Below are 135,992 nucleotides of genomic sequence, written 5' to 3'. Positions count from 1 at the left end.
AGAGCGCGGTGGGCGGGGAAAGTAGTGCGCATGCGTACAGCGGAGGAGACGCGGCCACGCTCCTGTCTTCTACTGTGCATGTGCATCCCCAGCGCCTGTTTTTTTTCTCAGCAGGTGTTATGTGTGGTCTCCGCGGCGGTGCGTTCTCAAGCTTTCTAGTCGCTGTTCCCCGCCTGGTCCTCCCTGGCACCTGCGCCCACACAGAACTTCCTCGCCTCGGATAGTGCTTCATTAGCATCCCTGTTACGCTTAATTGCTGCCCGACTTCCCGCTGGCTGCGCGGTACAGCCTACTCACCATAATTAAGCGCCCGTGGGAATCCCTTTCCATTTCAGCCAGTCCCATCAAGCTCAGGGTTGGTTGAGGCCTGGTGGGAGGGGAGGACTCTGTGAATCCGGCCGCTCGATCCCAGATTTCGGTGCCAGGACCAAGATCAAGGCCAGAACTGTGGGGGAGTTTATGACGTCCCACCGCCAGTCTATCCCGTCTTCGGAATATGAGCCCAACTCATGGACGTGCAGAATTCTCTGCAAAGGAGTTTGGGGGTTAGGTGCCTCTGCCCAGTACCCCAACAGCTCCTTTTAAGTAGTTTTGAAGAGTGCTGGGAAAATGTCCCCATCTGGAACCCTGTGTCCTTCAAGAGTAGCTTGCCTCTGCTCTTAGGTGCAAAGAGGAGGCTTGCATTTTGCAGAAACATTCAACAGGTGGCCAACCCCAGGAGGTGAAGTTGTACCAAGTAGTCTGTCCATTCTGGGACCAACATGGAAACACCCTGGTATGGGCATCGAAAGCTTCTGGGGACTCCTGGTGGTGGAAGGACCAGAAGCATGTGTGGAGTTAAAAAGATAAAAGGGGAGGGAGAGAAAAAGGAGTTCTCTGGAGAAAAGCCAAACAGAAGACACCACCCAATTTTTACTGATTAGATGAGGTCTCTACCTTGCCCTGCTTTAGGTTGCCTTTGGTACCTCTCCTCCCAGGATGGATCACAGCCTTGATTCTGGCAGACAGCAGTCGACACTTAGTCCCGTGAAAAAGAAGGCTCAGACAATGATCAGTGCACACAGAGATGAATTATAGCTCTCATAATTAATGTTTATTAAGCACCCACCAATATATGTTCCCTCACAGGGAACATCCAAAAAAACCCAAAGTCCTTGCATGTCCTCAGAAAAATGTAGCCTCTACAGCAGGTGTTAACTTGGAGTTAGCCAAACTTAGGAAATCCATGAACAGCCCTCTGAAAGATCTGCTCTGTGTGTGTGTGTGTGTGTTAGCATTTTCCTAAGGAAGGAGGTACCCAGCTTCATAAGATTCTCAAAGGGTCTAGGACCTAAAAGGGGCTCAGAATCAAGATGTTCCAAAATCTGTTCTTTAGGTCAGCATTTCCACCATATAGTCCCAGGACCACCTGTGTCAGAATTACCTGGTGTGCTTATTTATGAGCAGGTTCTTGGCCCCCACCCAAAGCTCCTGAGTCAGTATTTCTGGGGTGGGGCTTGGCATGTTTTGTTTTATCCTAGCTCCTGTGTGGATTTTGATGCACAGCCAAATATAAGAACCATTGTTTCTGAGCACAACGTCAGTAGCAAACAACTACTAAATAAGAAATTGGCATCAAATCTTGGATGGGGTGGCAGAGCTGGTCCCTTGTCTCTGTCCCCTCCTTTGGAGAGAACCCCAGAAATAAGCTGTTCTGTGGCATGGGAGGGGGGAGGGTTAGAAAATCCATTGGGATGTGTCCCCACTCCCATATAGGACACTAATTGAATTGGAATGTGCAGAGAGAGGGCAGGCCAGCTAGTCAAAGACACAGGTGCGGTTTTAGTCTGTGACTAAGTTAATCCTTCCAAATAGGGTTCCTCCCCAAATCCACAACCTCCTGTCTCTCCCTAGACAAACCAGTCCAAGGATCTCACCTGGGGGGCTTGCAGAGTGGTTCAAGTGATAGAGTGCCTGCCTAGCAAGGATCTCACCTGGGCCCCACAAAGCTAATATCTCTGTCCCTCCTCACTTGGCTGGGCCCATTAGCCAGCTCCCTTGGAAGACAATGCCAGGGCTGAAGTATCCAACCTGCCCTCCCCCAGCTTCATTCCTCTTCCATCCTCTCTCGCACCTCTGTGGGCAGCCCTTCGTAAAGGGTGTCCTCCACCAGCAGCCCTGCCTTCTTCAGCCCTGTGCAGTTGCCAAGTTCTTCTGGTAGTGCCTCCAAACGGTTGCCCTTAAGCTCCAGGCGACTGAGGGCCCTGAGGGCTGCCACGTGGGGAGAGAGCTGACTTAGGTGGTTATAGCCCAGAAGCAATGTCCTCAGCTTTCGACAGAAAAACAACTCATCGGGCAAGGCTTCCAGGGCATTGTAGGAGAGGACCAGGTGCTGCAGGTTCTGCAGGAGGCCCACCTCAGGTGGCAGGGCACGCAGCCCATTGTGGGACACGTCCAGCAAACGGAGGCCAGAGCACAGGCCGAGCTGCGTTGGCAGGGTCTCAAGCTTGTTGTGGCTGAGGTAGAGCTGCTCAAGGCCCCTGAGCTTCCGCACATGCTCGGGGATGTAGGCGATCTGGTTGTGCCACAGCCTGAGCGTCACTAGCTTTCGACAGTGCTGGAAGCTGAGGATCTCCTCAATGGACCGAAGGTGATTATCCTTGAGGTCAAGTTCCTGCAGAGCACCTAAGCTGAAGACGGCATGGGGGATGCGCTCCAGCCCACAGGCCACCAGCTCCAGCTCCCGCAGTACCGCCAGCTTCTTAAGGCTGTTGAGGGCAAGCAAACGGGCTCCGTCATTGTGCAGGCTGAGTCGCTGCAGGTGTCCAGCCACGTCGGTCACGCTAGCTGGTACCTTCCCGGCATTGCTGCGTAGAGACAGCACTTTAAGCTGCTTCAGTTCCCGGAGGCTCTCAAGGGTTGCAGCCCGAGCCAACTCCGGAGGAAAGAGCCCCTCTAGATGCAGCTCCTCTAAGCCACGAAGCCCAAACACCCAGAGGGGCACTTCGCGGAGCTCCTCACATTTGATGCAGATCACTTTCAGGCGGTCCCGCAGGAAGATCTGGGAGGAGAAGGGCAGCCTGGCAGGCGAGTGGAGCAAGCTGAGCTCCTGGAGGTTCACCAGCTGGGAGAGCCCTGGGGGAAAAGAGATATCACAGATGGCCTCCAGCCGGAGTGCCTCTACCTCACTGAGCTCAAAGACAGTGTCAGGCAGTCCAGGGAGCATGCACAGCGCCAGTTCTAGCCGCCCCCTTGCGTTGCGCTGCAGCTTTTGCCGAAGCTTCTCAGGTGTCCACTCGTGGTTGAGGTTGAGTTGCTTCAGGCGGCTTTCGCTGACCTCAGAGAGGAAAACAGCGAAGCGCTTGGAATAGAGTGAGTCGTACTGGTCGATGAGGTGCAGCATGAAGGCAAAGTCATTCTTAACATCAGGGATGTCGTTCATGCCTGTCTCCTCCCGCACAGATCTGAAGGAGTACTCTTTGAGGGGCCGGTGAAAGAGCCAGTAGAGTGTGTACAGGCAGGTGATTCCATACACACACACGAAAGAGATGTAGCAGAAGGCCAGCTTGGAGAAGAGGTGGGCTTTGGTATGGTTACAGCAGAAACTGGCATACCCAGTGACCTCTGAGGTCTCCACCCTGCAGGCCACTAGGAAGCTGATCTTCTCCACATAGACCAAATTGTAAACCAGTATGGCAAAGAACTTGCATACTTTGAGCACTGTCTGCCGAATGTACATGGTGTAGAGGATGTCACCCTCTTCCACGTGTACTCGGAACTTCTTGACCTTCTCAAACAGGGCTTTGGCCTGCTCGCCCTCCTTCTTGTCTAGCAGGGTGACAGCGGGAGGCTCTGTCACTACCTTCTCAGGTTCTGCCAGCACCTTCTCCTTCTCGCCTTCACCTGCCTTTCCTGGCCCAGTCCCTGCTGAAGCCACCACAATTGCCATAGGTCGTCCAGCAGCTGGGCCCTTGTGGTTCTCTCCAGAGACCTCAGACAAGGCCCGTGTGGTCCATGGGGAATCAAAACACTTGCCCAGGATGGAGATGAAGTGTTCAATCTTGGAGCTGGTGCCAGGAAACTTGAACCAGAAGCTGGTGCAGACCATGAAAATAAGCGTGTGAATGACCACCAGGTAGGGGAAGTACTTGGCGTACCAGTGGAGGGCTGTTTCGTAGCACAGCTGGTTAATGAAGCTATACTGCTGTAGGTCCAAGTTGTTCTTAAGGCCACTCAACTCCCGGAGGCCTCCCATCTGCTCAGAAACACCCCGAGGCAATAGTTGTTGGCACGGGGCCTCTGATAGATTCTCCCGTGGTTCATGACTGGGGAGACAGATGATCTTGTCCTGCGTCACCTGGGGATGGGGAGAGGGTGAAAAAAGAGTGAGCGGGCCTAGGAAATTGTGGGGGAGAGAAACAGGCTGAGACTGGGAGAGCCTGATCCCAGACAGTTGGCCAGCAGTTGACTTTTGCTAAACTTCAGCATCGATCTTTTGTCAGAAATAAAGGATTTGGGTTGAGTTGTGTTCCTTCCCTCCAAAGATGTTAAAGTCCCAACCGCCAGTTCTTGTGAATGTGACCTTAGTTGGAAATAGGGGCTTTGCAGAGACCACTAGAGTGGACCCTAATCATGTAGAACTGTGTTCTTATAGAAAAGGGACATTTTGCCACAGATGAGGGCCATTGGAAGACATAGGGAGACTGCCATCTAAAAGCCAAGGAACTCCTGGGCTGCTAGAATCTATGAGAGAGGTGTAGAACAGATTCTCTCTTACAGGCCACAGAAGGAACCTACCCTGTCCATGACACCTTGGCATCCATGGGCCTCTAGAACTGTGGACAATAAATTTCTCCCCAAAGCCCTCCCTATGCTCCTTGGCTAATAACAGCCCTAGCAAACTTAACTGCAGCCCTTTTTGGATCCCAGGGATAAGTGGCATTATAAAAGTAGAGGCAAGGCTAGAAGTGTGGCTTAAGCAGTAGAGCACCTGCTAGCAAGAATGAAGTCCTGAGTTCGAACCCCAGAACCCCGCCCCCCCCAAAAAAATGCAGTTATCCATTTTGCTGGGCACTGGTGACTTACATCTGTAATCCTAGCTACTTGGGAGGCTGAGATTGGGAGGGTCGTGGTTCAAGGCCATCCCTAGCAAATAGTTCATGAGACCCCCATTTCCAAAATAACCAAAGTGAAATGTACTGGAGGTCTGGCTGAAGTTGTAGAGCATCTGCTTTGCATGCACAAAGTCCTGAATTCAAATCCTAGTCCCACCAAAAAAAAAAAAATACATGCCTATAATCCCAGAATTCAGGAGACAGAGTGAGGCAGTTCAAAGCCATCCTGGGCTACATAGCAAGAAAAATAAAGAAAAGAGGAAATGTGGTGTGCTGGTGGTGGCCATGGTGGTGGTGGTGGTGGGGAGGTAATGGGTCAAAATTGGTGTGCAAGTGAGCTCTGGATTCAGTTTCCTCTCCCCCTTCTTGAATGACAGGAAGGCTTCTGGACTTCCTCAAGTGCAGGGCCCGCCCCTTCATGGCCCCGCCCCTCACCTGAAGGGTGCAGCCGAAGACCCCAATCATGAGCATTGCCACGGTGAGATACTCAGCCAACACATCCCACCAGGGTTTGAGAACCTTAAACGCAGGCTGCTGTTCCGTGAATTGCTTGAACTCGGCCACCGGGATCATCCTGCCTGTAGGAGGCGGGGAGACAGCGGGCAGGGTAGAGAAATCATGGTTAAGAGGTGCCTGGTAGGAGGATCCCTAGGGGACCCAGACACAGGCCTTTGCTCAAAATCCAGAACCTATGAGAAGTGTCCTTCCTTCTCCTCTTAGCTGGGTTTTGCCCCATCTCCCAGACCTCACCTCCTTCCCAGATCAGGAGGCCACAGATCTCAGGGCTTCTCCCCAAAGCCCCGCCAAGATCTGAGTGGGTGCCCTCTAAGAGCAGAACACAGCGCTGCTGTTTCCCAGGCTCCCCACATGGCCTTCTCCCCACCCTTGAGGAGGGAAGCCCGAAAACATCAACTCGGGTGTGTCCTGACTCCAGCTCTCACCTGCACCTGACCAGTGTCCCAAGGCTCAGGACTTCCGGGGCGTGGGGTCCCCCACCCCCTCCAGGGGCGCTCCACTCTGGGCAGCACCTTCAACCTCCAACCGGAAAAGCCGGCTGGAGCCTGGCTGTGCTCTGGTTACCTGGGCCCCAGGGTTTAGGGAGTGGCCAGTCAGCCTGGGGTGTGTGTGTGACCGGGACACCTGAGTTTCTAAAGAGGCAGGAGACCTCAGCTCTGAGAGAGACGGAGGATGTTGGAATGTCTAAAGGGTGTAAGATCCAAAAGTGGAAAACTCTCACAGTGACACCTACCACTGGCCTGGTGACTGACATGGGGCTGGGCTGTCAGGCTCCTGGGCTGCCAGCCCACTCTGTCTAGCCCTGGTTTCCTTTTCAACCAAGGTATTATTATTGCAGATACAGACGGGCCAAGCCCAAGTAACATGGGGGCGTGAGGCACAAGCTGGGATGTCATCCTCCCAGGCAGGCAGCCACTTGCTGAGGCTGGAGAGGGAAGGAAAGAGTGGAGGTCTTTAGGCAGTTCACCATTCCCAGCATCCAAACTTTCCCAACCCCCTGGCTTCTCATACAGGTTCCTAGAAGCCCCCAGTCCTCGCCTTGATCACCTGTGGCTGGACCAGGAAGGGAGCATTCCGGCCATCAGTTGATGCTCTTTTGTCCCTCATCTCCCCAGAAAGGGTAAAGAAACCCTGGTCCCTTGTTTCATATTCCACCCAACTGCTCTGACACGTCTGTGTCTGTTTTTTTCTGTTTCTATGTCCCTTGAGTATCCCCTGTGACTCCTGAGTGAGGACCATAATACAAGATGCAGGTCCAGTCCGCCCACCAGGCCAAGAACGAGGCAAGCTACAATAACCAGACCCCTTAATCCCCTCTGAGGCTCCCATCTCCATATGGGAAATCTGCAGGCAAGTGGCAGGCACAAGCCTTCCTATACAAGAGGAACATGTCGTGGGTCTCAGACTCCTGAGGAACCAGATGCATACAAGGAGATGCCCAGAGCACACCCTCACATGATGGTCTGTCCCCTACACTTACTATGTGCGTCCCTGTCCTATGCAAAAAGCTAAATAAAAAAAGTCCCAGCCTCCATCATCACTGTCTAATCTTACAAAAAAAATGAGCCCAGTGTAGCTCAACAACATCCAGGAGATCATTGTATATGGCAGCCACCAAAAGGGACACCTGGTGGCATTTTGGAACATGCATATTTGTGCATGGGGGTACAAAATGCAAACACCCACACTGAGCAGAGGTAAAACCCAAAACCAGGGAGCAGTAACATCTACCTAGGGTGGCCTTGATGGATCCTTCCAGAACATAGCCCTGAGGATGACAGCAGAAATGATGTGTACATAGCCAAGGATCAACACTCTTTTCTGGCTCATCTTTTAGGACCCAGCTCACAATGCTGTAAGTTTCACCACCTACCTGCCTGGCTGCCCTCTTCCCAAGTACACAATCACAGGCCAGAAGACAGAAAGCCTCAGGATTCCACAAGGACAAGGACAAGGATGGAGCAGAGGCTCCCAGGGGACAGAATCAGACACGGATGTGGGAAATTATCATTATCTGACTCCATGACTCAAACTGGATCGTCCAGAACCTGCCATTACATTTCCCTAGACGCAAGGCTGGCCCCCTGTGTCTGAGCAGAGCTGGTGGGAGGGCCCAGGAGAAGGGGTTCACAGAACTGGGGAGGGGCAGAAAAGAGTGGCAATGGAGACCTGATGTTCTCAAAGCTGAATTTTTTGGTGGGGTGGTGGTATCCCTGTACCACCCAGAATTCAGTGCTCCATGCTTGCTAGGCGGGCATTCAAAGGCTTGAGCACACCTCCAGCAGTCAATGCTAAATATTATCCCAAGTTTGGGAGCGTGGGTGTCAGGGGCACTGTTTTCCAGACATGGAAGAGAGAAAACTTGTTTAGGGTTTTACAGTTATAAGTGGTGTTTGAGCCTGGTCCACCTGACCCCCCCCACCTTCCTGTCTGATGTCACTCACTCTGTTACACGGTATGAAAGAATGGCTCACTGAGCTACAGCATCTTTATAAAAAAGAACCCTAGAGGGATATCCCAGAAAGCCAGGCTAGAGGGTCTTGTCAGTCTAGGACCACATGGTCCTCTCAACTATGCCTCAGCCACACTTCCTTCCCCTCACAGACCCTCCTCAAGCCACCTGCCTCCCAAAACATGGTGGACAGGCTCCTGCTGCTGGACTGGAGGTAGCATGTGCTCCCAGCCCAGTCCACATCTCCATCCACAGCCTACATGCTAAGTGGCCATCCTGAAACAGCAAACCATTTGTTTTTCAGCGTTGAGAAGCACAAAACCCAACCCCTGCTTTTTTTCACAAGGGGAAACTGAGGGATGGTGTGAAGGAAGATCACCGACCAGTTAGTAGCAGAATTTGGTCCAGGCCTATGGACTCCCAGACAAGCACTTTCCCTACTGGGACTTGGGGGTGGGAGATGTCAGGGAAGTCCTGAAGTTCAAGAATCTCAGACAGCAAATTGGTGAGGACCCCAAGTGGTAGGGCTATGGGACTTTCAGGAGCTCACCAGGTTGAGTTACGGCTGTTTTCCCAGCCGCCAACCCCAGACAGAACAGAGGTCAAGACCCCAAGGTCGACTCTTGCCTGTTGCTGTCACAACAGGAGCTCCGAGCCTCTGCTTGCTCACCCCATCCCCCCCATCCCCCAAGCCACAGTGCCAGCCGCCCCTGAGCGATCTTCCCCAGGGCCAGACCAGGGCTCCAGGCTGACCCCCACCCATGGCTCCCCATGGACCAGAGCCCCCTACTCACCGCTCCGGGATGGACGCCGGGCCCAACTCCTAGGTCCCAAGGAGTGGAGCGGTCGGGACTCCCGCAGAGTTCCCGGGCAGGCCGGCCAGGGTGAGTCAGGGCTGGCGGGCCAGGAGCCGGGGAGCCGCCCCGCCCCGCCCCCGGGACGGCTCGCCCCGCCTTGCTGCGGTCTCTCGCAGGTCGACCCCACGGTCGCCGGCAGGAGAGGGATCCTAATCCAGCTCTCTCCCAGGTGGACACAGGGCCAGACCGAGGGGTGAGGGCCTTAGGAGTCTGCAGTTTAGGCAAACCCTGGACGTGGGGAAAGACGAAGAAGCTGGAGGCCCTGGGCTCTCCAAATTATCCTAGGGCTGCCTTTCTGGACAGGTGTCAGAAACAGATTAGAAGGGCTTCCTCCATCCCCTAAAGGCATCGCCACCTGGCATCCTAGCTCAACGAAGGCCCAGGTGACCACAGTATTCAGGCTGGGGGAAAGAGAGGGCTTCTGCTTTCCAGAGCTGAACTTGGGGCAGCAGCTGGGGTGCTAACCTGACTGTCCCTACCCAGGCTCCTGGCTGCCCTGGGGGGAAAAGGAAAACAAACTGTTCCTAGCACTTGGGGGATGCAGAATCTGGAGGCTCTGGAAGCTGGGAATGAGTTCCAGTCTAGGAGCCCCACTTCTAAAAACCCAAGACTGCCTCCTCTCCTCTACTCTGGTCTCCCCACCACCCAGGAAGGCCCGGGCTGAGTCACAGCCAACAAACCCAGAATACAGCCCATTTCAACCTGGAGGCAAATTGGTTTGAACCCTGATGTACTCTTGGCTGAAAATCCTCCCACCTGGACTAGGTAGGAGAGTGAGCTGTCCCCCACAGAGAAAAAGAAATAGTCCCCAGCTCTTCCTGGTGCTGGGGATCAAACCTAGAGTCTTCCGCAATCTAGATAAGTGCACCACTCCTGAGCTAAAACCCCAGTTCCCTGTCTATCAGATCCTGAAGAACATCTGGATTTAGCTTCTTTGGGAGAATGCTTCCTTTTCTCTCTCTCTCTCTCTCTCTCTTTTCTTTCTCTTCTTTCTTTTTTGGACATGCTGGGGTTTGAACTCAAGGCTTTGCACTTGCTACATAGGTGCTCTACCACTTGAACCACACCCCTAGCCTTTTATTATTATTTTTTATTTATTTATTTTTTTGATAGGGTCTTATGGTTTTGCCTGGGGCTGGCCTCAGACCACCATCCTCCTACCTATGCCTCCCATATGCTTGGGATTACAGGAATGTACTGTATACCACACCTAGTTTATTTTTTGATATGGGGGTCTTGCTAACTTTCTGCTTGGGCTGGCCTCAAACTGAGATCCTCCTGATCTCTGCCTCCCAAGTAGCTGGGATTATAGACATTTACCACTATGCCTGGCTTGTTTTCTTTTTGTAATGCTGGGAATGGAACCCAGGGACTCACATGTGCCCTAGATGATCCCCCTTCCTTTCTCTGACAGGATCCTTCAGATCTGAGCCCTGGGAGTTTGTTTGCAACTATATTCTGAAATAAGCATCCTGATCCCCATTGCTTTGCTAGTTGTGCAAGAATCTGACTTCACTAGAATACAAGCCCCATGAGTCCTGGTCACCTGTCTCTTTTGCTCCCTGCTGTATCTCCAGCTCTTGGAACAGTGCCTAGACCATAGTGGGCATTCAGTAAATGACGGATGGGTGATCTGTCTGGGGCTCCATTTTGCTGTTGATCTCTGGGAGATGATGAGGAGACACCTCCAAGTTGTCTCATCCAAGAGGCGAGGCAGTGGAGGTATTTATCCATTAGCCCATCTGTCATTGTCTCAAGGTTATTCGGGGGAAGGAGGGTGGAGGTGTTAACTCCTTGGCACTCTGACCACTGAGTGCTGAAGGGTACGGAGGGAGCATCATGGTGCCCGTGGCAGGTATAGACACCTGAGTGGGATGACTGCGTGATCAGACACATATGCTCAATATACCTTTCAAGTGCTCTCTAGAAAGTCTGCCCTTTTCACATTTCCATTGCTATCATGTTTTTTTAAAAAATATTTTATTAACATATCTTAGTTGTACAGGAGGGCTATATTGTGACACTTACACGGGTTTAAAATGTATCTTCATAACATTCACCCCCCTCTATCATTCTCCCTCATCCCTTATTAGAACAATTTCAACAGGTTTCATTTTCTATTTTCATTCTGAATACAAATACATCTGCCATTTTTACCCTCCTTTACCCTTGCTATGTTTTACCTCATGACCATATCCAGTTTTATAAAAAATTTGTGCTAAAATACACATAACATAAAAGGTCCCGTTTTAGCTAGTTTTTCTTTGGTGGCACTGGGCCACCAAAGTTCACTGGGTGAACTCAGGGCCTTATGCATTGCTATGCAGGTGCTCTACCACTTGAGTCAACTCCACTAGCTCTTTTTTGGGTTGGGTGTTTTTTTGAGATAGGGTCCCAGGAACTATAAGCCTGGCTGACTTCAAACCACCATCCTCCTATCTCTGTCTGGAGCAGCTACGATTATAGGCTTGAGCCACAGGCCCAGCAGGGTCTCACTAACTTTTTATCTGGGTTGGCTCAGTCCTCCCAATCTTTGACTCCTGAATAGCTAGGATTATAGCCATGATCCACCTTAATCATCTTAAGTGGCATTAGAGACAGTCATAGTGCTGTGCAACCATCACCATTATCCATCTCCAGAGTTTTTAAATCATTTTGTTAAGTTGAAACTCTATCCCCATTTGACACTAAGTCTGCATCTCCCTCCCCAGCTCTTGGCATCCACCATTCAACTTTCTATCTCTGTGAATGTGGCTGCTTTATGGATTTCATAGAAGTGGAATCCTGTAGTATTTGTTCTTTTGTGATTCGCTGATTTTATTGAGCAGAATGTCCTCAGGGTTCATCCACATTGTGATGGGTCAGAATTTTCCATTGTATGGATTGTGTTTATCCATTCTTCAGTTGATGGACACTTGGATTATTTCCACTAGGCTATTGTGAATGATGTCGCTATGAGTATGTGTGTACAAATGTCTCTTTAATTCATGCTAGCAGTATTTTTGCGTATAAATCCAGAATTGGGATTGCTGGATCATGTGATAATTCTGTATATTTTTAAAATAATTTTTTAGATTGTAGGTGTGACTCCACTGGTAGAGTACTTGCCTAGCAAACACAAGGCCCTAAGTTCAAACCTCTGTACTTTCAAAAGAAATTTTTTTTGAGACAGTGTCTCACTAAGTTGCCTGGGCTGGTCTCAAACTCGTGATCCTCCTATTGAAACCTTCCAAGTGCTGGGATTACAGGTGTGTTCCACCATGCTCAGGTATTTTTCCTTTTTATTGTTGAATAATATTCCATTATGGGATATACTCTGGTTTGTGTTATCCATTCCTCCTGGTTTTCTTTTCTTTCTTTCTCTCTTTCCTTCCCTCCTTCCTTCCTTCTTTTTTGGTGGTACTGGGGTTTGAACTCAGGGTCTCACATTTTGCTAAGCAGGCACTCTACCACTTGAGTCACTCCACCAGCCCCTTTCTTTCTTTTTTGAGACAGGATCTCCCTGTGCTGCCCAGGCTGGCCCCAAACTCTTGTGCTCAAGCAATCCTCCTGCTTTGTCCTCCCAAGTAATGACTAGAGGTGCGTGCTATTATGCCTGACTTCATCTCCCTGTTTGCTTTGGGGAGTGCTTTTATAAGAGGGCAGAATCCATATATCAATTAAATGCCAAGTGGACTTCACTCTTGGAAGATCCTTTGCACCACACTGAGAGGTGGGAGGGATCCAGGGAGGTGGATGGAACACAGGAGAGGGGCACTTGTGGAGATGGGAGAGTAGGCAGGCAAGGTGGGGGGAGAACCAAACCATTGTCACTCCACAAGGGCTCACACAGGTGACAGTTGGTAGATGCAATGAGGAGGGAGACCTACAATGATCCAACCAGAAGACCGAGGCAGGGAATTAAGCTCCGAGGTTGCCATCTTTCTCTTCTATTTCTAGAAACTCAAATGGACAAATTGTTGGAGAAAGTTCAACCTCCCACTTCTAGCCACACCTGAGTTTAGAAGCCCTCTGAATTAGGAAGCATGATTGTTCACATGTGTGTACATGTACGTACATGTGTGTGCTTTTGTGACAAGGCAGAGAGTTCTTTTGGATGAGGTAGGGAGTGGCTGTGAGTCATTGAGGTAGAAAGCATCATATGTGGAAGGGACTTGGCTAACAGAGGTGACAAGGCCAGACCCTCAGCTGTAAGGGGAGGCTTATAAAGGGGGTCAGCAGAGGGCAGCTGGGGATGGCCATCTCCTTCTTCAGGCTACCACCCCATTGATAGGAGAAAAATCCTGAGATGTCCTCATTTTTTGGCGCGTTGGGGTTTGAACTCAGGGCCTCGAACTTGCTAGGCAGGTGTTCTTACCACTTGAGTTTTGTGATGGGTTTTTTCAAGGTAGGGTCTTGAGAATTATTTGCCTGGGGCTGGCTTTGAATCATGATCTTCCTGATCTCTGCCTCCTGAATAGCTAGAATTACAGGCATGAGCCACCAGTGCCTGGCATATGTCTTCAACTTAATAGAAAGACCCAGAGGATGGTGGAAGAAAGAGATAAGGCAGTTGATTAGTTAACAGGTATGGACCAAAACAACAAAAAATCACATTCCTGGGTGCATGTTAAAACCTTGACTCAAACCCGGGTCCACCCCTTAGATACCTCTACAGTGTCACATCCTGTTTACTACCCCAATCAATCCAGAAGCAAAGCGTGTCTCCCTACAGAATTGCCCTTCCATCCCAAAACCTTCTCCACTTTCCTTAGTTTTTGTTATTCAGCTCCTCTCTCCATAGCCGTGTAGGTTCACTGTAAAAGATGACTGTCTGCCTTCCCAAACTTTTGTTATAAAAATGTTCGTAGGTGCTAGCTTAGCAAGCATGAGACCCTGAGTTCAAACCCCAGAACTGCCAAAAATAAAATAAAATAAAATGCTTAGTTCTAGGTCCAGTGGAAATCTTCCAACTGATATCTAGCCTTGCTTTTGGAAGCTGTGGGAACTTGTCCCAGGACCTGGTCCTTTTTCTGGCTAGCACCTGTAATGGCTCAATAAGCTCTTTTAATTCATGGATCTCTTGGCTTCAAGTTTTGGTGTAACACTCTCCACTGGCAAGTTCTCCATAAGTTTCTTCCATAAGGTCCCTTACTGGAGGTGAAGTCATAAGAGGTGTTTAAGCTGCTTTTGCTGAAAAGCAAACCAGGAGAAAAGCTTGGCATCTCTGTCTCCATTTTGTACCTGTTGTCCTTTGCTCTGAACCATTCTCTCCTGCAGCCATCTTGGAATACAGGAAGGAGAGGTATGATTGATAATATCTTTACGACAAGGGACTGAAACTACCCCTAAGGAACAGCTCAGCCTTTCAGGACAGACCACCCGTCCAAATGAGGACAGTTACCTATAATGATAAGGCTGCACCCTGGACCCGGAGTAATCACTTCTTGGAAACTAGGTCACTCCCCTCAAGTGATGACAATGAGAAAAACTTCTCCACAACCCTTGAAGCACAAGGACTGAGATAATGACCAACCAGGCCCTACTTGACCACTGGAACAGACCTGTGACTGGGACTGTTCAACTATGAGTACCTTTTGTCCCCTGCCATAATTCTTTGTCTATTTAAAGCAAAAGCTCATGTCTGTGCCTGGAAGATGGCTGAAGATGGCTCAGTGCTTACTTTGCCTATTCCCACAGCCTGTCCCAAGATGTGTAATAAGTCTCCTTTCTCTGCCTTTCGCCATGCATCTGTATTTGGCATGTAGTGGTGAGTGGCCAGACCTGACATGTGGAAGGCCAGGAGTTTGGGCAGAGGGTCCAAAACTTAAGTTTTGAAGTCACCAAAGTGACACTTCCATTTTCTCAGAAGGGATGTTCTCAGCTCCTTCATGCATTTAACACCTCCCAGACCCCCATAAGCGCATCTCCCCTAAAACCCAGCTCTGACAGCAAGCCTTTGACCTTCTGTGAGCTAGGAGGGTGTAGAAGGTGGAGGTGCTCTGCCCTGCCGAATGCTGGGTCACTTTTCACCATACTCTTGTTTTTCCTGTTTTCCCTCTCTCAGGTCCCTCTTCCTCTTTCCCCAAATCTGGATCTGCCTCGCATCCCCTAAATCCCTAGGGCTGCATTCTCCCAGCAGCCTCCAGGCCACCCCAGCTAAGGGGTTTCCTTGGGATATGAGGGAGGTGGGGTCCCCCCGCCCAAGTCCCCTAGGCTGTCTGGCCTCCGCTGTCTGGATTGGTCGGTGGGCCAGAGGCGCGGTGGTCCCTCCCCCTGGTTGCCAGGACCCAGCCTATCCACGTCCAAGCGGGCCTCGGTCTCTGAACGGTTGGGGTGGGGGGTCGCAGCAGGTGCGTGAGCATGTGTAGGGGTCTCTGGGGGTCCATGAGGGATTTTCCCGCCAAGCCCCTCTAGTTGGGGCTCGGGTGGCCAGGCACAAATGCGGAAACAGGCCTCCCCGGGGTCTCAGAGAGGCCGCCCCTGTCTCCGACGCGCGCCTCTCTCCCACCCCTCGGCGCGCTCCCGCCTGTCGCACTTCGGGGTTTGGACCGAGTGCGCGCGGCAGAGGGGCGGGGCCGCCGGGCTCCCCGGGCGCAGCCGCCTGCGGCCCCCTCCTGTCGCTTTCCCGCCGCTCGCGGTCGCCGCCGTGCTCCGGCCGAGCCCCACCCCAGGCGACCCTGCGCAGAGCGGCGAGAGGCCGGAGCCGAAGGTGAGCGTGATGCGAGCAGGTGGAGGGACTGGGCGCGGGCCAGGGCCGGGCTGGGGGAGGGGTCGGGCCGGAATCGCGGCTCTTTGTCTCCCCCGGAGCCCGTTCGCGGGCCTCGGGGCTGCTCTTCCTCCTGGCAGGTGCTGGCATCCCTCGGGGAGGGTGGGGGAGGGCTCTGGGGTTGGCGAAGATACCCCGGCGTGCGCTCGGGTCCCCAGCGTCTGGAGTCTGAGTCTGCCCCCTGTTCGCGAGGCTGGTCATCTAGTTCCAGAGGGGCGAGGGGTAGGGGCGTGGATATTGTTCCTAAAAGGTAGCTGAGGCGAGGGAGGGGGACCAGCAGGGCTTCTCGGCTTTGGGAATGGCAGTGGGTGTGGGATTTGAGGACATGGCTGAGCAGCCAGGCTGGTGAGCGGGCGTGGGTGGGCGAGGAAAATGAATCCAGGCCCTGACTGAGGTTTAGGCGCCCATGGGTGGAGAAGCTGGAGAAAGGGCAGCAAGGTACCAGAATCCATCTCTACAGTCAGCGTAGCGGTCCGGGACCTGGGATGCTGATCCGTGTGTCTGCTCATCAGGTACGGGATGGACAAGAGGGATAAGCCCAAGGGAGGGGCCGCTGCGCGGACGCCAGCTTCTCGTCCCCCTGGCCTTCCGACTCCTAGGCCCCCAGGGTCTCCTCGGCCTCCTCCCCCAGTAACCACTGCAGCCCTTAAACTTCTGGGAGCAGCAGGAGCTTTGGGGCGAAGGCCCCAGACAGAGCGAGCCGTTGGCGGCGGCAGAGCCGCCCCTCCACAGGCTGCTGCCGGAGTAGGACCGACACGGAGCGCTGTGGCAGGTCCCCGGAGCCCAGGTACCCAGTTCCGACCCCATCTTTTCCTCTCCCCCTTCTTGAAGGGACTCTTCTTTCTCAGGCACCATTGACTTGATCTTCTCCCTGTAGCCTCCAGACCCCTAGCTGCTGGGAGAGGGGAGAAAGCCCCAGCCAAGAGCCCCAGCCAGGCCTCTATCTCTAGCCCCGGGCGTGCCAGCGGGACTACCAGGTAACATGCCCCCTCACTTAGTCTACTAAGGAAGGGTTAGAGTAACAATCTGGAACCTGGAACTTTAAAAAAAATTTTTTTAAATGGGACTTGGGGGTTGAACTCAGGGTTTCATGTATGCAAAGCAGGTGCTCTACCGCGTGAGCCATACCTCCAGTCAGTCCATTTTGCTTTGGTTATTTTGGAGATGGGGGTCTTCTGACCTATGGGCTGGCCTCAAACAACGATCTTCCCCATCTCAACCTCCCAAGTAGATAGGATTACAAGCGTGAGCCACTGGGGCCCTGTGTACCATCTGGAACTTAAAAAAATTACACATAGGGGATTACTTGCAGATCAGGGGTGCAAATTGGGTGAGACTTATTATTGGTCCGTAGAGAAGGTATGTGCCCCATTTTACAGCTGGGAAAATGTAAACTTGGGAGGTCCAACAAGAGCTGGTCCTTCCTGTCCACAGGCCAGGCCATGTTGGTCAGAAGGGACCCCGTCCACCCTCTGAGGAAACTGTGGCCAGAGGAAAAGCCCCAGAGGCACCCAAAAAGAGTGCTCTGAGCTCAGGGGCCCGAAGAGGTATGTGTTCTTGGGAAGAGGGGATTCCTAGGCCGCAGAGGGATTGGCCTGGAGGTATCCGTGTCCCTTTTGGCATTCCGCTTTGTCTCCAGACTCTTCAGGGCCCACTTCAGGAGCCCCCTCTCCGGCCATCGCCCGTCGGTCCAGGGCTACAGCCTCAGAGGTGGGACTCCCTCGACCATCTACGAGTGCGAGGCCGCGGCCCCTGTTGGAGGCGTCCAGGAAATCAGTGGGGAGTGCTGTAGAGCCCCTGGCGGCAGCGTCCAGGAAATCAGTGGGCAGTGCTGCAGACCACTGTGCTACGGAGCCCAGCCCAGGCACCAGGAGGAGACCCAGCGCTGGTGTCGGCCTCCAGAAGCCGCCCTCGCGTCCCCTGGGCTCCAGTGCTAACCCTCTGTCCTCCCCAGCCCGCTCTGGGACATCTCCCCGCGGAACACTCCGGGCTCCTGCGTATACCTCGCAGCCCAAATCGAAAGGGCAGCAGGCTCTACGCCCCCCGCAGGCCGCAATCCCAAGAAAAGAGGCAGCCTCTGTGCAGGGTCTGCTTTCTACTTCTTTGGCCAAGCCTTCTCCACCTGGTGCCACCGCCGGACAGCCACCGTCTCCTCACGTGTCAGGGACTCCTCAGCAGGCCACACTCCCTCCCTCTCCACCCACAACGCCCCCTCCATCCACCTCTCTCCATCTTCAGGCCCTGCCCTCCCCTCAGGCCACGTCCAACTCACAGGACCTAAACAGTCCATTGGCCACGGCCCTCCCACTATCCCCTTCTGCTCCTCTCTCTCTGGAGACCCTCCCCTCCCCGCCGGCCACGCCCCCCTTGCAAGCTCCACCTACACACCCTGGTGCGTCCTCTTCAGAAGAAGCATCCATCGCTCTCCTGCGCAGAACAGCATTCTCTCCATCGGTTTCACCCTCTGTACAGAATGTGGTCCCCACCCAGGTTTCTTCCGTTTTCCCCCCTATTCCGATTCCCTTGTCCACATCTACTTTGTCTGCTTCTCTACCTTTAGCCACATCCCCTCCAAAAGTCCCTCCTCCAGTATCTCCGCAGAATTTGCCTTCTCCCCTTGCCACGCCCTCTCTGTCCACCTTTTGCACTCTGACCACGCCCCTTCAGCAGGTCAGTCCTTCTCTGGCTCCGCCCCATCAACAGGCCACGCCCTGTAATCTGACTACCCAAGACCCTTCTCTTGTGGCCGTACCCCCTCTACAGAGTCCTCCAGTTTCTCCTCCCCTGGTCACGCCCTCTCCACAGGCTCCGCCTTGCCTGGCATCGCCCTCTTCCCTGGTCAAGCTTCCTCTGTGCACCCCACCTTCTATGACCTTGCCTTCTTTACAGGCCATTCCCTCTCCCGTGACCATGCGACCTGTATTGGCCTCACCGCCACTGCAAACCACTCCTCCTCTGGTCTTGTCCCCTGTGCAGGTCCCATTTTCTGTTGGCTCACCCCCTCTGCAGGCCACACCTTCTTTTCTGCCTACACCCCCTATGCAAGCCCCATCTTCTCTGACCTCACTCCCTTTGCAGGCCCCTTTTTCTCCACCTGCCACATACTCCTTGCCCCTTCCCTCTCCTGCCTCGCCCCCTCTGCAGGCTCTTCTATCTCCTCCTGCCTCATCTCCTAGACAAGCTCCTCTTTCTCCCTCAGCATCACCTCCTCTATTTCCTTTGGCTACGCCCCCTCCACAGGCCCCACCTTCTCTGGTCTCGCCCCCTCCCTCCCCCCTCACTACGCCCCCTCCACAGGTCTCGCCTTCTTTGGCCTTGTCCCCTCTGAAGGCTCCGTCTTCTCCCCTGGTCATACCCATATCCCCCACGCAGGTCCCCCTTTTGGTTTTGCCCCCTCTGCAGATCCCGCCCTCTCCCCTGACCACGCCCCCCGCGCAGGCCCCGCCTTGCCTGGCCTCGCCCCTTCTGCAGGCCCCTTCCTCTCCCCCTGCCTCACCCCCACTGCAGGCCCCACGCCGACCCCCGACCCCAGGTCCAGATGCCTCCATCTCGGGCCCACGGCTGACTCTGGCGCTGGCTCCAGCCCCGCCGCCACCACCTTCGCGCAGCCCGTCCAGTACACTAAGTGGCCCGGACCTGGCCGGGCACAGCAGCAGCGCCACTAGCACCCCCGAGGAGCTGCGCGGCTACGACAGCGGGCCCGAGGGCGGCGTCGCAGCCTCCCCGCCCGCAGACGCAGAGCTCGCCGCCTGCCACCCGGCCGCCTGGAGCCGAGGTCCTGCTCCGCCGCTGGCAGTCCGCTGCGCCCCAGGTAAGGGGGCTGTCCACGCCGGGCTGTGGGCGGGAAAGCCTGTATCCCAGCTCCGGGGTGGGGCCATTGTGTCTGGGGGTGGGGCTGATGAAATGGGTGTGGTCTTAGACGGGGCGGAGCTTCCTTCTTCCTCTGCCCAGCCCAGCGTTTTTGCAGGAGTTCCTTTGCCGTGGACTCCTTCTGCGGGCCCGGGCTCCGCTGACGGCCTGTGCACCATCTACGAGGCTGAAGGGCCCGAGTCGGCGACCCCTACTCCAGGCGAATTGGATCCGGGACCCGGGTCTGGCGCCGGCTCTGGGAAGGTGGGGGCTGGGGCGGGGGCGGGGGCGGGGGCGGGGGCGTCCTCGCGGGGCCCGAAGCCGGCGCGCCTGGGTGAGCTGCCGCTGGGGGCGCTGCAGGCGAGCGTCGTGCAGCACCTGCTGAGCCGGACGCTGCTGCTGGCTGCGGCCGAGGGTGCCGCGGGAGGCAGCGGCGGCGGCGGCCCAGGGGGTGAAGGGGGTGGTGGCATCACGGGGGGTTCCCGGGCTCCGCTCAGCGACGCCGAACTGGGCCGCTGGGCCGAACTGCTGTCTCCCTTGGACGAGTCCCGTGCCAGCATCACCTCGGTCACCAGCTTCTCCCCGGACGACGTGGCCTCTCCACAGGGTGACTGGACTGTGGTGGAAGTGGAGACTTTTCACTGAGCCAGACATCAGCTCTGCCCACCACACCTACTCCTGTTTTAGGATCCGCCCCTCCGGTTACGCCCCTTTTGTCTTAGACCCCTCTTCCCCAACTCTTAGGCCCCGGCTTTCGTTGAATGGTTTTATCCCTAGAGCCCAAGTTTTTGGGTCCAGGCTTGGTCCCTGTCTTTGGCTTAGGCTCCGGACCGACATCTTGGTTTAGGCTCTCCCCTCGAGTTCGCCCGTTTGGGTTAGGACACGCTCCTACTCTCTCTTGAGTCCCGCCCTGCTCACCTCGGCCCCATATTCAGTGCATTGTCCACTCAGCGCAGCTCGAATTTGCAATAAAACCCGGACATTGGAGCCTTCGCGCCCTCGCTGTAGCCGCGGGCGCCTGGGCTTGGGAGCCTCCAGCGGGAGGCCGACCAGCGCGAGAGGCCGGGCCAGGCGGTGCTGGCGGTGCGGTTGGCCCTAAGAAGGTCGGAGCTCCGGCTGAACCTCAAAGCTTTTCTTCGACGGAAAAGAAGGGGCAGGCGAGGTGGGTCTAGGGCGAGGCCCTACCAAGTCGCTCCCATTCCGTGTGTCGCACATCCTGTGGTTTTCTTAAGCTTGTGTTTCTTCGGGTTCGACTTCTGCTAGAAACGCTAGAGTAAATGATTCAGTGTGCGTGGTCAAGGTGGATCCACCGAAGGTCTTCCCACACTTCAACACAAGGAAACTGGCATTCCTGGGGAACAGGCGGGAAGGGCTTGGGCGGGGCGAGGACTCCCCGGGGACTCCTGTCCACGGTCCCTCAGCCCAGTATGCACCCCCTTACCTTGCATGATCTCTACATAGGGCTGTACTTCAGAGTGAGGCTGGAGGCGGGAGGGAGGGTCCTCAGGCTTCAGCTGTTCCCTCTGCCTCCCTCTTGACTCCGGGCGCTCTCGTCCATTGACTAAGGAGACTGCAGTGTTCAGAAGGCAGGCCAGCAACCTGCCAAAGGCTCCTTAGAAAGACCCTCCACAGATGTAAGGTCCTGAATGGACTGACCTGGTTGGAGCCTGCAGAGAAGAAGTGGCTATTCCTAGGGCCGTGTGGGAGACTGGGTAGTCCTCATTGTACTACGATATGCATCCCACCCCCATGGGCATTCTTGTCCTGTCCCCTACTTGAGGCATCTTAATCAGGCTACCAGACCGACATCAGAATTCCTCCCCTCCAATCCAGTCATCCTGATCCTGGAGTCCCTCAAGCCCCAGTCCAGGCCCCTCTCTTGTACCTAATGGCCTTTCTTCACCAAGGATCTCTCCTGGTTAACACCAAAACTAGGGAGGCATTACCAGGTGGGCAAAAACAGTGGGACCTGGTGTCGGGCCCTCAGCAATTTCTGCCCTTGGTTCCCATCCCCTTAGTCCACCTTGTATCCAGGTTCTTATCAGGCACCCAAGTTGTGCCTGTGCCCATCCTGAAATATAGCCACTTCCCACTCTACAAAGAGAAATGAGTTCTCAGAGGGGCATTGCTACCTCCACTGTGAGAAGCCAACAGAGGGTTGGAGAAGGAGGAGGCCAGCATGCTTCTGCACTGAAACTGAGATTTGTGATAAAGCACAGATTTCCACTCTAGATGGGTGGAGAGCAGACCTCGTTGTTCCCAGACTCTGAGACAATCCAAAGGGAAGGGCAAGGCAAGCTCCCCTGAGGGAGTAGGGCAGAAACTCAAGACTTGTCCCTGGGGCCCCCTCCAGTGTCCCACATCCAGTCAGCAGGGTAGAATTAATTACTCTGTGGCAGCAGACTGTTAAATCTGTGTGATGGGAATGGTGCCTGTGGCCTGTGATGGACCTGACTGTTCTGACATGTAAAACCATGTGGTACTTGGCTGCTCAGCATCTCTGAGCAGCAGTGGGGCCACTTTGGGGGCCCATACTGGTGCAGACGGCAGGGACTGTGCTGGTGTCTGCCTGGAGCCAATTAAGTTTCTGCCCCTCAGCAGCCTTCTATCCCTGGCTCTGCCCTCCATGTGCCAGCTGGCACTCAGCCTCAGCTCTATGGGAAATCCCACAAAGGACTCTGCCTCTTGGGCCCTCTTCTCCCCAGGGAGCCTCTACTCACTATCCCCACTGCCTGACTCAGTTTGGTTCCTGATGCACTGTTCTCCATGACTCTCAACCCTGTGGCCTATTTGATGGTGTCCTTCTCCCCTAAACCCTCTGTTTTTTTCCCCCAGTACTGGGGTTTGAACTTAGGACTTGGGGCTAGACAGGTACTCTACCACACCCCCGGTCCCTTTTGCTTTTATTTTTCAACCGGGGTTTGGAGTATCTGCAGTGGCCAGCCTGGACCACAGTACAGCTACCTATGCCTCCAGTAGCTGGAATGACAGGCTCATACCACCATGCCCAGCTTTATTGGGTAAGATGGGATCTCATTTTTTGTCAACACTGGACTTGAACCACAGTCCTCCTCATCTCTGTCTCCCTAGTAGCTGGGATTAGAGGTGTAAGCCACCATGACTGGCCCTTCATTTTATTTATTTATAGTTTTTGAAATTGGGTCTTGCTATGCAGCCCAGGCTGGCCAGATTCTACTCGACATCCTCCTGAGTGCTGGAATTACAGATGTGTACCAGCACACCCAGAAAAAGGCCAGAACTCTTGATCCTGATTTGAGTGGTAACACCAATGATCTTGCTGATCTGGCCACATCCAAGTTCTGCTCCTTCTTTTCAGGCAACCTGTCCTTCCCCGCTGGTCCTTGTGACATCTGGCCTTTATGCTTTTGCCCTTGGAGAAGCCTCTCACACCATCTCCTCTGGGAAGCCTTTGATTTTTTTCTGCACAGTTGTCTATTTGGACTTAGCACATTAGTGGCTGCCACCCTCCTCCCCCCAGTGCCTGTCTCTACTACAATGGGGGCTCCTCAGAGTAAAACACAGGGCAGAACACCCCAGAAGGAGTGAATGAATGCAACCAGATCCTCTCTTCTTGAAGGCAGAAATCCTGCATGTCTCTCAGGGCATTCAGTACAGTCACACCCTGCCCCAATATTAACACTCTTCTACCCCTAAGGCCTTGCTCACACCAACTGTTGAAAGTCCTTTTCTCTCCCATGCGCCAGCCACTCCACAGGAAGCTCCTGAGGACAAGGATGGCCCAGCTCGATAGCCCTCTTTTGGGGGCCAGGGACTAGGCACCCATAGCTGCTTGTGATTTCCCCCCACCCCAGGCCTGCCCCACTCAGCGCCCCTTGTCCATGACTGTGTAAATACACTTTATTTTCCATCTTTCCCGCCTGGGTGACATGTGGAGTGTGAACAGGCAGTGTGCAAAAATGGTGGTGGGCAGTGTGGGGGGCACAGAGAAGGGCCCCACAGGTGCCCGGCCTGGTCCCCAGGCTTTGTAACACTGAAGAGTTGGCCACCAGGAAGGTGGAGTGAACAGGGGTCCCCATCCCAGGAAGCGCTGGGGAGAGTGCTTGTGACACTACTCAAGGCTCAAGGAGCACCGTGTGGGTCAGCCCCCAAGGGTCAACCAGGCCCCTGGCTGTGGGGAGGAAGGGGTTTGGGGGATATTGTTGGACTTTGGCACCGTTTCAGCTCTGACTTAGCAGAGACCACGGGACCACTCCCAGAAGGTATGGGGAGGCAAGCTCCACCTGTGGGGCCCTGCCCTGGTCTAAGGGTAGGGCTGGGAGCACAGGAAGGAAGGGAATAAATGGAGGCTAAGGACCTCCAAGGAGAGGGCACCCTTTCATCCCTGACAAAGAAGGGGTATGTAAGTTATCTCCCAGAGAAAGATGGAGGCTGCTGGGGAGAAAGATCTCTCCTCTTTGCAGCTTCTCTGGCCCCAGAAAATCAGGGTGACAGCGCTCAGGCCCAAGCTGGTTCTCATGACAACTCACAACCCAGGTGGTCCTGCACACAGGAGGAAGGACTTTGGTTTCTGCTGCAAGGGGCCAGGGATGCCTGCACCAGGCAGGAAAACCCAGCCTGGCCTTCTGTCCCCAACAGTCAGGGGTTGGCTGGTCAAGGGTCACTGTGTTCAGAGTGCGGTTGTGGGGTGCTAACATCCAGCCCTGGGGTACCCCTCCTTCCTCAGACCTCTTCTAGCTCCTGAGCACTTCCCAGCAGGGCTGCCCTCGTCCTGGGGGAAGCCTGCTGGGAGGAGGAACTTCCTGTTCTTCCAATTCTGGGATCTCTGCGTGTCTGCCCCCCAGCCCTTGCTGTTAGGAGGGCAGACTCTCCAGGTAACTGGCCTAGGCACCCCTTGGACATTTGCAGGAGGGGTACGGGCCAAGATGGGTAGACACTGCTGGACAGGGAGAGCCTGCCCGGAGGCCCAGCCCTCTGCACGCTGCCTTGCTAGCCTGGCCCTTGGTAGACGGAGCCACAGAGGCATGGAGTTCCTTAGTGCGGAGGGCGGGCAGAGCAGCGGGCCACCAACTGCTGCGGCGCCGGCGGCTGAGGCCTCCCGGCTTCCAGCGCACGCGCCCCTGCCTCAATTGTCCAGGCCCTGGCTATAGGGCGCCGCTAGCTCATCAGCGTCGCTGTCAGAGCTGCCCTCGCTGTCCTTGGCTGGCCGCTCCAGACGGCGGAAGAAGCGCGCGTCGCGCGGGGACAGAGGGTAGAGAGCGTCCTGTAGGGCCGCGCCCACGCCCACGCCGAGCAGCTCCTCATCCGACGACGGCAGCGAGTCCTCATCCAGGTGCCGCGCCAGGCTCAGCCCGTCAAAAGCCAGCGGATCCTCGAAGGGTGGCGGGCCCTTCAGCAGCCGCACCTGGGGCGGGGGACCGGCGCGCTGGAGGGGCGGACTGACGGACCCACGAGGGACTCCTGTGGTCAGGCACCCTCCTCCCTCGCCCTCCTAGCTAGCTTCGTCCTCTTCACTGCGCCGACGCCTGGCCTGTCACCCGCTTCCCCCGCGCGGGCCGGTACTGCCCGGCGCTCACCTCGGCCTTCAGCTCCTCGATCTGGTCCTTGAGCTCGCGGATGTACTGAGACGAATCCGAGTGGTTCAGCTGGCCCTGGATGCGACCCTCCTCCCTCTGGGGGGCGGGCCAGGGCACCAGAGGTCAGAGCAGGGCCAGCCCCCCAGCATCCCCCCACCTCGCCTCCTTCCCGCCACTCACCTGGATTTCGAGCTCTGCGATGCGCTGCCTCATCTCCGCCACCGCGGCCATGCTGTCCGCCTCCCGCAGGCGCACGGCCATCACCTCCTCCTTGCTCTGACAATAGAGGACGGAGGGCGAGTCAAGAGGGTGACAGGGTCCGGGGCGGGGTCGCGGGGGCCAGGGCAGGGGTAGCACCTTGTACTCGGCCTCCGCCTGCTTGCGGCGGCTTTCACTGAGCTGCGTCTGCAGCCCCTTGTTCTGCGCTGCCAGGTACTGCAGCTTCTCCTGAAGCGCCACGCGCTCCGCCTCCACGCGATTCAACAGGTTGCGGTGGATGTTATCCTAGAAAGGAGCACAGGAGGGCGCACCACCGGGGGTCACGGCCTAGCCAGGGGCCCTGGCCCAGCCAGGGGCCTAGCTGCCGACCCTGCGCAGGCGCAGCCCACCTGCGTCTCGAGTTCCACCACGCGCTGCCGCAGTTCGCGGCCCTCGGCCAGGGCCTGCGCTTCGCGCAGACGAACGCTCATCAGCTCGTCCTGCACCTCGCTCAGGACCAGCTTCCGCGGGGACTCCTTCCAGCGGCCGCCACGGGACAGATGGGCCTGGGGAGATGGTGTCCGAGGCCGGCGATCAGCCTCTGCCGGGGAGGAGGGCCGAAGTGCGGCCGCTGGCCGTCTTTGAAGGGACCACCAGAGGAGGCGCACCCGCCACTCCATGCGCCTAGGGCTGGGGCGCTCTGTCCGCTCTGCCCACCTGGCCCTCACCTGCCAGGCATCGGAGAGCTCCTGCAGCTGCAGTTTCAGCTCTCGCGCTGAGGCTACGGCCTCGCCCTCCCGAACTTTGAGCGCCTTGAGCTCCTCCTGCAACCGCGCTACGTTGTTCTCGTCAGGCAGCGAGCTGTTCCTCTGAGGGGAAAGAGGGGGTCATGACCCAGGGCAGCTGTGCAGTCACGTGGCCCTGCCTGCAGGATCAACACCCTCAGCCTCGTTTCGCGGAGCTCCACCGTGGGCAACTTAGCTGGAGGAGGGTGGCATCCTGGACTACAGGATACACAAGGGACAGGGACCAGGCCCAGGGGAGAGGCCCTTACTAGGTAACCCCAGTCAGGGTGTAAGATGGGTTGTCTTAGGGCAACCCCTTACATTGTGGGGCCTCCATAAATGTTACTGCTAGTAACACTAGGCAGGAGGGAGGAGCCAGGGGTGAGGCCCTGGCTTCCTTACCCCGCCCCCCACCTCCTCAGAGCCCATCACCAGCTCTGGGATCTGCCACAGCAGGGCCTGAGAAGGTGGGTGCAACCTCCCATGCTTTCCCCAGGCCAGGCCAGGTAGCCCCTCCAGCCAGGAACAAACAGGCTGAGGGGCAGCCTATGTTCTGTGCTGGTGTCTCTAGGACTCAGTGATGGGTGATTTGTGTACTAGTTGCTTGAGCCAAAATCTTGTGTTGGCCTGACCCTGGTTTGGTTCTGGGCATGGGAGGCGGGACAGAAGGTCTATGGGATGCACACTTCCCTCCAATGTGGAGGAAGGAGTGGGGGAAGCTCAACTGTTAATGGAGGCTGAGAGTTGAGGCTGACAGGCAGATGGTCCCTCCCATAGCTGTGGCAGCCATTGCGGGTGTGTGTGAGTGTGTGTGTGTGTGTGTGTGTGTGTGTGTTTTAAACAGTGCAGGGTTCTGGATGAACACTGCTCTGGCACAGGTGTAGGGGTCCTATGGTGTCTCCCTACCTCTGGTAGCTCCTGAGAGAATTGAGTCAATTCAGAAAGTAATCGAGGGGCTAGGCAGGAATGGGTAGTCTTCAGTTGGCCCTTGGGGGGTGTCTTGATGGGAGTGGGGTTGGAGGCAACCCTGATGGGCATGGGCCCTCTCTTCCCACCCTCCCCTTTCTTTCATCCTGGAACCCAGGGCCTGGGGGAGACACATAAGGGCAGGTGCACACTCGGTGGGGTTGTGCTATTGTGTGTGCAAGTATGTGTGTACTAGTTCCAGGGCTTGAGAGGGTCTGGAGGTGAAGGGTCCAACTTCCTGTACCCCAGACCCTTGGGCGGAGACCATGGTGGAGAAGCCAGTGTCCAGGGGGTCAGGGATGTCCACTGGGTTGCAAAGCAGCAGGCAGAGGTGGCCTCCTCCACAGACTCTGGTGGAAGTGGGGGGAGTTGCTCTGGCTGCCCCTTCTCTTTGGTTAAGGCCTTCTCCTGAACCTCTTAAGCTTATTCAGGACCTTCCTCCCCTTTCCCAGGGCCCCCCAACACCCATCAGCCCACCCACCCAGTCGCACCTTCTCCATGTCCAGAACCTTGTCCTGCATTTCCCTCAGGGCCCCCAGTGTCTCTGTCTCCCGCAGCCGGGACTGTTCCAGCTCTGTCTCCAGGTGGGCCACAAAGTCCTCAGTGAGGCGTGGGTTCTCCTGGGAAGCAGAGGATTGTGTTGGTTTCCTACGAGGGGGTAGGGGAATGGGCAGCTTTGCCACAGCTTGCCCTGGGCACAGGCCTTGCCCTCCCCCTTCCCAGAGCCCCTGATCCGGAAGCCTGGTTCTGGCAGGGCATGCTGGTATGAAGCCCCATGCTCTGTGCTTAGGTGTCCTGGCACTGGGGACAGCTGAACTGGCTGGACAACTTTTTTGGGAAAGTTGCAGAAGGGGACGGGCCAAAGGGGACTTTCCATGGCCTTAGGATGCCCCCTGAGGGATGCCAAGGACTGCTTTCCCAGAATTACTGGGTGGGGGTGGAGCATGGGCGCCTGCAGTACTGAGAGTGGCCCAACCACACTGTGGATGTGGCCAGGGCAGGGTCTGGCTGGGGACTGGGCTCCAGTCTTTGCATTGCCTCCTCTACATTTTCTCCTCTTTCCCCATTTCAAAACTGGAAAGGTTGGGGAGAGATAATTTGCTTTGGGAAGCTCAGCCATGCCTGGGCTGGAAAAAAGAGACCCGGCCTCTGGGGTGGGAGCTGTGGTCCCCCCTAACAGCCCTGGTGGTCTGATAGGGCATTTCTCTGGGGACTGCCCTTGGCAGCACTCCAACTAGGGCTTCCTGCTCCCTGCCTTCGACCACTGGGGGGCTCTGATTTTCTGGGTGCCAGCGGCCTGCCCTCTGCCCAGATAGGTTCCAGGACTCATGTAGTACTCCTGGGTAGCAGTGGTCAGACTTTGGGCCTGAGGATATAGCTCTTGTCTCAACCATCTCCTCAGGGTTGGAGCTCAGGGGCTCTCTGGCTGGGACAGTCTGGTTCTCAGAGGCCTCAGCACTGGCACTAGGGACCTGAAGAAGCAGAGTGTCTGGTTGCAAGACTGACACCCCACCTGGGCAGGGAACTGAAATCTCTGGATGTCCTCGGAGTCCTTGCTCGCTGAGAGATGAGGTGTCAGTGGGGCAACCTGCATTGGTCTCTGGGTTCCCCGAACCCCCGAGAGGAACACGAAGAACTGGGGCTGAGGCAGGATGATCTGAGCCCCAGAAGGCCAGACGGCAGGACGTGGCAAGTGGGGGCGGGACCCCGCTCAGCGGCCACGCCCACCCACTGGGTACCTGCTGCTCCTGCAGTTGCCGGATGGTGCACTGCGCCTTCTGCAGGTCCTCAGCGGCAGAGCTGCACTGCTGCCGCACAACCGCCAGCTCCCGTTTGATGACATAGTTCTCTTCGGCCTCCTGCGCCCGTGTCACCTGCCCCTAAGCACAGAGGATGGGGGAACCGTGACCCTCTGCTTCCATCCCAGGCCCTGCCTTGGGTCACAGGGAGGTCCAGAGAGGGTGGAGGACTGGGAAAGTGAGAGACCTCCTGTACTCAGAGCCTGGGATGGGGGTGTCCCACCTGGGCCTGGGGATGCAGCTGGTGGAGACAGGCAGAACTGGACACCTGAAACTCCCCAGGTTCTGCCAGGATTAAATGGGGAATGGGGATCCCATGCTGGGCTGCACACTGCTCCTTCCCCTCCCCAGTTCTGGCAGGGCCTGGTCCTTAACCAGAGCCACTGGCACAGCAGTGGCTAAGTTCATGTCAAGGTAGATTCTGGAGGCAGCCAAGGTGTCAGTGGCTCAGGATTTAGTTCCCCCGACAGAGCCAGCTGTTTTCACCCTGCTGGGAGGTAGAATACACCTCTCCCTGGGGTCTCTGCCTACCTGGGGTAAGACCCCCCCACCCCATCCTCTCCCCCACCCAATTTGGGCCTCCCATTCCAGGCTCGGAGCCATCTGGTGGTATGCAGAAGCTTCCAGATAAAGCCATTCAAGATGAAGCAGCAGCAGAAGCAGGTGAGAGAAGGCAATGGGCTTGGCAGGTAGGAGCAGAGGAGCAGGGTGAGGGGCCAGGAGGGTTGTATGAGTATGTAAATGTGTGTGTGCACGCACCAGAACTGAAACTGATATGCTTGTAGAGTCCTGAGCACTCCTGGGACCCACCTGTGTGGGGAAGTTTTGTGTCTGCGCATGTGTGCGTGCATGTTGCATATGTGTATGTAAGTTCATGCCTCAATGCACTCACAGACATGCCCCCCCATTTCTGTCCACCTCACATGCTCCCCTCCCAGGAAAGCCTCTGTCTCCCTGCACACAGGCCCCAGCTGCCCCCATGCATGGTGCCAGGCCTGCTCCCTTGCCCCCAGAGTGGCAGCAGCCAGGGAAGGGGTGGTTACTTGCTGTCATGTGCAGGGACCAGGGAAGGGGCCAGGGAGGAAACTGGAGAGGAGACAAAAAGCTACAGTACCTGGATTAACCTATCAGCCAGAGCAGCGCTCTCCTACCCGGCGGGCGAAGGGGGGTCCGAGCAACAGGGGAAGGAGGCAGAGCAGAATGCACAGGGACAGGAGAGGGGAGAGACAGACAAGAACCACTTGTCACTAATGCAGTGGACTATCTCTAGAAGCAGGGGAGAGAGGAGTGAAGACCAGAGAACCAGCAGGAGAGGACCCGGAGGAAGACCAAAGCCAGAGCCAGCTCCGTCCTGGAGAGGGGTTTGTGTGAGCTGAGAGGTCAGGGTGCCTGCGGCTGTTGGGAGGCCATAGGACTGAGGCCAACTGGGAAACTCAGCAACAGAGAGTGTTACCTTACTGTAAGTGAGGAAGAGCCTTCCTGAGAGGGCTGGGACCAAGCACGTGTTTTAATTTTGAGGGAGAATAGGAATTGAGGCTTTGGGCCAAGGGCAGTAAAGTCCTGTTCACTCCCTGTGGTCAGTGGAGGGTTAAGTGAGCATGACAGAGGAGCAGGAAGTGGGGACCCTAGAGCTGGAACTATGGTAAACAATCAAACCACTCCCATCTTTATCACAGTGGGGTACAGGGTTGAGGCCATAGCTCCCCACCACAAATGACAAGGCTGGCCCCTCCTCCTCCTCTATCCCATCTCCTTTCCTTTCCTTCCAGGGTGAGGTTTCCAAATTATGGGGTGGGTGCCTTGTGGCCCAATGACAGGGCTCCTCTGCCAGTCCAAGGGTTCTGCCTCCTTTCCCCACCTTTGGATTGCTGTCCACTTTGATTGCTGTCCACTGACTTGTAACTCAGCCCCAATTCTATGGTTAATCACAACGTGAGCTAGGAACCAGGGACTCTCTCTAGAGTCCCCCAGTGATGACAGGGCAGCCCAAATCTCAGTGGGGCTCAGGGTGGGGAGTTGAGCCTGGCTTCTGAAGCCAGCTGGTCTAGGGTGTGACCTTGGCCCTAGTCCTAAAGGCTGCTGGACCCTGCAAGAGGTCTGGAAATTTGGAGCCCTGTTGGCGGCCACGCCCCTCACCTTCTCCAGGGTCTCAATCCGCTGTTTCAGAAGCCGGTTCTCTGTTCGAAGCCTCTATGGGGAGAGAGATCACATCAGTGCCTGTGCCCCACTCCTGCAGACACTTACCCCCCCCCCCCCCGATTCACCCACCATTGAGGTCAGGTTGGTCCCTTTAGGAGCCAGACCACCTCCAGGTAGGACTGGCCCAGTCTCATGTTCTGGGTCAGCAGTTTCAGAAAACAGGGCCCATTCCTGTTCAGAAAGGCCCACTTTGAAAAACAAACCTTCAGTAAAAATAACGTGGCATGCTTTCATGACTGTCTGGTGGGGGGGTGCTGTGATCAGCACCTCTTTCCTTCCCAGGAGTCTGTTTCCAGACCATGCCTGGGTCTGTCAAGGGCAGAGGCCTCTGTGTTTCTCAGAAAGCAGCTGTCAGACAGCCCCTGCCCCCCACCTTGCTTTGCTCCCAGCTCCTGGGTCAGATTCTCCAGAACAAACTCTTTGTGTGTGTGTGTGTTGGGGGTGGGGACTGGAGTTTGAATTTAGGACTTCTCTTTTGCAAAACAGGTACTCCACTGCTTGAGCCACGCCTCCAGTCCATTTTGCCCTGGTTATTTTGGAAATGGGATCTCTCAAACTATTTGTCTGGACTGGCCTTGAACCATAAACTTCTTGATCTCAGTCTCCTAGGCAAATCTGGGATTACAGATGTAAGGCGCCATAATGTGCCTCTCTTTGTAGTCCGGGTTGGCCTGGAATTCATGATCCTTCTGCCTCCTTCTCCTGAGTGATGGAATTTCAGGCCTGGGCCACCATGCTGTTCCGTGTTGGTGGAATGTGGGTAGGTGTCTGTGGTTTGATGTCCCCCATGACCCTCTGGGAAGCAAGTGACACTTATATAAATGTTGTACCTAGTGTCCCCTGGATCCTGGTTATGAAGAAATAGTTTGGATCAGGTGATTGAGGGTCCTGCCTTGCTGTGGTCACACGAACATTTCCTGAGTTGCTTCTGGGGGAGAAATGGTGATGGGAACACCCAGAACACTCCTAAGAAGCAACTGCAGTCAGCAAATAATGGGTTTGATGGTCATTAATTCAGGTCATAGAAAGGGAAACTGGATCAAGAGCAGGACAGGGCCCTGTTCACAGCCAGGTCAGACCTATTTCAGGCACAGGATTAGGACCCCTGACCCATGGAATGCTCCACCCTCTTTGGCCTCAATTGGTCATTGCACCAAGTAGAGCCATCCTTGGAGGAGTTGGACAGGCCTGACCAACAAATGCTCTATTTCTGCTTATGCCAAAGGGAAAACAAGAGAGGAAGAATGAGTAAAGAGTGTGTGAGGCTATATATTTTTCATGGTTTAAATATTTTTTTCTGTATTTTATAATGTTTTGATACCCCAGGGTCTTTCTAATTCTGAAGAGACTCTCCCCCCGCCCCCCTCCCCCCGGAAACTATCTTATTCCTAGATAGCAGAAGGCACATTTCATATACAAATCAACCAGCCCAGAGTCCCAAATACGAACCACCGCTTTTATCTAATATTCACACACCAAGCTGATATCTTCCCTGTATACCACCCCAGGGTCAGTACTAGAAACTGGGGAATCGTCCAGAGCTGCAGAAATTATTCAAACTGTCCAGTCCTGAGTCTTTTCAAACTTGTCTCTCCTGACTGACTTGTTCCTTCCTGTGAAGGCCACACCAAAGATCTGGCCTACACTTTCCCCTTGCTGTCTCTGCCTGGCATAGCCTGCCCCCTCCTCTTGGGAACTGTAATAAACTCTTCTTTCAAAGGTAGTGGTCTCTGTTATCTTGTTTTACCTGATTAAAACAAATCTCTGACACATTTTAAAACAGGTTAACAGGTCCTTCTCCTAGAACTCCACAAGAAGGCATCTACCTGACCCTTAAAGTTCCTTTCAGGAATTTTTCAGGCTGGCCAGTGGCCCTAGGTGTGTGGCATCCTTGTATACTACTGGGTCTTCGGGGTCACCAGATGAGAGCAGGCCCTTGTCTGTACATGAGAAATCACATGTTGGGACTGGTGTATCACTCAAGTTGCCATTCCTGAGAAATGGAGACACTAAAAAACCCAGGATACAAAATGATTTCTGGAAGCCCTAGGAACAAGGCCAGGCCAATGGGCATCAGGTGACCAGGATTCTAATCTAAGTTCTGCCCCTGCCTTTCTATAGGAGGTGGAGATGGTGGGGATGATGTTGATGGTAACAATTTTCAAGGCAGAACAAAATACCGCATTTTGCCGATGGGGCCACTGAGGTTCACACAGGTGAATTCACATGCCAGGTCCACACAGTTGGCCCTTGGTGTAACTGGGATTTGAACTCTAGTCTGTTAGATTCCAGTTTTAGCCATTGTGTAACTCTGCCCTTGAGGATGACAGAACCAGTCTGTGTGGGGATCTGTATCCCTGACTGTCCCCTGTACTGGGCCAGAGGGCCCTCATTCATAGTTATAATCTTGATACCCAGCAAATGCTCTATAAATGCTTGTGGAATGAATAACTAAAATCGTGTGGAAGGGTGAAGCAGAAGGAAGGCAAGAGAGGGAGCCTGGGCTCAGAGGCTTTACATGTTTAGGGAACCATTTGGTTCAGTGGTGCTGGTAGGCCAGACTCCAGGGGAACCAAGTGGGGCACCGACACCCTGGCCTACATACCCTGGAATCTGGCTTCTGCAGGCCTTGGCTCTCCTGCCCACCAGGCATGCTGCTACCTTGGGCCTTTTGCACTGGACTCCTGGCCTGGAGTGTCTCCCCAGACCCATCTGGCCCTCACCTCCACATCTGCATCCAGAGCACTCTGTAGAGTCCATACTATTTTAGTGATTTATTGACTGTCTCCCCATGACACCGAGGTGGGGGCACAAGGGCAGGGACCTTGGCTGTCTTGTTTACTGTTGTGTCTCCAGCTCTGAGAACATGCCAGCCGGGGCAGGTGCTCCCACGCTGGCCTGGCAGGTGAAGGAAGGGGCAGGTGGGTGGAGGACCATTGAAGCCTGAGGCTGGCAGCCAAGAAAGCTGTGCGCTGGGCGGGGCCGCCCTCTAGCGGCCATCTCTGAAGTTGGAAGGGGAGCCCAAGGGCACTTGTCCTTGCCCCCACCCCACCCCCTGACCCAGAACTCACTTTGATCTCAATTTGTTCCTCCATCTCCTTGCTCTTCATGGCTGCATACTCCTTCTCCAGCCTGTAAAAGGGAAGCGTCTGTGAGGTAGGTCAATCTTTCCCCTTTCCCCACCTCAGGGCCTTTCCCCTCTCCAGGAGCAGATGCCTGGCACTGACCTCTTCATCTTCTTGGGGTTGTACTTGACCTGGTATGCCTTGAGGACCAGCTTATCTGGGCAGCTGTCAAACTGGTGGGGGATCACCCTCTGGAAGTACTGTGGGTACATAGGTAGTCACCACCATGTAGGCCCTGACCACCAGGGCCACCTGAGTCCCTGCTGTGTGCTCTTGCTGGGGCCTTGCTGCCATGTCCCCAGCACAGGGCCTTGCCTTTTGTGGCCAGTCAGTCAGTATTTGTGGAGCAAATGAATGACTGAGTGTGAGCAGCAAAAATGGGGAGAAGGGAGGGCCAACTTTCACAGGATGCCTGTGGCCAGGGCTTCTTTCTGGAGAAAATCAGGCTCAGGGAGCTCCTGAGGGTCAAGGTTGGGGTGTGTGTGGTGTCTGGACACAGGAAACCTTCATGGAAGTAGGGGTGGGAAAGCTGAGGCCCCTGAAGCCTCCACAAAGGGTTAAGGTAAGCCACAGTAGACATAGCTCCTGTCCTTTCAGCGCAGTGGGCCCCCTCTGGAAGTTGTAGACAATGGATGCCCGTGTTTGGGGACACAACTGTAGCCTTTGTGCATTCTTCCCTGAAGCACCAGCTGGAGGACGCTGGGAGGGGGCAGGGGCCTGTGTGATGGGCGAATGGCGGGGAGATGCAAGCTGGCCTCTGCTCCAGCAGGCAGGGCAGGCCCAGGTGGGCCAGGGTGGGAAGCTGCCCTTGTTCCCTCTTGTGCCCTCGCCTGGCTAGGGGACTGGGGTGAAAACATATCCAAAGCTTCTAGGTTTGGCCAGGGTTACTCGGCCAGCAGGCGTTGGGGACCTGGAGCAGTGTGGACTGCGGGGGGGTGGGGGGAGGAGGGAAGGGACCTCCTAGGGCTCTACTGGGCCTAGTCCTTCCTCCTCACTGCCAGGATGCTGGTCCTGAACTGAGTATGGAAGAGTCTGCAGCTCCTCAGGGAGGTTTGGGAGGGGGTGCAGAGCGGAAATGATCCGAGATGCTCAGCACTGCTTTTCTTTGGGAAGCCAGGCCTTCCCCATCACTTGGGAGGGCCTCCCATGCCTGGTGCTCCCAGTGGGGGCAGTCCCGCCCTCCCTGCCATCCTGGCCCACCTGGGACATGCCCTCCATGTCCAGCTGCATCAGTTCTGTCTGGTTCACCTGTAGTAGTGCGAGGCCCACCCGGAACACAATTTCCAGCCCCTGCAAAGGAAGCGCAGGTCTGTGAGGTCCTGCCTCTCAGGGTGCTTAGAGCCCTCTTCAGGTGCCAGCCCTTCCTCCGCCCAGTTGGTAAGTCAGGCAGGATTCACTTCCAGGGCACTCTGGTGGAGGTGCCTTGTGGGAACCTCACCTCATACATGAAGATATCAAAGACACGGGTGGCAACAGGCAGGGGGAAGGTGGTGAGGAAGAGTGTGAGGAACCAGGATGAGGCGTACATAGACGTGTGGAAGCTCTGCGAGCGGAAGTGGGTGTTTAGGTCTGGTAGCTGCTCCTGTGGGGAGAGGGGAGGCCAGGGGGGCACAGTGAGAGGGTGTTGGGCACAGCTGTCCATATCCACCCAGGGGTGATGGATCTTGATGCCCCTGCCTCTAGGGAGCCTTTCCAGACCTGCCCTGGACAGACCATTAGTTTCTTCCTTGGTGCTCCCTTGGGATTATGTTTGGGGGAGGCTGAGGTATCCCAGAGCTTTGAGCAGCATGGGATGGTAGGGCCAGAGCCATGGCAGCCACAGTGTGTTGGGTGCCCACTCTGGGCACCCTGGGCAGGTGTTGATCCAACTGCTTGACTTGCAGCAAGTCATAGGGTCTTCTTGACTGACCCAAAGGGAGTTTGTGGGGCTCAAGCAGGTTAGGTTGTCCCCCACCCCAAAGCCAACGAAAGAGTAAGAGGTGGAGCCCATTGCCCTTAGTCAGAGCCCATCACAGGTCACTCTGTGGTACATGATTTTCTAGGGCTGTGCCCACCCATGGCCCCCAGCGGGAAGCCCTGAGCACAGTGGTGCTCTGGGATGCCTGTTTGATGGGCCTCAACTTCTGACTGCTGTAAAGTGGCACCACTGGGGAACTGAGGCTGGAGAAGGTGTTAGGAACCTGGCTTTTCTCCTGAAGCCAAGAGTTCTCTGTGCCCTAGGCTTACATGTCTGCTTGGCTATGGGAGGTCTTGGTTACTCAGCTTGGGCTGGGGGTCGCTTCTCCACAGGCCCTGGGTCCCCTGCTTGTGGCAGTACCAGACCCGCTGAAGCCACAACACCTTCTGTCTCTCAGGCCCCAGGACGGGTACTCACTGACTCCACAGCCCCTTGCTTCTGTAGCAGGTGGTGTGTGTAAGTGTGGTGCATGTGTGCATGTTTGTGTTTGTGTGAGCACTCGGCGGGGAACACCATGGCTCTGTGTGCCAGCCAGGAGCAGGCCCTGCGGGGGCTGCTATTTATAAACAGAGACGTCTGAGGCTCCCTGGTAATCAGCAGCGGCAAGCAGACAACACTTTCCCTCCCTTCACCACACCCGGAGCACACAGGGAGGGGGCCGCGGGTGTGTCTGATGCAGCCTGCCCTGCCCTCTCCGCCTTGGTGGTGCCCTCAGTGGAAGTGAGGACAGGAGCCCCTTTCTGGGCGGGTACTTCCAAGCTGATTTCTCAGACATGGAATTTTTATTCTAGGAGACTCCTGGGGACAGCCTAGGGTGACCTCTCAGGGAATCAGCCTCCTTGTCCTGCTCACCTGCAGCATGTACTCGAACTGGTAGATGCATAGCCCCAACTCGGCCATGCTGGGCTTGAAGAGCTCCCGCAGCCGGTACTCCTGCATCAGTCGCACGAACACGCAGAAGGCCTCTTCCTCAGGCATCTGGGGGACAGGCAGGGAGGGAGAGGGCCATGCTCACGGCTCTTGGCAGGGCCCAGTGGCCATTTCTTTCTGCTTACATGTATCTAATACTGGCTGTACCTGGACTCTCCTGACAAGGCATTGGTAAATATGGTCACCACTGTTTTACTGATGGAAAACCTGAGGCTGAAGTCACTTGTTGAGGGCCACTGGCAGGAAACCATGGAGCTGGAACTTGAACCAAGGTCTGGCTGCTGCCAGAGCCCAGTCTCATCTGTCCAGTTGAGATGCCTGTCCACTCCTGCTGTCTCTCTTATCTCCATCCTAAGCCCTCTGATTTCTCTGTAGGAAACTTCCAGGTCTTATAAACACCAAAGTCCCTGGCCTGAGGTCCCTCCATGTCCAACCCTGGCAGCTGCCCTTGTAGCCTTGTCCCTGCCCTGGATGGCATAGCATCAGGATCCAGCTAGGACCAATGCCCAGTCCCTCTGTTTCCTTCCATGGGGGTTTGGTCTGCCACTGTCAGGGGTCACAGTGAGGCATACAGAGAAGGAACAGTGACTTTAGGAGACTGGATGGAGGGAGTACCCTGCTTGTGTGCACCTCCTGGGGATGGAGCCCAAGACACCTACCTGCATGAGGAGCAGGCCCACGATGAAGGCGCTACCCTGGCAGTAGCCTACCTCCCGGTCTACCAGAGAGTACGCCTGGAAGGAAATGATGGAATGTGAGCAGGCACAGGTGGGATGACTGCTCAGGTGACCGGGGGGCCATAGTAACTCACCTTCATGACGTTGAAGAGCACCTCCTGGCCCAGGCTGTCTTGGCCCTTGAAGAACTCATGCTCTGGGTAGGTGCGGGCAATGTCTCTGCGGATCAGCTTCTCACAGGGGGAGGACATCTTGAGCAGCTCTGAGTACTGGTTCTTGACGGGCATGTCTGTGGCACTGCACAGGAGCTGCCACACAATGGCCCGGAAGTGGTGCGGGATGCCCTTGCGGATCAGTTCCTGTCTCGGGGAGGGGTGGGAGTGGGAGGCCAGGGCTGGACTCTGCCCTGTGCACTGCAGCCTCCCCATGGCCACCCAGTCTACCCCTCAGGCTGTGGCTTGCCCACACCTCTCCTGTGGCACAGATGAGGTCTGGGCCACTGTGTTGTAGCTAGATAGCCTGTGGTGCTTAGTGGGTGACCCTGCACCCTTCAGGGACATCAAGGGCAATAGAAAGCAAACAGCTCCCATGGGTACTGGGGCCTATCTGGCCTCACCCCTCACTCTCTCCTGTTCCCATGCCCTATGTGTATTTTTACTTCTGCCCCTGCCCAGTAGCCAAGTGACCATGTTGACCACTTGTGCTGGCCACCCTGCCAGCCGGTCTTGCCCGGCCGACCCTGCCACCTTGAGCAGCTTCTCCTTCCGGCGCCGCCATTCCTCCCACTCATTGGCGATGCGGCCCCACAGGATCCATGTGTCCTCCTCCAGGTGGCTCAGGTTGGAGGAGGCTGAGGAACTGGACACCAGTGAGGAGCCGCTATTCCTTCGAGAGCCATTCATGGAGCGCATTGACTTGGAGTCTGCTTCCAGGAGCCTGGGCAGGAAGGACAGGGGTAGGGGAAGAGGCAAAGAGGGGCTCTATTGACTCTCTGGGGACAGGAGGCTTAGGGGGAAGCCAGCTCCTCCTCCTGGGGTCTCACAGGACACTGGGAGACCGGGTCCATATCATTCTTGCTGAAGAGGTTAGAGCCAGTGACCTAACCTCTTTAAGCCACAGTTCTCCTTCATTGGTGCCTCAGAGAGGCTTCCATTGTGTGTGCCCATACTGGGCTGAGGACCATGTGCATTTGCATCATTTAACTCTCTGACCAATCCTGCGAGGCAGGTTTGGGGATGTTTGAGACTTTATGAAGGGGATCAGAGAGCAAGCCCTGGCTGAGGACACCCACCTAGCAAGGGCTATATACTATGTGTTTCATGTTTCTCTTTTCTCTCTTTCTTTCTTTCCTTCCTTCCTTCCTTCCTTCCTTCCTTCCTTCCTTCCTTCCTTCCTTCCTTCCTTCCTTCCTTCCTCCTCCCTCCCTCCCTCCCTCCCTCCCTCCCTCCCTCCCTCCTTCCTTCCTTCCTTCCTTCCTTCCTTCTTTCCCTAGAACTCACCATCCTCTGCCTCACTCTCTCAAGTGCTGGGATTACAGATGTGTACCACCATGCTTTGCTTTGACAACTCGGCTTTGTGGATTCTGCAGGGAAGGACAGAAGGTCCTTCCCAGGGCTAGCCAGTCCTACAGATAGCAAAGTACCTTTCTGTCCTCAAGTGCACTTTTCATATGCAAATCAACGAATCCAACGCCCACATTCCAACCATTTCCTCATCAGACTTTTACTACCTACCTGCCTGTACCCAGGGCCAGGTACTGGCCAACTATGGACAGCCCCTATGTCTGTAACCTGCTGAAATGCTTCAAACCAGTGATTTTTTTTTAAAAACAATACTGGAGTTTGAACTCAGGGCCTCATACTTGCTAGGCAGGTGCTCTACCACTTGAGCCACTCTGACAGCCATTTTTGTGTTATTTTTTTCGAGATAGGGTCTTGTGAACTATTTGCCAGGGCTGGCTTCGAACCACGATTCTTCTAATTTCTGCCTCCCAAGTAGCTAGGATTACAGGTGTGAGCTGCCACCAGCACCAGGCTCAAACCAGTGAATCTTTTTTCTTCCCCCCTTCCCCTGCCCCGCCCCCAGGGCTGGCTTTATTTATTTTTAATTTTAATTTTGTTTTATCATTTTTATATTTACTTACATATGCATACATTATTTGGCCAACCCCCACCCTCCAAAACCAGTGAATCTTAAGCCTGCTTACCCTGCCTTGCCCATTACTTCCTGTGGAAACCACTGTAAAGACTTGCCCACATTTTCCCCACGTTTCCTCTACCTTCTGACTGGCCCTGTGTGGGGTGGTCTGCACTGCTCCTCTTAGAAACTGAGTAACAAGGTATCTTTCCAGTGGCAGTGTTCTCTTGTCCATATCTGAGCATTGGTAAAAACCTACATTCTGGGCTGGGGGGTGTGTGACTCAGTGGTAGAGAGCTTGGCTTTGGGATCCATCCCCAGCACCACATATAAAGCTGAAAACAACAAACAAACAAATCTAACCCCCCTCCTAACCACCACCCCCACCAAACAACCCTACATTCTAAGACAAGGGCAGAGGGCTTTAACCACTTCCTTTCAAAATTGGCTCAAATTCACTAGATCTCTAGAAACCTAAGTCTCCAAATCTGAGGAAGGGCACTGATATGTTTGACCCTGGGGTTGGAGGATGAAAAGAGATGCCTTTTGTCAGAATGTCGTGGTAGTTATTATCTTGCCTAGCTCTGAGTGGCAAGGGGGCTTGAAATTTCTGCCAGGGGCTCAGGCTATACCCTGAGGCCCTGCCCTGGTCCCCAGACCCCACACTTACCGGTTCTGCTCTTCGAGCTTGGCCAGCAGCTCCAACTCATCAGGGCTGAGGTTCTCAGAGTCAGAGGTGGGGGAGCAGGTGGGGGCTGACAGGGCCTCCTGGGACGAGGAGTCGGGGCTCAGAGTGGGGCTCGCCATGCTGTATAGGCTAATTAGCCACGAGTGGGGTCGGGTCACAGCTCTATCTGGAGGCCAGAGATGCAAGTGGTCAGCATTGGGCCAGCTGATCCTGACCGTCTTCAGAACGCTTCCTTAACCCCAGACTTCCCACTTCTGGTACACCCCTTGGTGCGCCATAGTCCCCACAAGCTCCAGCCCAGCCCACAGCCATAGTGGATCGTTCTCCAGACCCTGGCTATAAGTATCTCTACCAGCTGTCTGGATGGGGACAGAAGGACCTGGCTGTCCCTGGGCATGAAGGCCAAGGCTCATCTCCACATCCTGCATCTGTAGCAGGGCTTGGGGCAGAGCCTTCCTGTCACTGACCCTATAGGGACCTTGGGGTGCGGAAACCCGTTTCAGTGGCCCTGTCTGATGGTGTGGTCCCTTGTCTCCTGCTGCAGCCTGCCCTGGGAATTCTGTGTCAGCGTCTGACCTTCCCCATTTCATCAACCAGAGTGGGCTGCTGGCACAGCCAGAGCAATTACTCTCCACTGTTAATTGTCTGGCGCTGCTGATAGCTGGAAGAGTCCTCTCTCCTTGGGTTGGGAAAGCGGCGCATCAAACTGCTGGGAATCTGTTCCCTGGCGGACATGTGGCCAGAGCTGCAGGCTCTGAAGGCCATCCTGCTCTCAGTCTGCTATATACAAGGCAAATCTCATCTACTCTTCCTGGGGTGGTCTGCCCCACCTTTCTGGGGGCTTTGAGGACACTGGCTTCTCCTCTTCTGCCAGTCTGATGGGAGGCAGATCACCACCATATCAAAAACAAAGGCTCCTGGTTCAAGCCTGTCTGAGGCTTGGTTCCCAGCTGTATGACCTTGGGCCAGACTCTGGGCTTCTTTGGTCTCCAGAGAATGAACTCCTACAAGAACTACCTCAGAGGGTGGCTGTGAAAACTAAGCATACTATGGCATATAATGTGTTTGAAAAGTGCCTGACACTTGGTGTTTGCTCACTAGTGTTGGCCATTACTATTCATCCTGGGGCCAGGGCTGCGTCTTGCTGGGAGCCAGTGCTCCTGGGGTTTGCCATGGCCTGTGTGAGGGCTTGGGGGATTCCTGGGGTCAGAAATGTCTCTGAGTTAGGGGCCAGAGGCTGGGGGTGATGGTGTTCCTTCTGCCCAGCCATGTACTGTCTTGGTGCAGCACCCACAGTCTGAGAAGATGGGGGCACCTGGGCCCATGGAGTCAGGAGAAGTCTCTACTCCAGCCTCACTTCATCACACAGCACTTTCATGCCTGCCCACCCTACAGCACGTTCTGTACTAGCAGTCTGTTCTGTCTCCCTGGACCCCACCTCATCTGGCTCTGATGGCTAGGCCACAGAGGGGAACATGCTGGGTCCCTGGAGGTGGGGGCATCAGGTTTCCTAGGCAGTAGGGAATCCGTGACAGGACGAAGCAGACCACTTTACACTGTCCCGGTCATTCTCAGGTCATTGAGCTCCTTCTTATAGCCCCAACTCAGACTCCAACCAACACTCGAGGGGCCTCAGATTGGCTGGACTTTACCCTGACCATGCACTTGATTCCAGTCCTCCCTCAGGTATTGCCCTATTATGGGGTGGGGGTTGGGGATGCACACTCTTTTTCACTTTGCAGCAAGCACAGAACCCTCCCTTTTCAGGACTGTGGCTCACTAGGGCTAATGATTTTACTCCAGCCTAAAGTCTGTTGGGTGTTGAGGGCTCTGGCTTTTGGTGAGTGTTAGGCTCTTATCCACTGCCCAGTTGGTCCAGACAATCTGCCTCAAAGGCTATGAGGCCATGCACAGCCTAGCCAGGAGTTAATCATTCTTGAGAGAGGGACAGTGGGGGCTGCTCCAGGGCCTCCTGCAGAGTCAAAGTCTGCAGCTAGCCAGGCCCGGACCATCAGGGCTGTGGACAAGAAATGTTGGATCTTTCTAGGCAGGGAGAGGCTATGAAGGCAGCTTCAGAACTGTGAGAACAGGGAGGAGATAGTGGTCTCAAACCCCTGCTGGATTTAGGTGGTGAGAGCCCAGAGAAAGAGCGCATGTGCGCAGGGTGGTGACCTGGGGCCCCCCTGTCCCTGCTGAGCAGAGGGGACACAGCCTCGGAGAATGCTGGCCCCATCCTTGCTCCCTTAAAGAGCTGAAGAGAATGATTAAGCTCTGAGTTTCTGCTAAAAAAAAAAAAACACCCCAAAGCCCAGGGGCCACCCCCTAGCAGAGTAGTTTGTTCAGCTATTTATCACATGTTAATGTATATTTAATATAGGAAATAAATGTATTAAATACACAAGGATGAAATTTAAAGTCTGGGATGCAGGCACCTTCTAATCCTCGGGAATTTTCTCTTGACTCATCCCCAGACTCTAAATACTGCTGAGCACTGGAAACCATCCTTCTGAAGACTGTTTGTGTACACACACATAGACACACACATATACTCTCACACCCACACACAATTCTCACACACATATACATACTTCCTGATACACACATATTCATACACATTTATGCACATGTATTCTCACACACACTCAGATACATATCTCCTCACACACACACGACACACACGTATACTCAGGAATGCACACTCAGGCACACACACATGCTTATTCACACTCAGCCATGTTCTCTCATATCCATCCACTCTCACACACATACACATACTCATTCACCTCCCCCCACGTGTGCACACACATACACACTTATTCACATTCACACTTATACACACTCCCATATACTCTCACTGATGCTTGCTTGCTTTATCTCTTCCTCTGCCCTCCTTTCTTCCCCTCCTCCCTTCCTTCCTTTGAGAAAGGAGAATCTCAATATGTAGCCCAGGCTGACCTTGCACATGTTATGTAGTCTAGGCTGGTCTCAAACTTGCCATCTTCCTGCCTTAGCCCATCAAGTGCTGGGATTATAGGCATGCACAAGCCTATGGTGTAGTATGCCCTACACCATACTAACATTTTCTTATCCATGCACACACAGTGCTCTATTACACCTATTCCTATTCACAGGTTCACCTGAGCACATACACATATACTTCTTCCTACACTGTCTAGGCCTTGAAACCTTGACAACCAAGCAGGTTTGAGTTTGGGGCTTGGCTTGCTGCTGTTCTGGCCCTGTGGATAGCCCTGCTGCCCTCTCCACAATACTGTGATTCTCATGGGCTCTACCACTTGTTCCTGGCACTAACCAGGGGCTGTCTGAGGCAGAGAACATGAAATAGGAATATCTCCAGGCGGACATGCAGCCATCCCCTGTTGCTGGACAGACACAGAGATGCACAGATAAAAGCTCCAACCTCTGAGACTGGCTGACTGGCTGTGAGCATGGAGTTTCAGCCTTTCCATACCATTAACTCCAATGCTTCACCTCAGTTGCCAAAATGGGGGTCCTAGCTTCAGGGGAGGCAGTAGGTCACCTGACCCTGTTTCTGTTGGCACCAGCACCTGCCACACTTCTATAGGGCAGCCTATGGCTTCTGAAGCAGAGCCAGGCCAGAGGAGTGGGAAGAGACAGTGCTAGTGGGCTGTGGGCTGCATGGAGGCAGAAAAGTCCAGATGCTGGGAACCTTCCACCTCTTTTTCCCTCTCCCTCTCTGGTGCATTTGAATGCTAAGGGTCACCCTTCTTCCTTTCTGAATCCCCAACTACTTGGTTAATGACATGGGCCTCTTGTTTCTCCTCCCACTTCTGTGGCCAGGACTTCTAGGTCATCTTCCTCCATAGCCTCTGCCCTTGACTTTCATCATTCAGGCCCTGGGGTTCTCACTGTCAGGGCTTAAAGGACCAAATACACGTTGGCAATTGTGAAGCCCTCATCTCCAGCTTTTCCTTTCTACTGAGCACTGGCCAAGACTGCTGACTGGTCCCCTCAGCTCCATCAGTGCCCACCGTTCACACTTCTGTGTTTCTCTCATTAGGGTAGGAATCACCATGCCCTTCTGGAGAATCTGGGGGAAGAGACCAGGAAATAGTCACACAAATTTTCTGTCACAGATCAAGATAAATGCTTGGGACAAAAGATATGGTAGGATGGAAAGGGCCAGACATTTCCTCAAAAACTTAAACATTGAGTTACCATAAGACCCAACTACAATTCTGCCAAATGGTGGAGAAATCCATCTATCCAGACATGTACGTGAAAGCTCACAGCAGCACTATTCACAATAACCAAAATGTTGAAACAACCCACCATGCCCTTCAGTGGAAGAACACAGCAATAAAACGTGGTCTACCGTATAATGCAATATTACTCAGCCACAAAACAGAATGAAGCACGGACATATGTTATAACATAGATGAACCTTAAAGAAATTATGCTCAGTGAGAGAAGCCAGACATTGAAGGTCTGGTATTTATGCTATGGGAAGCATAAAAACGAGGATTACAGTCCAGGCTGGCCTGGGAATAAAATGAGACTCTATCTCAAACATAACCAGAGCAAAAAGGGCTGGGAGTGTGGCTTAAGTGGTAGAGTGCCTACCTAACAAGCATGAAGCCCTGAGTTCAAACACGAGCACCACCAAAAAAAAAAAAAAAAGAGAAAGAAAGAAAGAAAGAAGGAAGGAAGGAAGGAAAGTCTGCTTGCCAGGGGAGGAGGGAATGGAGAGCGACTGCCTCATGAGTATGGAGTTTCCCTTTGGGATGATGTTAATGTTCTGGAATCAGATAGTGGCGATGGGTGCACAACACTAAATTAGGCGGTAGATTTTATGTTAAATGAATTATACCTCATTTAAAAAGAAGATGAGGCCTGTGCCAGTGTCTCACGCCTGTAATCCTAGCTACTAAGGAGGCAGTGATCAGGAGGATCACGGTTCAAAGCCAGCCCAGGCAAATAGTTTGTGAGACCCTATGTTTTGTGAGACCCTATCTCAAAAAAACTTATCACAAAAATGGGCTGGTGGAGAGGTTCAAGCTGTAAAAGCACCTGCCTAGCAAGCATGAGGCCCTGAGTTCAAACCGCAGTGCCACCAAAAAAAAGAAGATGAAGGATGAGGTGGGTTGCAGAGGAACCATGGGGCTGAAGCAAGGGGTGGGGTGGGACTCTAGAGGAGATGGGAAAATTCTGCAGGGGTCAGAACCCTCCCCTTTAAGCCTACAGGCTGAGGCAGGATTTTTGAAATATCTTAATGGTCCTCCCACATGGAATGAACTCAACACTTCTGGTGAAGGAAATCTGGTCCTCCCTCTACCACAGAATCTGCCCCAGCCATAGTGCCTGTTCCGCCGACCCACCACCACAGGCCTGAATGGTGTCCTCTGTTGCAGAGTTTAGTCAAACAGGCCACCCATCTCCTCCTGCTGACTTTTCCTCTCCAGCCCTGACACCAACCACCGTCTTAAGGCCACCCTTTACTTCTTGTTTGGGTCTAGGAAACATTCTCCTTGTTGGGTGGGCTTTCTGACCATGGTCACCATAGGGCCACCAGAGCCACAGAGAAAAGCTGTTCTAGCTTGCCCCAAACTCCTTAGTGGCTCCCAATGGCAAGGTGGAGCCCAGAGGTCTTTGTGGGATGCACACACCCTTGCCATCATTGCCTCCTCCTGCATCCAGTCTCACAAAGCCCTGCCCTCTGGGTGCACTTTTTCTCTTATCTGTCTTTGCATGTTCCTTCTGACTGGAGAGGTATCCCCTAAGACCTGGTTTGTGAAATCTTCCTGTCAACCCTACTTTCTCTACCATCTTGGTTCACTTCTCTCTCTGAAAACACTCCATCCCAACACATGTTCTATGGCAATGACACTTCTGTGGCAATGACTACCTGCTTGCCTGTCTTATGGGGTCACTTAACTTTTTTTTTTTCTTCCAAGACAGTGTCTTGACATGTAGCCCAGACTGGCCTTGAAGACATGATCCTTCTGCTTTAGCTTCCAAGTGTTGGGATTATAGATGTGTGCCACCACACCTGGCATCAAGAATATTTTGAGGGCAAAAAGAATTAACCTAGAAGGCAACACACACGCACAGGAAATCAATGTGTGTCAATGCCCTGTATAGCTACCCTTATCTCAACCAGCGAAAACCCTTGTTCCTTCCTATTATTGCTTATACTCTCTCTACAACAAAATTAGAAATAAGGGCAAAATAGTTTCTGCTGGGTATTGAGGGGGTGGGGAGGAGAGGGAGGGGGTGGGGAGGAGAGGGAAGGGGCGGAGTGGGTGGTAAGGGAGGGGGTGGGGGCAGGGGGGAGAAATGACCCAAGCCTTGTATGCACATATGAATAATAAAATTAAAAAAAAAAAAGAAAAAAAAAAGAATATTTTGAGGGCAAAGGCCTATCTTAATTTTCTGCTCCAAGCCCTTAGTGCATTATTTAGCACTCAGTAAGTGCTCAGTAAACAACTGTTGAATGAAGACAAAATTTTCCATGCCATTCAGCTAGGTGATTGAGGTCAATATCAACAGTGACAAGTCAAGAGAATGTCATGTGCCCTTGATCGGATGTGGTGAGAAGGGCACTTCACTTCTGTGGTATTCCTCCCCTAAACCCATCACCTCACTCTAACCATGAAAGCACCAGATAGACTCAGATTAGGGGACATTGTACAAAACAGCAGCCAGTTCCTTAATCTGTCAAGGTCATCAAAAACAAGGACAGCCTGAGAAACTGTCACAGCCCAGAGGAGGCCAAGGAAACATGATAACTAAGTATCATGTGGGATCACAGATGGTATCCTGGGATAAAGGACATGAGGGGGAATAATTGAGGACAGCTATAAAGCATGGACTTTGATGAATAATAATGTATCAACATCAGTACATTAATTATAACAAATGTACCGTATTAATATAAGACATAGATAATTGGGGGGAACTCAGTATGGGGCATATGGAAACTCTACTTTCTTCTCTTTCTCTCTTTTTATTTATTTTTTTGCAGTGCTGGGGCTTGAACTCAGGGCCTACACCTTGAGGTGTAGGCTGGAGCCACTCCACCAGCTTTTTTTTTTTTTTAATGGGTTTTTTTCAAAATAGGGTCTTGGCCTGGCTTTGAACCATGATCCTCCTGATATCTGCTTCCTGTGTAGCTAGGATTATAGGAGTGAGCCACCTGCCCCCGGCACGTCTCATTTTTTTTCTGCAAATCTACCTATCTACGTGTGTGTATGCGTGTGTATATATATATATATACATATATATACATGTATATATATACACACACACATATATATATGTGTGAGTATATAATTTATATATAATTTATAATTTTAATTTTATTTATAAATTATAATTTATAATTTGGGGTGCTGGGGATAGAACTAAAGGCCTTGAGCATGTGAGGCAAGTGCTCTACCACTGAAACCACCCCCCCTTTTTTTTTTGAGACAGGGTCTCACTATGTAACCCGGCCTTGAACTTTTGCTTTTCCTGCCTCTGCTTCCTGAGTGCTAGGATTACAGGTATGCACTAGCATGTCCAGCTCAGCCCTAATTTTTAGAGGTTGGAAATGTAGCTTAGTGATAGAGCACCTGCGTGGCATGTTCAAGGTCCTTGGGTTCAAATCCCCAGCACCACAAAAATAAATGAATAAATGAATGAATAAATAAATAAATATTCTGTACCAGTGTAGACAGAAAAGTAAGTGACGGCTACAGTATGTGAGAAGTTCCATATTGAGCAGGGGGTCCCTGGTCCCTTGACTAGGCCACAGTGGAAGAAGGATTTGAACTTGGATTTGTCACTCCAGAGGCTTGGCCCTAAACCCACCCACCATGCTGCTGCTCTCCCTGCACCCTTTTTATTTTAGAAATGATAAATGTGAAACACTGAGTACAGTGGCACTTAGTATCATTGTCATTAGTTTTCGGCAGGGCGAGCAAGCAAGTGCACATGAGCCACCATGGCATTTTCAGAGGCAGGAATACAGACCTCAAATACCCTTTCAGTTTTGGCTCCTTTGCTTCTTTCCCTCTTGTTTCTGAGCCTCCTCCTCCAATGATTACCGGCAACATGACCTCAATTCTGTACTGAAACCCTGAAAGATGCCTCTGACCCCAATTTGCCCAGCCTGGCCGGCAGACCACCACTGTGCAGGCTGTCCCTAGCTCCTGGGGCAATGGCCTGGTCTAGTGTTTCAAGTCCTTTTCCTTGGCAAGTGGTGGGCAACCAATGAGTGAGCTGGAATTCAGAGGTCCCTGTCTGTCCCCCTCTTACTTCCCAGTCTCCCAGTTCTCCTTCCTTTCCCTTTCTCCTTCTCTCCCCCCCCTCCTTTTTTTTGAGACAGGGTCTTACTATGTCTCCTGAGCTGGCTTTGATCTTCCTGTCTCCTCCTCTCAAGTCTGGGATTATAGGTATGTACCACTAGGCCACACTGTCACTCTCTAGTTCTAGCTGCTCCTCTATGCTGCTCTGGGAAGTTTCCATATCCTTGGCCTTGGAGTGCTGATAGTTGCCCCCAGATCTGTTGGCTACAGGTGAGACCTTAGAGCCAGCAGCCTGAGTTCAAATCCCTCCTCTACTCCCTTTGTGATCTTGGGTACTAAGTACTTTGCCTCAGTTTTAAAATTTGCAAACAGGACTAATGACAACCTGTCTTCTGTTTAGGATGACGCATGGCCCATGATATTTATTTCTGCTGGATGGAAATGTCTATGAGGGCAGGGCTGTATAGCCCACTATGGTGTCCCCACAGTCTACTGTCATCAGGTGCCCAGTGTTTGTGGAATGAATAATTTCCCCTGCTCAGCAGGCCGCCCCTTATGCGGTGACCCTGTTTGAAGATTAAGCACAGTAAAACTATAATCACTATTATTGGTAATAACAGCAGCACATACCTTCAGGCTAAACCTGAGTTGGGGACCATTATGACCTGTGGATTCCTTTCTGACCTACAAAAAAAATAAGTTTACAATCCTGTATCCTCAGCTTACTCTATGCCACTGTAACAGGTTCAAGTGGGGCAAACCTCTCATTTCTCCATATTTTAGTGTCCCTGAGCATAACAAAGGAAGAAAATCAAAGCCCTCCTAAGGCCTTCCAAGGATAGGTGAAAAAGAGAAGCAGCATTTTGTAAATGCCTTGACTCTTAAAGGCCGTATCTTTTCTGTTGTCTGTGTCAGCTGTGGACACTTGCTGGGCTGGGCAGAGGGAAGGTGTGAGGCCGCCAGCCTTGCCTTTAGGATCTTCCAAAGCAGACAGATTTGACCTCTTCTATTTCAGAAATGATTGAGTAGGGAAGCTCATCAGCTCCTAAAACCAAATACATCTTTGCTGAGCATCTGCTATGTGCCTTTTACTCTCCTGGGACTCAACTGTGAAAAAACAGGCTGGTGCCTTGCCCTGGTGGGACTTTGCACACAGGCTGGGGTGGGAGATAGATCTCAATAAAATGTTCTCAAAAGCACACGGGGACATGTTGAGAAATGAAACTAAAGTGCAGGTGAACTGGGCCAAAAGGATCATTGAAATCTTCCACCAAGGGATGGGTGTCTTCCCCAATTGGCAGGGTAACTTAGTTCCCACTCACTTCCTTCCCTCTTTCATCTGCCTGAGTCTGGCTTTCAGAGCAAGGTGCTCCCTGGAGAGGATGGAGTTTGTGCTTTTCCCAAGTTTCCCCAACTTCCAATCCCTTTTACCTGGGGGTGCCCCAGTGTGTGCCCACTGTGTGTGTCACATTTGGGATATCCAAGTCTGTAGGATGAAGCCCATCCAATGAGGCATGGAGGAAGACATACATCCCCAAAAGAACCATGTGGGTTCCTGCCTCCTGGGCCTCCGTCCAAGCACTTCTGCTGCCTGGAACACCCTGCTCCACCACGCCTGCCTGGTGACTGCATCCATACGTCACCACTTCTATTCGCCTTCCCCAACGCCCTGGGGATGCACTCGGCCCTTTTTTTGAGCTCTTGCAGTAGCATGCCATATATAATTCTGTCTCATGCTTCCCTGCTGCTGCAGTGGGACACGATGGCAAGGGCACACACTGGAATCCTGACTCCTTCAGGTTGTTTGGAGGATTAAATGAGATAATATGCAAATGGTACTTGACTCAGTGCTTAGCACGTGGCATGGGCTTGATCAGTGTGCGTACTTGGTTCTACCTCTCTCCACATGTTACTCAGAGGGACACAGATGTAGGGTAGCAGTATAAGACTTTACATTTCTTTGTACCCCAGCACCTGACTCTGTTCCCTAGATTGAGATGGGTCATCACTTGTAACAATTGGTATCTATCTTCTACAAGAAGAAATTGAAACATATGTTCCTCCTGGTCCTCTCAAAGCACAGACAGAAGGACAGGGATCATGCCCTCAGGTTAGGGCAAAACTGTTGATACCACTCACAAGCCCTCTCCAGGAGTCTTCCAGAGCATTCAGTAGAATTCAGTCTATCCTGGGGAGTCTTCCTACCCCACTGCTCCTGAATAAAGTCCTCCCCCCCGGGGGGGGGGGGAAGATTCTAGAGTTTGTTTCCCTTGTGCCATGTGACCTTCAAGAGTCTTTTCATCCCCTCCTGTCTTCAGTAAGTGGATAAGATAAACCTCTTCCTACCCAGTGTCAGGGGTCTACGTAGGGCATCAGGATGGCCAGCCAGCAGTTCCCCAACCCCACCCTACTTTCTTCAGTCTTCCCAGCAGGTCCCTGCATGGCCCAAAACCCACAACAGACCATCTCTCATGGTCTGAGATGCATGCAGCTCAGACCTAGAGAGATGGCCATTATCCAGTGAGACCAGGGACCAGGGTGGCCAGTGATACTAACACCCATAGGTGGGTGACTGTTCTCCTAGACCTGACTGTCCCCTTTTACACTGTGCTCAGAAACATTCAGGGCCATACCCTGACCTCATTGGCTCTCTTGAAGCACAAAGTGCTATTCTAAGGGTTTATTTCCCCATTTTCCAGATGGCAAAGTTGAGTGAGGTTCTGAGCCAAAATAATCTTTTCCTCAAGGTTGTCCAGAATCTGCTTGTGAATACGCACAAGGAAGTCTGGGCTTTTTATCTGGGTCTTTCCAGGCATACTTATGTTGTCAGAAGGATCATGACCAGGCTGTGCTGGGCTAGATTGATCTGGATTTCTCCTTACACCCTGCAGTCCTAAACCACAGCGTCCAGCCAGTTCTGTGATCTCCTTTCCTCTCTGTCTTGCTTCATTCATTCTTTGTACCAAGGCCAAGCCACCTGTGAGTCCTTCCAAACCACCCGCAGTCAACCACAGAAGTCCAGGGAACCTACAGGTGGGATCCTAGGACTAGAGCTGTGGGGTGGCAGAACGGATAGATAGATCCAATACCAATGGGAAAGAGGCAGGGACAGAGGCAGGGACATGGGGAACTATAGTTCAGTCACACCCAGTCTGGGAGGAGGGGGGAAGAAAACCAATGAAAGAATTCCCTCCTGTTTCACCCCAGTCTCTTCAGCACATTTTTTCCCTTCTGAAAATATTCCTTAACAAAGAATTGTCTGCTTCTGGCAGGTTCCAACTCAGCTCCAGCAGATCCCAAATGCCAGGATGGTAGGAAGCTCTTTTGTTTTGGCTAAACACTGGTGGTGGGTGACAGAACTCATAAGGACTGTCAGGGGCCACTCCTGATGAGCAGCCTGGACAGCAGCACTGGGCCATCTGAGGCCAGCAGGCACGATGGGGTCAGGATGCTTGCCCTACCAGTCTGGTCAGACTTCAGGATCAGGGCCAGGGAACAGCTGGAACCACTCCTTCCCCACAAAGGTGGGGTAGCATAGATCAGGGGGCAGGCTTCTTTTGGGACCCTGGAGTAGGAGATAGCATCCTTCTCTTTGAAAAGGGCAAAGTAGGGAGAGATGGATAAGGGGAAGGGGCCTGGGGCAGGTGCCACAAGGGCCCTGAGAGATTCTCCACCTAGACAACCTCAGGGGCCACAATGTGGGTGCCAGCTCAGAGAGGGTGAGTGGGGGCGGGGCAGGATGGTTGCCTGGGGGCAAGGCAGTCACCTCAAAATCTACAGAGTCTCTGTCTCAGCTGGGGAAACTGTTGGGAATTCTGGGAGGGCCTGGGCTGGTGGATTTCAAGGAGGTGTTCTAGAAGCACTGAGCAGTCTTGTGTGTGTGTGTGTGTGTGTGTGTGTGTGTGACCTCAAATGTCTGGGTCTATGTTGGAGCCCCTAAGTTTTTGTGTGTTTGTTGAGGGGAAGGCTCAGTGACCCACTGTGTGTGCATGTATTTGGGACTAATCAGAAAGATGGGTGGGGAGGGTGTGTCTGATGGGGAGAAAGGTGGTTCAGGATCTCTGTGGGGAGGTCCTGAACATGAAGTGAGGGTGAATTTTTCAGGAAGCTGGGATCCAGACAGGTCAAGATTAGTGACAGTGTGTGGAGCTACCCAAGTGTGCCAAGAGGAGTGATTTTTTTTAGGGGTGCCCTTGGGCATGGAGGGCCGGGGAGGGAGCTGGGCCAGCAGGCTGAGCTGAGGCCTGTGGGTAGTGAGAATCTCAATTTAAGAGGGGAGGCAGGGGTTCAATGGGGTCAGAAGGAAGGGGTAAGGCCCTGAGGCTGGTCTCCTTGGGGAGAGGAAGGAGAAGGCCAGAGGTGGAAGATAGGATGCTAAGTGAGGAGGTGGGGGAAAGCAATGGCAAGGGTCGTGCAGATGGGAGGGGTTCTGAAGATGAGGCAGAGGGTGGTTATGGGTCCTGGGATTGGGGGGGGCCACTGGTGGAGGGCGAGTCTGAAGAGTGGGGGATGGGGAAGCTTTGAAGGGGGTCCCGAGGAGGGGTTCCCACGGGTCAATGGAAAGGGTGGTCAGTGGTCCCGGGCCTGCGGGGGCCTCACGAGGAGGGGACACGGTGGGGTACGGGTAGCCCTGTGGGGCTCCTAGGGAGAGGTTCAGGGATCCGAAACGAAGGTGGGCGGAGGCCGGGACCCGAGGGTCCAAGGCTGGGAGTGCCGAGGCTCCCAGCGCTGGTTCGGGGCGAGACGGTCCGAGTCGCGGTCCTGTCCTGTCCCCGCGGGCCGCAGCGCGGAGCCGCGGGCCTGATCAGGCGCCCGGGAGGCCGGGCTCGCACCGCCCTACCTGCGCCGAGCGTGCCGCCATCATCGTGCCGAGCCTCGCTGTCCCGGGCCGCGCCGCCGGATCCCCACCGAGCCGTTCGCCCCGCAGCCCCGGCCCGGCCCCCTCAGCCGCCCCCAGGGACCGCGGCCGCCGCCGGCTCCGCCGCTGCCATTTCACCCGCTGACAGGAGCCGCTGCCCCGCCCCCGAAGCCCGGTCAGCCAATTCACCGCCCCCAGACACTCTGGCTCCGCCCACTACCCAGGAGTGACGGAGCATCTGACCAATCCGTGGCCATTCCGTGAGGAGGTCCCTGGCTACAGTCAGAAGATTGCCGCCCCTGAGGAGAAGCGGTGAAGGACGGGTAGTTTTGCCTATTGGACTGAGAAATTCTGTTGATGAACGCCTGGAAAGGCCAATAGCGTGTTACCAGGGGGTGTGTCTCTGAAGGAAGGCTGAGGCCCTGAGGAGCCCGAGGCAGAGGCTGCTGAGCATTTGGCAGTAAGCCCCTCCCAGAGTCGGGCTTTCTGCCCAATTACGAGACGTCTTGAGATGTCCATTATCTGCCCCTCAAACTTCGGCTCTGGCAACTGTTGGGGGAGGTAGTGCTGTGAAGAAGATTGACATCTAGGAAGCCAATGATACTGTAGGAGGGTGGAGAACTGATACTCTCTGACCAATGCGGTCACGAGACTGGTGTGAGGTTCGGGTCCTGGGCGGTGGGGCTAGAGACCGGGGCTAAATGAAGTGGGGGCGGGACTAAGAGAAGGGCGTGGTCAGCTCAACGCTAGGGCGGGATCAGATAAAGGACCGGTTCTTGGGTTGAGTCTGAGAAGGGGCGCTAACCAGGAAGGCGGTCCTCCGAGCCCGGCTCTGGGCGGTGGGCGGGGTGGTTGGAGGATCTCGTGGAGCAGTCAGGCCCGTCGTCTGCCAATATGCAGGCCGGGTTAAGTATCTTCAGCTCGCTGTGTGCCGCGTGCTCCTCCATCACAGCTCTGATGGCTCTGTGATCACAGCCTTCCATGCCCCACCCGTCCAGACCGTCAGCTTTCCCGGGAGGGAGGCTGAGGCCAGATCTCCTCCCAATCCCCAGCATCGCCCAGCACCTGGGAACTGCTTATAAATATTTGATGAATGCATGAATAAATGGACCCACGATTTTTTTTTTAACAGGGAAGGGAGGGATGGGGATCACTCAAGCTGGGGAGGGATTATGTAGGGACAATCACTGATAGCAGGCAAGACTTAGCAAAATGTACAGGTGTTCACCCTGCGATGTAGGGATGGGCCCGGGCAGGAAAGGACTGTGTCATAGAAGAAAGGGTGACATCATAACTTCAGTATGGGAGCTGAAAATGGAGAGACAGCAATGGAAGACGGGGGAGGGGAGGGGGCGGTCTAGCTAGAATGGGAGCATGTTAGGACTTTCTAAGGTCTGAGATCTCAACCTTCTGTATAGTTGGGGGTTCTGTTTGGTCTTCGAGCAATAGACATCCATGCATGCTCTTGATCCCCTGTCTTTCCTCCCCGATAAACCTTCCTTCCCTTTCTCTTGCTATCTCCATTGCACTATTAAAATTCTGTAGCTGTTAAGAAAATCCTCAAAACACTACTAAAAACTCGGGTGGTAAAAATAAATCTAATGCATTCCTCTTCTCTGCCACATTCCTATCCCCCCTTCCCCTATTTTTTAAAAAAAGAACAGATATGTCCTTTTAAAGCCAATTTATGTGTTGAGCTTCTATTGCAAAGTTCCAAGCTGAAGTGAGTCTCAATGACATTGTCCCCTGATTCTTGAGTGGGCCAGGGAGGGGGGGATGAACCCCCATGGACAAATTAGTGATGTCTGGAGTGAAGACAGGACATAATGGGGGCAAGAGAACAATTCTTGAACTGGCTGGCAGTGTGGGGGTCTGAGGAGCCCTCAAGAAAGAATAGTTTGACTGGGTGTTGGTGGCTTATATCTGCAATCCTAGCTACTTGGGAGGCTGAGATCGGGAGAATCATGGTTCAAGGACAGCCTGGGCAAATAGTTGGAGAGTTTCCATCTTCAAAATAACCAGAGCAAAATGAACTGGAGGTGTGGCTCAAGTGGTAGAGAGCCTGCTTTGCAAGTGCAAAGCCCTGAGCTCAACCCCCAATCCCATCAAACAAACAAAAAAGATTAGTTTGGTATGAACCATAGAAAAACCCGGGACCCCTGGTTCTAAACATATGTGGATGTGCAGGTTCCTGTCTGGGTGGGGTCCAGAACCCCTGCAGAAAGAGGTCATGACCAGATAGTTTCTGGAGGCTTTTCTGGGGGATAAGCAGCTGCTGGTGCCTGGGGAATAAAATCCAACACAAGGAATATGGGCAGGACATTTGACCCTCTCCTTCTCACACTACCTCGTCCATGCAAAGGATAGTTTTATTCTGGGGCACACTTTGTTTCCATTTTACAAGCGCAATTAGAAAAAAAATCTAGCAAATTTCTGTTGGAAAAGAACTTTCAATCCCAAATTGTATTTAGCCAATTAAATTCCTGGATTGCTTTTTTATTTAGAACAGTGAAACTGTTCTAAATGGTTTTTTTTTTTCATTTTACATTCTTAGTTGGTAGATGTGATTGGGGGAGCAGCTGGGGATGTAGTTTAGTGGTAGAAGCACTTGCCTAGCATGGATGAAACCTTGGGTTCCATCCTCAATACCGCGTGGGGAACTCCTTCTCCTACACTTGAACCTGAACTGCCCTTGAGTCTTGTTCTCACCAAAGGATTTCTCAGAAATTATGCTTTTCTAGTTTTACTCCTGGGTCTTAGAAAGTATTGTGGCTTTTGCTCTCGCTGATTTTTAAAATTTTAATTCATTAATTAATTTTTTTTCGTGGGACTGGGGTTTGAACTCAGGGCTTCACGTTTGCAAAGCAGGCACTCTATCACTGGAGCCACATCTCCAGTCTATTTTGCTCTGATTAGTTTGGAGATGGGTGGGGGGTGGGTCTCACAAATTACTTGCTTGGGCTGGCCTGAAATCATGATCCTCCCAATCTCAGTCTCCCAAGTATCTAGGTTTATAAGCATGTGCCAACAGCACCTGGCTATTTTTTGAAAATTTTTAATCGTGATAAAATAAATATAATATTCACTTTGCCCATTGAACCCTTTTTAAGTCTACAGTTCAGTGTCATTAATTGCATCCACAATATTGTTCCACCATCACCAGTATCAATTTCTAGTATCATTACCTTAAACAAAACCTTGTAAACATAAGCAGTAAGTCCTCATTCCCACTTTCCCTCAACTCTTGTAACCTCTATTCTATTTTCTATTTGTATGAGTTTGCCTATTCTATCTAGGTACCTGTGTTAGTTAGCTTTCAATTGCTGTGAAAAAATACCTAAAAAAAATCAACTTATAAGGAAGAAAGGTTATTTTGGCTCTTAGTTTCTGTCCATGGTCACTTGGCTCAGTTGCTTTGGGCCTATGGTGGAAGTACCTGGTGGAGGAGGCCTGCTCAACTCATGGCATCTGGGAAGCAAAGAGAAAGAGAAAGGGACTGGGGTCCCTATGTCCCCTTCAAGGCCATGCCCCCAGTGACCTAACTTTCTCCCATAGGACCCACCCCTTAAAGGTCCCACCACCTTCCAATAGTGCCACACAGCTTGGGGACCAAGCTTTCAATGCATAGGTGTTTGAAGGAATATTCAAGATCTAAATTATAGCGCTCAATAAGTGAAGCCATCTAATATTTGTCTTTTTGTGGAAGCTTATTTCACAGACCACAATGTCTTCAAGGTTCATCCATGTTGCAGCACATATCAGAACTTTATTTCATATCATTGCTGAATAATATTCTATTGTATGTCTAAACCACATTTTATTTATTCATTCATCTGCTAATGGGCACTTAGCTTGTTTCTATCATCTGACTCTTGGGAACAATGCTGGTATGAATATTGGTAAACAAGTCTTTGAGTTTCTGTTTTTAGTTCTTTTGGGTAGATACCAAGGCATGGTATTTCGGGATTATATGGTAATTCTATGTTTAGCTTTTTGAGTAAGTGCAAAACTGATTTTCACTGTGGTCCCACCATTTTGTATTATCACCAGCAAAGCATAAGGGTTCCAATTTCTCCACATCCTCATCCATACTTGTTATTTTTTATTAAAAATAACATATGTACACACTAGTATCTTTGTGCGTTCAGACTGCTATAACAAAATATGATACATGGAGTATCTTATAAAAAACAGAAATTTATTTCCAATGGTTCTGGGAGGTTAGGAAGTCCCAGATTAAGGTACTGGTAGATTTGGTGAGTTTTTAGATGAAGTCTTAGATGGTTTTCACATAATTCTTTTAAAATTATTATTAGTATATAATAGTTATACAAGGTTATATGTTGCTATATTTATATATGTGCTTACATTGTATCTTAATTAAATTCACCCTCTCTAACATTCTTCCTTCTCACTCTCCCCTTAGAACAATTTCAACAGGTTTCATTCTATTTTCATATACGAATACAAAACACACCATATTTACCTTCATCGCCCCTTTCCTTATGCTCTCCTCCCTCCCACTGGTACCCACGTCTGGAAGAGACCTGTTTTTACCTTCCTGTCCTTCATTTTTAACGTGTATATTTTTAGTTCAAGAGTGTTTCACCTTGGCATTTCAGACATATGGTGTTTTAATCAAATTAACTCTCCATTAATTACTCTTTATCACTGTGCTCTCCTAATATTCAACAGCTTATGGTGATGTGATGTTTCAGTATTTTTCACTGTCTAACATTTTCTTTCCTGCTTTTGCCTCTGATAGTCTCTTCAGACAGACCCACTAATACAACCTTGTTATCTTTCTCACTATATATATATAATCATATGCATTTGTGTGTACATTTAACTTACAGATCTGGTGTCCACATATGAGCGAAAACATGCAACCTTTGACCTTTTGAGTCTGGCTTACTTCACTTAACATGCAGTTCTCCAGTTCCACAGTTACCTACAAACAACATAATTTCATTCTTCTTTATGGCTGAAAAAAACTCACACCACATTTGGTTTTTAGGTCACTCTTAGAAGGTGTTCTCATGTGGTGGAAAAGGCAAGCCCGTTCTCCTCCATAAAGGCTCTAATCCCATTGACGAAGGCTCATTCTCGTGACTTAATCATCTTCCAAAAGGTTCAGCTTCCTCATACTATCACTTTGGGTTTTTGTTTGTTTGTTTCATTTGAGTTAATCTCTATATATGTCGTGAAGTAGGGCTCTAACTTCGTTCTTTGGCACCATTTATTGAAGGCACTATTTTTTCCCATTAAGTGGACTTGGCACTGTTGTAAAATATCACCTGACCATGGATGTATGGGTTTATTTCTGGGCTCTCAATTCTGTTTCATTGCTTTATATCTTTCTTCCATGCCAGGACCACACTGTTTTATTTATTGCTGCCCTGTATTAAGTTTTGAAATTGGAAAATGTGAGGCTCCTGTGATTTCTTTTTTAATATTGCTTTGACTTTTTGGGGCCCTTTGCAATTTCATATGAATTTAAGGATTGGATGTTCCATTTTGGCAAAAAAAAAAGCTGTTGGAATTTTGATAATGATTGCATTTAATATATAGAGCTAGGTAGCATCTAAAGAATATAAAGTCTTCTAGGGATCCTGGTGGCTCGTGCCTGTAATCCTGGCTACTTGGGAGGCTGACATTGGGGGAATGGATGGTTGATGCCAGTCCAGGCAAATACTTCGTGAGACCCCCCCCATTTCCAAATAACTAGAGTAAAATGGACTAGAGGTGTGGCTCAAACAATAGAGTTCCTGCTTTGCAAGTGTGAAGCCCTGAGTTCAAACTCTGGTCCCACCAAAAAAAAAAAAAAGAATATTATCTTCCTATTTATGAACACAGGATGTCTTTCCATTTAAGTATTTTTTACTTTCTTTCAGCAATATTTTCTGGTTTTCAGTATATAAGACCTTCACATCCATATTAAATATATTCTTTGATATTTTATTCTTTCAGATACTACTACAAATGGAATTGCACTTATTTACTTATATTCACTAAATTTATTATTATTGTTACTGGGGGTGCAATTCTGGGGATTGAACTCAGGGCCTGGAGTTTGCTAAGCAAGTGTGATGATGCTTACATCTTGATTTTTGAAACAGGGTTTTGCTATGTTTGTTAGGCAGGCCTTGGACCCGCGATCCTCCTGCAGACATTGCCCCAGTGCTGGGGTTATAGGTGTGCATCACCATGGATGGCTTATTTATTTATTTGCTTGTTTTTGAGGTATTGGGGTTTGAACTCAGGGCTTTGTCCTTGTAAGTCAGGTGAACTACCACTTGAGCCATGCCTCCCACAGCTAATTTATTTTTAAATCGTCTTCTTAGCTACCTTTTTTTTTTTGATTGTTCGTTGCAGGTGTATAGAAATGCAACTGATTTTCATGTTCTCATTTTGTATTTTACAACTCTGCTGAATTTGTTTATAGCTCTAGTAGCTTTCTTGTGGATACTTTAGGATTTTCTATATATAAGATCATGTCATCGTCTGCAAATAGAGATAGTTTAACATTTTCCTTTCCAATTTGGATGACGTTTATTTCTTCTGATTGTCTAATTGCTTTAGTTAGAACTTCCAGTGCAGTGTTGAAGAGCAGTGCCAAAAGCAGGCAGTCTTGCCTTGCTCCTGATCTTAAAGGAAAACCTTTTAGTCTTTCACCATTGAGTATGATGTCAGCTTCCCTAGTTCTGACTCTTCTGGAAAGAACGGAGTCATGCCAATGATTTCCATGATTCTCAAATTTGCAGAAAGCTATTTGAAGGACTCTGAGTGACTGTGACAGTATAGGTAATTCTGCTAGGAAATGCCCTCTCATATATCCTACTGGATCTGTCTCCTTGAAGAACACTGGCAAGTAACCTAGTTTATGGTCATTGAGTTTCTACAATTGATTTGGATGTTCACATCTGGCTGATGGACTTTGGTTGGTTTTTCATTCACTTCCTGCCTTGGCTCTTTCCTCTGACTTAGCTCCAACTCTGTAGAAACTCAAACACCAATCTAGTGCCTTCCCTCCTCACCCTCCAAACAGCAGAAGGAGTTCTGGATAGCAAAGACTCTTGCATGACATGGTACTGCAAGGTCAGGTACAAGATGAGGAACCCAGGGAGGAGATGGAGAAGAAGCAGTAGCTGGGGAGGTGGGAGGAGGACCAGGAGGTGAGGTCTTCAGGGAAGGCTTGGGAGACAGGAGTTTGAAGCAGAAGGAGGGAGTGACTGCCTTCACTGTGGGCAGAAACAACAGAAATGAAGGTGGGTGGCTTTCACTAGGGGACCTTAGATACTGTCACTGGTTATTTAGGAAGACGGTGGGAAGCAGGGCCATGAGAAGGTCAGAGGGAGAGGGGAAGACAGACACTCTTTGTCAGAAAGCTCAGTGGCACCTGGAGGGCAGTGGGAGAATTCTCCTTGAGATGTGAAAAATCTGCCCGTGTTCCTAGAAATCCCACCTTGCCAGCTTCTCCCATCATGAGGGAATAGATGGAACCTGCAGGGCTACAGCTCACTAACTATGGAGCTAGCTTTCTTGCAGGGCATACACTGAGTAGAGCTCATTTTCTTTTCAGAGTTTGCAGTGCCAGGAAGGACTGAGGCTCACCTTGGGGGAAATGAGAAAATCTGGATGATATCCTCTCTAGCTCATGGAAGGTGTCAGGGAGATAGAGGACGGGAGGCACAGCAGGTGCAGGCCCAGCCAAGGCAGGGGTGAGGAAGCAGGAAGTGTGGTTTTTGTTCTGTGAGCCTGTGACTGAGGCCACCCTGAGGGCCTGGTGGCACCTGGTGACAACCCCAGAAATCTGGGCATTCTCTAAGTGGGCCCGCCACCTGCAGTGGTCCTTTATTTTTGTGTGGGATTGGGGTTTGAACTCAGGGCTTCACATTTGCAAAGCAGACGCTGTATTGATTGAGGCACACCTCCAGTCCGTTTTGCTTTTTTTTTTTTTTTGGAGAGAGGGTCTCAAAAACTATTTGTCCAGGCTGGCCTCAAACCATGAGGCCTCTCATGTAACTAGGATTATAGGCATGAGCCACAGGTGCCCAGCATTGGTCTGTTTTTTAATACAAGACAGAACTGTAATATAAGTTTGTATCATTTTTAACCCACTGAGTTTGTGGTAAATTTGTTACAGTAGCTACAGAAAACTAATATACCTAGAAATAATTTTTTTGTGGGGGCACTGGGGGCTTAACTCAGGGCCTGGACTTCTAACAGTAGGCAATCTACCATTTGAGTCACTCTGCCAGCCCTTTCTGCATTGGTTGTTTTAAGACAGGGTCTCACTTTATGCCAGGTTGGCATGGACCATGATCTTCTCATTTGTGCTTCCCCTAATAGCTAGGATGACAATCATACACCATCATGCCCACCCATTGGTTGAGATAGTTCTCATGAACTTTCTTAAAGCAGCTTTTTTTTTTTTTTTGGTGAGTTTGAACTCAGGGCCTCACACTTGCCAGGCAGGTGCTATATCACTTGAGTCACTCTGCCATCTTCACAAAGTTTTTGCCTTTGAAACTTGATCCTCCTGAGCTAAACCTTCCAAGTACTTAGGATTACAGGCTTGAGCCACCATGCCTGGCAGAAGTAATTTATTTTATTTTATTTTTTTTAGCAGTACTGGGGTTTGAAATCAGGGCTTCATGCTTACAAGACAGGCACTCTACTTCTTGAACTACTAAGAAGCATTACCTCTAGCCCAGAAGTAATGTTTTAAAAAAATGTATAAGAAGAAAATCGTAACACCTTATTAAAGGGCACTGATGGAAACTGAATAAATAATTGACTCATGAATGAATGAATGAGATGAGAGATAGAGATACACATACATGCATATGCCCCTCAAATTAAAAGAAACTGATTCAAAAACATATCTAGGAAATAAACAGTAGTAGACCACAATATTGGAATAGGAAAATATCCTACTTAATATCAAACATATTTCAGTGCTACACTAAAACAGTGACTAGGGCATAAAACATAAGCTGAATGAAACACATTATGCCATGTATAAATTTATTTATTATTACTTTTTGTGGTACTGGAAATCAATTTCAGGTCCTCGTACATGCTAGGCAAGTGCTGTGCCACAGCTCCATGTGTGACATTACTGAGAGGATATCATAGGCTGGGAGGAAGAAAAGGGACTGAGACAGCCATAGAGGAAGAGGGGTGAGTGGGCATCACTGGAGGAACAGGCCACAGGGGAGAGGGTCTCAGGATTGCAAAGATCACAGTGTAGGACTGATGGGCATTCAGAAGGGAGCTGGGCCTGGAAAACAAGCAGGGTGCACCCTGGGTCCCCCAAACTCTGCAGACTTGTGGAGAAGAGGCTCTCAGAGAGTAGGGCAGGGGGCCCAGAAGTTTTGGGCAGTGCATCTATTGTCATTCCAGTCATCCGTAAACAGCTCCACACAGTCCTCATCTCCATCATTGTTGGGTTCACCCTCTTTCCAGAAACTAGGAACACCATCCAGAGAGCCATGAGCCCCCCCACACTGAGCCCAGGATCCACACCAATCCTCCCTCAGAAGATGTGCTTTGTGGGCTTCGATGGTGAAAATCCAAGACCGCCCAGACAATGGTCAAGAATTCAGGGCAGGACTTTTCAAAATGTGGATTCAAACCTCACCTCCATGAAAATTAACTCCAGAAAAATAAACATGCAGAGGCTCATGGGATCAGAACCCCGGGAAGGACAAGAGTCTGCATTTAGGAAGTTCTTTGGTTGCTTTCCAGTACCGAAGTCTGGGTTTGGAGTGTGGATGTTTTCCCACCCACTCCCTTCTGGGCCATTTACCTGGGAACTCACCTGAGCTGGAGGGGACTGTTGTCCACCCAGTGCCAGGAAGCCTCATTGTTGTCGCTGAGGCCGATCCAGGTACGCTGGTTCTTCCTGATGTCCCAGTACCTCAGGAATCTCTGTGGAGAAGAGGAGGACCCTGAATGCCCCCCCTCCCATGTCTGCCCTTATTCCCACTGTGCCCTGCCTCCCAGCATGTTCTCCCCATAGTTTAGTCGTATGCACTGGTGTATGCATGCATTCTGTGAATGTGTGTCCATGTGCACACTCGTGTGCACATGTCTTGAGTCTCAGTTCATAGACGTGTCCATGGAAATATTACACATGGTCTCAAATGAGCAGAGTTTCCTGTGTATTGAAAGAGGACACTTATATGTGTTCTTCCTCTACAGGACCTCCCCAAGCCCACTATGATTCCTCCTCTGGGAAGCCTTCCCTGCCTGCATCTCCTCCACTCACACTAGCTGCCCATTGGCCTCTGACTCTCAGGGACACAGTAAGATGGCAGAGGACTTTTGTGGACCAGTTGCATGGCCCAGCCCCAGGTGTGACCCTTGTCCAGCTCACCTGCTCCTCTAAGCTGTTGATGATCACCAGGTGTGCCCCCAGATCCCGGCAGGCGGAGATCAAAGTTTCCCAGCTGCCCAGGGTCCGGAAGAAGAGGTAGCAGCTTCCCTGGAAGGGCTCCCAATTCCGGGGCAGGGACGGCACAGGCCAGCTGGGGCAGGAGGCAGGTGGCTTGGCACCCAGAATGCTTCCCCTGCCTTGGGTCACTAGATCCCTACATTTGACTCTCAGCTCAGTTCCCAAGAAATCCATGAGGAAGACCCCAGCTCTACCCTGCCCAACTCAGACTGGCAGTCAAAGAGGGGATTCTGCACCTCCCATGATGCCACAACTCCCTCCTCCTAACCCATGCATACAATCCTTACCCAGGGAGGCACTGATCTGTGTGAGTCGCTTGTGGATCTGCTCCAAGCTGGAACGTATGCTATCATGAGAAACAGCAACTAGAGCAGTATTTCCATTATTAAGCACCTACTGGGTACCTGGTGCAGATAGGGACCCATGAGGACATTATCTTTGGATCTCATGGTGTCTCTGACAGCCCATTTTATAAACCAGAACACTGAGCCTCAGACAAAATCTTGCCCAGCACTGCCAGCCCCCAGGACCTCACAGAGTCATCCTCTGCTGTTCCCTCTTCCTGCCATACACCCATTATTCCTATGACAGCGGTTTGTCCACATCACCCAGCCTCAAAGCCCCAACATGCTTAGGACCCCCGTGGACAGCCCATCACCTGAGCTGGAGTTCCCCTGATGGCCCTGCATCTCTCCTGGTGGGGATTGGTGGATCCTGGAGACTGTAAGAGAGAAGAGCATACCCCACTTTATGAGCATCAACTGTATTCCTAACCCAGTGCAAAGTCCAGCTGCAAGGTCTCCAGGAGCCTAATGTCCTATGGAGGAGACTAAGTCCATTTCACAGATAAAGAAACAGGCTCGGAGAGGTACAGCAAGCTGCCTGTGGTGCAGCTGGGATTTACCAGCTCTAGACAATATGGGACAGTGCAATCAATGATCATTTCAGAGGAAAGTCCCTAAAATCCAGGGTCCAAGCCCCCTGCCCCCAAAGGCCCCCTTGTTGACTCACCTTGAATGAGGGTTGTCATCAAGAGCACCAAACAGAGGCCCAAAGACATGAGAAGTAGCAAAGGAAGCCAGGGAGCTCGGGTCAGACGCCCTGTGACTAGCATGTGGGCAGATTTGGAGTCTCAGGGGCAGTCCCTGTCTCCCCCCTACACCTCCCTGCTTATGAAAAAGAGGACCCCCAGCTTCCTCCCTGCCCCTGATCACCCACCCTAGTACCTGACCAGCTTTTTGAGCTGTAAGAGAAAATGTCAGGGTCTTTCTCAGCAACAGTCTGGCCTCTGAATATTACCTTCTCATGCACACAGCTGAGCTCAGCAGCCCAGGCCTGGAAGCTTGCTCACTGCCCCAGCCCCAAGCCTGAGGCCAGACCCAGACCTCTCTGGAGTCTGTGCCCCACTCTCCCCCCACCAGCACTCAGGGTGGGCCCAGCCTCACCAGGGATGCCTGGCTGCTTGGATTCACCCCCTCCCACCATCTTCTGCTTCTGTCCACTCCCTTCTCTCCTCCTCTCTGAACTGTGGTTTATATAACCCCACAAAGTGCCCTCTGCAGCACCCCTGAGATCCATTCCTCCCTGACTCAGGAAAAAGAACAAGGAACAGGATGGGACACCACTGCTTCCTGGAAAAGTGGAGGGAGAGATGCAGCACCTGACACAGCAAGAACAGAGAGTGCTGAGGGACAGGGACAGAAGTAGGCAGTAAACTCTGGTGCCCATGGCCCATTTCAACACACATTCAGTGCTGGGATGAGGATCTTCACCTTATGGGAGCCTCAGTTTCCTCAGCTGCGGAGTGGGAGTGTGTCCCTGCCTTACACTGTCATGGCAAGGTTTAATGCAGAGCACTCAACCTCAGTGTAAACTTCTATCCCAGTGACAGGTGTCAGCAGGAAGATACAGACATTGCTGTACATGGTCCACATGACATAGCTAACTCAGTGTGAGGGTGAGCAGTCCTTGAAGTCTGGGGGCTCATGTCTGGCTTTGTGTTTGTAGGTGCCACTCTAGTCTTTCTAGATAACTAGTTATTGGGAAACGCACCTGTCCCTCTCAGATTACAGTACAGCTGAGACTTCCCTAGAGCCTCCAGCTCGGTTGTGCTGTTTGCCTGTTGGATATGAACAGCTCCCCAGAACATTGACACCAGACAAGTCCACTCTGTAACCATGATGGAGTGTGACAACTATGACAGCACTCTGTAAACATGTCTGAATACAGGACATGTGTACTGTCAAGCCCAAGCTCCACCAAATCTCACAACTTGGCTGCTACAAGTTCCTCCTTTCTGTCTTAATCTGTTTGGGGGAACTGTAACAGAATATCACAAACTGGGTGGCTCATAATGATGAGAAATTTATTTCTCCCAGTTCTCGAAGTGACAGCTGATTTGGTCTTCTATGGCTGCTTCCTGGCTCATAGATGGTTTCTTCTTATTGTGTCCTCATGTGTTGGAAGGGGTCAGTGAACTCTCTGGGACCTCTTTTATTTTTCATAATTATCTGATCTTTTATGGGAAACAATGAATATTTAGCGCTGGGGGTGGAGCTCTTGCCTAGCACGCATAGACCCTGGGTTTGATCCCTATAACACACACAATAAAAGAGAAAAATTGTAAAAGAGTATGTGAAGCATTTTGCAGCTGCACAGTTTACCTGATCCCAATTTTGCTGACAACATGCAAAGCAGAAGCCAATTGAACATAAGCCTTCTGCTGTACATCACGCCAGATCAGGGTGTTGACTTTGGCTACACCAATGCCACAGAGCTTCTTCTCAGCTTGTGTGAGCTGGTGTTTGTTGATCTTGACATCCACTGTGAGCACAGATGTGTTGTTGTCAGTCTGCTTCATGGTGGTCTTCATGGTTGGGAGAACTTGATGACAACATAGTGGTCAAGCTTGTTTCTCTGTGGGACACCATCGTGGTTATTTGGGTTGACTTCAGAGAGGCAGTGTTGTGGGCCACTGACAAGTGAGTGATATTCTGCATTCTGATCTTTTTTTTTTCTTTTGGTGGCTGGAGGACATCTTTCAATACTGCCTTTTACCTTCTAGGCCTTTGAATTGGCTTCAGTGTTGATTGCTATAGGTGCTTCCTTCTTTATTTTGGGCACCATCTTGGTGAAAAACCAGAGTCCCTTTTAAGGGCACTAATTCCATTCATGAAGACTCTGCCTTGAGGACCTAATTACCTACCAAAAGTCCCACCCCATAATATTATAATTTTGGAGGTTAGATTTTTTTTTCAGTACCATATCCCATAATATTTGCCATTTTATCCATTTAAGGTTGAAATTCCGTAGCACTCAGGACATTCAGTGTTGTACAAACATCACCATCTCATTCCAGAACACTTTCATCACCCCAAAAGGAAACTTTCTACCCATTCAACTGCCACTCCCCATTACTGCCTCTTCTTAGGCCCCAGAAAAATACAAATCTATTTTCTATGTCTATGGATTTACCTGTTCTGTACATATCATATTGATGGAATTGTCACCAATCTGCTGAGAGTTGTTTTGCTCCATTCAGATAGAAATCACGAGAAGGCAACACACAGCTTCCCTTAGTGTTAGCAGCTCTGAGTTTTGAATGCCAGAGTCTCTCCAGGCACCCAGGACCAGCTAGAGCCAGCAGCTCCAGCAGCTCCCTGTCTCTTCCAGCAGCCTGAGCTGGTAGCTTCCAGTAGCTTTTTGCCTCTCCCCACCACCCATTGGCCGCTAGCAGTCATGTGTTACCAGCTCCAGCTGCTGACTGTCTTCAGCGCCAGCATCCTTTAGTGTTGCCAGCTCAACCTGCTCTGCTCCAGATGTAAATCACAAAAAAGTGAAATAGGACCAGGAAAGAGGCTTATGTTGCAGCATAAGGGGGTGCAGTGCACAGACTGATCTGTTGAGGGTGAGGGTCTTGCTGCTTACATAGGGAGGATAAAAAGGGGGCTCACATATGTACAGTGTCCCTGGGTGCAAGAGGGAGGTGCTCCTCCTGGACTTTATTGAGAATATCTGAAGCCTGTTAGGTCATCTAGAGATACTGCGGGTGGAGTCACCTGGGGTAGACACAAGACCAAAGCTGCCAAGGTCAAAGCAAAAAGTCTCCTGGCATAGTCTCGCAGCATCTGATGTGGAGCAGAGTTCTCCACAGCTATGAGGCATTTGAGGCAGTCATGACAGAAAAACTAAAATTGCCGCTCAGATAGGTTCGGGTCTTTCTTTTCTGTCTCTAAAGCACACAATATGTGACCTCCTTTTTGTGTCTGGCTTCTTTTACTAAAAGTGTTTTCACTCATATTGTGTTCATTCATATTGTGCTCACTCGAGAGTGTTCATTCATATTGTGTATGTGTCAGTTCTTTATTCCTTTCAATGTCTGGAAATAGAGATTTGTTGGCTGCTTAGTTTTTTCTTTTAGTATATTGATTACTTTCTAGCTTACAGTTTCTGAAAAGAAGTCAGCTTATTATAACCATAACCTATAACAATGTAATTATTTATAATTCTTAATATAGTAATTTTGTGGAAGGCCCTTTGTACATGATGAGATGCTTCCTCTCGCTGTTCTTCTTTGTCTTTGTCTTTCCATGTTTGACTATGATATATTTAGGTTGGTTATGATATATTTCCCTACTTGAGACCATCTGAGCTGGTGTGAATGAATACTTTTCACCACACTTGCAAAGTTTTCATTTATTACTCCTTCAACTATTCTTTCTCCTTTCCTCCCTCCTCTTCTGACACATCCATTATAAATATGTTGGCATTCTTTGTGGGGTCTTTTACCTTTTCTTCATTCTTTTTTCTTTCTGTTTCTCAGACTGGATAACCTCAGTTGACCCTCTCTGTGTTAGGTTTTCATTGCTGTAACAAAATACCTGAGTGAAACAACTTAAGAGGGAAAAGGTTTATTTTGGCTTATGGTTTCAGAAGTTTTAATTCACCATGATGGGGGAGTGTGGTAGAACAGAGCAGCTCACAGCATGGCAGCGAGGGTGCAGAGACAGGAAATACCTGCAGTAGCTAGATTTCTCCTGTTTCCCCTTTTATTCTACACAGACCCTCAGCTTATGATGGGATATGCCATGAACATTCTAGGGAGGTCTTCTTCCCTTAATTAACCTCTCTGGAAGTTCTTTATTTTTCTTCCCCCCTCCCTTCCTTCTTTCTCTCTCTTTTGCTCCTTCTCAATCTCACCCTCCCTTCCTCTCCCTCCCCCCACCTTTACTAATCTCCTAGGCGTCTCTCAATCCAACTAAGTTTACAGTCAAGATTAACTATCACACCAATCTTCAAATTTGCTGATTCTTCTGCTCACATCTGCTATGAGCTTATAATATACTCATTTCAGTAACTGCACTGAAATTACTTTTCAGCATTTCTTTTTTTTTTTTAGCACCCAGGTTTGAATTCAGAGCCTCACACTTGCTAGGCAGGCGCTTTACCACTTGAGCCACTCTACCAGCCCTCTAGAATTTCTTTGTGGTTCCTTTTTATAATTCCTCTCTTTATTGATAATGTCTATTTGGTGGAGTTATTCTCATATTTTTCTTTAGTTATTAGGTGTGATTTCTGTTAGTTCTTTAACATATTAAAAATATTTAAGTTTTTTTAATTTAATAAGTTATGTTTTTTCACATTTATTTTCCATCCACATAAAGCAACACCATTTTGCCATCAACACATCAGATGAAATCCAAAATGGCTTAGCACACATATTACCCAAGGAATGGCCATCTGAAAAAGAGTTGTGACAAAACAACTGTGCCCAAATTGTACTTTAACTTGAATTATGCTTACATTTATTTGTTTCCTGATACTTTGGTAAAACTTTGTGGAGAAAAGATTGGGCTTTTATTTGGTAGTTTTTCTTTTTTTTTTCAGTACTGGAGTTTGAACTCAGGGCCTACACCTTGTGCCACTCCACCAGCCCTTTTTTGTGATGGGATTTTTCAAGATAGGGTCTCAAGAACTATTTGCCTGGGCTGGCTTCGAACCTAGATCCTCCTGGTCTCTGCCTCCTGAGAAGCTAGGATTACAGGAATGAGCCACTGGCACCAGGCTTATTGGTAGTTTTTAAAATATCAAATGTTTGTCACTTATCAGCCATCCCTTCTTGGATGAGAATGTGATAGAATAAAGGAGAACCTTTACTTTGGAATCTCATTAACATGGCATTTGGTGGCTATAAAAAATTAAATAAATAAAATAAAGTTTTTGTCTAGTCAAGCCAACATCTGGGTTTTCTTAGAGACAGTTGCTATGTAAATTATTTTTCCTGTGTGCAGATAATATTTTCTTGTTTCTTTGCATGTTTCATAATTTATGCTAAAAACAGGACATTCCAAATGGTAAATGTAACAGTCATGAAAATCAGATTCCACCCTTTCAGAATTTGTTGATGTTGCTGTTTGATGTAGTGCTTATTTGTTTAATGACTTTTCTGAATGAGCCAGGCACCTCTGGCTCATGCCTGTCATCCTGGCTAGTTGGGAGGCTGATATGGGGAGGATTGAGGATTGAGGCCAGCTTGGGCAAAGAGTTTATGAGATCTCATCTTCAAAACAGACAGAGCAAAATGGACTGAAGGTGTGGCTCAAAAAATATCATATCGAACCCCATTAATATACACAATTAATACATGTTATTAAACATTTTTTTGGTGGTACTAGGGTTTGAACTCAGGGCCTTGAAGTTGCTAGGCAGTTAAGCCACACCTCTAGCCCTAATTTTTCAATCTTTACAGAAAATATTTAAATTAAAATGATAAAATTCATCATTTTAGCCTATTGTTTTGGAAAACAAAAGACATATGCCTGTATTCTCCAAATAGAATAAAATGATATTTTCTTTCTTTACAACTGCTTATAAGGATGATTAAAAAAAAAAGGAACTCTTCACAAATTTGCATGCCATCCTCATGCAAGGGGCCTCACTCATCTTCTCTGTATCATTCCAATTTTAGTGTATATGCTGCTGAAATGAGAACTTAAAAAATTTTAAAGGTCTTTGGTTAGGCTGTCATTTCCCCCAACCTTTGCCCATCACTTCAGAGGGCTGTGATGTTAAATTATTTGTCAAGTGTCCCCTGGGGAGAGGCTTTTAGCACTGGGGAAGTCCAAATAACTCCAAGTGCAAGGATGCTTTTCAGATTAGAGTTTTCTAAGGCAATCACCAGATGACACCATCTTGGGAATGAGGCTTTGAAGGGGTGAGCTGCAGCTTGGTTCTCCTTCCATTATCAAGGTATGTCTTTGATACTATAGACCGTGTGTGCGTGTGTGTGTGTTTGTGTGTGTGTGTGTGTGTGTGTGTGTGTTGCTGAGGATCGAACCTAGGGCCTCACACATGCAAGCAAGAGTCTACTACTGAACTACACCCTAGCCCTGAACTGCTATTCTAAAAGGCTTCTAGCTGGGGAACCGAGAGTAAGATGGGTAAATTAGAAATCCATAGAGCTTGCTTTTTTGTGAGGTTTTTTTTTTTTTTAAACTAAATGCTCCCGCAATTACTGTAAGCTTTTGGTTAATTTCCAGGGTTGTGAAAAATGTTGATTCTGTCAAATCTTGCCACTTTTTCATTGCTTTTACAGAAAGGGAAATTTTACTCTGCCATTTTGCTGATGTTTCTTTTTTTTTTTTTTTAATGTTTAATTGTCTTTGATTTGGCCAGTGGAAGCCTTTCATGCTGGCTTCTGTATCTCTTTGACACATCCCTGTCAATGTTTTTGCTGAGCAGTTTTTCTTCCTTTCTGGTCCAGCTAGATATTCTAGGCTTTCCCTGTCCTCACCCAGGAATCATCCATTTTTCCAAAAGAGCATGGTTGCTTTTAAGTGGAAAATGGCGCTTAGAAACCCAGCCTCGGTGTTAGATTTACACCTTGTTGTTGGGGTATTGCAACGTCCTTCAGTCAACAAATGGAACACACAACTGTATATGCAGACACACATATCACATACACATACACATTCACATTCACATATTCACACACTTGCATACACATTTTCATACATGTATCCATAAATGGACATGCAGACACATGTGCAATACACAAATATACACACTCATACCCACATACATATATATATATATACACTCATTCACATACATACACACATATACCTACACATACCCATACACACATCTATATAGACTCACATAAACCAATGTGTATACACGCATATTTAAACATGTGTGTATACATACACAACACACATGAACACATAGCCATACATGCTAAATACATACACACATGTCCACACAAAACTATGCACATATGCACACACTTACTTCTGTACCTATCTATACATTTTGAAAACTATGAATTCACAACAATCCCTCACATTCAGTACTAGAGGGTCCAGTCTAGGTCTTCCCCCTTTTTTTTCACAGTACTGGGGTTTGAACTCAGGGCTTCACACTTGATAGACAGCTCTCTACCACTTGAGCCATGTCCCTGTCCCTCTTTTTTATCTGCTATAGTTGTTTTTTCAATAGGGTCTTGCATTTTTGCCCAGGGCTGGCCTGAACCATGATCCTCCTACCTATATAGACTCTCACATAGCTGGAATCACAGGTGGGTGTCACTATGCCTGGCTTATTGATTGAGATGTAGTCTTGCACATTTTTGCTTGGGCTGGCCTCTAACTGTATTCCTCTCAATCCCCACTTCTGAATATCTGGGATTACAAGCACGAACCACCACACCTCGCTTCCCCCTTTTATATACATATACATATTTAATGTCAATAAATTTTTATTTAATAACGTTTGCAAAATTTGTTATGTTTTGATTGGTTTACTGCACATCAAGGTCACTTCTAAAGCTGATTTTTCTTCCAAGATAGTCCTCTTTAAAAAATGTTTAATCCAGTTGTCTTCTCAGCTCTACATGCCAAAAACGTAACTAAGAAAGAGCATACAACTGCATACAATTACATACAAATGTTACAATGGCTGTTAGAAAATCTCATTAGTAACGAAGTACTTATTAGAAAAGTCCTGTGGCTTGCACAACTATTTCTACTGGGCAATATTGCCTTTAGTATTTTTAACTCCTTTCTCTGATGGTGAGAAACCTGGTTGCCATTATCTTTAATGAATTTATGAATTCCACCCATCCCACTGCATGGGACTAATCTCTCTTCAATCCACTACCCCTATTCCCCACTCTACATGAACCCATTCCCCACCCTGCTGGTATACCACCCCTCCCACCAAGGCAGATGTACCTCTGTCCTCCTGTTTTGTTGTCCTTCTTGTCTTACTTGAGCTCTGAGATGTACAAGGCAGATGTACCTCTGTCCTCCTGTTTTGTTGTCCTTCTTGTCTTACTTGAGCAGCCATACCAGGCTGCCCCTTGCACTCTCTTCCCCAGGACTGGATTCCAACATGGCCACCCTTTTAACACTCTTGTCACCCAAATACTGGCTTACTCTGCCTCATAAAGTCACTCCATCTGTGCAAGCCCTCCCATACTCAGAGCTGGTGTTGGCCCACTCCTTGTTACAGAAGCAGCCACCACTCTTCAGTCATGTACAGAGGGCTCGTTTTACCTCTGAGATTCAGCCCAATGAGACTGGCCTTGAACGTGCTTATGTAATTCGGCTTAGTCTCAAACTGGCTGTGTAGCCTAGACTGGCCTGGAACCCATGATCCTTCTGCCCAAGCCTCCCAAGTGCCGAGATTATAAGTATGTATCACCACACCTATCTCACCACTCTTTTTAAAACTGACATATGATATTTGGACATATTTACTAGACCCAGTATAATTTGATACATATGCACAGTGTGTAGTGGTCAAATTAATGTAATTGCATATCCACTCTCCCTCAAACATTTTATCGTTTTTGTTTTTTAATATTTTGAGATAGAGACTCATGTAGCCTAGACTCACTTTGAACTGGAGATCCTCCTGCCTCAGTATCTTAAGTGCTGGGATTATAGGTGTGTACCACTACACCCAGCAGAATTTATTATTTCTATGTGTTGGGAACCTTTCAGATGCTTCTAGTTATTTTGAAGTATACTGTAGATTATTGTAGACTAGATTTACCTTACTGTAGAACACCAGAACCAATTCCTCTTAGGCCACTGTGTTTCAGTACGTAGTTTCTAATCTCTTTCCATCCACTACCACTTCCTAGTGTCTAGTGACCACTATCTTTTTCTATGATATCAGTTTTTTAGTTTCCACAAATGAAACAAGTGTCATTTGTCTTTCTGTGCCTCACTTATTTCACTTAAATGATGTCTTCCAGTTTCATCTACCTTGATGCTAATGACAGGGTTTCATTATTTATTTTTCCCCCTGAAGTTCTGGGAATCCAATTCGGGGTCTCACACATACTGGACAAGTCACACCTTCAGCCCTCACTCTTTTTTGTGTCTAAAATGTATTCCATTTTGTACATGTGCTATATTTTCTTTGGTTGATTCTGTACCTTAACTAGTCTGATTGAAAAGTATCAGGTAGGGCCAGATGTTGTGGTGCACACCTGTAATCACAGCACTCAGGAGTCAGTGGTAGGAGGATTGCAAGCTCAAAGTCAGTCTGGCCTACATAGAGAGTGTCAGGCCATCTGGACTACACAGTAAGACTCTGTCTTAAAAAATCAAAAAAAAAAAAAAAAAAGAAAGGAAAAATAAAAGAAAAAGAACAGTATGAGATATGCCCTGTGTTTTTCTAGTTGTTACCATGGAAGCAAGGTCTTTTAGGTCTTTCTGCATTCTAACCAGAAGTGGAAATCCTGCCAGCTTTCACTGAAGACTTATTTTTTGTGCTTTTTGGACACGATTTCAATAAACACTCACATTTTATTATTTCCCATTGCTCCCATTTTACCTACGAGCAAATGGCAACTCAGACATTATATCACCTGTCCATAGCCCATCAGCTTACAAACACTGGAGTTGGGTTTCAAAGTGTGAAAGCAAGGGGCCTTACACCCTTTTAATTTTTTCTTTTGTGTCCCCAGCTCAAACCACTTCAACAAAGATGGGGGCTTGTATTACTCCTGCTCAACATGTGAAGGCAGGTTGGTAGAGGGGCCGAATTCAGGTTTAACATTAGATTATGTGTCTGTTGACTGCCTTCTTTGGAATGTAACTTTCTAGACTAAGGCTTAGCAAACATTTTCTGAAAAGGGCTGAATGATAAAAACTTTTTTTGGCTTTGTGGGCCATCGTATGGTCTCTGCCACAACTCTGCTAAAGGAACAAGAAAGCTTCACAGACAATAGGTTAAGAATGCACGGGCAGCCAGGTGTCGGTAGCTCATGCCTGTAATCCTAGCTACTTGGGAAGCTGAGATCAAGTGGATCACAGATTGAGGCTTGTCCAGGGAGATAGTTCAGAAACCCCATCTCCAAAATAACCAGAGCAAAATGGGCTGGAGGTGTCGCTTAAGTGGTAGAGTGTCTGCTTCCCAAGTGCAAATCTCTGAGCTCAAACCCCAGAGCACACACACATATGAAAAGATAAAACAATTCACTATCATAAATTAAGTATTATTTATACATACATCTAGACAACTTATAGTGACATTCCAATTAAATCACCTGACGATACATTTATCAGAATGTTTTCACATCGCTTAGTAATGCACAGTTGTAAAACTGTTCACAAAAACATTCACAGGCCCAATGCCAGTGGCTCATACCTGTAATCCTAGCTACTCAGGAGGCAGAGATCAAGAGGATCATGGTTTGAAGCCAGCCTGGGTAAATAGTTTGTGACATCCTATCTCAAAATATCCAACACACACACAAACAGGGGCTGGCAGAGTGACTCAAGTGGTAGAGCACTTGTGAGGCTCTAAGTTCAAACCCTAGTATTGCAAAAAGAAACAAACAAAAACCCTTGAGATGAAAAACTTTTAAAAGAGGAGAGGTTTATTTTGGCTCACAGTTTTGGAGGGTTCAGTCTATGATCAGTTGTCCTATTGCTTTTGGACATGAGAGGACCACATGGCAGAGGAGGCATAACTCATGGCAGCCAGAAGGCAAAGAAGAGAGAGAAAGGGGCCAAGGTTCCAATATCTCCTTGAAGAGCATGTCCCCAATAACCTAACTTCTTCCTCTAGGCTTCACCTCCTAAAGGTTCCATCACCTTCCAATAGTACTGCCTGCTTCAAAACAAGGGCCTTTGGAGGGCGTTGAAGGTCCAGATGGTAGCAGTTCCTATTTCATAGATGGGGAAAACAGGCTTAAATAAATGAGGCGACCTGCCCATGTCAAGCTAAGGAGAAGCAGAGCTGGGATCTGAAGCCAGGTCTGCCTGGCTCCACAAGCCCTTTGTGCTGTGCTAGGCTTCCTGTGTTCAGCTGGGGACTTTCCCAACTCTAGGGTCACATCAGCAAACCTGAACATCACCCTCCCTAGGAAAGCCAAACAGGATGCTTTCTCTCGGGTGGGGTATTTCCCGCCACCTCAATTAACAGTCCTTCCTCCTGGAGCTCTGCACCTCCTCATCAGATTCAGGACCAGCCCTCCAGTTTTCCATCCGGGGCCTCTAGGATCTTGTTGAGTAGCTTTCGCTTCCTCCAAAGGAGTGTTTGTTTTCACTTCTTGATCTTTCTTTTTCATCCTTGTAACTGAAACACTGTTTCTTCCACCACCCCACTCCATCTCTGTTGCTACAAGTCATCCTTCAGAGTGAAACATCCTCTGGGAAGTAAGCCTGGATTTCTCCCCACCCCAGCTGGGTCAGGTGCCTCCTCCGGGCTCTCCCAGCACCTTGGTTCATGTACGGGGTAGAATTTCCCTGTTTTCAGGCCTGTTACCCTCTCTAGATGGTGAGTCCCATAGTGGGGGACAGTGCTGTCTGATTCATGCTGGATCCTTGAATCCAGCCCAGCTCACAGTAGGTGCTCAACAAATGTCTAGTGGACAAATAAAACCAGTGAGTGTAAACAGTTGCTTGGTTCAACTTCTACATTACACACAGACACTTGTTTTCCCTTTCATGTTCTCATTTCTCTCTGTCACTGAAAAATCTCATCATCGTAAACACTGCCTCCTCCCGGAAGTCTTCCTTCCTTCCCACTTGGAAGTGGGAAGTTCCTAAACTTCTTGGGCTGCACAGACTCTGAATACCAGGATTTTCCCTCAAAGATCTGTTCCTAGATCACCTCTTTATGCCTCAGATAGCCACTAATTCTACTGAGACCTTGGCCTCACCTTCTGTGACATATGGGACGGACTGGCCAGCCTCTCAGAAACATGTCTGGAACAGCTTTCCTGAACATCAGGTATATCCACAGACTAGACATGGGGAAGCCTGCCAGGGATTGTATGAGAAAAAGGCTAATGTTTTCTGTGGGGCCAAGAATGGCATCTCTCTGTTCCCATTCCCTAGAATGGAGCTCCTAGATTTTTCCCAGTCTTTGTATCAAGATGCTGGTGTTCCTTTACTTTTCCTCTTGCTCTCAAAAGGGGACAACTGTGCTGGCGAGAAGGAGGCAGGGAATGTGCAGGCCCTCTTGGGTTGTCCCCCTTTGGGGTTCTTGCCAGGCAAGACAGTACTACCAGACCTTCAAGGCTTTCTCAGCTGAAGCTGACAGAACAAAAACCACACTTCCTGTTTTGTTGGTTCTGCCTTGGCTGGGCTTCCACCTGCTGTGCCTCCCTTCCTCTATATCCCTGACACCTTCCATGAGCAAGAGAGGAAAACCACTGTAATTTAGATCTGCTCATTTTCCCCATGGTTGACTTCGGCCCCTCCTGACACTGCAGATCCCAGGAAGGAGGGTGAGCTCTGCTTGGTGTGTCCCTTCAGAAAAGCTGGCTCAATAGCGAGTACTGGCACAGCTGCACAGGCTACGTTCATTCTCTGGTGATGGGGAGGAGCTGAGCCTCACCTCTGGTGAGGTGGGACTTTAGGAACACAGAATTTTAGCATCTCAGAGGAAATTCTCCCGCTGTCCTCTAGGTGTCGCTGAACTTCCTGTCAAGGCTGTCCTCACTCCTGCCTGCCTGCTTCCTCTGACTTCATGGCTGCTCTGCTTCCTTCCACTCTTCTAAATGACTACTGAGAGTACCTAACATCCCTTTGTGAAAGCCACATACCTTCATTTCTGTTCTGTTTCTGCCCGTGGTGGAGGGTGGTCACTATTTTCTTCTGCCTGAGACTCCTGACTGCCAGGACTTCTCTGAAGGCCTTACCTTCTGGTCCTCCTCCCACCTCCCTGGGTGCTGCTTCTCCATCTCCTCCTTGGGCTCCTCATTTTCTGCCTGACCTTGCAGTGTCATGTCATGCACGAGTCTTTGCTGTCCAAATTTCCTTCTGCTGTTTGGAGGGTGAGGGGGCAAGGCAGTCAGGACTAGATTGGTGATTGAGTTTCTGCTGAGTCGGAGCTAAGTCAGAGGAAGTAGCCAAGGCAGGAAGTGAGTGAGAAACCAACCAATGTGTAATCAGCCAGATGTGAACATCCAAATCAATTATAGAAACTCTGGCTACAAGCTAGTATATAGAGACAAATAGGGAGAATCCATAAAACTATCTGAGCCTGGTGTCTTTCTTATTAGATCTTTGATTACCTTTTTCTTAGTGTCTACTAAGATCTTTAATCTGTTCAGGTTTCCTGTTTCCTCTTGGGTTCCTTCAGATCATTTGTATCATGCTATGATTTCTTTCTAAATTACTGATATTTTTGTTTGTTTCAACTCTGGTTCCCCTCATATCATAGCTACCTATTGCTGCCTAACCAATTGCCACAAACTGAGAGGCTTAAACCACACACATTTTTTTTTTTTTTTTTTCGGTGCTGGGGACTGAACTCAGGGCCTTACACTTGCCAGGCAAGCGCTCTTCCACTGAGCTAAATCCCCAACCCCCTAAACCACACACATTTATTATTTCCCAGTTTTTTGTTGCTCAGGAATCTGGGCATGAATTACCTGGATCCATTTCCTAAGGTTTCGTATGAGACTGCAATCAATGTTAAACGTTTCATCTGAAGGCTCAACTGGAGAAGGTATCACTTCAAAGTTCACTCATGTGCCTGTTGGCAGGATGTGTTTCTCTTGTGATTTTGGACAAAGGACTTTCCCTTCTAGCTGGTTGTTGGTCCGATGAGGCTATAGCCTTTTGCTACATGAGTCTTTCCAATATGTCAACTTTCTTCATCAAAGCTAACAAGGGACTAAAACTAGAACTGCTATACAATCCAGTGATACCACTCTTGGCATCTATCAAAAGAAATGTAAGTCAGCATACAGTAGAGATACTTGAACACCCATGGTCACTGCAGCACTATTCACAATAGCCAAGCTATGGAAACAGTCCAGATGCCCTACAACTGATGAATAGATTAAGAAATTGTGATACACATACATACAATAGAGTATTATTCAGCAATAAAGAAGCAATAATGAAATTATGTCATTTGCAGGTAAATGGATGGAACTGGAGATCATCAAGTTAAGTGAAGTAAGCATGGTTCAGAAAGACAAAGATTACATGTTTTCTCTCATACGTGGAAGATAGATCTAAAAGATAACATATGCAAATACAAACACAATCACACATACACGCATATATATATATATGTATATATATATACACACACATATATAGAGAGAACATGCTTGCTATACTGGGACTATTTGAGGGCAGGAGGAATAGGAAAGAGAATGACAGAGTGAATAATATTAAAATACATTGGATCTGAGTAGAAAGAAGGCATAACAAAAAACACTGAAAGCTGTTGAATAATGGAAAGTAAGGGACAAAAGATAAGGTTTAAAGTACAATATATTTGTGGATGAAATACCATGTCGAAATGCCTTTGAACAATGAATATACACTTAAAAATGAATGACAGGAATGTGAAACAGGTCCTATTAGAGAGTGGACACTTACAGAGGGGTGAATGGAGAGGATGAAGGAGGATAGATATGGTTCATGTAATTTATATGCTTGTATGAAAATAGAACAACAAAATCTGTTGAAATTTTTTAAATGGGGAAGGGGGATGAGGGAGAATGATGGTGGGGATGAAACTAATCAAGGTACATTGCAAACATATATGGAAATGTCACAACTAATATATGCTAAAAAGTTGTTAAAAAACTGTGAGAATAACATATCACCAAATAGAGAATATCAAGAGGAAGAAATAACAAAAGAAATCATAAAGAAATGATGGAAGTGACATACAATAGCTGAAGTAAATACATTACTAGCTCATAGCAGATTAGGAAAAGCAGAAGAATCAGCAAACTTGAATTTAGATTAATTGAGTTATTTAGTCTGAAGAACAGAAAGAAAAAAGAAAAAGTAACAGAGCCTTACAGATTGGCAACACCCTACCAAGAATGCCTACATGTCTATAATAGATGTGCCAGAAGAAGAAGAGAGAGGGGAAGTAGTAGAAAGAATATTTAAAGAAGTAATGGATGAAAACTTTGCATATGTAATGAAAAGTATTTATCTAAACAGCTCAGAGAACTCAAAGTAGGATAACCAGGGAGATTCACACCTAAGTATACCACAATAAATTTGGAAAGCTAAAGACAAAGGGAGAATCCTGAAAGCAGCAAGAGGAAACATCTCATCACAAACAAAGGACCCTCCATAGATTATTATGCAAATCATTATAAATCATTGTAATAAGCTGATCTTTCTTCAGAAACCATAGAGGCCAGAGCAATGGCATAACATATTCAACATACTAAAAGAAACTAGACCTGGTGGGCCACACCTATAATCCCAGTGCCTGGGAGGCTGAGGCAGGAGGATCACAAGTTTGTGGCCAGCTTAGGCTACATGGTGAGCTCCTGGCCAGTCTGGATTAAAATCTTGTCTCCCCAAAAATATTAAAAGAAAAAACAACAACAAACAGGAATTCTATATCCAGAAAAACTATATTTTCAGCCGCTGAAAGGAATACATAAACATGGATGAACTTAGAAACATGAGGGTGAGTGAAAAAAGGACAGATACCAAAGGTCACATATGGTGTGATCCTTGTGATATGAAGTGTCCAGGAGAGGCAAATCCATAGAGACAGAAAGTAGACTTGTGCTTACTTGGGTCTGGGAGGAGGTAAGAATGGGGAATGACTGTATAATGGGTGGGAGGTTTACTTTTGGGATGAGGAAAAAGTCCTAGAAACAGATAGCAGTGATGTTTGCACAATATCACAACTGCCCTGAGTGACACAGAATGTACAATTTCAATGGTGCAAATGGTAAATTTATGTTGTGTGTATTTTCACATCAAGGATGACATGAAAGAACATTTGACAGTAACTCAACTCCATATGAAGAAACAAAGAGCCCCTTCCCACCACTGGCATTTCCTGTCAATGGCTCCAAATAAATTCATTTTCTCAGCTGGGTGCCAGTGGCTCATGCCTGTAATTCTAGATATTTGGGGGGATGAGATCAGGAGGATTGAGGTTTGAAGCCAGGCTGGGCAAATAGTTCTTGACCCCATCTCCAAAATAACCAGAGTAAATGGGACTGTAGTTTTGGTTCAAGTGACAGAGCACCTGCTTTGGAAGTGCGAAGTTCTGAGTGCAAACCCCTGTCCCCATCCTCCAAATTCCTTTTTTCTTAAAATCCACACTTACAAGTCTGCTTAGTGTGGTCACTAAGCATGAAATCGGGGACCATGCTGGGGTTCAAATCCTAGCCCCACCACCTACAAACTGTGTGACTAGAAGCAGTTGTATGACCTCTCTAAGTTGTCTGTTTTTATTTTTTAATTTAAAAAATTTTTTTTATTATTCATATGTGCATACACTGCTTGGGTCATTTCTCCTCCTGCCTCTACCCCCCTCACTTACCACACACTCTGCCCCCTCCCTCTCCCCCCACCCCCTCGATACTCAGCAGAAACTATTTTGCCCTTATCTCTAATTTTGTTGAAGAGAGAGTATAAGCAATAATAGAAAGGAACAAGGGTTTTTGCTAGTTGAGATAAGGATAGCTATACAGGGCATTGACTCACATTGATTTCCTGTGCGTGTGTGTTACCTTCTAGGTTAATTCTTCTTGATCTAACCTTTTCTCTAGTTCCTGGTCCCCTTTTCCTATTGGCCTCAGTTGCTTTTAAGGTATCTGCTTTAGTTTCTCTGCGTTGAGGGCAACAAATGCTAACTAATTTTTTAGGTGTCTTACCTATCCTCATATCTCCCTTGTGTGCGCTTGCTTTTTTCTTGTGATCAAAGTTCAATACCCTTGTTGTGTTTGCCCTTGATCTAATGTCCACATATGAGGGAGAACATATGATTTTTGGTCTTTTGGGCCAGGCTAACCTCACTCAGAATGATGTTCTCCAATTCCATCCATTTACCAGCGAATAATAACATTTCATTCTTCTTCATGGCTGCATAAAATTCCACTGTGTATAGATACCACATTTTCTTAATCCATTTGTCAGTGGTGGGGCATCTTGGCTGTTTCCATAACTTGGCTATTGTGAATAGTGCTGCAATAAACATGGGTGTACAGGTGCTTCTAGAGTAACCTGTGTCACAGTCTTTTGGTATATCCCCAAGAGTGGTATTGCTGGATCAAATGGTAGATCAATGTCCAGCTTTTTAAGTAGCCTCCAAATATTTTTCCAGAGTGGCTGCACTAGTTTACATTCCCACCAACAGTGTAAGAGGGTTCCTTTTTCCCCACATCCTCGCCAACACCTGTTGTTCGTGGTGTTGCTGATGATGGCTATTCTAACAGGGATGAGGTGGAATCTTAGTGTGGTTTTAATTTGCATTTCCTTTATTGCTAGAGATGGTGAGCATTTTTTCATGTGTTTTTTGGCCACTTGAATTTCTTCTTTTGAGAAAGTTTTGTTTAGTTCACTTGCTCATTTCTTTATTGGTTCATTAGTTTTGGGAGATTTTAGTTTTTTAAGTTCCCTGTATATTCTGGTTATCAGTCCTTTGTCTGATATGTAGCTGGCAAATATTTTCTCCCACTCTGTGGGTGTTCTCTTCAGTTTAGAGACCGTTTCTTTTGTTGAGCAGAAACTTTTTAGTTCTATGACGTCCCATTTATCTATGCTATCTATTAGTTGCTGTGCTGCTGGGGTTCCATTGAGAAAGCTCTTACCTATACCTACTAATTCCAGAGTATTTCCTACTCTTTCCTGTGTCAACTTTAGAGTTTGTGGTCTGATATTAAGATTCTTGATCCATTTTGAGTTAATATTGGTATAGGGTGATATACATGGATCTAGTTTCAGTTTTTTGCAGACTGCTAACCAGTTTTCCCAGCAGTTTCTGTTGAAGAGGCTGCTTTTTCTCCATTGTATATTTTTAGTGCTTTTGTCAAAGACAAGTTGGTTATAGTTGTGTGGCTTCATATCTGGGTCCTCTATTCTGTTCCACTGGTCTTCATGTCTGTTTTTGTGCCAGTACCATGCTGTTTTTATTGTTATTGCTTTGTAATATAGTTTGAAGTCAGGTATTGTGATACCTCCTGCATTGTTTTTTTGACTGAATATTGCCTTGGCTATTCGTGGCCTCTTCTGTTTTCGTATAAATTTAACGGTAGATTTTTCAATCTCTCTAATGAATGTCATTGGAATTTTGATGGGAATTGCATTAAACATGTAGATTACTTTGGGGAGTATCGACATTTTTACTATGTTGATTCTACCAATCCATGAGCATGGGAGATCTCTCCACTTTCTATAGTCTTCCTCAATCTCTTTCTTCAGAAGTGTATAGTTTTCCTTGTAGAGGTCTTTCACGTCTTTTGTTAGGTTTACACCTAGGTTATTGATTTTTTTGAGGCTATTGTAAAAGGAATTGTTTTCATATATCCTTTTTCAGTTTGTTCATTATTAGTGTATAGAAATGCTAATGATTTTTCTATGTTGATTTTATATCCTGCTACCTTGCTATAGCTGTTGATGATGTCTAGAAGCTTCTGAGTAGAGTTTTTTTGGTCTTTAAGGTATAGGATCATGTCGTCTGCAAATAGGGATATTTTGACAGTTTCTTTACCTATCTGTATTCCTTTTATTCCTTCTTCTTGCCTAATTGCTCTGGCTAGGAATTCCAGGACTATGCTGAATAGGAGTGGAGATAGTGGGCATCCTTGTCTAGTTCCTGATTTTAGAGGGAATGGTTTTAATTTTTCTCCGTTAAGTTTAATGCTGGCTGTAGGTTTGTCATATATAGCTTTTATAATGTTGAAGTACTTTCCTTCTATTCCTAGTTTTCTTAGAGCTTTTATCATGAAATGGTGTTGGATCTTATCAAAGGCTTTTTCTGCATCTATTGAGATGATAAAGTGGTTTTCGTCTTTGCTTCTGTTAATGTGGTTTATTACGTTTATTGATTTTCGTATGTTGAACCACCCCTGCATCCCTGGGATGAAGCCTACTTGGTTGTGGTGAATGATCTTTTTGATTGTTGTTGAATTCGGTTTGCCATTATTTTGTTGAGGATTTTTGCATCAATGTTCATTAAGGAGATTGGCCTATAGTTCTCCTTTTTGGCAGTGTCTTTGCATGTTTTTGGGATAAGTGTAATACTGGCTTCATAAACTGTGTTAGGTAGTTTTCCTTCCCTTTCTATTTCGTGGAACAGTTTAAGGAGGGTTGGTATCAGTTCTTCTTTAAAGGTCTGATAGAATTCAGCAGAGAATCCATCAGGTCCTGGACTTTTCTTTTTGGGGAGACTCTTGATTGCTGCTTCAATTTCATTTTGTGTTATAGATCTATTCAGGTGATAAATTTCCTCTTGGTTCAGTTTTGGATGAGCATATGTATCTAGAAATCTGTCCATTTCTTTAAGGTTTTCAAATTTATTTGAATATAGGTTCTCGAAGTAGTCTCTGATGATTTCCTGGACTTCCATTGTGTTTGTTGTTATCTCCCCTTTTGAATTCCTGATTCTACTAATTTGAGTTTTTTCTCTCCTCATTTTAGTCAGGTTTGCCAGGGGTCTATCGATCTTGTTTATTTTTTTTCAAAGAGCCAACTTTTTGTTTCATTAGTTCTTTGTATTTTTTTTTTGGTTTCTATTTTGTTGATTTCAGCTCTTATTTTTATTATATCTCTCCTATTTGTTGTGGGATTTGCTTGTTCTTGTTTTTCTAGGAGTTTGAGATGTATCATTAGGTCATTGATTTGGGATCTTCTAGTCTTTTTACTATATGCACTCATGGCTATAAACTTTCCTCCCTAGGACTGCCTTTGCTGTGTCCCATAGGTTCCAGTATGTTGTGTTTTCATCTTTATTGACTTCCAGGAACTTTTTAATTTCCTGTTTTATTTCATCAATGACCCATTGTTCATTAAGTAATGAGTTATTCAGTTTCCAGCTGTTTGCTTGTTTTTGTCTTTACTTTTGTTTTTGAGTTCTAGTTTTATTGCATTGTGATCAGAAAGTATGCATGGTATAATTTCTATTTTCTTATATTTGCTGAGGCTTGCTTTGTGCCCTAGGATATGATCTATTTTGGAGAAAGTTCCATGGGCTGCTGAGAAGAATATATATTGTGTAGAAGTTGGATGAAATGTTCTGTAGACATCAAGTAGGTCCATTTAATCTATTGTATATTTTAGATCTTGAATTTCTTTATTGATTTTTTGTTTGGATGACCTATATATTGATGATAATGTGGTGTTAAAGTCTCCCACAACCAATGTGTTGGAGTTAATATATGCTTTTAGGTTTTTCAGGGTATGTTTGATGAAATTGGGTGCATCGACATTGGGTGCATTTAGGTTGATAATTATTATTTCCTTTTGGTCTATTTCTCTTTTTATTAGTATGGAATGTCCTTCTTTATCTCGTTTGATCAATGTAGGTTTGAAGTCTACTTTGTCAGAGATAAGTATTGCTACTCCTGCCTGTTTTCGGGCCATTGGCTTGGTAAATCTTCTTCCAGCCTTTCATCCTAAGCATATGCTTATTTCTGTCAGTGAGATGGGTCTCCTGTAAGCAACAAATTGTTGGATCTTCCTTTTTAATCCATTTTGTCAAACGGTGCCTTTTGATGGGTGAATTAAGTCTGTTAACATTAAGTGTTAGTACTGATAGGTATGTGGTGATCCCTGTCATTTAGTTGTCTTAGTTGTTTGAAGGTTTGATTGTGTGTACCTAAGTTGAGGTTACTCTCTATTTTCTTGCTTTTTCTTTTCCTGTAGTTTGGTGCTGCCTGTCTTTTCATGGTTAAGTTGGGTTTCACTTTCTGTGTGCAGAATCCCTTGAAGAATCTTTTGTAGTGGTGGCTTTGTGGTCACATATTGTTTTAGTTTCTGCTTATCATGGAAGACTTTTATTGCTCCATCTATTTTGAATGATAGTTTTGCTGGGTAGAGTGTCCTGGGGTTGAAGTTATTTTTATTCAATGCCCAGAAGATCTCTCCCCAATCTCTTCTTGCTTTTAATGTTTCTGTTGAGAAGTCTGCTGTGATTTTGATGGGTTTACCTTTGTATGTTATTCATTTTTTCTCTCTTATAGACTTCAATATTCTTTCCCTAGTTTCTGAACTTGTTGTTTTAATGATGATATGTCGTGGGGAAGTTCTATTTTGATCTGGTCTGTTTGGTGTTCGGGAGGCCTCTTGCATCTGTGTGGGAATATCTTTCCCTAGATTTGGGAAATTTTCCGTTATTATTTTGTTGAATATATTAGGCATTCCCTTTGCTTGCACCTCTTCTCCTTCTTCGATGCTCATGATTCTCAGGTTTGGTCTTTTGATGGAGTCAGTGAGTTCTTGCATTTTCTTTTCACAGGTCTTGAGTTGTTTAATTAATAGTTCTTCAGTTTTTCCTTTAATTACCATTTCATCTTGAGTCTGAGATTCTGTCTTCTGTTTGTTCTACTCTGCTGGATTGGCCTTCCCTTTTGTTTGGCAATTCTGTTTTGTTCTTTTTTCTGAGGTTTTCCATATCCTGGGTTGTTTCCTCTTTAATGTTGTCTATTTTTGTCCTGAGTTCATTTATCTCTTTATTAATCATTTTCTTTGTTTCACTTTGGTGTTTATACAGTGCTTCTATGGTTTCCTTTATTTCTTCTTTTGCTTTTTTAAAATCTCTATTTTGTTGTCTTGGAATTTCTTGAGTGTCCCCTGTACATTTTGGTTGACCCTATCCAGTATCATCCCTATAAAATTCTCATTGAGTACCTGTAGTATTTCTTCTTTTAGATTATCCTGTGGGCTTCATTGGGTCCTTTGGCATAGTTTATCTTCATTTTGTTGGAGTCTGGATCTGAGTATCTATTTTCTTCATTTTCCCTTTGGTTCCTGTACTAATTTTTTGCTGTGGGGAAACTGGTTTCACTGTTTTTTTCTGTCTTCCTGTCATTGCCCTTGGTGTTGTTATTGTCCCTGTACTTTGTGCAATTAAGTATTTTCTGGCTTGTAATAATAGCACTAGTGATATTTAGCATGGAAGGGTGAGAGGGGATGGAAAGCAAAGAAGTTAAAGGAAAAGGAAAAAACAAATAAAGAAGTAGAAAAAAACAAAACAAAGAAACAAAAAAGTTTCAAAGATATAAACAGGGAGAGACAGTGTACTAATCAACTGTAGGCTGAAAAGGCATTACAGAGTCAGAGAGAGGATTGAAAGTAAAATAAATAAATAAATGAAAGAAAAATAAATAAATAAAAAATAAAAATAAAAATAAATCACCAAGTTCAAATGCAGTAAAGTTTCAGTCTTAATAATTTTGGTGTTTGTCCCTCAGCCTCCAGTCCTGGAGATGGTGCCTCAGATGTTCTGTAGTTGTCTCATCAAAGGGGAGAAATAATATAAAACAGAACTGCACAAAACAAAAAATCCCCCACAAAGTGTCCCAAGTTCAAATGCAATACAGTTTCAGTAAGTTTTTCAGCATGCATGTGTAGTTCGGTTGTTTTCTCATCAAAGGTAGGGAGAGAGAAAAAAAAGAGTCTGGAGACAGGTCTGTGAATGGCTATCTGTGGCTGTGGCTTGCCTGCCCGCTGCTGTCAGCCTGCTGTTGCTGGAGGTGTTATTTATGCAGATCTCTGGGGTGAGCTTAACACTCACCTGGCCCTGCAGGCTTTGTTTACTCAGAGTTCTCCTGTGCGTGAGCCTCTGCTACAAGCTTTCCCCTTTCCAAGCACACTGGGGAGGTGACACTGCACCCACTTTCTCAGTCCGGTGTGTTTATTTACAGTTCACGGGGGAAGTGGGTCTTCCCCCCTCTCCTGTGGGGTTTTCCTCCCACCGCCGCTTTTACAAGCTTTCCTGCTCCTGGTTGCTGGGCGTGTGTCCTGCCAGCTGGTGTGTTTGTTTACAGCTTACATGGGAAGTGGGTCTTCCCCCCTCTTCTGTGGAGTTTTCCTCCCTCTGATGCTTTTACAAGCTTTCCTGCTCCTGGTTGCTGGGCGTGTGCCTCGCTCCTGCTGTCTCTGGCCGGCTTTTTTATTTACGGTTCTGGGAGGGATTTCCTTCCCCAACTTTGGCGCTCAGGGTGCCCTGCCCTCTTTGCTATGTGTCTTTATTGTTCTTATTGCTTATTACTCAGTTTCTCTTTTTTCCCTGGTTGGGGGTCAGTCTGTCCCGGGGGCTATGCTGATCTGGCCAGGTTTGTCTGTGGGAGTTCCGTGTACCGCTTACCTCACCTTGTGGTCCATGTCTTCCCAAGCAGTCTGGGCACTGGTGTCTGGTGACGGTGTGGGAGCCCTCCTGGTTTCTCTGTTTAACGTGAAGTGGAGATGCTCTGCGCAGGCTGGAGGTGTGGAGGGGTCAAAGTTTTGCCTCTTCTCAGTGTTTTTTCTTGGAAGGGTGTATCTCCAGCGTCTCTCCAAGATTTTACTTTAGGAGGCATGCTTTCTGCTTCCTCCCTCTAGCCACCATCTTGAAATCCTGTCTCAGTTGTCTCTGTGTCTTGTCTGTAAAGCAAGGTAATAACTGAATCTCTCCCATGGAGTTATTGTAAAGACTTTTATTGTTCCTCAAATCCCAGAGACCACCAGGAACACACCTGTGGAAGAGCAAATTCTATTATTATTATGCATCTCAGTGAAGGAGAGTGCACACCACAGGCAACCACGGGGATCTAAGTGCTGGGAAGGATTTATTGGATTTGGGATTCTTTTAGGCACTTTGGGGGAGGGTTCTACACTAGATGCCATCCAAAAGAAGGGTAGCTCATGTCTGACATCATTATAAATCATATCTAGAAGAAGTAGGTGTGTTGGAGTAGCTCAAGTGGTAATGCGCCCAATCTAGCAAGCGTGAAGCAGTGAGTTCAAATCCCAGTACCACCAAAAAAAGAGAGAAAGAATCTAATAGGAGTAAAGACTAGAAGAAAGGTTTATCTGTGGCTGCTAAAGGAGAGAGCTGTGGACTCATGGTTTGTGTCCCTGAAACATACAAAATGGCTGAGGTAATGGTATTAGGAGATAGGTAGTTAGGGCTTGAGGGTAGAATCCTCAATATGGGACAAATGTTCTCATAGAAATACCCAGAGAGCACCCTGACCCCTTCCAACATTCATGACACAGGGAAAATTAGCCATCTATGAGCCAGGAAGCAGTTGTCAGGCGACCTAATCAGCTGTCACATTGGCTTAGATTTCCCAACCTCCAGAATTGGGGAAAATACCTTTCTCTTCTTTATGAGCCTCCCAGTCTGTAATATTCTGCTACAACTCTCCAAACAGATTAAGACAGAAGGGAGGCTCCTAGCAGCCAAGATGTGAGATTTGGTTGTGCTTGGGCTTGACAGTACACATGTCCTGTATTCAGACATGTTTACAGAGTGCTGTCATAGTTGTCACACTCCATTATGGTTACAGAGTGACCTTGTCTGGTGTCGATGTTCTGGGGAGCTGTTCATATCCAACAGGCAAACAGCACAACCCAGCTGGAGGCTCTAGGGGAAGTCTCAGCTGTACTGTAATCTGAGAGGGACAGGTGTGCTTCCCAATCACTGGTCAGCTAGAAAGACTAGAATGGCACCTACAAACACAAAGCTAGACATGAGCTCCCAGACTTCAAGGACTGCTCACCCTCACACTGAGTTAGCTATGTCATGTGGACCATGTAGAGCAATGTCTGTATCTTCCTGCTGACATCCGTCACTGGGATAGAAGTTGAGTGCTCTGCATTAAACCTTGCCATGACAGTGTAAAGCAGGGACACCCTCCCACTTCACAGCTGAGGAAACTGAGACTCCCATAAGGTAAGGATCCTCATCCCAGCACTGAATGTGTGTTGAAATGGGCCATGGGCACCAGAGTTTACTACTCACTTCTGTCCCTGTCCCTCAGCACTCTCTGTTCTTGCTGTGTGAGGTGCTGCATCTCTCCCCCCACTTTTCCAAGGGGCAGTGGTGTCCCATCCTGTTCCTTGTTCTTCTTCCTGAGTCAGGGAGGAATGGATCTCAGGGGTGCTGCAGAGGGCACTTTGTGGGGTTATATAAACCACAGTTCAGAGAGGAGGAGAGAAGGGAGTGGACAGAAGCAGAAGATGGTGGGAGGGGGTGAATCCAAGCAGCCAGGCATCTCTGGTGAGGCTGGGCTCAGCCTGAGTGCTGCAGAGGAGAGCTAGTTGCAGACTCTGGGGGCTGGGGCAGTCACCAAGCTTCCATGTCAGGGTTTCTGAGCTCAGCAGAATATATTCTGTCCCACTCAGAAGAGAAAGTCTCATTTAGAAGCTGGACTGTAGGTGAGAAAGACCCTGAAGTTCTCATTCACAGCTCAAAGAGTTTGCCAGGTAGTGGGCATAGTGAACAGAGTCAGGGAGGTGGCTGGGGGTCCTCTAAGACAGAGTGGGTCAGGGTCTGCCCCTGAGACCACAGCTCTGCTGGTGTGCTGGTCCTGAAGGCTGTCTGACTTGAGCCCCTTGGTTTCCCTTGCTGCTTCTCATGTCTTTGGGCCTCTGTTTTGTGCTCTTGATAATAACCTTCATTCAAAATGAGTAAAGAGGAGCCATGGCCTTTTGGGGAGGGGGCGTGGACCCTGAGTCTTAGGGGCTTTCTTCTGGAATGATCATTGATTGCACTGGCACATCCCAGCTGCACATCCCTTTCTGTGACCACAGGTGGCTTACTGTACCTCTCTGAGTCTGTTTCTTCATCTGTGAAGTGGACTTAGTCTCCTCTGTAGGACATCAGGCTCCTGGACACCTTGCAACTGGCGTTTGCACTGGGTCAGGAATACAGTAGGTGCTCATAAAGTGGGGTATGCTCTTCTTTCTTAGAGTCTCCAGGATCCATCAATCCCCACCAGGAGAGATGCAGGGCCATGAGGGGAACTCCAGCTTGGTTAAGCAGCTGTCCAAGGGTGTTCTAATTGTGTTGGGGGTTTGAGGCTGGGTGATGTGGGCAAACCGCTGTCATAGGGATGACAGGTATACGGCAGGAGGAGGGGATGGCAGAGGATGCCTCTGTGAGATTCTGGGGACTGGCAATGCTGGGCAAAACTATGGAGAGCTGACAGATGTATTGAATAAGCTGCAGATTTGAGTTTTGCACAGCCCCAAACCACAAAAGGGAGCAAGCATAGTTATGCCCAATAAATTGCATGCTTGAGTTGGCACAGCTTCAACTGCATAAATGGGCAAGATGCAGTACAACTGTTTTTTACTTTAATGTTTACGTTAAGAGAGAAGCTGTCATAGGTTCCTCCTGTTCCCAAGGATTACAATGTCACACCCCCTCCACCTCATGTTGCCACTGTATATAATAAACTCACTGGAGGTGGAGGGAGCTTGTGTGGCTCCATCCGAGCACCCAGCCTACCTGGCCCCAGCTTTATGCATGATTGGTCTTCTGTCTGTTGTCTTTTCTGGCATCTCCTGTTGTACCCAGTTAAGGTTTCCAAGGCAAGTTCATGTGGGAGGCAAGACAAGACTCTGTTTGAGGCTCAGTGTTCTGGTCTATAAAATGGGCTGTTGGCGTCACCATGAGATCTGAAAATAATGTTCTCAAGGGGCTCTCTGCACAAGGCACACAGTGGGTGCTTAATAATGGAAATAGTTTTCTTGTAGTTGCTGTTTCTCATGCTTGGATAGACTCAGAAGTCAAGGGGATTCTCCAGCAGCTTTCCCAGATCAATACCTCCCTGGGTAAGGATTGTATGCATGGGTTAGGAGGAGGGAGTTGTGGCATCATGGGAGGTGCAGCATCCCCTCTTTGACTGCCAGTCTGAGTTGGGCAGGGTAGAGCTGGGGTCTTCCTCATGGATTTCTTGGGAACTGAGCTGAGAGTCAAATGTAGGGATCTAGTGACCCAAGGCAGGGGAAGCATTCTGGGTGCCAAGCCACCTGCCTCCTGCCCCAGCTGGCCTGTGCCGTCCCTGCCCCTGGAATTGGGAGCCCTTCCAGGGAAGCTGCTACCTCTTCTTCCGGACCCTGGGCAGCCGGGAAACTTCGATCTCCGCCTGCCGGGATCTGGGGGCACACCTGGTGATCATCAACAGCTTAGAGGAGCAGGTGAGCTGGACAAGGGTCACACCTGGGGCTGGGCCATGCAACTGGTCCACAAAAGTCCTCTGCCATCTTACTGTGTCCCTGAGAATCAGAGGCCAATGGGCAGCTAGTGTGAGTGGAGGAGATGCAGGCAGGGAAGGCTTCCTAGAGGAGGAATCATAGTGGGCTTGGGGAGGTCCTGTAGAGGAAGAACACACAAGAGACACTTGAACACAGGAAACTCGTTGCTCATTTGAGACATATCTGTGAACTGAGACACAAGTTAACACATTTGCACACAACTGTGCACAGCACTCCAGTGCCTAGGACTAGACTGCCCAAAGAACTTGCTGGGAGGAGGGCACAGTGGAAATATGGGCAGACACAGAAGAGGTGCTCTTCAGGGGTTTTGACTCTCCCTTCCTCACAGAGATTCCTGAAGTACTAGAATGTGAGAAAAAGCCAGCACTCATGGATTGGCTTCAGCGACCACACAGTGAAGGCTCCTGGCATTGGGTGGACAACACCCCTCCCCCCTAAGTCGGGTGAACCCCCAGATCAATGGCCCAAAGGGAGTGGGCAGACAAAAGACCCATACCCCAAACCCAGACTTTGGTACTGGAAAGCAACCAAGGAACTTCCTAAATGCAGTCTTGCCTTCCCTGGTGGGAAGCTCTGATCCCATGAGCCTCTGCATGTTTATTTTTCTGGAGTTAATTTTCATGGAGGTGAGGTTTGAATCCACATTTTGAAAAGTCCTGCCCTGAATTCTTGACCATTGTCTAGGCGGTCTTGGATTTTCACCATCGAAGCCCACAAAGTATATCTTCTGAGGGAGGATTGGTGTGGATCCTGGGCTCAGTGTGGGGGGGCTCATGGCTCTCTCGATGGTGTTCCTAGTTTCTGGAAAGAGGGTGAACCCAACAATGATGGAGATGAGGACTGTGTGGAGCTGTTTACGGATGACTGGAATGACAATAGATGCACTGCCCAAAACTTCTGGGTCTGTGAGCAGCCCTCGGCTCCCTGCCCTGCTCTCTCAGAGCCTCTTCTCCCCAAGTCTGCAGAGTTCAGGGGACTTTGCTTGCACTCTGCTTGTTTTCCAGCCCCAACCCCCTTCTGAATCCCCATCAGTCTTGCACTGGGGTCTTTGTGATCCTGAGAGAAACCTTGAGACCCTCTCCCCTGTGGCCTGTCTCTCCAGGGGTATCCATTCATCCCTCTTCCTCTATGGATGTCTCAGTCCCTCTTCCTCCTCCCGGCCCATGACATCCTCTAAATAATGTCACATGTGGGGCTGGGGTATGGCTCAAGTGGTACAGCTCTTGCCTAGCTTGTGGAGGCCTTGAGTTTGATGCTCAGCACCACACAAAAAAATAAATAAAATAAATGTACACATGGCATGATGTGTTCTATTCCTTATTTTCTGTCTCCTGGTCATGTTTTAATTATTGTAGCTTTCAAATATGTTTGATATTAAGTATCAAAAAGTCCTCTTTCAATATTTGTGGTGTACTAACTGATATGGTGGTGAATCAGTTTTTCATTTCGATTGGGAATATGCACACATCTCTCTTTCTCTTCGTTCACTCATTTACCAATTGTTTATTCATATCCCTTCAGTAGAGTGTTATGATTTTTTCATATATAAATTATTTCTAGGAATATTAATTTTCTATGGTACTGTAACAAATTACCACAAACTCAGTGAATTAAAATGACATAAACTTATTATCTTATAGCTCTGGAGCCTGGTGCTTCCTTTACTCTCTCAGTCTCAAAAAGGGACCACCATGGGCAGAGGCAGAGTACATGCAGCCTCTGGGGTTGTCACTAGGAGTGACACTGCCACCAGACCATGAAGGTGGCCTCAGTCCTAGTTTGACAGAACAGAGACCACACTCCCTGCTTCCTTGCCTCTGCCTTGGCTGGGTCTCCATCTCCACACAACTTCCATGAGCTGGGGAGGAAAACCACCTGTTACCCAGACTCTCTCATTTCCCCCACAGCGAGCTTGACCCCTCCTGGCACTGCAGATTCTGGAAAGGAGGGAGAGTTCTGCTCGGTATCTGGCCTGCAGGGAACCTGGCTCTGTAGTGACCTATTTTTGCAGGCTCCATTCATTCTCTGGTGATGCGGAGGAGCTGAGCCTCACCTCTGGCAAGGTGGGACTTCAGGAACACTGATGGGCATTTAGCATCTCAAGGGAATTTTCCTGCTGTCCTCCAGGTGTCGCTGAACTTCCTGTCAAGGCTGTCCTCACTCCTGCCTGCCGGCTCCCTCTGACTTCATGGCTGCTCTGCTTCCTTCCACTCTTCTAAATGACCACTGAGAGTACCTAACATCCCTTTGTGAAAGCCACATATCTTCACTTCTGTTCTGTTTCTGCCTGTGGTGGGGGTGGTCACTCTTTCCTTCTGCTCAAAACTCCTGACTCCCATGATGTTCCTGAAGGCTTCACCTTCTGGTCCTCCTCCCACCTCCCTGGATGCTGCTTCTCCATCTCCTCCCTGGGCTCCTCATCTTCTACCTGACCTTGAAGTATGCTGTCATTCACAAGTGTTTCCTACCCAAATTTCCTTCTGCTGTTTGGAGGATGAGGAGGGAAGGTAGCCAGGACTAGATTTGTGGTTGAGTTTCTGCAGTCAGACCTAAGTTGGAGGAAGGAGCCAAGGCAGGAAGAGAAATCAACCAAGGTGAAAATGGCCAAAAATAAAGGCGTACACTTATCCTAGAAATTCAAGCCTATAAAACCATCTGGGCCACGTGCCTTTTTAATTAGTGCTTGTTTATTCACCTTCCTTTTCATTCCTTCCAAGATTGTTAGCCTTCATAGCTTTCCTTCTTATTGGGTTCCTTTAGATAACTTGTAATACTGTGTGATATTTTTACTGTTTGCTTCTTTCCTTGGGTTTCCCAATTGTGTCTCCCCTTGGCAGAATATAAACTCTGTGAGAACAGGGTGCTCTTTAGAATGCCATCTCTCCTGTCTTGCATGTCATATGACGGTTGCTCCATTAGTCGTTGATAAATGAATGGTTCCATGGGATAAGTTGGGTGAAGTGTGCAGAGACAATATTCTCAGTCACGCAGGTGCAGCCTGGGAGGGGAGGTACATCCATCCCTGGGAACGCGCTCTTAGAAATACAACCTTAAAGGTGTAACCACGGAAACTTAGCCTTGGGTCAGCAGGCCCCAGCTGGATGCCAAAGTACACTTATGTAATAGGGTATGCGTTTATGAGCCCAGGCTGCTGTGAAACTGTCTTTTGGGGTTTTTAGGAGACAGAGACAACAGGTTGCTCCCATCTCTCCTTTCCTCTTACAGTCTGCTTTGTTGTTGCTTGGAATAAAGTCACCTATCTATACACGCAATTGTCTCCTGTCCCATGTGCGTTCCTTCAGTTTTCCACCGGACCCACTCTGGCACCGTTGGTCAAAATGGTGAGCATGACAACAGAGAAAGGAATAGCTCGAGGTAACTTTAATTCAACCCTTATTTTCTGTGCTCCATGATTCTGGTTTCAGGTTCTAGTCTTACTGAACTTGTTGAGATGGGATGGAGGAAGGGGTCAGGGCAGATTGGTTATAAGTGGTAAGTGTTGGGAGTGATTGCCAGATAGGAGAGGTCTCTAGAGTCTAGTGTTTATGTGGCTAGTTTGCATTACCTTGATGTACTCCAGGGAGTGACCAGCTAGTGACAAGCTCAGTGGTGCTGTGGGTATTGGAAGTGTTTTCCAAGTGCATAGTTATACCATTCAGTAACACGGGAAGTCTTGGACCACTTGACACGTCCCAAGTGGACTGATTTTAGTAAACTGCTACTGATCATCCTTTGACAGAAGAATCTAAGTTTTAAAATTTCTGTTTCTATATCTTTAAATGACAGACATAATTGTGTATATTCAAGGGGTACAGAGTAATGTTTCAATACATCGTATATAAATTGTGGAATGATCAAGTTAGGTGGATTAATGTATCTATCACTTCACACATATTTTTTTGGGGTCAGAATATTTATTTTTAAACTTAGTTTAATTTTTGAATTAGCATACATTAAAAATACGAGGGGATTTCATTGTGGCAATTCCATACATGTGTACAGCGTACCTTGAACAAGTTCACCTCCTCTGTTAGGTTTCCATTCCTTCTCCCTCCTCCCCCACTTTTCAAATAGTGTTTTGTTGATTTCATCATATATATATATATGCATACATATATATAACATATTATATATATATATTACTTTAATCCTCTTGGGGTGAGTATATTTAAAATCTACTCTTCTAGCCATTTTGAAAGATTCTCTTTTTTTTTTTTTTTTTGCAGTACTGGAGATGGGACCCAGGGCTGTGCACAGCCACACAAGTGCTCTGCTACTGAGCCACACCTCTAGTATAAGAATAGACTTTTTTTTTTTTGATAGGACTGGGGTTTGATCTCAGGGCTTCACTCTTGAAGAGCAGGTGCTCTACTGCTTGAGCCACACCTCCATTCTATTTTGCTCTGGTTATTTTGTAGATGGGCTTTTGAGAATTATTTGCCTGGACTGGCCTTGATCTGTGATCCTCTTGATCTCAGCTTCCCAAGTAGCTAGAATTACAGGCTTGAGCCACTGATGCTCAGACAAGAATATACTTTTAACATAAAAATTAGATCTGAAAGATTTGTCTAGGAAGAAAAAAATTTCCATATTTATCCTATGAGTGAACACACAATGGTGGAGTTTGAATAAATAATTTGATGAAAATATTCAAGTATATACTATAAAATTTACAAAGATAATAAATGTTCTTTTTTTTCTTTTTTTATTATTCATATGTGCATACAATGCTTGGGTCATTTCTCCCCCCTGCCCCCACCCCCTCCCTTACCACCCACTGCGCCCCCTCCCTCTCTCCCCTACCCCCTCAATATCCAGCAGAAACTATTTTGCCCTTATCTCTAATTTTGTTGAAGAGAGAGTATAATCAATAATAGGGGTTTTTGCTAGTTGAGGTAAGGATAGCTATACAGGGAGTTGACTCACATTAAAGAAATGTTCTTTTTAAAAAATTCATTTATTCACATGTGCATACATTGTTTGGGTCATTTCTCCACCCTGCCCCCTCCCCCACCCACTTCCCCCCTCCCTCCTTCAGTTCCAGGCTGGTCCTGTTCTGCCCTTATCACTAATTTTGTTGAAGAAAAGACACAAACATAATAAGGAAGACAAAGCATTTTTGCTAGTTGAATTAAGGATAGTTATACAGAGAGATTCCTAGCATTGCTTTCATGTACCCATGTGTTACGACCCATGTTGATTCATCTCTAACTGATCTTTACACTGGTTCCTGATCCCCGTCTCATGTTAACCTCTGTCGCTTTAAGGTTTCTGTATTAGTTCCTCTAGAGTGTGGACATCAAACCCTTTCATGTTTCGGGTTTTCTACCTATTCATATGTTTCCTGTATGTGCTCTCCCCTTGTCATGTGATCCAAGTCCAACCACATTGCTGCATTTGATCTAGATCTAAAGTCCGCATATGAGGGAGAACATACGATTTTTGGTCTTCTGAGCCTGGCTAACCTCACTCAGAATGATGTTCTCCAGTTCCATCCATTTAGTTGCGAATGATAAGATTTCATTCTTCTTCATGGCTGAGTAAAATTCCATTGTGTACAAGTACCACATTTTCTTGATCCATTCACCAGTAGTGGGGCATCTTGGTTGTTTCCATAACTTGGCTATTGTGAATAGGGCTGCAATAAACATGGGTGTGCAGGTGCTTCTGGAGTAACCTGTGTTGCATTCTTTGGGTATATCCCCAGGAGTGGGATTGGTGGATCATATGGCAGATCTATGTTTAGATTTTTAAGAAATCTCCAAATTTTTTTCCAGAGTAGTTGTACCAGCTTGCATTCCCACCAGCAGTGGATTAGGGTTTCTTTTCCCCCACATCCTCGCCAACAAATGATGTTGGTGGTGTTTTTGATAATGGCTATTCTAACAGGGGTGAGGTGGAATCTTAGTGTGGTTTTAATTTGCATTTCCTTAATGGCTAGAGATGGTGAGCATTTTTTAATGTGTTTTTTGGCCATTTGAATTTCTTCTTTTGAGAAAGTTCTGTTTAATTCACTTGCCCATTTCTTTATTGGTTCATTGATTTTAGGAGAGTTTAGTTTCTTAAGTTCCCTGTATATTCTGGTTATCAGTCCCTTGTCTGATGTATAGCTGGCAAATATTTTCTCCTACTCTGTGGGTGTTCTCTTCAGTTTAGAGACCATTTCTTTTGTTGTGCAGAAGCCTTTTAATTTCATGAAGTCCCATTTGTCCATCCTTTCTCTTAGTTGCTGGGCTGCTGGGGTTCTATTGAGGAAGTCTTTGCCTGTACCTATTAGTTCCAGAGTGTTTCCTGGTCCTTCCTGTACTAACTTCAGAGTTTCAGGTCTGATATTTAGGTCCTTGATCCATTTTGAGTTGATACTAGTACAGGGTGATAGACATGGATCTAGTTTCGTTTTCTTGCAGATGGATAACCACTTTTCTCAGCAACATTTGGTGAAGAGGCTGTCTTTTCTCCATCATATATTTTTGGCACCTTTGTCATAGACAAGTAGGTTATAGTTGTGTGGCTTCATATCTGGGTCCTCTATTCTGTTCCACTGGTCTTCATGTCTGTTTTTGTGCCAGTACCATGCTGTTTTTATTGTTATTGCTTTGTAATATAGTTTGAAGTTGGGTATCGTGATTCCTCCAGCATTGCTCTTTTTGCTGAATATTGCCTTGGCTATTCTCAGTCTCTTGTGTTTCCAAATGAACTTTAGGGTAGATTGAAAGTCATTGGGATTTTGATGGGAATTGCATTAAACATGTAGATTGCTTTCGGTAGTATAGCCATTTTTATGGCTATGTTGATTCTACCAATCCATGAACACGGGAGATCTTTCCATCTTCTGTAGTCTTCCTTTTGATCTCTTTCTTCAGGAGTTTGTAATTCTCCTTGTAGAGGTCATTCACATCCTTTGTTAAATTTACTCCTAGGTATTTGATTTTTTTTGAGGCTATTGTGAATGGAATCGTTTCCATTCTTATGTTCCATTTATGTTCTTATAAAATAATTTAATTGAAATAAAATTTAAAAAGAAAGAAAAGGAAGCTATTTTAACTGCATTGAAAAAAATCCAGGAATTAAATTGATTAAATTCAATTAATTCTGGAAAAGCTTTTTTTTCCCCCAACAGAAATTCTTTAGGTAAGTATTAAAATTCTCATCATCTTTTATTTATAAAGATAAAAATATTCCCAGGAAAACTTCCAGCTAAGATGGAGTGACAGGTTTTGAATTCCCCCTCCTGCTTTACACAATGAAGCAATTGTATGAAATGCATAAAACAATGATTTTTTTTGACACTGGAAATCAAATAGTAGGCCACAATCCTCTTTTTTGGCAGTACTGGGGTTTGAACTCAGGGCCTCACACTTGCTAGGTAGGCGTTCTACCATTTGAGCCACACCTCCAACCCTTTTCCTGCTTACACATTTTTCAATAGGGTCTCTCATTTATGCTCAGGTGGGCTTGCACCACAATGCTCCTATTTATGCTTCCTGCATAGCAGGGATGACAGCCATATGCCACCATGTTCATTGATTGAAGTCTCACACTTTTTGCCAGGGGTGCAGACCAGCAATTCTTTTTTTTTTCTTTTATTATTCATATGTGCATACAAAGCTTGGGTCATTTCTCCCCCCTGCCCCCACCCCCTCCCTTACCACCCACTCCGCCCCCTCCCTCTCCCCCCCACCCCCTCAATACCCAGCAGAAACTATTTTGCCCTTATTTCTAATTTTGTTGTAGAGAGAGTATAAGCAATAATAGGAGGGAACAAGGCTTTTTGCGGGTTGAGATAAGGATAGCTATACAGGGCATTGACTCACATTGATTTCCTGTGTGTGTGTGTTACCTTCTAGGTTAATTCTTCTTGATCTAACCTTTTCTCTAGTTCCTTGTCCCCTTTTCCTATTGACCTCAGTTGCATTTAAGGTATCTGCTTTAGTTTCTCTGTGTTAAGGGCAACAAATGTTAACTAATTTTTTAGGTGTCTTACCTATCCTCACCCCTCCCTTGTGTGCTCTCGCTTTTATCATGTGCTCATAGTCCAATCCCCTTGTTGTGTTTGCCCTTGATCTAATGTCCACATATGAGGGAAAACATACGATTTTTGGTCTTTTGGGCCAGGCTAACCTCACTCAGAATGATGTTCTCCAATTCCATCCATTTACCAGTGAATGATAACATTTCGTTCTTCTTCATGGCTGCATAAAATTCCATTGTGTATAGATACCACATTTTCTTAATCCATTCGTCAGTGGTGGGGCATCTTGGCTGTTTCCATAACTTGGCTATTGTGAATAGTGCTGCAATAAACATGGGTGTGCAGGTGCCTCTGGAGTAACCTGTGTCACAGTCTTTTGGGTATATCCCCACCAGCAATTCTTTATTTTTATTTCTTTATTTTGGTGGTACTGGGGTTTGAACTCAGGGCTTTGTGCTTGCAAGGCAGGCACTCTACTGCTTGAGCCACACTTCCAGCCCACGGCCAGCAGTTCTTGAAAGAGGAGAAACAAACAAGATGTGTCCTAGGAATGCCTGGAAAGGATTGTCCAGGCTTCATGGCTTTGAGGAGAATTTCAGTCAGAGCCAGCAATTGAGGAGATAGGAATTCAGGCAAGACTTCACAGGGAAGCCCTGAGAAGAGACAACCTGAGCAAGAGCTCAAAGAATCTGCTGAGGGTTCTCCTACAATCCTTCGCTGAGCATTGATTGGTGTATGTGCGTACACCAGAGTGGATTCTTACCCAGGTCCAGAGAAAACCACCCAAAAGAATAAGAAGGAACACTTTCTGGGGCTCACATAGAACTGGGAAAGAATTTTGCATTTTTCCAGCTGGAGTGATAAAACCTTACAACTCACAGGACATGAAGTAGAGATATGGCCTCAATACTTGGGCAAATTAGCCGTAGACTAAAGGCTAATCTGATGCCATTTAATAAAGCTTGAAGATAAGGCTTGAAAGGGTCAAACTATTTCTAAAGAACACAAATGCTTCCCAGAATAGATCTGAAGAATATCTATACAGATACCAAAATATCTAATACCTGCAATGTAAAATTCACAATGCCTGACCCTCAATGTCTTCTAACAAGCTCCATCAAAAAATGGTCCAGGTTTGTCTGAGAGCTCTGTTCAATTTGTTTGCCTATTTATTTACTAATTTCAATTTTTCTAGTAATTCGTTTTAGTTCCATTTTACAAAGGAATTCCTGTTTGCCCATTCATCAGTTGCATCATTCTTCTGCTGTTTACTTTTTTGAGTTCTTTGTATATTCTGGATATTAATCCCTTAGGTGGTGAAGATTTCTCTCCCATTCAGTGGGTTGTCTCTTGATTCTGGTAACTGTTTCTTTTGATGTGCAGAAAAATTTAAATTTGATTCATCCCATTTGTCAAGTCTTGCTCTTATGTCCTGGACAATTACAGTCCTATTCAGAAAATAATTACCTATGCCAATATCTCCAGAGTTATCTCTATTTTTTCCCTGTAGTATTTTCAAAGTTTCAGTCTTACATTACAATTTTTGGTTCATTTAGAGTTGATTTTTGTACAGGGTGGGAGACAGGGGTCTGTTTTTCACTCTTCTGCATAGCTAGTTTTCCCAGCACCATTTTTCTTTATTTATTTAAGAACCCAGGGCACTGTAGAAGATTCCTGGTTTAATGGCGCCCCCTTCTGTCAATGTAGCAACATGACTTTACTTCAGTGGATTTTGTTTTTTTGGTAGCAAGGATGGATGGAGCCACCTTGATTTTGTGTTTCTTTTTTGTTTTGAAGGGCACTGAGTGTCTCCTATTTGCCTCTAGATTTTCTCTCTTTATTTTTACTTTTATCTTCCCCAGGAGCTAGGCAGTTTTATTCACGCATTTAGTCTATTTTTTGTTGCAGTAACACCTGCAAACAGGCATATGTAGAAGACACAAAATTCATTTGCTTTTTTATTTTTTGGCAGTACTGAGACTTGACCTTGCATTTCCTAGGCAAATGCTCTTCCACTTGAGCAACATCTCCATCCCGTTTTTGCTTTTAATTTGTTTTGCAGATAGAGTCTTGTGCAAAATTTTGCCTCAGCTGTCCTTGGATTATGATCCTTCTACCTCTGCCTCCCGACTAGCTGGGATTATAGGTGTGAACAACCATACCTGGTTTAAGACTCTCTTGCTTTGTAACAACTCGATCTCTCAGTAACTAATCCAGTCCCACAAGACCAGAATTTGCTCCTGGGAGAAATAACCTAGTCCGTCAAGAGTGTTATTTATGAAACCAAAGGAAAACCTGAATAACCTGCTTATTCTGCTCTTAGCTACTTGCTTTTAGTTAACTTTGAAAGTCACTAATTTTAGAGGTATAGATAATGATTCTGATTTGTGGTTCAGGATGGTGGCAGTTGATGAAGTTCAATGAGACATGCACATTACTTCCTAACCTCCAGTCACCTTTATCCTATATATAAATATTCCCAAACCCTAGCCTCCTGATAGTGGAGTTGAGATTTGAGACTTTCTCTCCCATGACCACTCTCTTGGGTGCTTTGTGAATAAACTTTCTTTTGCAAAAATTATGATTTTGATAAGTTTGCATACTGCATAGCAGGTAAAAAGGCTTTGTTTGGTAACAATGATTCTTTTTTATCATGTTAGGGATGGAACCCATGGCCTTGTGCATGCTAGGTAAGCATGCTACCACTGAGTTACAACCCCAGCCTACATTACTCCCTCTCAATGATGTAACCACTTAAAAGCCCCACCTCCAACACCACACAATAACATCAAATTTCAATCTGAGTTTTGGAGGAGACGTGTACGTAGGAAGCCCTGTTCCTGTAGTATTTGCTCTGTCTGGATGTCATTGTAGTGTTGTCAGACATAGAGTGAACCTGGTCTTTCTGGAGAGTGTCAGATCAACTTTTAGTTACTTTTCTGGTTTGTGTCTTATGTATTCCACTGCCTTTGGCGCAGGAGGATGAGGGGTTTCATGCTGTGATTTGACATTTCTCTTTTCTTTATAGTTCTTTTACATTTCAGTGCTATCTTTGACTTAAGCAGATGATATGGTTATGTGTGCTTTTCTTTCTCCTTTTATTGTTTTGCATTGTATTAGGAAGAAATATTTGGGGGACAGGCAGGTAGGTGGCTAAGGTAAGTGGCACAACATCTTCACCATGGTGGGATACCTTGAGATTTTTTTTTGTGGTACCAGGGGTTGAACTCAGGGCCTTGCACTTGCTAGGTAGGTGCTCTAACACTTGAATCATGCCTCCAGCCCTTTTTGCTATGGTTATTTTTGAGATAGGGTCATGCTTTATGTCTGGGCAGGACTAGTTTGCGATCTTCTTATTTGTGCTACCTCACATAGCTTGGGATGACAGGCATGTGCCATAATGCTTAAGCATTGGTTGAGATGGAGTTGAATGAACTTTTTGCCCAGGCTGGCCTAGAACTGTGATCCTCTCAATCTCCGCCTCCTGAGTAGCTGTGATTACAGTTATGGGCCACTGCACCAGGTACTTTGAGAATCTTCACGCTGTGATCCACAGTGTGAATCATCCCTTTGAGATGGTATGACACAGATGGATAATGTTCCTAATGTCCAAAGACATAAGAAGCACTTATGGTATTTTCTCGTCGAGACCCACCTGCCACACTGCCACAATGGCAATCAAATTTCATGAGTTTCAGAGGGGGAAAACCCATATTCAAACCACAGCATTTGATTCCTTATCTCCCCCGAACTCATGTTTTTCTCACAATGCACAATACAATCATTCCACCCCAAGAGTCCCAAAAGCCTTAACTTGTTCCAGCCCCAGTTCAAAAGTCCAAAGTCCAACTCTAAGCATGCATAGTGAGAACAAATTATCTACTTCCAAATTATGATGGCAGTGTTACCAGACCCAAGGGGAATTTAGTAGTGAAACCAAGGGAAAACTGGGACAGTCTGCTCTTAGTTACTTGCTGCTTAAAATTCAATACTCAAAGCTGGGCGAGGTGGCTCCTTGGGAGGCAGAGATCAAGAGATTGCAGTTCGAGGCTAGCACAGGCAAAAGGTCTGTGAGACCCCAACTCAACCAACAAAAAGATAGGCATGTTGATATATGCCTGTAATCTCAGCTACATGGGAAGCATAAACAGGATTGTGGTCCAGGCAGGCCCTGGAATAAAAGTGAGATCCTACTTGGAAAATAATGAAAACAAGAAGGAATGGAGTGTAGCTCAGGTGGTAAAGCAACTTTTTGGCAAGGGTAAGGCCTTGAGTTCAAACCCCAATATTGCAAAGAAAAAAACAAAACCAAAAAAACCCAATACTTGAGAGATGAGGGTTGGTAGAAGGAAATCAGGTTTACTCAAGGGGTTGTCAGTTTGAGAAGATGTTTAGATTGTCTCTGGTGTTAGCTTTCTTTCACTGTGACAAGATACCTGAGAAAATCAACTTACAGGAGGGAAGATTTACTTGAGCTCATGGTTTCAGTTCATGGTTGCTTGGTGTATCTGCGCTGTGGTGAGGCAGAACGTCATGCTGCTCACCTTGTGACATGAAGGGAGGAAAGAGAGAGAGAAAATAGAAGAAAGAACAGAGGGAGAGAGAGAAAGAGAACAAACACTGGCACGACCAGGCAGAAGACACATCTTTGTTCCAGCTAGGCCCCTTTCCTAATAGCCCATGCAACTATGACCTCATCAGTGGGTTAATACATTGATGAGGTCAGCACCCTCACTATCCAGTCACTTCTTAAGGTACCACTCTGAACATAGCTGCATTGGCTTCTGATCCTTTAATACTCAAGTCTTCTGGGCATTTCATATTCAGACTCCAACATCCCCTAAACAAGGATGATCTTAGGGAACTCAGACATATGCTAAGGCTTTTTTTAAATTTCTTTTTGGCAGTACTAGGGTTTAAAGTCAGGACTTCACACTTGCTAGGCAGGGGCTCTATTGTTTAAGCCATGCTTCCAGCCCTTTTTGCTCTGGTTATTTATGAGATAGAGTCCCTCTGTTTTCCCAGGCTGCCTTGGACCACGATTCTGCTGTTTGTGCTTCCCATGGTAGCTGGGATGACAGGCATACCACCACACCGAGCTTTATCTGTTGAGATGGGCTCTCCAGAACTTTTTGCCCAGGCTGGCCTCAAACTGCAATCGTCTGGTTCCTAGCTATGAGGGCTTTTTTTTTTGACACAATGATGGAAAGCTGTCTAACACACAAATAATTTTCTGTGTGTGTGTGTGTGTGTGTGCGTGTGTGTGTGTGTGTGTGTGTGCTGGGTAAGGGTACATTGTGGCATTTACAAAGGTCCTTACGATATATCAATATATCATACTTGAATTCACTCCCTCCATTATTCTCCTTTACCCCCCATTCTCATATTCCTAGAATAGTTTTAGCAGGTCTCATTTTTCCATTTACATACATGTGTACACAGAATTTGCACTATACTCACCCTCGTACACCCTTTCCCTACATCCTTCAACCTCCCACTGGTACCAAGCCCTATCTTCACCCACAGGACCTCTGATTTTGTAAAAGAAAAAAAATGACAATTTTGCTTATTTAAGATAGGTATACAGGGAGTTTCCTTGTGGCACATCTATGTTTATATATATTATATGAACCGATTTAGTTCTTCTCTATTTATCTTTTTTCTACCTTAGTCCCTTTCTTTTTTTTTTCATTTTTCTTTTATTATTCATATGTGCATACAAGGCTTGGTTCATTTCTCCCCCCTGCCCCCACCCCCTCCCTTACCACCCACTCCGCCCCCTCCCTCTCCCCCCCACCCCCTCAATACCCAGCAGAAACTATTTTGCCCTTATTTCTAATTTTGTTGTAGAGAGAGTATAAGCAATAATAGGAAGGAACAAGAGTTTTTGCTGGTTGAGATAAGGATAGCTATACAGGGCATTGACTCACATTGATTTCCTGTGCGTGGGTGTTACCTTCTAGGTTAATTCTTCTTGATCTAACCTTTTCTCTAGTACCTGTTTCCCTTTTCCTATTGGCCTCAGTTGCTTTAAGGTATCTGCTTTAGTTTCTCTGCGTTAAGGGCAACAAATGCTAGCTAGTTTTTTAGGTGTCTTACCTATCCTCACCCCTTCCTTGTGTGCTCTCGCTTTTATCATGTGATCATAGTCCAATCCCCTTGTTGTGTTTGCCCTTGATCTAATGTCCACATATGAGGGAGAACATACGATTTTTGGTCTTTGGGCCAGGCTAACCTCACTCAGAATGATGTTCTCCAATTCCATCCATTTACCAGCGAATGATAACATTTCGTTCTTCTTCATGGCTGCATAAAATTCCATTGTGTATAGATACCACATTTTCTTAATTCATTCGTCAGTGGTGGGGCATCTTGGCTGTTTCCATAACTTGGCTATTGTGAATAGTGCCGCAATAAACATGGATGTGCAGGTGCCTCTGGAGTAACAGTCTTTTGGGTATATCCCCAAGAGTGGTATTGCTGGATCAAATGGTAGATCGATGTCCAGCTTTTTAAGTAGCCTCCAAATATTTTTCCAGAGTGGTTGTACTAGTCTACATTCCCACCAACAGTGTAAGAGGGTTTCTTTTTCCCCGCATCCTCGCCAACACCTGTTGTTGGTGGTGTTGCTGATGATGGCTATTCTAACAGGGGTGAGGTGGAATCTTAGCGTGGTTTTAATTTGCATTTCCTTTATTGCTAGAGATGGTGAGCATTTTTTCATGTGTTTTCTGGCCATTTGAATTTCTTCTTTTGAGAAAGTTCTGTTTAGTTCACATGCCCATTTCTTTATTGGTTCATTAGTTTTGGGAGAATTTAGTTTTTTAAGTTCCCTGTATATTCTGGTTATCAGTCCTTTGTTTGATGTATAGTTGGCAAATATTTTCTCCCACTCTGTGGGTGTTCTCTTCAGTTTAGAGACCATTTCTTTTGATGAACAGAAGCTTTTTAGTTTTATGAGGTCCCATTTATCTATGCTATCTCTTAGTTGCTGTGCTGCTGGGGTTTCATTGAGAAAGTTCTTATCTATACCTACTAACTCCAGAGTATTTCCTACTCTTTCTTGTACCAACTTAAGAGTTTGGGGTCATCAGCAACACCACCAACAACAGGTGTTGGCAAGGATGCGGGGAAAAAGGAACCCTCTTACACTGTTGGTGGGAATGTAGACTAGTACAACCACTCTGGAAAAAAATTTGGAGGCTACTTAAAAAGCTGGACATCGATCTACCATTTGATCCAGCAATACCACTCTTGGGGATATACCCAAAAGACTGTTACTCCAGAGGCACCTGCACATCCATGTTTATTGCGGCACTATTCACAATAGCCAAGTTATGGAAACAGCCAAGATGCCCCAGCACTGACGAATGGATTAAGAAAATGTGGTATCTATACACAATGGAATTTTATGCAGCCATGAAGAAGAACGAAATGTTATCATTCGCTGGTAAATGGATGGAATTGGAGAACATCATTCTGAGTGAGGTTAGCCTGGCTCAAAAGACCAAAAATCGTATGTTCTCCCTCATATGTGGACATTAGATCAAGGGCAAACACAACAAGGGGATTGGACTATGAGCACATGATAAAAGCGAGAGCACACAAGGGAGGGGTGAGGATAGGTAAGACACCTAAAAAACTAGCTAGCATTTGTTGCCCTTAATGCAGAGAAACTAAAGCAGATACCTTAAAGCAACTGAGGCCAATAGGAAAAGGAGACCAGGAACTAGAGAAAAGGTTAGATTAAAAAGAATCAACCTAGAAGGTAACACCCATGCACAGGAAATCAATGTGAGTCAATGCCCTGTATAGCTATCCTTATCTCAACCAGCAAAACCCCTTGTTCCTTCCTATTATTGCTTATACTCTCTCTACAACAAAATTAGAGATAAGGGCAAAATAGTTTCTGCTGGGTATTGAGGGGGGGAGCGGGAGGGGGTGGAGTGGGTGGTAAGGGAGGGGGTGGGGGCAGGGGGGAGAAATAAACCAAGCCTTGTATGCACATATGAATAATAAAAGAAAAATGAAAAAAAAAAAAGAAAAAAAAAAAAGAGTTTGGGGTCTGATATTAAGATCCTTGATCCATTTTGAGTTAATATTGGTATAGGGTGATATACATGGATCTAGTTTCAGTTTTTTGCAGACTGCTAACCAGTTTTCCCAGCAGTTTTTGTTGAAGAGGCTGTCTTTTCTCCATCGTATATTTTTAGCTCCTTTGTCAAAGATAAGTTGCTTATAGTTGTGTGGCTTCATATCTGAGTCCTCTGTTCTGTTCCACTGGTCTTCATGTCTGTTTTTGTGCCAGTACCATGCTGTTTTTATTGTTATTGCTTTGTAATATAGTTTGAAGTCAGGTATTGTGATACCTCCTGCATTGTTCTTTTGACTGAGTATTGCCTTGGCTATTCGTGGCCTCTTGTGTTTCCATATATATTTCACAGTAGATTTTTCAATCTCTTTAATGAATGTCATTGGAATTTTGATGGGAATTGCATTAAACATGTAGATTACTTTTGGGAGTATCGACATTTTTACTATGTTGATTCTACCAATCCATGAGCATGGGAGATCTCTCCACTTTCTATAGTCTTCCTCAATCTCTTTCTTCAGAAGTGTATAGTTTTCCTTGTAGAGGTCATTCACATCTTTTGTTAGGTTTACACCTAGGTATTTGATTTTTTTTGAGGCTATTGTAAATGGAATTGTTTTCATACATTCTTTTTCCGTTTGTTCATTGTTAGTGTATAGAAATGCTAATGATTTTTCTATGTTGATTTTATATCCTGCTACCTTGCTATAGCTATTGATGATGTCTAGAAGCTTCTGAGTAGAGTTTTTTGGGTCTTTAAGGGATAGGATCATGTCATCTGCAAATAGGGATATTTTGACAGTTTCTTTACCTATTTGTATTCCTTTTATTACTTCTTCTTGCCTAATTGCTCTGGCTAGGAATTCCAGTACTATGTTGAATAGGAGTGGAGATAGTGGGCATCCTTGTCTGGTTCCTGGTTTTAGAGGGAATGGTTTCAGTTTTTCTCCGTTAAGTATAATGCTGGCTGTAGGTTTGTCATATATAGCTTTTATAATGTTGAGGAACTTTCCTTCTATTCCTAGTTTTCTTAGAGCTTTTATCATGAAATGATGTTGGATCTTATCAAAGGCTTTTTCTGCATCTATTGAGATGATCAAGTGGTTTTTGTCTTTGCTTCTGTTAATGTGGTTTATTACGTTTATTGATTTTCGTATGTTGAACCACCCCTGCATCCCTGGGGTGAAGCCTACTTGGTCGTGGTGAATAATCTTTTTGATGTGTTGCTGAATTCGGTTTGCCATTATTTTGTTGAGGATTTTTGCATCAATGTTCATTAAGGAGATTGGCCTATAGTTCTCCTTTTTGGAGGTGTCTTTGCCTGGTTTTGGGATAAGTGTAATACTGGCTTCATAAAATGTGTTTGGCAGTTTTCCTTCCCTTTCTATTTCATGGATCAGTTTAAGGAGGGTTGGTATCAGTTCTTCTTTAAAGGTCTGATAGAATTCAGCAGAGAATCCATCAGGTCCTGGACTTTTCTTTTTGCGGAGACTTAGTCTTATGGTAGCGTCAACTGGTTTACAAATTCTATATATGAAAGGGCTTTTAAGGGAACAAGGAAAGGAAAGCTGCGTGCTGGTCAGGATTTCATTATCTAGGGCCTGTGTTCCTTTTCCCTTTTGCCAGAACATCCTTAAGACAACCATTGACCATCATCTCCCTGTAATCCTTCAGACAGACACATTATTTTCCTCAAGCGAATAAGTATTCCACTTTCAACTAAAGAACAAGATCAGCAAGTCATTGGCCCACACTTTGAGGGCAATTGAAGACCATCAGCTGTTCTGGTCCCTTTGTAACTGACCAAAGATTACTGATCTGCAGTCTTGAGACCAGTGTTCATCTCACTCCTTTTCCTGCAATGCTCAATGCTCACAATCAGTGTCTCAGTCATTAACATCATTCTGAGTGAGGTTAGCCTGGCCCAAAAGACCAAAAGTTGTATGTTATCCCTCATATGCAGACATTAGATCAAGGGCAAACACAACAAGGGGATTGGATTTTGAGCACACGATAAAGCGAGAGCGCACAAGGGAGGTATGCAGATAGGTAAGACACCCAAAAAACTAGATAGCATTTGTTGCCCTCAACGCAAAGAAACTAATGCAGATACTTTAAAGCAACTGAGGCCAATAGGAGAAAGGGACCAGGAACTAGAGTAAAAGTTAGTTCAAGAAGAATTAACCTAGAAGGTAACACACATGCACAGGAAATCAATAAGTCAACTCCCTGTATAGCTGTCCTAATCTCAACTAGCAAAAACCCTTGTTCCTTCCTATTATTGCTTATACTCTCTCTTCAACAAAATTAGAAATAAGGGCAAAATAGTTTCTTCTGAGTAGCAACGGGGTGGGAGGGAGAAGGAGGGGATGGGGGTAAGGGAGGTGGTGGGAGAAGGGGGGAGAAATGACCCAAACATTGTATGCACATATGAATAAAAAAAATCAAAGACAGTTTTCTTTAGAATTCAAATTCTGGGCAAATGAGAAAAATGAGAGTAACTTTATAAGGGACAATTTGCGAAGTAGAACTGATCTAAAAAAAGACTGGGATCAGACACAATGTCATAGTCATTATCATTGCTACAGTAGAACAGACACAGGATAGACACTCCCATTCCAAAAGGGAGAGACAGGTAAAAAGAAAGAAGTGACAGGCCCCAAGAAAGCCCACAAGGCAACATGGCAGACATCTAGTATTTAGACCCCAGGATCATTTTCATTCCATGTGGTGCCTCCTGGACTCCCTGGGCAGTTGGGTCTGAAAGCCTCTGGCAGCCCCCACCTAATGGGTTTGCTGAGCTCAGTCCATGTGGCAGCTGTAATGGGTGGGAGTGTTGTGGGTGTTGCCTGTTGCTACTGGCTCTGTAATTCCTAGGTCTTGGTGAAAGTCCTGGTTCCACAACCATGGTGGGCATTTTCCTTGTGACAGTTTGTTTGTGGGTCTCCAGGTTATCTGCAACATCCTTTAAGCTGAGGTGGCAGAAGCCACACTCTCACAGCCTTTGAATTCTGTGCACCTGCAGAATCACCACCACATGAAGTCACTGAGGCTCACAGCTTGTTCAATCCAGAAGTGCAGCAAAACTGCATCTGGGTTTATTTGAGCCATATGAGGATTGCTGCGCCAGGATGCAGGCAGGGGAGGCCTGGGATGACTGTGGGAAGTGAGTTCTTTCTGCTTTTGAGGCTCTAACACTCTGAGCCTGGGAGAGACTTCTAAGAGGTCTTTAAGGATTTAAAAAATGATCCTGGTGTGCCAGTAAGCTTTCCATTGCAGTGACAAAATACCCGAGACAAACAACTTAAAAGGAGGAAAGGTTTACTTTGGTTCGTCATTTCAGTTTGTGGTCACTTAGACCCATGGCTGTGGGCTTGTGGCAAGGTGGACCATCATGTTGAGGAGCAAATGGTGGAGCAAAGCTGGTTGCCTCCTGGCAGTTGAGCAGCAAGGAGGAGGTGCTGTGGTCTCAATGTCCCTGTTACCAAGAAAAGGGTTTGATTCTGCTGCTGCTTGATAAAGTCAATGACTCAAGAGACAGAGTGATGGGAGAAGGAAGAGGTTTATTCAGGAGCCAAAGAAGGGAGATTCGAGGCCTCTGCTCACAAATCAGCCTCCCCACTCCAGAGAGAGGATGAGCTACAGATATAGGATAGGAACAATGATGGAGAGAGGTAGGCTAGTTCAGGGGAGAAATATTCATGGCCTTTTTTTTCTTCTGGGAATAGGTGGAGATCTTCAGGAACTTGGGTGCCATTTCTCCTTGCTCCTTTCCTGGTCTGTTGTTTTTGTTCATGACAGCTGGTAGGTGTTTTTAATCCCACTAAGGCTGCAAAGAGATAGACAAAATAGGAAGACAGAGATGTTAGTCCTTTTCATCTTATTCCAGTCACCCTACCAGACGTCTGCAGGCCCAAGTGGAGAGTCAGGGATTCAGCAAAATCAGTCTTCAAAACTGTGACCAGTAGCTGGTATTGTGGCACACACCTGTAATCTCAACACTTGGGAGACTGAGACATGGGGATCACACATTTGAGTCAATTCTGGTGACTCCATAGTGAATCCAATACTAGCCTGGTATAAAAGTGAGACCTTGTCTCAGAGAACCAAAGCCAAAAATAAATAACAAACTGCCCTTGGAAAGTACTCTAAGTAACTGTTATCATCATAACAGGTGTTATCTACAGCAAAGCTAGTAATAATGTATTTCCCAGGTGTAAGAACTATAAAGTTAGTGATTTTTAAGTCAACTAAGAGCAAGTGCAGCTGGAGGGTTTATTTAGATTTTTCCTCAGTGATGTCACTTTCAAGGTCACACTCCAAATGCCCTACCTTCTCTAAGTCCCACCTCCTAAAGTTTCCACCACCTCCTCATATAACATGATCTGGGAACCACATCTTCAGTATTTGAGTCTTTGGGGAATATTTAAGCTCCAAACCATAACACCTGGTGAATTGCACCTGGCTCCCTTCTATCTGTGCTAAGCTCTTTAGCAAAGGGTTGCATGGCACACTCTTGTATGCTTTTTTTCCCTACTCATGATATATCCAGGGTATGAATTTTTAAAATTTTATGCTTACTCCCCCTTTAAGTATAAATTCCACCTTTAGGTTATTCTGTTGCTTTTAAAAAAATGGCATTGGGTTTGAACTCAAGGTCTTGAGCTTGCTAAGCAGATGCTCTATCACTTGAGACAAGTCACTAGCCTGTTTTGCTTTTATTATTTTTCAGGTAAGATCTTGTGTTCTTGCCTGGTTGGTCTGGACCATGATCTTCCTATTTATGCTTTCTGCATAGCTGGAATGGCAGATGCACACCACCATGTCCAGTTTACTGGTTGAGATGGAGTCTCACTAACTTTTTGGCCACGTTGTCCTTGAACCATGATCCTCCCGATCTCTGCCTCCAGAGTAGCTAAGATTACAAGCATGAGCCATGACATCCAGCTTCCTGTCAAAAAGTTTAATTAATGAATTAACTAATTAATAAATTGACAGTACCGGGGTTTGAAATCAGGGCTTCACGCTGCTAGGCAGGCGCTCTATCACTTGAGCTAATCCACTAGCCCTCAAAAAGTTTATTTTATCGCTATATAGATGTAAATATATACATATGGAGAAATTCACAAACCCCACCACAACTAAGTCATCAAGTTTGCCCCTCGCTGATAAATCACACTAATGCCATTACCCTGAATCCACACTTGTAATGAGAATGGCATCTCATCTTGGAGTTCTTCCTCTGAAAGACTAAGAACCAATGTCTAACTCAGAGAAAAATAACACACATGGCCAAATTGAGGGATGACCTACAAAATACCTGACTTCCTGTCCTTAAAATGGCAAAGGTCATTGAAAACAAAGACAGAGAAACTGTAGCAGCACAGAGATGTGATGCCTACAATAATGTCATTTCCAGTACTGGATTCAAGAATTAAGAAATGACATTAGTGAAAAATAATGAAATCCAAGTCATGTGTGGAGTTTACTGTGTGTGTTTGTCCCAAGAAGTCAACATTGGTGCCATTCTCATTGCTATTGTATCTTACTATGCAGAAGGTCAATTGCCGGGGAACTGAGGTGCGACGATTATCAGAAACCTCTCTACTATTTCTACAAATTCCTCGTGAATTTAAAATTATGAAAAATAAAATTATGAAATTATGAAAATAAACCCCTCACTGTTTTTTAATTTTTAATTTTTATTAGCATATAATAGTTGTACAGGGGGAGACATTGTGACATTTACATATGTGTTTATAATCTTTCTTTTTTTTTTGGCACTAGGTTTGAATTCAAGGGTCTCATATTTGCTAGGCAGGCTCTCTACCACAAGCCCTTATAATAACTCTTAATTAGTTTCACCCCTTCCATAGTTCTGTCTCATCCCCTCCCCCTTCTTAGAAAAATTTCAACAGGTTTCATTACTCTGTTTTCATTTGGGAATACAAATACATCTGCCAAATTCTCTCTCCTTCAACCTTTCCTTATGCTGCCCACACTGCTACCCGCCCCCAGAAAGGATCTGCTTTACCTTCCTGTCCTTCATTTTTAAAGGTATATATTGATAGTCCAAGGGCATTTCACCTTGGCATTTCAGACATGTATATACCATGTTTTAATCAGATTATCCCCTCCCCCATTACTTACTCTTTCTCTATTACCATGGTCTCCTATTATTTAACAGCTTGCAGTGTATTTCGTTATGCTATCTTCACACACAGATGCATTGTGCTTCACTATTTTTACTCTGTAACATTCTTTTCCCTCTCCCAATTCCCCAAAGTCTCCCTAGATAGACCCCACTATTATAATCTTGATCTCTCCCTCTCCCTCTCTCTCTTTAATTGGGATGCACATGTGCTCATTCCATTTAAATTGAAATAGAACACACATACCATATAATGCGCAAGACATATTTCCCAACCACCAGTCAAATCAAAATACAGAATATTTCCAGCTCACAGAATTCTTTATACTCCTTGCTGGTATATACCCACCCACCCTTTTGAAAAAAACCTTCATTCTGACATCCCATCAAAGATTAGTTCTATTTGTTCTTGAGATCCACATTGTAGAGAATCTTGCCTATAAGCTCCTTCTGTTTGGGCTTCTTTGCTCTTATGAGAATTCCTGAATGCTGTTGCATGGATCAGTAGATTGCTTTTTCTCACTGTTGTTACAGTTTTCCATTCTATTTATATATTACTTATTTTTCACTTACCATCTGATGGTGGCCATTTGATTTTTTCCCCATTTTTAATAGTCTGAATAAAGCAGTTAGGACACTTTTTTTGTTTTGTTTTTTTCCTTTCAGATTATTTGACTTTGGTTCACTGTGGTGATTCACTCTCTGAGTTCACAAATGCCAGTTCCATCATTACCCAGTTGTACGCCTATGGGCCAGTAAACTAATCTTACTTTTCCCCAGTTTCTCACAACTGGGGACAGTTGTGACAGTGGACAGCAGATCACCTAACTCAGCCTGGGGAGACCCAACTAATGAATATAAAATGCAGGTAGAAAAGTGACTGATGATAGGTGTTAAATAATTCAACAATGATGATTCAGCCCCAATTCCCAAGTTCACAGATGTCCACGTTTGAGGACATTAGCAAACTAAGGTAGCAGGGATCAGAGGGGATGGTGTTTTTGGGAACACTGGGGCCATTGCTAGCCCAACCCCAATGTAGTTTGGAGGAGACAAAACACTGTAGCTTTAGTTTACAAGTCATTAAAGGCATCCCACAACTTGGCCACACCATGAGTGGACAACTTCTTTCTGCTGCTGACTCCAAACCTTTCCAACCTGTTTCTGAATTTCTGGCATTTCTCAGCTCCCTCCCTCTGGCCTTTTCCAGTGCTAGTACCCACTTCCCTTTTTCTCTTCCTGAGTGAGAGCAGATTCAGGAATGAGGAGCAGGGGTGGGAAATAAAAGTGTGGTCTCCAGCAGTCCCAGGTGCCAAGGGAGAGCAATGACCATGAGTGACTCCAGCCACTGGGCCCCTTGGGTAAGGCTGGACTGGGACTTTGGGAACCAGAGAATGGAGTATTGGGTGAGGGGCAGCTCAGGTCTCAGCCTGCCCAGGATCTGACTCATACTTTGCCTGTTCAGATGAGGAGCTGATAGCCAGTGGCACCAGATATTCCATAAAAGGCTTTGAATTCCCATCTACTCATGGAGTCAAGAGTGCTACAGTTAGAGCAGGCTTAGTGGGTGGGAGGAGAGGACAGATCCTCTTAGATATCTGTGTCATGGGAAATGGAGGATGGGAAACAGGACTCTAGCTCTAGGAAAGGGAGACTGAGAGTCTGGACTCCTGAGTCCTAGACAGGTGGAAGCTGTGGGTCTGTACTCCTATGTCCTGGAGGAGATGGAGGAAGGGAGGCTGCAATCCTGGATTTTGGGGAAGTGGACATTGGGGTACTGGACTCCCACATACTGGAGAGGTAGAGGCTGGTGACTGGACTCCTTGGTCCTAGAGAGGTAGAAGCTGGGACTGTTCTCCTGAATCAGAGGGAGGTGGAGGTTGGGGATGGGTCCTGGAGAGGTAGAGGCTGAGGACTGAACTCCTGGATCAGGAGAAGTGGTATTTGGGGCTGGATTTTGGTTCATGGAGAGGTGGAGGCAGAGGGTCTGGACTCTGTTCTTGGGGAGTTAGAAGCTGGGGGATTTTAGTATTGGGTCCTGGGATGATTGAGGCTGAAAAACTGGACTCTTGGATCCTTGGAAAGTGAAGGTAGGGGCAGGAAAATACAGGTTCTGGAAACTTCGAGGCTGAGGTCTGGAATTCTGTGCCCTGAAGAGGAGGAGGTTGGTGCCAGGTTGTCCCTGGGTTGGCACTCTGGTGTGCTGGACATTCAACTTTCTCTCCTCGAGGCATCTCAGCCAAAGCTATGTCCTCCTGGTTCTGCAGCTGCTCTCCCTCCTGCTGTTCACTGTTCTCCTGGTAGCTGTCCTTGTGAATGGTCAGGCAGGACTGTGGGTTAGGGGTCCCTGCTCTAGCCTTTCAATGGGGAAGGCAGGTGGGGCTAAAAGCCAGGATCCTTTCAGTGGCTTCTAGAGGCTTATGAAACCCCCCACCCCACGTTTAGTACAGTGGAGGGGAAGGTTGAGGATCAGGAGAGAGAGGAGAAGAGGGAAGAGGAGGGAGCAGGAGCAGGGGAGGGGAGGGAGGAAAAACAGGTGAGGGGAGGGTGTAGGAGCTCAGTTGGGGAGGGTCTGTATGTGCTGTCACTTTGTTTGAGTCCCAAGTCATCTTTGGGCCTTGGTTTCCTCATCTATGAAAAGGGAGCAAAGGGTAACAGCCAGCTGAGTGCTTGATGTTCACATGGGTCACAGACACAGTAGGTACTCAAGCAAGACTACTGGCTTCTGTTTTCAGCTTTAAATTCCCCATTTAAAAGGAGATGGAGCCAGGACTCCTGGGTTCTCTTAGGATGGGAAGAGGTTCAGGAGGTGAAAAGGGGAATGGACTCCTCAGGGTGCTGTGTCATGGGAGGGCTCTGACTGTGGAGGGCTTGAAGGATGGGCAGATATAGGAACATGGATATCCAAAGTTGAGACCAACCTGACCCACCTCTCTTAACAGATTGCCTGCGCCATCTCTGTTCCTCAGACTGAATGTTGTCCCAAGGAAATTGTTACTACTTCTCCAAGTTCCAACAAAGCTGGCTTGATGCCACTGCAGTTTGCCAGGAAGTTGGAGCCCAGTTAGTAGTCATCAAAAGTGACAAGGAACAGGTAAATCTTTTTGGGAGCCCTGTCCTGGTCTGGGATATTCATCTGACCACTGGCCAATTGGGGAGGAGACAGCTGGTCAGGCAGGATTTTCAGGATGACTTGCTGCTTGGTCCACTTGGAAAGAGAGAAGAAAGGTAGCAATGAGGGATCCTAATTACCTTGAACAGAGATGTACATAAGGTCTGTACATGGTGGAGCTTTGGGGAACACCTAATGTGTGATACCTTTTGGTGTCCTGGCTATTGTTCAACTTCTTCTATTGGGATAAAAAGTCCTGATGTGTCCCTTTGACCAATTACCCTGGTGTGAATTTTACCACCTTGGTTGATTTCATCCTACCAATGGGACATCACCCAATGCAGGGATAAAAAGAAGTCATGTGTGTGAATTTCTGTGACCCAGCTCCAGCGTGTTAAAACAGGCATGAATAAATTTGCATGGATAGGTTTATGTCTCATGGACTCATGAGACAGATAAACTTGCTATATTACCAAGTGTGTGTAACAAGAGTTCACCTATGTACATTCTGTGTGCAATTTACCACACACCTGCCCATAGGATATAGGAATGAGAGGACACAGTCATCCCGAGCAAGGGAGGCACTCGGGGCCTGGTTTGCTAGAAGGCTGAAGATCAGACTGCAAGCAGAACTTCCTGCCAAGAGTTTGGGGGAATACTGTATGAAAAAAGTGGTAGACACCCACCTGACTCCTCCTCTCCCCTCCAGAATTTTCTCCAGCACACTTCTAAGATGAAGGTCACACCAGATGGGGCCCTCAGATCTGGCAGAGGAAGTTATCTGGCATTGGTTAGATGGCTCAACTCTGCTACAAAGGTAGATCTTAGAAGAAGGGAATGCCCTACAGAGTGGGGTGGGACTCTGAAGTTCTGACTTGAGGTGAGGTGTGGTTCCTCTCCCATTCCATGGTGCCTAGGCATAAGAAAGTGAAATTTACTGAGTTGGAGGAAGGAAGTCTCCATACCCATGTGCTGATAGGATGGCGGGTGCCTAAAATTTCATTATCAGAGTTGAGGAGGAACTTGGACATGGGGTGGGGAATTTGAATATAATGTATTAATAGAGTATCTGAGGAATAGTAAGAGCGACAGGTCAAGGGACCCTGTTACACTCACAGATCCAAGTGATGGAGCATGTCATGCCGTGGGGGGTACAGTAGGAAGGACCAGGCCCTGTCAGGAGACAGAGGGTGGAGGAGCTGTGGGCAAGAGCCTTTATTTTGTTATCTAAGTGAAGGAATAGGGGAGGCACGGTAAGCAGGTTTAGGATTAGCCAGGTTAGGAATGTCACTGGGTTTTTGTGGCATTGATGCTGTCCTTGGTTGTCTCTTACTTGGCCCTTGAGCGGTGCGAGGAAGGAGGTTAGGGGTGCAGATTCTGGATTGGTTGATTTTATCTGAAACCCATACCCTCAGCAGAAGGGCGTGCTGTCTCCTCTCAAGCATAGGAGACAATAAGGGTCAGGGGTCAGGGGCAAGTGACTCAGGCATGTCATTCGGTCCAGACGAGTCAGGTCTGCCATATGCATGATGGCAACTGTGAAAGTATCAGCTTCCAAGGGTAGAAATGTGGTTGAAACAGGGAGCCCAGGGCTGAGGCTCACACTCTGGATGACTTTTGCAGCTTCAAAAAGCATTGGAAGGAAGGGAGCCCAACAAAATTGGGGAGGAAGACTGCGTGGAATTTAGAGAAAATGGCTGAAATGATGCATCTTGTGCAACTAAGAAACTGGATCTGCAAGAAGTCCGCAGCCTCCTGCTCCGTCAACTGACGTCTGGATTCTCCACACCCCTGCAGCATAGCCTGCCTGCTGATGGGCAGGAATTTACTCACGTTCAAGCCAGTTCCCTCCCACTCTCTGTTGGCATTGTGACATTTTACTTTACTCCCCTGTGTGGACAGATGACCAGCAGCCTTGGACCTACCTTGGAGCTGGTGAGAAATGCAAAATCTCAGCCCCACTCCAGACCTCCTGAATCTGCTTCTCTGTTTTGATAATATCTGTAGATGACTAGTAAGCAACATGGAAGTTGAAGAAACACTCGTCGAAAACCCTATGTAGGTTGTTGAATCAGCGAAACCATGCAAGGTAGCAACCAACAGATGCTGCACTATCATTTAAGAAGTTCACTCTCACCTCAAAGCCACTTGCAAACAGGACGTGGGGAAGGGAGAAGTGAGGAAGTGCTACGTCTGGTTTGAATCCAGCTAAATATGGGTTGCAATATGGCATGCAGATCCACAGCTCCTCTTCCCCTCTATGGCTAAGGAGGCTGGGAACCCTGCGGTTCGTGTCCAGGTAAGTGTAGGTGACCATGCACGTGGTAGTGCTGAACTCTACACAAGAGGGGACCATGGCTGTCATTACTCCCTGCAGGAAATCTGGGAATTCACTCACAGACAAGAGCAAATAGCCCCATTTTGTACTTCTTTTTGCAATTCACTAAATTATATTAATAACTGATGTCGTTAGTGCCATAATACTAACAGCAAAACTTACCATGAGCTAGAAAATTTATGCAACTAAAAGCAAAGAAAAGCCTCCAAAACATCTATAGACTTCACCTGCTCTTAGGCACATACTTTTCTAGACTGCACCTCCTTCACCTGCTCTTAGTGAACTTCTAGCCACCTTTCCCATGCCACAGGACATCCCTGTCACCAAGCCCTATCCTCAGGAAGGAGGAATTGAGATTGTGACTTCCATTTCCTCACAGGGCTGCCGCATGAATAAATTCTTTATCTTTGTAAACCTGACATTTCAGTAATTGCCCAGGAGTCCCATTCCTCACATAGGTGGCTAATGTTGGAGTCCAGTGATCTACCCCCTGAGCAAGGGTCTAGTGAGTGTCATGTGACAGGTGGAGCGGAAATCCCAAAGCTGGGTCATAACCATGGAGATACTGACTAGTACTGGAAAATGAACAGATTTGAACCTTGGGGTTGGAAAAGCAGAAAGGGTCCTGGGCCTGAGGCCTAACTGTCTGTACAGCTCAGCCATGGGAGTCTCTGCTGGCTTGCCAGTGACCCTGGGGTGGGGCTGTGTGGAGAGCTGCCCCTGGCGGGACTATCCCTCTACTGGTCTCTAAGGTCCAATTTCACTGGGTTGAGAGTCTAAAAATTTTGTATTATGTTTTGAATTAGTATATATTAATAATACAAGGGGGTTTCATTGTGATAATTCCACATACAGGTACAGTTGAACAAGTTCACTCCCTCCATATAGTCACTTTTCCTCATTTTTCCCCCTGCCTTTTTATAGTGTTTGGTTGGTTTCATTATGCTGTCTTCAGACATATACATATAGCATATTTTGACCCTCTTTCCCCCTCAGTATCATATCCCTCCTCCTTTCCCGTGGATCCCCCCAGTCTGTCCTCCTGTTCTCGTTTCACATTCATATCCCATCATCTTCTTCGTTGTCACCACTGTCATCACCATTTTAAGTCTAGGTTCCACAAATGAAGGAGAACACATGGTATTTGACTTTTTTTGACCTCAGCTTATCTTATTCAACAGGATGATCACCTAGGCAGATTCCACAGTTTGGCTATTGTCAATAGTTTCAATAAATATGGATATGCAGGCTTTTCTCTTTTATATTGATTTATCCTCCTTCAGATATATGCCCAACAGTGGTATGGCAGGGTTATAGGGTGGAAAATCCATACTGATTTCCATTGTGGTTGCACCAATTTACCTTCCCACCAACAGTGCATGAGGGTTCCTTTTCCCCTGCATCCTCACCAGATTTTTTTTTGATGGCCAATCTAACTGGAATGAGATGGAATCTTAGTGTAGATTTGATTTGCATTTCCTTTATGGCTAAGGATGTTGAAATTTCTTCATGTGTTTATTAACCATTTAAATTTCTTATTCTGAGAACTGTCTCTTCAATTAGTTTGCCCATTTATTAATTGAACTGTTTGCTCTTCTGCTGTTTAGTTATTTAGCTCTTTGTATACTCTGGATATTAATCCTTTATCTGTTGTATAGCTGACAAAGATTTTCTCCTACTCTGTGGGCTGCCTCTTGATTCCAGTAATTGTTTTTTTTGATGGGTAGAAACTTTTTAATTTGATGCAGTCCCATTTGTCAATTCTTACTTTTGTTTTTTGGGCAATTAGTGTCCTATTCAGAAAACAGTTACTTATTCTTATATCTTCTAGAGTTTCCCCTATTTTTTACTATTATAGTTTTAAGTTTCAGACCTTATATTAAGATCTTTGATGCATTTGGAGTTGATTTTTGTACAGGGTGAGAGATAGGGGTCTAGTTTCAGTCTTCCGCATGTAGATAACCAGTTTTTCCAGCATCATTTGTTGAAGACCCTGTCTTTTCTCCAATGTATGTTTTTGGCTCTTTTGCCAAAGATCAGATAGTTGTAGCTGTATGGTTTTATTTCTGGGCCTCCTATTCTGTCCCAGTGGTCTTCATGTCTGTGTTTGTACCAGTATAATGACGTTTGTGTTACTGGCTCTGTAGTATAACTTGAAGTCTGGTACTGTGATACCTCCGGTGTTGCTTTTTCTGCTCAGGATTACTTTTACTGTACCTGGACTTTTATTCCTCCATATGAATTTTAAGATTGATTTTTCTATTTCTGCCAAGAATGATGTTGGAATTTTGATGGTCATTGCATTGAATCTAAAGATTGCTTTCTGCAGTGTAGTTATTTTCACAATAACTGCCAATCCATGAGCATGGGAGGCCTTTCCATACTGAGGTATCTTTATTTTTTTCTTCAATGTTTTATGGTTTTCATTGTAGAGGTCGTTTACCTCCTTGGTTAAGTTTGTTCCTAGTTATTTTATTTATTTATTTAAGTTATTGTAATTTCCTTCTCATAGCCTGTTCCTTGTTGGTATATGGAAAAGCTACTGATTTTTGTAAGTTGATTTTATATCCTGCTATGTTGCTGAAATCCCTCTTATTTCTTTCTCTTGCTGTATTGCTCTGGCTAGGAATTCCAGTACTCTATTAAGTAAGAGTGGGGAAACTGGACACCCTTGTCTCATTTCTGAAAATAGAGGAAATTATTTCTATTTTTCCTATTTAGTATGTTGGCTGTAGGTTTGTCATATATAGCTTTTATTAATTAAATACATTTCTTCTATTTCTAGTTTCTTCAGAGCACCTTTTTTAATAAAAAGAAATTTTGTCAAAGACTTTTTCTGCAACTACTAAGATGATCATGTGGTTTTTGTCTTTGCCTCTGTTTATGTGCTGTATTTCATTAATTGATTTGCATATGTTGAATAATCTTTGCATCCCTGGAATGAAACCAAGTTGATCATGGTATATTGTCTTTTTTTGATGTGCTGTTGAGTTTGACTTGCAAGTATTTTATTAGGAATTTTTGCATCTATATTCATTAAAGAGATAGGCCTATAATTCTTCTTTTTATTGTGTTCTTGTCCAGTTTTGGAATGAGTATGAAGCTTGCTTCATAGAATGAGTTTTGTAGTGTTCCTACCCTTTCTATTTCATGGAAAAGTTTGAGGAGTATCGGTGTTAGTTCTTCTTTTTAATGGTCTGGTAGAATTTGGGTCTGAATCCATCAGGTCATGGCCTTTCTTCATTGGGAGACTCTTTATTACTGCTTCAATGTTATTGTTTGTTATATATCTATTTAAGTAGTTTATACCCTCTTAGTTTAATTTTGGTATGTCTAAAGTATCTAGAAATTTATCCATTTCTTCTAGGTTTTCCAGTTTTCTGATGATAGTTTTTCAAAGTATTTCATCATGATCCTCTGGACTTCATTGTAATTTGTTGTGATTTCCCTGTTTTCGTCTCTAATTTTATTAATTTAGTTCTCCTCCCTCCTCTCTCTAGTCAGATTGGCTAAGAGTTTATCAATCTTTCTTATCTTTTCATAGAACCAACATTTTATTTCATTGGTTCTTTGTACAATTTTTTGGTCTCTATTTCATTATTTTCTGCCTAATTTCTATTATTTCTTTCCACTGCTAATTTTGGGTTTGGCTTGTTCTTGTTTTTATTATTTTAGGTTTGGCTTGTTCTTGTTTTTCTAGGAGCTCAAGGTACACCATTAGGCTATTTATTTGAGATTTCTCTGCTTTTTGATGTAGGTGGTCACAGCTACACATCCTTGCTGTATCCAATAGGTTCTGATGGGTTGTGTTTTTGTTATCCTTTGATTCTAGGAACTTTTGGATTCCCCCTCTTATTTCTTCAATATCTCACGTGTCATTTGTAATGTGTTTTCTGTCTCCATGTTTTTGAATATTTTTTGTAGTTTCTTCTGCCATTGAGTTCTAGTTTTCTTTCATTTGAGGCAGGCTAAGATAGGAAAAATTTGGGACTCTTAAAATATGTATGACTTAATGTTGTATTTCAGGTTGAAAATTCTTCTCTTTCTCTGAGCCTTCTTTTCAATTACAAATGTGCGTAAGTTATTCATACCTTGGTGTGGGAACAACTCAAACCACTCCCACTTCAGCCCAAGGACCACCAGTGCTCCTCCCCACTCATGGGTTATTGGTAGTAGGGAATCACCAGGTTCTTCCCTTCCCATAGGTTAGTGTAAGTTTTAAAAGCACTGGAAAGAATAAGACTTTCTCTGTGCTTCGGCCTCATATCTGGCCCCACCATGCCCTTCTGTAATTTTTTCCTCTAACCTTTAATAAACTTTTGTTATCACCCTGCTGCATCTCCATATCCTGCCAGGATGCATCCATGGGATATAATAATCTGGATTTTCTGTTTATCAGTGATGACAGCACATTAGGATCTGATAGAATACAGGGAGTTATTTCAACTTCCTTAGATTTGCCACAACTTGCTTTGTGACTTAAAATAAGATTGATTTTGGAGAAAATTCCGTGGGATGTTGAGAAGAATGTGTATTGTTAGCTAATGGATGCAATACTCTGTAACCATCTGTTAAATTCCTTTGGTCTATAGTGTCATTTAATTCAGAGGTTTCTTTGTTGATTTTTTTCGTCTAGATGATCTATCTATAGGTGAGAGTGGAGTATTAAAATTTCCCACTTTTATTGTGTTGGAGTCTTTCTGTGTTTTTGAATTCCATAGTGTTTTTTAAATGGAGTTTGGTACAACATTTAGGCCATATATATGTTAAGAATGATTTCTTCTTGCTGAATTGTTCTTTTATTAATATGAAGTGACCTCCCTTGTGTGCTCTCGCTTTTATCATGTGCTCATAGTCCAATCCCCTTGTTGTGTTTGCCCTTGATCTAATGTCCACATATGAGGGAGAACACAAGGGAGGGGTGAGGATAGGTAAGACACCTAAAAAACTAGCTAGCATTTGTTGCCCTTAATGCAGAGAAACTAAAGCAGATACCTTAAAGCAACTGAGGCCAATAGGAAAAGGGGACCAGGAACTAGAGAAAAGGTTAGATCAAAAAGAATTAACCTAGAAGGTAACCACGCAAAAAGAATTAACCTAGAATTAACCACGCACAGGAAATCAATGTGAGTCAATGCCCTGTATAGCTATCCTTATCTCAACCAGCAAAACCCCTTGTTCCTTCCTATTATTGCTTATACTCTCTCTACAACAAAATTAGAGATAAGGGCAAAATAGTTTCTGCTGGGTATTGAGGGGGGGAGCGGGAGGGGGTGGAGTGGGTGGTAAGGGAGGAGGTGGGGGCAGGGGGGAGAAATGAACCAAGCCTTGTATGCACATATGAATAATAAAAGAAAAATGAAAAAAAAATATGAAGTGACTTTCATCGTCTCTTCTAATTTTAGCCTGAAGTCTGCTTTATTACATATGAGTATAGATAATCCTGCCTGTTTTCCAGGTCTGTTTACTTGGAAGATCTTTTTCCACCCTTTCACTCTAAGTCAGTGTTTGTGTTTGTCAGCAAGATACATTTCTGGTAAGCAAGAAATGTTACGTTACGTCTTGCTTTTTTTTTTTTTAATCTAACTTGCCATTCTATGTTTTTTAATTGAGGAATCGAGGCCATTAACATTCAGCATTGACATTGAAATGTGTGTAGTGTTTCAGTCATTTTATTGTTTTTCTGATTTTTACCTTTCCCTATCTTTTGTTTGCTAATCTACTTGGCTAGTGGGGGTTTATTCCTCCTTTAATTTTCCTTGCTGTGTCTAACTACTTCATCTGTGGGTAGGAGTCCTTTAAGTATTTTCTGCATTGCTGGTTTGGTGGTCATGAATTTCTTTAGTTTTTCTTTATTATTTTTATTTCTCCTTCAATTTGGAGGGATGGTTTTGCTGGAGAGACTATTCTAGGTTGACAGTTGTTTTGTTTTATGCTGAAATATATCATTCTATCTCTCTCTCTCTCTCTTTCTATGTATCTTTCTCTATATATCTTTGTTCAGAGTTTGTGTTGGGAAATCTGCTACTTTGATAGGTTTACCTTTATATGTGACTTGTTACTCTTTTTTGCAGCTTTCAATATTCTTTCTTTATTCTGTACATTTAGCGTTTTAATTTTACATGGGGGTGTTTCTTTTCTGATCCTTACTATTTGATGTTCTGAAAGCCCCCTGTACCGTGGATATCCCTCCCTTTCTCAAGTTTGGGGAAGTTTTCTGTTATTATGTTATTGAATAAGTTCTCTATGCCTTTAGTTTGTATTTTTCTCCTTCTTCTATACCCATGAGTCATAGTTTTGGTCTTTTGACGATGTCCCATAGGTCTTGCATGTTCGTTCATACTCTCTTAGTAGCTTTTTTCTTTTCTTTACATATGCATACAATGTTTGGGTCATTTCTCTCCCATTCCCCCAGCCCCCCTCCCTTAGTACCTTCTCATTGTCTTTAATTGACTGACCTTCTTCCTTTAATTTGTTTTCAGTCCCTGACACTGTTTCAAACTACTCGACTCTGTTAGCCAAGCTTTTCATTGAGGTTTTGTCGCGAGCAGGCAACGGTGCAAAGTTGACCATCAGTCAGGCGCTAAATGAATTAACTTAGGCAGGAACTAAGTTGCTCATACACACACTTTATTGTAGGGAGTTACAACCTATGCCTGATAGCACCTCAGCCTTCCCCAAGCTGTGCTCACCTTACGACCTGATCTTAGTCTGCTGGCGGCTGGCTCGGAACTGGCTAGTTCTCAGTCTCGATCCACCGCCAGGACGCCCAGGGAATCCAACAGGCTGTGCGGAGGGTCCAGGTCCACTTGGTCCGGGTCTGCTCTCCACCGAAGGACGTGATGCGTGTTGCTGATCGGGAGGAAGTGGCAATGGTCTCGTGGTGAGTGGAGTTTAAATATTCCTAGAGGAGAGGTTTATCCGAGCCAGTTTTGGGTTCATTTGCATAGCGGCACCAGTTTAGGGTTAGCGGATCTGCATATTGGCGCCAGTTTAGGGTTGGCTGGTTTGCATATGGGGCACCATATGGTATGTGTTTACATCATAGGGCTTCCAAGTGCACACAGTATTATTTTCATATAGGTTTTACAGTGTATTGTATTTTTATATATTTTTCAATATGCTTAATGCAAATCAAACATAATACTCATAACAAGTTTTTAATCTGGGATATTGAGCTTTTCATTTCCAAGATTTTAATTTGATTTTTTTCAGGATTATTACAAATTTTTAGTGAGTTCATCTTTCATATCCTCAATGTCTTTTTATTTTATTTATCTGCTTGAATTCTCTTTGAGTTCAGTTAGTTGTTTATTTGTATCCTCCTTAATTCATTTGTATATACACCTCCTTGATCAGTCTCACCATTTTTGAATTCATTGATTGATATTTCTTCCTCTTCACTATTATTTAAGTCCTTAATCCAATTTTAGAGTTGGATTTTGGGGGAGAGCTTTTGTCTTGCTGCTTTAAGTTTCTGTGTTGAGATTTACACATCTGGTATCACTTTTGGTTGGAGGTCCTAATCCCTTAAATCCCTTTAATTGGGGATTTCTGAAAGATTATTTAGGATCGGCTAGTGATTGGGGTGTGTGTGTGTTTGTGTAGACTGGGTTGTGTGGCTCAGTAGTCAAACCTTCAGATCTAGTTCTCAAGATGCTGGAGCGGAAACTGAGCTGCTACAGTTATCACATTTGCTAAACTACTGTCTTGAGATTCCAGCGATCCCTAAAGAAGATCAATTACTGCGGCTGCTCCAGTGTCTTTAGAGGTACATTGGAGCAATTATGAATCTTTGTGATCTAGGAAGACTGAAGGTAATAAGGTGATAATGGGAAGGAGTCAGGGAGATAATTCTAGCAAATAATATGAGGTGTACGGTTTTATAAGGCAGACAGGGCTTAGCTTAATAAGGTGGTTGGTAAGAAAGTGGACTAGCATAGGTAGAAGAAATATAGTTAATACTGTGTTGAAAGAGAGAGGAGTGAAAAATGGAGAAAATTGATCAGATAAACATAAAACCTATAAAGAAAAAAAGAAGATGATTTGGCAATCTATTTTCCCACTGGAAGTATAGATAATAAAGGAGAATTGAAGTGGGAAACAGAGATACAGGAAGATATGAGCTAGAGAGGAGTTCTAGTTGTAGACAGGAGGAAAGTATAAATGGGGAGGGTGATGGGAAAGAGAAGGAGAAGAAGTGTTTTAAGACTGAATTCTGAGAGGCACTTTCATGATTCGTGGTGACTGCAGAGAAAGGGAAGGGGATAATGGAGAACTAAAGAGAAAATGGGGGAGAGAGAGACTGAAAAATTGCCTAGCTCAGAGGTACAGAAAAAGAAAATGCAAACTGATAAAAATTTAAGCAGTTCAATTTAACAGTGACAGAAACCAGTTATCATAAAGAATTCAGACAAAAAAGAATTCAGAATTTATTAAAGCTCTTCAGAGCCGGTGTTCCTTCCCCCCCCCCCCCGTCCCCCCCTTCCGCCCCCACCCCGCTCCCCCCTTCCGCCCCCACCACTGCCCCCAGTGTCTGAGTCTTTCAGTCCACTAGATGGCGGTCTAATTTTTATTATATTATTGTACTGGAGGTACAATGTGACATTTACAGTAATATATTAGCGTTCCTTTTCCCCCACACCCTCTCCAACATTTGGTGTTGTTTGTGTTCTTGATGGTAGCCATTCTAGCAGGGGTGAGGTGGAATCTTAACATGGTTTTGATTTGCATTTCCTTTATGGCCAGGTATGTTGAGCATTTCTTCACGTGTTTTTTAGCCATTTGGACTTCTTCCTTTGAAAAAGCTCTGCTCAGTTCATTTGCCAATTTCTTCATTGGGTCATTGAGTTTTGGGGAGTCTAGTTTTTTGAGCTCTCTGTATATTCTGGTTATTAATCTCTTGTCAGATGTATAGCTGGCAAAGATTTTCTTGCTAGTGATAAGATTTTTTTGATAGTCTACTTGGATACCTGCTTCTGGAATGGTGTCAGTTGACTGCCTTGTACTCCTTTTTCAGTGAAGGTGGGGAAGGGGGAGTATCTGGATATCTAAATATGATCTCTGGTGAAGGCCTCTAGAGTTTGGGCCCTCAGGTTGCTGGTCTTACCTTACCCCCTCTTAACTTTTAGCTTTTCCCTTCTCTCAAGCTCCCTAACTACTTATAGTCAGTTACTATCATCAGGATGAAAACTTGTTAGCTGTTGCCTCAGGCAGCAACCTGTGCAATGGGATGGGACGTTTTTGCAAGGCAGCTCCCTACAAAGATGCACACCTGAGATTTCTTTGATGGTGCAGGGCCGGGGCAGTGCCCTCCTTGCCTAAAGTGCTCTATTCTTTGTTGGGTGGGGACTTATATTTAGATGTTTCTGCAACCTGTGTTGCTCTCACCAATTTCTCTGTCTCATTGGACACTGTGCACTGGACCCAGCCCTGCCAATTCTATGATCTGTGTCTCAGTGGTTTTTCTGCCCCAGGTCATGCAGGGGAAGCGTCTATGTTCTGGGACATGTATTGTATTCTGTGGCTTCTCTTCTGGCTGCCACTTCTGCTCTCCAGGTTTCAGTGGCTTTTCAGCTATGGGTGGCATTTTGGGTGGCCTCCCAGCTCTGCTGATTGCCTTCTGCTGCTTCTTTCCTTGGGCCATGTGGATCCTTCTTATTGGTGTTTATGAGCAGCTTGTGAGATGTTGATGATTTCAAAACTATTTTGCTTCCAGCACTAACCTTCTTTGCAATTCTGTAATGAGTCAGTTATAATACAAGGTGTTCAATAGGAAGTGTGCGCCAGGAAGCATGCCGGGTGATGTCTTCTCTGTTGCCATCCTGTGAAGTCTCTGATTCAGCATTGAGATAATAATGATAGCTCTGGGATGCTTCTCTGTCACATTCCTCACCCCCTATGGGCCTGGCACACTGCTGTCCTTCCTATTTTGCCCCATGCTACTTTTGGATTTGTGATTGAGGTTCAAGCCCCTCTTTGAACTAACTTCTTTCTTTCCTTCCTTCCTTCCTTCCTTCCTTCCTTCCTTCCTTCCTTCCTTCCTTCCTTCCTTCCTTCCTTCCTTCCTTCCTTTTATTGGACTGATTCTTGGAATGCTCACTGCTCAAAAGCCAATATTAAAGAGGTCATAGTTGGCAGGAAGGAATCAGATTTATTCAAAGACCAGAACCCTGGAAGAGGGAGTGTGCTGTCATCCTTAAACTTACACCTTGGAGAGAGAGCTCAGGGATGCAACGGGCTTTTGTAGGGAGGGAAAGGAGGTATGGTGAGACAATGGGCAGCAAGGTTACATACTTCTCAACTAGGGCATGTGTCGCCTTTTTATCTCTGGCTGCAGCATTGCAATAGAACTTGGTCTCCTGGGGGAATTCCTGTAGTTTCTTCTGCAAGTGACACCTCAGAACAATTTACATGCGTTGTGTTAGTTGATTCATAGACAAGGTCACCAAATATTCTGAGTTATATAAATCTAAAGAACGACTATTCAGCAGATAACATCTTAACCACTTATTTGAGGCTTCTCTTTGCATTTATAAGCTGGGGAAAATGGAAGGCACCTCATGCTTGAAAAAGAAGTAGGAAAGGGAAACCACTTGTTGAAGGGCAAATGATGAGCATAGTGAAAAATAACTCTTCCAAGGACAACTTCCAAGGAGCCACCCTGTGATGGTTTAATACACTGGGCAGGTGAGGGATCACTTCAGGCAGGATTGTTATATTAGTCTGCTTTGTCTTATTGCTGAAAGAAGAGGATTTGTATTTTCAAGCTACTGTCCTGTCTCTGGGGCTCCAGCCCTCCTAGCATACCTGCCTTCCATCTGCTCAACCTCCATCTTCCCTGCATGCCTTTCCCTGTTCACTTTCCCTGGTCACAATTGCTTTTCCTGCTTGCTTGAAGCAACAGGAATTATCTTACAGTTTTAAATTGAGATATAACTCACATGCAATAAAATGCATGAGTCTTATATATGCAGTTGCAGTTTCCTATATGACATCTCCCCATACCACTATTCAGGTCAACTATATAGCACTGACAGGTGACAAAAGGCTTTTGTGCATCTACTCCTGGTCAATCCCCACTTGCCCCTTTGAAGTAGATACAATTAGTTTTAATTGTTCTTGAAAACAAATCTCATCATTTGTAAACTTTATGTCTGAATGTTTTCACTCCTTGGGAAATGCATGCATGCTGTTGCTCAGATTAGTAGATTATTTTTTGTTGTGGTGTACTATTCTACTTTATGAATTATTACCTTTTTCTTTTTTTTTATGACTCACTTACTGATGGTCATTTGGATTTTACCAAGTTTTGACAATTGAATAAAATTCCTAGGAGACGTTTGTTTCCTTGTTGAGAGCATTTGTTCCCCCATGGTTCATCATGTAGACTATGTAGGAAGACCATTTAGGTTTGAATTCCAGCTCTACCACTAACTCAGCTGTGTGACTATGGGCCAGTAACCTAATCTTGCTGTGCCTCAGTTTCTCACAACTGAATAACAGACCCTCTTCCACAGGGTGGGGAGATAAAAATAAGATAAAAATAAGCTAGAACAGTGCTTGATGGTAGCAGACATTAAATAAATATAAGCAGTGATGAGTCAGTATGACACCAAAGTCAGAAGAAACCACCAACAGTGAGGACATCAGCAAACCAAAGCAGCAGAGCCTGGGGTCAGACTGTTACCACTGAGAATTAAGGAAATAGCTTTATTTGTTAAGTTATTGATGTTGTTCAAAGCACTGCACAGCTTGACCATACCATGAGCAGAGCAGTTGGTTCTGCTGTGGACCCCGAATCTTCCTAACCCCCCTGCAATTCCTTGAATGTTTGGCGAGTACCCTGCTGTGTGAGATGTGCAGCCCTCCTTCTTGCCTCTTCTGGTGCAGGTCCCCACTTCCTGCTTCTGTTACTGAGTGAGAGTACATTAGAGGGATGAGGAACGGGTATGACAAACAAAAGCTCTGGTCCCCAGCAGTCCTGGACACTGAGAGACAGAGGTGTCCATGATGGGCTACAATGAAGTGAGGTCATGGCAACTGGGTGAGGCTGGGTTGGGACTCTAGGAGCACTGTGGGGGCCACCCTAGGTCATCAATCTCCCAGCTCTGAATGATGCTCTGCCCAGTCAGAGGAGCAACTGATGATCAGTAGTACTAGATATTCCATTAAAAACTCTGGATTCAGACAAAATTCTGAATTCTGAATTGTTTTTTGAAAGACAAGTGTCAGGAGCTGGGGAGTAGTAGAAGATCCTTGCAGGACACTTGGGTCCAAGGGAGGTGGATGTTGGGTCTCTGGACACCTGGGTCTTGGGGAAGAAAAGGTGGGACACTGGGTTCTTTGGGAATTGGGATTTGGGATTGTGCACTCCTGGGTCCTCAGAGCTGAAGGCTGAAACCTGGAGGTTAGGACTTGGATTCCTGGGTCCTGGGTGGTGAAATTTTTTAACTAGAGACTGAACCTGAACCCATGGACACTGCAAAGAGAGAATCTGGAAATTGAGTCCTGTGCCCTGGGAAGAAAAAGACTGGTGGCCAGGCTGTCCCAGCTCAGGAGGCATGCCAGAGCCTGCTCCTTCTCTCCCATAGTGGATCTGAGCCATGGCTGTGCCATTCTGGTCCTGGAGCTGCTCTCCACCACACTCTTGGCTGGGCTTCTGGTGACCATTCTTGTACAAGGTCAGAGAAGGCCTGAGGTTCTATTAGCTGGACAGCATGTCAGGAGGGAGGTGGGGCTGGACCTGGGATTGGTCTTTTAATGGCTTCTTGGGGCCTCTCCCACCACTGGTGCAGGGGAGGTGAGGAAAGAGAAGTGGGGAGGATACTGACTCCACTTATTCTTGTGATTCATCCTTTTCTAGTTGTCAAATTTTCTTTCTTTAAATGAGATTAAACAAGTCTTGGATGTCAAAGGTAATGTACCTGTGGATCTAGTATAGGACGTGACACACACTAGGGTATTAAAAAATTTACCTTCTGTTTTTCTTGGCAGGGACTCCAGGGATTCCAGTGCCCAGAGGCAGGAGAGGATCTACCACAAACTGAGCCAGATGAAGGCTGGAGTGGGTGAATGGCAAGAAACTGGGTCTGCAAGAGCCTCCAGGGAGTTCAATGTTAGGTTGTAGGCTTTTGTCCTCAAGTGTCTGTGGGCCTCAGGTTCCTCATTTCTTACTTGATTTCATGAAGTGACAGCAGGAAGGCACTGATGTCCACTGGGGGCTGTGCACACAGTAGACACCCAGTAAGCCAGTAACGTGACCTCAGTTCTGAGCTCTAAAGCCCCTACTTTGCCAGCTTGGAGTAGACAGGGCCAGAACTTGTGGGTTTTCCAAGGCTTAGGCAGAGAGAGATGACATTGCCATTGGGCAGTGTCAGGGGATGGCCCTGACTGTGGAGGGCTGAAGGCTCTCAAGACACAGGAACATGGACATCCAAGTATGGATTCAGCCTGATCCTCCTCCCCCAACAGACCACTTGTGCCACCCCTGCCCCTGAGACTGAACTCTCTTCCAAGGAAACTGTTACTGCTTCTCCAAATCCCGAAGGAACTGGAATGACTCTGTCATTGCCTGCCAGGAAGTGGGGGCCCAACTAGTCATCCTCAAAATTGATAAGGAGCAGGTTTGCCTGGTGTTGACCCCATCCTGGTCTGTGTCATGCACCTGGTCACTGGCCAACTAGTCAGAGATCGTTATTTGGACAGCATTTCTTTTTTTTTATTCATATATGCATACAATGCTTGGGTCATTTCTCCCCTCTTCCCCCTGCCCCCTCCATTACCCTTCACCCCCTCCTTCTCCCCCCCACCCTCCTTGCTATCAGGCAGAAACTATTTTGCCCTCATCTCTAATTTTGTTGAAGAGAGAGTATAAGCAATAATAGGAAGGACCAAAGGTTTTTGCTAATTGAGATAAGGATAGCTATATAGGGAGTTGACTCACATTAATTTTCTGTGCATGTGTGTTATCTTCTAGGTTAATTCTTCTTGATCTAACCTTTTCTCTAGTTCCTGGTCCCCTTCTCCTATTGGCCTCTGTTGCTTAAAAGTATCTGCATTAGTTTCTCTGCATTGAGGGCAACAAATGCTATCTAGTTTTTTGGGTGTCTTACCTATTCTCACACCTCCCTTGTGTGTTCTCACTTTATCATGTGATCAAAATCCAATCCCTTTGTTGTGTTTGCCCTTGATCTAATGTCCACATATGAGGGAGAATATATGATTTTTGGTCTTTTGGGCCAGGCTAACCTCACTCAGAATGATGTTCTCCAATTCCATCCATTTACTTGCGAATGATAAGATTTCATTCTTCTTCATGATCAGTAAAATTCCATTGTGTATAAATACCACATTTTCTTAATCCATTCATCAGTAGTGGGGCATCTTGGCTGTTTCCATAACTTGGATATTGTGAATAGTGCTGCCATAAGCATGAGTGTGCAAGTGCCTCTGGAGTAACCTGTGTCACAGTCTTTTGGGTATATCCCCAAGAGTGGTATTGCTGGATCATATGGTAGGTCTATGTTTAGATTTTTAAGAAGCCTCCAAAATTTTTTCCAGAGTGGTTGTACTAGTTTACATTCCCACCAGAAGTGTAAAAGGGTTCCTTTTTTCCTGCATCCTCGACAACACCTGTTGTTAGTGGTGTTGCTAATGATGGCTATTATAACAAGGGTGAGGTAGAATCTTAGTGTTGTTTTAATTTGCATTTCCTTAATGGCTAGAGATGGTGAGCATTTTTTCATGTGTTTAGGCCATTTGAATTTCTTCTTTTGAGAAAGTTCTGTTTAGTTCACTTGCCCATTTCTTTATTGGTTCATTAATTTTGGGATAATTTAGTTTTTTAAGTTCCCTATATATTCTGGTTATCAGTCCTTTGTCTGATGTGTAGCTGGTAAATATTTTCTCCCACTCTGTGGGTGTTCTCTTCAGTTTAGAGACCATTTCTTTTGTTGAGCAGAAGCTTTTTAGTTTTATGAAGTCCCATTTATCTATGCTGTCTCTTAGTTGCAATGCTGCTGGGGTTCCATTGTGAAAGTTTTTGCCTATACCTATTAGTTCCAAAGTGTTTCCTACTCTTTCCTGTACCAACTTTGATTTTAGGGTCTGATATTAAGATCCTTGATCCATTTTGAGTTAATATTGGTATAGGGTGATAAACCTGGATCTAGTTTCAATTTTTTGAAGACTGCTAACAAGTTTTCCCAGCAGTTTTTGTTGAAGAGGCTGTCTTTTCTCCATCATATATTTTTAGCGCCTTTGCCAAACATATGTTGGTTATAGTTGTATGGCTTCATACCTGGGTCCTCTATATTCTATTCCACTGGTCTTCATGTCTGTTTTTGTGCCAGTACCATGCTGTTTTTATTGTTATTGCTTTGTAATATAGTTTGAAGTCAGGTATCGTGATACCTCCTGCATTATTATTTTGACTGAGTATTGCCTTGGCTATTCGTGGCTCTTGTGTTTCCATATAAATTTAATGGTAGATTTTTTTCAATCTCTTTAATGAATGTCATTGGAATTTTGATGGGAATTGCATTAAACATGTAGATTACTTTTGGGAGTATAGACATTTTTCTTATGTTGATTCTACCAATCCATGAGCATGGGAGATCTCTCCTTCTATAGTCTTCCTAAATCTCTTTCTTCACAAGTTTATAGTTTTCCTTGTAGAGGTCATTCACATCCTTTGTTAGGTTTACACCTCGGTATTTGATTTTTTTTGAGGCTATTGTAAATGGA

General features: G+C 47.0%; 3 protein-coding genes, 1 non-coding gene and 3 pseudogenes across 14 annotated transcripts; 3 read left to right on the top strand and 4 right to left on the bottom strand.

Annotated features, from left to right (window-relative positions):
* Positions 1-1,071: 1,071 nt before the first annotated feature.
* On the bottom strand, positions 1,072-8,968 carry Lrrc8e (leucine rich repeat containing 8 VRAC subunit E). 6 transcript variants are annotated; one of them, XM_074054243.1, is made up of 4 exons: positions 8,856-8,959; positions 6,343-6,534; positions 5,529-5,671; positions 1,072-4,336 (listed from the first exon to the last, which is right to left on the bottom strand). In XM_074054243.1, exons 2-4 carry the CDS (start codon positions 6,503-6,505, stop codon positions 2,087-2,089), a joined length of 2,556 nt encoding a protein of 851 aa, XP_073910344.1. In that variant the 5' UTR covers positions 6,506-6,534; positions 8,856-8,959; the 3' UTR covers positions 1,072-2,086. The 6 variants fall into 6 exon arrangements, with proteins under 6 accessions (XP_073910344.1, XP_073910345.1, XP_073910346.1 ...); XM_074054244.1 differs by lacking the exon at positions 8,856-8,959 and adding an exon at positions 7,483-8,707; XM_074054245.1 differs by lacking the exon at positions 6,343-6,534 and having other exon boundaries at positions 8,856-8,968.
* A 6,250-nt stretch (positions 8,969-15,218) lies between these two features.
* Positions 15,219-20,507, top strand: Prr36 (proline rich 36). 2 transcript variants are annotated; one of them, XM_074054237.1, is made up of 6 exons: positions 15,219-15,609; positions 16,179-16,453; positions 16,544-16,643; positions 17,101-17,213; positions 17,306-19,477; positions 19,634-20,507. In XM_074054237.1, exons 2-6 carry the CDS (start codon positions 16,186-16,188, stop codon positions 20,158-20,160), a joined length of 3,180 nt encoding a protein of 1,059 aa, XP_073910338.1. In that variant the 5' UTR covers positions 15,219-15,609; positions 16,179-16,185; the 3' UTR covers positions 20,161-20,507. The 2 variants fall into 2 exon arrangements, with proteins under 2 accessions (XP_073910338.1, XP_073910339.1); XM_074054238.1 differs by having other exon boundaries at positions 16,127-16,453.
* A 2,869-nt stretch (positions 20,508-23,376) lies between these two features.
* Positions 23,377-53,794, bottom strand: Evi5l (ecotropic viral integration site 5 like). 5 transcript variants are annotated; one of them, XM_074054239.1, is made up of 20 exons: positions 53,641-53,794; positions 40,513-40,696; positions 38,453-38,642; positions 37,841-38,065; positions 37,689-37,763; positions 36,952-37,077; positions 35,581-35,724; positions 35,343-35,432; positions 34,245-34,342; positions 34,089-34,149; positions 30,955-31,008; positions 29,933-29,965; positions 28,759-28,899; positions 27,511-27,639; positions 25,997-26,137; positions 25,679-25,834; positions 25,428-25,574; positions 25,251-25,346; positions 25,071-25,166; positions 23,377-24,898 (listed from the first exon to the last, which is right to left on the bottom strand). In XM_074054239.1, the coding sequence occupies exons 2-20, from the start codon at positions 40,647-40,649 to the stop codon at positions 24,620-24,622; spliced, it is 2,418 nt and encodes an 805-aa protein (XP_073910340.1). In that variant the 5' UTR covers positions 40,650-40,696; positions 53,641-53,794; the 3' UTR covers positions 23,377-24,619. The 5 variants fall into 5 exon arrangements, with proteins under 5 accessions (XP_073910340.1, XP_073910341.1, XP_073910342.1 ...); XM_074054240.1 differs by lacking the exon at positions 53,641-53,794 and adding an exon at positions 49,431-50,305; XM_074054241.1 differs by lacking the exon at positions 53,641-53,794 and adding an exon at positions 44,544-44,750.
* A 9,214-nt stretch (positions 53,795-63,008) lies between these two features.
* On the bottom strand, positions 63,009-67,585 carry LOC141416248 (CD209 antigen-like protein C; annotated as a pseudogene).
* Positions 67,586-71,003: 3,418 nt separating this feature from the next.
* LOC141417028 (U6 spliceosomal RNA) lies at positions 71,004-71,111 on the bottom strand. Its single transcript, XR_012441662.1, has one exon. It is a non-coding gene; the product is annotated as a U6 spliceosomal RNA (small nuclear RNA).
* A 20,862-nt stretch (positions 71,112-91,973) lies between these two features.
* On the top strand, positions 91,974-93,761 carry LOC141416247 (uncharacterized; annotated as a pseudogene).
* Positions 93,762-120,167: 26,406 nt separating this feature from the next.
* Positions 120,168-135,992, top strand: part of LOC141416246 (CD209 antigen-like protein C) — a 23,054-nt pseudogene continuing 7,229 nt past the window's right edge.

This window comes from Castor canadensis, chromosome 14 (genome assembly GCF_047511655.1).
Source record: "Castor canadensis chromosome 14, mCasCan1.hap1v2, whole genome shotgun sequence".
NCBI lineage: Eukaryota > Metazoa > Chordata > Mammalia > Rodentia > Castoridae > Castor > Castor canadensis.
This window is presented reverse-complemented; position numbering and strand designations above follow the sequence as displayed.

Coding starts and splice junctions, on each gene's coding strand:
- Lrrc8e (XM_074054243.1), bottom strand. CDS start 6,505: ATGACATCCCAGCTTGTGCCTCACGCCCCCATGTTACTTGGGCTTGGC. Junction 5,672..6,342: donor TGTCAGTCACCAGGCCAGTG/GTAGGTGTCACT, acceptor CGCCTCCTACAG/GCAGGATGATCCCGGTGGCC. Junction 4,337..5,528: donor TCTTCGGCTGCACCCTTCAG/GTGAGGGGCGGG, acceptor CCCCATCCCCAG/GTGACGCAGGACAAGATCAT.
- Prr36 (XM_074054237.1), top strand. CDS start 16,186: ATGGACAAGAGGGATAAGCCCAAGGGAGGGGCCGCTGCGCGGACGCCA. Junction 17,214..17,305: donor GAGCTCAGGGGCCCGAAGAG/GTATGTGTTCTT, acceptor CTTTGTCTCCAG/ACTCTTCAGGGCCCACTTCA. Junction 19,478..19,633: donor GGCAGTCCGCTGCGCCCCAG/GTAAGGGGGCTG, acceptor GCGTTTTTGCAG/GAGTTCCTTTGCCGTGGACT.
- Evi5l (XM_074054239.1), bottom strand. CDS start 40,649: ATGGCGAGCCCCACTCTGAGCCCCGACTCCTCGTCCCAGGAGGCCCTG. Junction 34,343..35,342: donor ACATGGAGGGCATGTCCCAG/GTGGGCCAGGAT, acceptor ATGTACCCACAG/TACTTCCAGAGGGTGATCCC. Junction 34,150..34,244: donor AACCCCAAGAAGATGAAGAG/GTCAGTGCCAGG, acceptor TCCCTTTTACAG/GCTGGAGAAGGAGTATGCAG.